Source organism: Heteronotia binoei, chromosome 8 (genome assembly GCF_032191835.1).
Source record: "Heteronotia binoei isolate CCM8104 ecotype False Entrance Well chromosome 8, APGP_CSIRO_Hbin_v1, whole genome shotgun sequence".
In the NCBI taxonomy this organism is placed as follows: Eukaryota; Metazoa; Chordata; class Lepidosauria; order Squamata; family Gekkonidae; genus Heteronotia; species Heteronotia binoei.
The window spans coordinates 64,066,198-64,197,885 of NC_083230.1; the positions used below are offsets into that span (position 1 = coordinate 64,066,198).

General features: G+C 43.8%; 1 protein-coding gene across 1 annotated transcript; it reads right to left on the minus strand.

Moving 5' to 3' along the window:
• Positions 1-23,931: 23,931 nt before the first annotated feature.
• RASSF9 (Ras association domain family member 9) lies at positions 23,932-98,311 on the minus strand. Its single transcript, XM_060245152.1, has 2 exons — positions 98,045-98,311; positions 23,932-25,520 (listed from the first exon to the last, which is right to left on the minus strand). The coding sequence occupies exons 1-2, from the start codon at positions 98,089-98,091 to the stop codon at positions 24,257-24,259; spliced, it is 1,311 nt and encodes a 436-aa protein (XP_060101135.1). The 5' UTR covers positions 98,092-98,311; the 3' UTR covers positions 23,932-24,256.
• Positions 98,312-131,688: the final 33,377 nt, after the last annotated feature.

The window sequence follows — 131,688 nt, forward strand, 5'->3', positions numbered from 1 at the left end:
CATATTTGCATTCTCGGGGAGAGTCCCTTAGGGGGTTCACACAGGGGTGGTGAGTTTGTAGAGTCTGCTCATCACAAATAAATCCCAAGTTGTCCTTATGTACACATGCCTGTAAATCTACAGCTTCCCAACTTCCGTTGTCATTCCTGGCCCATTTGTCTGAGTCCGAGGAATACAAAACGTCGGTTGGTCCCACTTGCAGTCCTAGTGGCACAACGGGGTGCACATAAAAGAACCTTTGTGCAGTGGGCATCAGGATGAGAAGCCTTAGCTCCTGCCTGTCCACAGAAAAGGATGTATTAACCAGAGTCCACCAGGCTTCCAATTCCAGTTGTGGGGTGGGAATTTCTGGTCTAATTAACTGCTTGATTTCTAGTGGGATATTTCCCTCCGTGGCTTGCCTGATCATGCCCATGGTTACTGCTAAATTCATAGCTTGAGCCTGGGTGCATGCCAGCGCCAAGGAAATATTTAACTGTAGGGATTGAGTGCCTCTCAACAGTAAGGCGAAATCCCTTTCAATTTGGTTTTCCCAATTTACTAAAATGGAGCTGATAGAATGCTGGACTTCAGAGATGGTGTGGAAAGAGTCATTAATGGGTTTTCCCAGCTGGGAAATATAGGAGGTAGCGTAGGCAAATTTATTGGCTAGCGTTTCTATATTTATAGAGTCTAAAACCGCTACTCCTCCGGCAACTGGTGCTACCCAGTCTCCTACAGATCGTTTCAATCTGCGAGGTGTGTTCCCCACCCATAACTGCAGCCAGGCCTCCCAGCCCTTCTTACTGGGTTCCAAGTAGGGAGCACATTGTGGCAATTTTTCGATGGTATTTAATCCCGTCAGGCTGACCCTGATTTCCTTTAGTACCATCTGTGGGCGAATTAAAACTTGCTCCCTTATATCCCGCTTAATCACATGGGAGCCAATTATGTGGGAGTTGGCGCTTAGTGTGCTCTCAGCGTCTGGAATGAGAGGGTTGAATTGGAGCTGGGTGAAATTCCCTATCGTGAGGGTATAGTTTCCTTCCTCCGATGGAAGCTCTGTGTTGAAGGTGCCTAATTTGGTGAATTTCATTCCTATCGCGGGTTCCTGCTGGCATAGAGGGTCTATTACTATAAACCAGTCAGGAGGTCCCTGTGTCTCCAGCTCCAAATCAGTAACGATCCAATTTCTATTTGACCATGTGGTTAGCTGGTAGTGATGCGTCTCTCCACTAGGTGTCTGTATTGAGAACGCAAGCGGTTTTTCTATCCTGGAGCCAATTGATAATATAAATTTGAAGGGGTCTCCTGCATTCCATACTGCGGTCGACACCATGGCAATTTCACAGTATGGCCCCATGTCCTCAGTAAACCCTTTAGAGGCTGGAGTAGAGCTAGGAGTTATTGTAGGAGTTGTTGTTAATTTCCGTGGGCCTTTTGGGACATAAACACAATGCATTGGCACTAGAGGTCTCATGGTATCCTCATTAGAGAAACAGTACAGTTCCTGCGTTAGCATTCTAGTCCCAGCACATAACAAGATCATATTAGGTGGTCTAACCCATTCTTCGTCACAGCTGCGAAAGTCATAGCTGCTTCTGGGAAGTCTGCTGTCATTTTCCCCATAATTAGACTTTATGACTTTGCAAAGCATGACTTCCTTGGGGTATAGACTTGTTTTACATCTCCAATGAGAGAATGGGACTATAGTGGGCAATACTGCTCTATCAGCTGTACATTCCTCCTGCATTAACATTAGCACTAAATACATTGCATACATTACTTTCCATATAAATCTCACCTTTGTTTTCTGGTAATCCATATTGTGTACCTAGAACAAAAATAAAGTTGTGCTGTAGACCCTTGTTGCTGCTTCTACACGCAGTGGAGGGGTTTTAAAGTCTAGGGTATGAGGGGGGGAAGGTAGGAAAGAGGGGAAAAAAAAAACTTGCTGCAGTTCCTAACATTATATAGCTGTGTTTTGTATTTCCTCCACCCCCCCTAGATTTCTGTGTACAGGTCTCTGTCTCAGAAATCTCCATGTGTTTTAGCTCGCTCAGGTTACTCCTATAGAGAGGAATGTGTCGCTTAGGGAGAAATCTATTGGTTCGGGGCATGGCATGACAGAGATTTGTCGGATTTCCGCTCTTTTCTGCGGCGGCACCACCTCAGGTTGCTGAGTCGGATTAGTGTTGGCGGGAGCAGCCCCCTTCCATTCCTTGAGTTGGGAACAGTGGAAGTACTTTCGCCAAGTTTCTCCGTTCTTTTTCTGGATCTCCACTTGGTAGACTGCTGGGCTGATCCTTAGTGTTATCGGGACCGGACCTAACCATTTGGCTTCCAAGGAGTGTTCATTTTGTGAGAATTTCCTATACAGCACTAGCTGGCCTGGATCCCACACTCAGGGATTTTTAACCCAGCCTAGTCTCTGATCCATTGCCTGTTGTGTTTTTCCTAGTTGTTTAGCTACCTCCAGGTGAATATTGTGGACCTCCGTGACTAGCGATTGCACCCACGCGTCATTCACAACCACCGGCATCCAGTCAGATGGAAGTTGTGTTTTGAGCCAGAAGGCTTCTGGCAACACCATTTTCCTTCCTGTCATGACCATATGCGGTGTGTGACCATGGACGGCAGTAGTTCCCCTCAGCGCCATCAGGATAATGGGCAGCTTCTCGTCCCAATCCCGGCCTGTGGATTTTACTACTTTCCGTAGGGCTTCCTTGATAGTCCGGTTTGTCCTCTCAATTGACCCTGAGGCTTGGGGGTGCCCGGCGATGTGAAACCGCTGCTCCACCCCTAAGGCTTTGCACAATTCCTTTGTGACCTCCCGATGAAGTGTGACCCCAAATCCGAGTCCATGACCCTCGGGATTCCCCATCTCGTCCATAGGTGGTTGAATAAAATTTTAGCAGTTGTAGCGGCAGTATTATATTTACAAGGGAAAGCCTCCACCCATTTGCTAAAAGGATCGATCACCGTGAGGCAGTATCGATTTCCTCTTGCTGTGCGGGGAAGGGGGCCGATAAAATCAATTTGTATACGAGCCCAGGGTCCCTCTATTCTTTGGTGTTGGATGGGAGCTTTGGGTCCTGATGTGTCGGCATTAACCATAGCACACGCAAGGCAATTATTAACCCACTGCGCGACTTCCTGGCGCATGCCCGGCCACCAGCCCGTCTCCTTTACCCGTTCCAAAGTTAGATTTGCACCGCGGTGTCCCTGCTCGTGCACAAACTTGATTAAATCCCCTCTGACCTGCAGGGGCACGATCCAGTGTTGCTCCCCCTGGCTATCTACTGCCCAGTAAATACCATCTTGCTGAATAATGGTGTATTTCCCCGTGTCATCCTTCTGGGCTTTGGCAAGCTCCAGAATCTCTGGGTCGTCTTTCTGGAGCTCGCCCAAATCCATCAGGATTTCTCTCCCTTTGCTCTGGTTCCGAGTGGTGACCGGATGTAGAGGAAAGGTGGGGGGTGAGCGGAAGGGATTGGTGTCTGCGAATGCCGCTTCTTTGGCAATAGCATCTACTCTATTGTTCCACATCCCTTCCTCTGTATATTGTCTCTGATGTCCCTTGACGTGCGTCACGTAGGTAGAGTCAGTTCGCGCCTCTATTCTCTCAGCTATTTGCAGCCATTTCTGAGAGTGCGCGACCGGTTTCCCCTCGCTATTCAGCCAATTCTGTTTCTTCCAAATGGGCAACCAGGCTGTGATCGCCTGCACCGTCCAATGGGAATCGGTAAAAATGGCTAGGGGCACGTCCAGAGGTTCAAACTGGAGGATTGCTAACACTGCCTCCACTTCCGCAGCTTGGCTAGAATGAGGGCGGACCGTTCCTTTAAGGACTAGGGAATCCTGCACCCTGATGGCGCCGTAGCCGGTTCGAGCTGAGCCATTTACATGGAAAGAAGACCCATCACAAAACCAACAAACAAGTTCTTGTTGTCGGGCTTCTGCTAGGGTTATTCCTCCATTAACCTGCCAGGGTATATGTTGTACCACTGGCAACGGGCACTCATGCTCTTCCCCTTCAACTACGAGGCCATAGGGCGAGGGCGGTTCCTTTTGCTCCTTCTGGAAATCTACCCCTCTATTAGTTAGCGCCAGGGTCCACTGGGCAATCCGTTGGTTCGAAACTTGCCCATCTTTAACTTTTCCTGAGAGAATATACTTAAGAGGAGAATGAGTGGTTTGAACTATCACCCTTGCTCCTCCTATTATAAACTCCCAATGGGTTAAACTCCAAACCAGAGCGAGGCAGACCTTTTCACAGGGGGAGAATTTTTCCTCCACGGAAGAAAGGTTCCTGGAGGCGTAAGCCACCACCCGCTGAGAACCCGCTCGTCTCTGGATCAGGGTAGCCCCCAGACTGTGCTCCGAGATAGCCAACTGAATGAAAAACGGCTGGGTAACATCGGGGTGGGCGAGCGCCGGAGCCTTTGCGAGGTCATTTTTAAGCTCTGCAAAAGCCTTTTGCTGCTCCGGTCCCCAGTACCACTGCACATCCTTCTTCAGGAGCTCATAAAGAGGTCGGGCTTTCTCGGAGAACATCTCTATGAAATCCCGGGAAAAGTTAAAGGTGCCTAACAAAGCTCTTAGTGAATGGGGGTCTGTGGGGGCGGGGAGTTTAGAAATTACTTCTACTCTCTGCGAATCCGGTGTTCTCCCTTCTGCCCCTAGTGTGATGCCGAGGTATTTCACCTCGGTCTTTACTAGCTGGGCTTTCTCCCTGCTTGCTTTGAAGCCAGTTTCTTGGATGAGGTTGAGGACCTCCTCGGTGACCTCCCGGACCTTCTCCTCTGTCTCTGCATGAATCAGCACGTCATCTACATAACTGAGCACACAATCCTTTGATCCGGGTAGCAGTCGGTCCCACATCTGTACAACATGTGCGTGACAGATGCTAGGGCTAGAATGGAAGCCCTGCGGTGTCCGCTTGAACACGTACTGTTGGCCGCGGAAGGTAAACGCGAATTTATACCAACAGGATTCGTGCAGGCGGATCGAGTGGAACGCATTGGCCAAGTCCACCACGCTGTAAAATTTAGATCCCGCCGCAATGGCTGCTACTATCTCATTGTATTTGGCGACCACCGGGGCCACCGGGGGAGTCACTGCGTTAAGGGCTCTGAAGTCCACCGTCATCCTCCAAGTTGCTCCATCTGCTTTGAGGACTGGCCACAAGGGAGCATTGCAGATGGACTGCATTGGGAGGATGACGTCCCACTTCAACAGACCCTCAATGGTTTTCCCTATTCCTGCTTCCGCTTCCGCGGGATATTTGTACTGACGTTGGGGAGGAGGATCTTTGCCTTCTATGAGAACACAAGCGTTTCTCACAGTCCCACACTCCGCCTTGTCAGTAATCCATACCCCGGGAAACTTTTGGGTCCATAGATCTCCCGTCACTGAACATACAGGGAAGGGCGCTTTTAGGGCCGCACATCAATGTATGGCATTAATAAAGTCCGGGCCTCCTGGGATGTGCCACAGGAGTCCGTTGGCTAAATCCACAGTTAAATGGTTTTTCTTCAGGAAGGGAGCCCCAATCATTCCATCGTCTTCTCCTGCATTATTACAGGCTGTCATGGTGGCTTTGATTCTCCCCACAGTGATTGGAATCTTCCTCCATATATGCGAGAGGTGGCTTCCTCCCGCATAGCCGGACAGTTCCAGTGTTCGATCCGTTTGAGTTCCCTGAGTAACTAGCTTTGGATGGAGCACGCTAATCGATGCCCCTGTGTCCACTAACAGAGTGGCAGGTTTAATGTTCCCTGGAGCCCCAATGCCTGCCTTTACCATTGGTCTCCCCCAGGTGTCTGGCTTAAGTTTAGCCACTACTCCTTCGGGGAGATCAGTGGGCCCCGGGCACCCCTAGCGCAAGCCCTGGTCTTCGTATTCCGGACTGTTGACGACCGTCTGCTGTTGAACGGCAGCTATCGGTGCTGGGTATAATTGAACGGAGGGGTGCATTGGAGGGGGCGGATGTTGAGCTACTGCAGCTACAGGCTGAGAAAACCCTTGAGGCGCATTGAAGTAGGGCTGGGCAGGCGGAGGTGGAGGTGCAGCGTATTGCTGATTTCCCCACCCCTGCACTATTTGTTGTTGCTTCTCTAGTAAGTGTGCAGTGGGCGCTAGATCCAAATTGGTCATGTTTACCCCTGCTTGCACTAAAAAGTTCCAAATCGCTTTTCGCTGATTCTGCTCTCCGGGCGTCATTGCGTTCCAAAACTGCGTTCGCTCAGACCGCCGTGGGTGGGGGTCCCTATACCTTTTCCTATGCTCCTGTAAGTCTTGATATGCCTCCCCATAAGGACCCGTCATTACATGGGGCTGTGGGGCCGGAGGTGGTGGAGCCATTGGAGGGGGTAAGGGAGCCGAAGGCTGAATGGGCGGAGGTGGGGCTCTCGTTGGATAATTGGGAACCTCTCCCTCCGCTCCTTGTCTCTGCTTGGCATATTTCCCATTATTTCGTGCCTGACCCTTCCGGTTTTGCACTATCGGGGGATTTGTTGCCGTTTGCTGAGGATTATAGGGACTGGGGTTTATTTCCCCCTTCTGGTATTGAGAGTGAGGGCCGTTGTTAGCATAAGTGACAGTATGGACTGCCTCCTTAGCTCGGTCCTTTTTAGTACTCTTTTTCCCTTGCGCAAACGTGTCCATATACCTACTAATATTTTCTAGATTGGCATGAAGTGTGCTCCATTCGGGGTTAGGTGCATGTGTGGGTCCCAATGACTGCCGTGTTTCTGGGTTGAGGCCTTTAATGACATCTGTTATAAAATCGGCGTCATTGTAGTCGGGATCCTGGCCCTCTTCCTCCGGGAATACTACTTCGGCGGCTAAGGCTAAGAATTGGTTTTTTGCTAAGTAGACCATAGGGTCTTCCTCTGGACCTTGCACGGTCTGGGTATACACATATTTAATATTCTCTTCATTCCAAGTGATTCTCAATAATTCAGCCATCCACTCCAAAGTGGTTATGGCGTCGGTTTTTGAGAGTAACAATTTTTCTCTCACTTTTTCTACATGAGGGCCGTTTACGGCCAGTCTCAAAACCTGATTTAACTCCCTGATGGTTATGTTCGGGTATTCGCGGTACATTTGCATCATCCATCGGATGGAGGTTTCTCTATTATATGGGCCGAGAATTTGGTGCGCCATTTTAATATCTTCAATTTTCCAATTCTTAATCTCCTTAGTTATCTGCACTGTCTCTTTGCCGTTCCCCTGTTTAGTGGTGGTCTGTCGGGTGATCACCGGGCATACCGGGGCGGGGGCAATCTCACAGGGTTGTATTTCCTCCTCATCCTCACTTTCCTCATCCGAAAAAGCGTAGAGGGTGGATGGGGAGACCGTTGCTATAAGAGCGTTTTTACGGTTTAACTTCTGCTGCAGTAAGGCAATCTCCTTTTTACATGCCTCATGATTGGCTGCCTCTTTGGTTTTCTTCACCGTTTCTGTGGCTATTTCAATGGCATATTGCAGTTTGTCATTCCGGTTTTTGGTTTGCTCCAACTCTTTTCCCAACGCCTTTATTTGCGATTGGGCCTTATTGAGAGCGGACACTGTACTCTGGTAGGCTAAGTTCAGGGTATGTTTATCTGCTTTAGTCTCCTCTAAGCTTCGATTTGCACACTGCAAGTCGAGGTCCAAGCCATTGTTTTCCGCCGCCAGTCTGTTTATCTCTGTGGCGTGTCTTCTATGTAATTCTGCCTTTTCCACCTCATGGTTTTGCCGAATTGTATCTATCTCTGCTGCATGGGTCTGGAGTACGAGTTCCTTTTCCGCGGTATGCTTCCGGAACTCATCCTCCAGCACCTCTGCATGTCTCTTAAGGCTTGCCTCTAATTCTTGTTCCTTCTTTTCTATCTGCACCTCTTGCTGTTCTATTTGCTTTTCCCTTTGGGTAAGCTGTTCCCTGAGTTGCTTAATCAGGACGGTGCTATCCCGTAGGGCTTCAAACAAGCCCCACGTGGCAAAAAGATCTCTTTTGCCGGCGCTAATTGTTTTGTTGCTACACCCCTCTTCAAAAATGTCCCTGAGGGATTGGAGGGGATCAGAGCCTTGGTTAAAGAGTCCCTTTTTCCAGGGATTATCTCCTTTTTTTATCAGCCACTTGTCCAATTTGGGGATCTCTTCCTTTTTGGCAAGAATATCCATTGTGGCGTATGTTAGTTAGTTTTCTTTGTTTGACTTTGGTTGGGGTTTAAATGTCAAGCCAGCCGCCGGCTGCGCCTTGACCAGAGAAAGGGATAGTGAGCCAGCCGCCGGCTGCGCCTCAACTACAATTAAGGGAACGAGCCAGCCGCCGGCTGCGCCTCGATCCAAGAAAGGGTAGTGAGCCAACCGCCGGTTGCGCCTCAACTACAGTTAGGGGAACGAGCCAGCCGCCGGCTGCGCCTCGACCCAAAGAAAGGGTAGTGAGCCAACCGCCGGCTGCGCCTCAACTACAGTTAGGGGAACGAGCCAGCCGCCGGCTGCGCCTCGACCCAAAGAAAGGGTAGTGAGCCAGCCGCCGGCTGCGCCTCAACTACAGTTAGGGGAACGAGCCAGCCGCCGGCTGCGCCTCGACCCAAAGAAAGGGTAGTGAGCCAGCCGCCGGCTGCGCCTCAACTACAGTTAGGGGAACGAGCCAGCCGCCGGCTGCGCCTCGACCCAAAGAAAGGGTAGTGAGCCAGCCGCCGGCTGCGCCTCAACTACAGTTAGGGGAACGAGCCAGCCGCCGGCTGCACCTCGACCCAAAGAAAGGGTAGTGAGCCAGCCGCCGGCTGCGCCTCAACTACAGTTAGGGGAACGAGCCAGCCGCCGGCTGCGCCTCGACCCAAAATGTTGCCCGTCAGTCAGATTGCATCGGTCCACTGGCCCGCCTGCCTTCTTGACTGTCGGGTGCCTTAGACTAGCCTTGGCCCAGACTCGTATAAGGACTTGGGTGTGTGTGTGTAGGTGTCTGAGTGTGTATGTAGTGTGTGTGCGTGTGTGCACTAAGCTCTAAAGAAAAGGGAGAAGGGAAGGGTGCTCTATCCAGATCTTAACAGCTCTGACCTATCCTGACATTCCCTCCCACGATAGATGCGTTTAGAAAGGCCTCGGGACGGCGGCCAGGCTTCACGGGACTTCCCCCTTGCGTTCTATCGGGCTCAGTCCTCTTGCGAGGTGTCTGGCCTCCTAGGTGCGGCTGAGAAGTCCAACGCTGAATGATAGAAAGGGGAGCAGGCCAACCCACAATTTATAGAAATGCTCGCTAGAGCCGTTCACACAGAACTCATTCACTCAATCACTCACGCAATAGCCTCGCTAGCAAGACTTTCTGAACGGTGCAACCTTACGTCTGTCTGTATGAAGACACGCGTGTCGACTCGCGTGCGTTCACACAAACAGGATAATGCCCAAGCTTTCTCCACCAATTTCTGTTAGGGAAACTGCTCTCAAAATGAGATTGGGGAATTAGATTGAGAGATAGTTGTCCCAATAGGAATCTTTGTTATCTGTGTATACGAGGCTCAACCGTTCAGATGGTCAATGCTCAATAAAGGACTCTAATTTAATAAAATCAATTGTGGTTTATTTGAAACAATAGTTCTTTCATTCAAGGTACAAAATCAATCACACATTCACACAGGTCTAAGAAATATAGAGAGATCGATAGGGGAACATAAAGGATGGACATACAGGGTAATACTACCTCTCGCAGACTCCAAGGGAAGGCTCCGATGGCGACGAATGAGGAAATGGGGGAAAGGTCCCGAAACTGATCAGGAATCGGGGGTGTAACTACACAGCGGGAATGGGGGTTACTGAGTAGAAGGCACACCTGTGGGTAGCTAGTCCACAGGTTATATAGAGTCACCTTAGTCCTGAGGGGATGGGAGGTGACTGGGAGTGGTAATGGGAGGTTCTGCTGATGACCAAGAAGGCTGGACATCGGCTGGACCAATGGCGAGTCCATGGCGACACCTGATTGGGTGTATGCTTCAACCAATGAACATCACCTTCATCCTGGGCATCCTGGAAACTTCCAGGTTGCAACAGGGCCTGGGGCGGCTCCAATGACATCAGTATGTAGATGGTAGGGTGATTGGGATGAGATGGGATTAACTGGGAATGTGACAATAGAGAATCAGATATGGACCTAGGTATCCCGGTGTAGACAAAAGGGCTAGGATGTATCAGGAGAAATCCTTCCTCTTTCTCATCACCTCCTGGGCGAAGCCTGTTGTTCAGGATATTACTTGGCAATCAGGATTAATAGCAGAGCCATTAATCCATTTATAAACTAGATAGGTTGCTTGCGGGCTAGGAATGACTCAAGGTGTGTACGTGAGGTTTCCATTTAGAGGGAATGAAACCCCACCAGGCAGGAAGATGGCTACATGTGGTGTAAGCGAAACACAGTGGTTTCCATGCTTAGCGCTTCAACACCGTTCGCCTGGACAGCTCCGTTGCGGCGTAGCCTCCTCCTCGCCATGGCGGATTCCACGCGGTAGCGGGGAAATGTTTGTGTGCGGCTGCAGACACTCTGTGCCCGTCTCAAGCACTTGTATACTTATGAATAGGTACACGGGAGTCTTACACATTCCCTGGATAGCTTGGCTCGCATTCACTGGCCAGGCGGATGCAAGCTTACTTCTCCAGGCGCCCTGGCAACCATGTTTGTGACAGAGGGGTCATTTTCTCACACACTAACTAAAAAATATCATTGAAGAACCTCTTTTGGGACCACATGTGACATCTAGCAAAAACCTACATTCCATGGGTATTATGGGAAATGTTAATTTATGAAGCATTTGACTACATAAGCTGTTGATGAAAAAGTCATCTTTTGACAGTACCCCTTAGAGACTAATTCACCAGTAATTTTGTCCTTAAAGTAACTTCTATTATTTGGCCCAGTGAATAATATTGCTCTACATATTCTTTTTTTTTTAAAAAAAAAAAACCTCCATAAAAGTGAAGTATTTTTGATTGTAAAGGAACAGAAGCAACTGCAAGTTTAAGACCAGTTCTGGATTCTCTCAAAGAAACAGCTCAGCAATTTTAGACTCTTTAATATGAAGATAAGGACCTATTTTTTGCATTGACAAACTGTGAAACAATGTTAAAAAGCATTTAACATTACAGCATAGATAAATATGTGTCATACTGAAGTCTTCCTTCCCACAAATGTTTTTAAATGCTAATTGGCTATGATGGATTTTGCAGTTAAGTAGAAAGCCAGAGAGGAGGTGGCAAAATCCTTCCCCAGCCAGCTTTTTCTGTGCTCCAAAAAAATCCTCAGTCATTTTTCTCCAATATAGGAAAAAAGATGGAGAATTTCCCTCCTCCTATGGTATGCATAACCCATAGTATAAGCCCCAATAGCCAGAAAGCCAGAGGGTAGTGGCTAAAGGGTTTGAGTAGGACCTGAGAGACATGTGTTCAGCTCCTGTCGGCCATGAAGTTCAGTGGGTTATCTTGGGCCAGTCATTCTGTAATTTTTGTGAGAATAAAATGGAGAAGGGATGAATGATGTACACTAACTTGACCTCGCTGAAGGAAGTCCAGGGTAAAAATATACTAAAAAGCTTGGGGGAAAGTGATCTTGAGTGGAACAATGGCTGGCACAGAAAGGGTTAAGCAGTCCAGTTTCACTTGTCTTTAATGAAATACCATCACATTAACAAACTGAGAGGAAAGAATTACGAACAAACTGATCACAAACAAATCACATTAACAAACTGAGAGGAAAGAATTATGAACGAGCAAAGTATAGTATAATGAAAACGTGTAACTAGTAAGGATGAGCACAAACCGGGAAAATGCAGTTCAGTTCAGTTTGTGGCCTCCCCACTGTGCAGCTGGTTTTTTGTGCTATCTTCTGTGGTCCCTTTAACCTTTAGAAGGACTGCAGTAGACAGCCTGAAACAGCTAAGTGGTGGGGAACACCTTCCTGCTTCTTAGCTGTTTTCGTGGCTTTCATGAGAAACAAAAAGCAGGGGTTAAAGAGACTGAGTCCCTGCTTTCTGCATGAGCTGCTCTAAAAGTTTATGGAAGTTTGTGACATGTTCCTGAACCACAAAAAGCAAAACTTGTGATGAATTTTGCTTTGTGATTCAGTTCATGCCCATCTCTAGTAACTAGGAGTTTCTCTCTGTGGAAAGTTCCTCAGTGTGTACTTCCCACATAGATTTATGACCATTTTATGCTTACTAATCTAGCATGGATTTTTAGATGAGTTTAAAATTCAAGGAAGTAAAATAAGGACAAAACAAAAAAAATGACCTTTTATACCTTGCAGCTCACTGGAAGGTGCCTTTACAAGAGAAGACATATGTAGATTGTCTCACAGGGAAACATTCTTAGTGATAAGAATGAAGGACCTCCATCCCTGCTGACTCTTGATTTCTTTCTTGTACAAACAGCTAAGATGTAATCAATAACCTGCAAGCTAAAAGGGCCTGCATCAATACTACACCCCCGTGACATCTTATTCTGAAACTTTCGACATTTACTGTAGACACATTTAAATAAACTTTTCTAACAGACACCTCAAAAGTATCTTCCTGGACCTCCACGAAACAATATCACCTTGCTTGAGTGTATGTTCCTCCAGAGGAAAATTGGTATCGAGAGCCAACATTATGTAGGGGTGCAGTGACCTAATCAAAAGTAGAAGAAACTAGGAACACACACTGTGAGTAAGGGGGAAAGACTTTGGCAAACAGCAACAGCAGGGATTTGGGATGGGTACAACCACTTTTAACTTTAAAAGGGGTAAATTCTCTGAGATGAGGAGGCATGTGAAGAGAAAACTGAAAGGAAAGGTAAATACAGTCAAAACCCTCGGGGAAGCTTGGAGGCTATTTAAAACTACAATCCTAGAAACTCAGATAAGATATATACCACAAGTTAGGGAAGGCACAAATAGGTATAAGAAAAAGCCTACATGGTTAACAAACAATGTAATGGAAGCTGTAAAAGGTAAGAAGAATTCCTTTAAGCGGTAGAAAGCTAGTCCAAGTTAGGTTAATAAAAGGGAACACAGGCTGTGGCAAATCAAATGCAAGACTGTGATCAGGCATGCAAAAAAGGACTATAAGGAGCATATTGCAAAAAACATAAAGACCAACAATAAAAATTTCTTCAAATATATTAGAAGCATGAAACCAGCCAGGGAGGCAGTGGGGTCCTTGAATGACCAAAGGGTAAAAGGATTACTAAAGAAGGATAGGGAAATGGCTGAGAAGCAGAATGCTTTTTTGCCTCCATCTTCACTGTGGAAGATGAGGTGTTTGCCCACTCCAGAACCGCTAATTTTGGAAGGGGTGTTGAAGGATCTGAGTTAGATTGAGGTGACAAGAGAGGAGGTCCTACAACTCATAGACAAATTAAAACCTAATAAGTCACCAGGCCTGGATGGCATACATCCAAGAGTTCTGAAAGAACACAATGGTGAGCTTGTGGATCTCCTGACAAAAATATGTAATCTTTCATTGAAATCTGTCTCCGTTCCTGAGGACTGGAAGGTAGGAAATGTCACCCCATCTTTAAAAAGGGTTCCAGAGGAGATCCGGGAAATTACAGGCCAGTCAGTCTGACTTCAATACTGGGAAAGTTGGTAGAAACCATTATCAAAGACAGAATGAGTAGGCACATTGATGAACACAAGTTATTGAGGAAGACTCAGCATGGGTTCTGTAAGGGAAGTTCTTGCCTCACTAACCTGTTACAGTTCTTTGAGGGGGTGAACAAACATGTGGACAAAGGGAACCAAATAGATGTTTACCTTGACTTCCAGAAAGCTTTTGATAAAGTTCCTCATCAAAGGCTCTTTAATAAGCTCGAGAGTCATGGAGTAAAAGGACAAGTCCTCTTGTGGATCAAAAACTGGCTAATTAATAGGAAACAGAGAGTGAGTATAAATGAACACTTTTCACAGTGGAAGATGGTAAGCAGTGAGGTGCCGCAGGGCTCAGTACTGGGTCCCATGCTCTTTAACTTGTTCATTAATGATTTGGAGTTGAGAGTAAGCAGTGAAGTGGCTAAGTTTGCAGATGACACTAAATTGTTCAGGGTGGTGAGAACCAGAGAGGATTGTGAAGCACTCCAAAGGGATCTGTTGAGGCTGGGTGAATGGGTGTCAGCGTGGCAGATGAGGTTCAATGTGGCCAAGTGCAAAGTAATGCACATGGGGCCAAAAAACCCAGCTACAAATACAAGTTGATGGGGTGTGAACTGGCAGAGACTGACCAAGAGAGAGATATTGGGGTCACGGTAGATAACTCACTGAAAATGTCAAGACAGTGTGCGTTTGCAATAAAAAAGGCCAACTCCATGCTGGGAATTATTAGGAAGGGAATTGAAAACAAATCAGCCAGTATCATACTGCCCTTGTATAAATTGATGGTGTAGTCTCATTTGGAATACCGTGTATAATTCTGGTCACCGCACCTCAAAAAAGATATTATAGCACTGGAAAAAGTGCAGAAAAGGGTAACTAGAATGATTAAAGGGTTGGAAAACTTTCCCTATGAAGAAACGTTAAAACACTTGGGGCTCTTTAGCTTGGAGAAACGTCGACTGTGGGGTGACATGATAGAGGTTTACAAGATTATGCATGGGATAGAGAAGGTTGAGAAATAAGTACTTTTCTCCCTTTTCCACAATACAAGAACTCGTGGACATTCAATTAAATTGCTGAGCAGTCGGGTTAGAATGGATAAAAGGAAGTACTTCTTCACCCAAAGGGTGATTAACACATGGAATTCACTGCTACAGGAGGTGGTGGGAGCTACAAGCATGGCTAGCTTCAAGAGGGGATTGGATAAACATATGGAGCAGAGGTTCATCAGTGGCTATCAGCCGCAGCGTATCGTTGGATCTCTCTTTCTGAGGCAGTGATGCTCTGAATTCTTGGTGCTTGGGGAGCACAGTGGGAAGGCTTGGGAGGGCACAGTGGGATGGACCTCCTGATGGCACCTGTTTTGTTTTGCTTTTGGCCACTGTGTGACACAGAGTGTTGGACTGGATGGACCAGTGGCCTGATCCAACATGGCTTCTCTTATGTTTTTATGTTCTGATACTCACCTGATTGCCAAAGTTACAGCTGAGTGTAAGCTGCTGCCTCCTATATTTTGCAAGTTGCACAAATGAAAGAAACCTACCTTCCTTCCTTGAGGCAGCCGTGTTGAGCAGATTAAGGGGTGTGGCTGGATACACAAAGAAACATAGCAATAACTTATTCCAAATAACAGAAAAGGAGTTGATTTCAGACAAAAGTGTACATTTGGAATAAGTGGAATCTAAATTTGGGAATCAATTGACTCAGGCAAAACATAAAATCCAAAGAGAAATAAAAGTATAAAGACTAAACACATTCCCTAGTCACCCAGAGTAACCTAAATGCATTGCCACCAGTAGAATACACAGAAGGGTTCAGTTCAACCTTTGTCCTCATTCCTCCAGTGTAGGCTCAGTCAAAACAAAGAGCCAACAGCTTGGAGGTCCATTTAATCATTGATTGAATTTTAAAATCCAGTTCTCCTATTAAGACATTTCAAGTGGGGAAACTAAGGAGAGGGTTTGTTCCCTAATTTAGCATCAGGTAGAGTTCCAAGGATAATCTCAACTGCTGTCTGGGTGCTAAAGGGAAGTTGGCAAGGTTACCAGCCATGTACAGGTGAATGCAAAAACTGACAACCTTCTGAATTGAATATTGCCACAACTTTATTGTTTACAGCAGGTGCCAGAGCTTTGGCACAGCATGGAGCAATAGGTCCAGTCAAGTTAGAGAAAGAAGCATGCATTCCAATGATAAAGGATGGAACTCATCACCTAAATTTAAAAATTGTAATGGTCCTTACATATCTGGCATTGTTGGAAATTTAGTTTTTCATCACTTTGCTATAAGAGGACAATATTTGCAATGAAAAAGGATACCGAGGCCTCTGGAATTGTGAAGTGCTTTCATTTTTATCCACAGCCTGACTGATTCCCCTTTCCTAAAAGCTTCTAAACAATCTTTTACTATTGGCTGCCCCAAATAGTTCCTTCCCCCTCCCCCCAAAAAGGATGAAACAATAAATATTACCAAGGAATTGCCTTGATAGAGTGATTGAGACAGCTGACTCATGAGTAGGCAGAATTGTGAATCCACAGGCATATTATAGGATTTTCAAAAACGAAAAGTATGCGGGTTTTAAAACATAAATAAGAAACAACCGTGGTAAAGGTCAGGAATTTTTTTTTTTAAAGAAATACAAGAACTCTCACAATGGAAATGAAGGAGAAACACACGGGTGCCCTCATTAACTTTTAAACATTTTTTGAGAATTTTGTTTCCACAGATGTTCTGGAACTCCATTCTACCACATTTTCTCAGAAAAAAAGGTCCCAGTAAAGGATATAAAGAATAGAAAACTGCAAATATTTAATAGTGACAGATATAAGGAGAGCTCAAATCTCATTTACAGATAGTCCTCTTGATCATTTTCAAGACAAAAATTAACTATTGAGAGGGCACGCTACAAAGGTAATAAAATAATTAGGAAGGCATTTGAAGGGGAGTTGGGCCACTATCTGCTCCATCTGGATATTTCTACTGAATTTCCTGACCTCTACAGAGGGGATGGGGTACATCTCTCAGAAAAGGGTAATATGCTTTTCTTGAGGGATCTCTGACAAGGGCTGCGCGTAGTGATGGGTGCTAAGCCCTACGTAGAGACTTGGCCTTAGTGGTGGCAGGTTTTTCTGGATTAGGGTACTATGTGGCTAGAGGAGGACCATGAAGCATCCCCCTTTTGGGCATTTGGGGTCTGGCATGATCAACCTTAGGGTTTGATGATCCGGGGTGGGGAGAATGCAGACTGTCCCGGAGGCTCAACTAGAGGGTGCCTTTCATTGAGACATGCATCTGGTGGTTAGGCCCTCTGGGGCATGCCTCCCAGCTGGGCCAGCCTGGTGGGAGCTGCATCACACAGCTCCGGCTGGGGGCTGGGTCTCTCACCCGCAAATGGCAGGGGAGCGATCTGTTGAGACCCCTAGCCCTGACCAGGCTGCAGTTTGGGTGCCCTTGCCATTTATTATGATGATTAATAAAGTGGTCCATTATTTATACCAATGCATTGTGTCCGACTCTTCATTACGACTTGGGGGGCAATTCGATTCTTGCAGCCTGCAGCCTTGCTGCTAGGCTGCAGTAGCAAGGTTTGCTTTCCTGGGAGGGAAGGGAGGATCTACAGCCTGTTTGGGCACATATTTGAGAGGGTGGAGCCAGGCCGTTGTAATGGCCAGACCTCTACTCCCTTCTTCAGTCTCGACAACGATCGGCCCTCCCGCCCTGTTTGTCATGTAAGCAATTGCTGGTCATCTCATGTTTGGGGGGCCGGGTAGGAATTTTTTGCTCCCCAGCTGATTGGCAGTTGGTGGGGTGTGTTTTTTGCCTACCCTACATAGCAAAACAGTGGATTGTGGATTTGGCTATCAGGAGGCACTGTTAAATAGGTTAGTCACTTTAGTTTGGCAGGTTTTTCTGGATTAGGGTACTATGCACCTAGGGGAGGACCATAAAGCATCCCCCTTTTGGGAAATTTGGGGTCTGGCATGATCAACCTTCGGGTTTGATGACCCGGGGTGAGGAGAATGCAGACTGTCCCGGAGGCTTGACAAGAGGATGCCTTCCATTGAGACATGTGTCTGGTGGTTGGGCCCTCTGGAGCGTGCCTCTCAGCTGGGCCGGCCTGGCGGGAGCTGCATCACACAGCTCCGGCTGGGTCTCTCGCCCACGAATGGCAGGGGAGCGGTCTGTTGAGACCCCTAACCCTGACCAGGCCGCAGTTTGGGTGCTCTTGCAGTTTTATTATGATGATTAATAAAGTGGCCCATTATTTATACCAATGCATTGTGTCCGACTCTTTTGTCCGACTTGGGGGGTAATAACATGCCTGTGAACTTCGATGGGCAGAGATCTGTACTGAACCGTGCATCCATCCTGCTTTGATAAATCCCCTCCATTGCATTGCGATCAAAGTTCTTGATGGGCACAAGCAGATTCTCCCGTGTCAAAACATAGTATGCCATTCTTGGTAACAACTGAACCTTTCAAGAATAATCAATTTGCCTCTGGTCAATTAATCCAATCTACAATAAACACACAATTCAAAGATAAAGCTGGCTTTGAGTGAACTGGAAAATTTGGCACAGTTCTATTTTAAATGCTTTTTCCTTTTTAAAGAACAGATCTGTGTGCCGTATCACAATCTGGGTTTGGAAATGTCATGCTCAGAACAATCTGAAGTGTGGCATGGTGGCTTACTGTACAAGGATCACATGCCCAAAGTTCCATTAGGTGTGAAGAACTATCTGGATTCTGATAATGATCAAATTCTTTGAAGCACACCCATTATTTCTACCTGGCTGAATGCCCTTTTATAAAAGCACTTAATGCTGAGCCTTCTTTCATACTCAATTTTTATCTTTGTCCTATCTTTTTCATCTTCCCATGTTTTTCCTGGAAATATTCAAACTACTCCTGGTCCGATATGAAGATCTGTTGATGTATCTTTTATAGCTTATGATTCAGCTGTCTTCCTTTACCAATTATTTGCTACTATGACAGCAACAGCAAGCATTGTAAAAGAACCAGTTCATCCTGTGCCTAAACAAAAACAAAACACTTAAAAAATCAGCACATATGCAATTTTCGTTGTCAATGATAGTAATTACTACCTTAAGAAATCTCCTTAGTCCAGATTAGTGAATGTGTAGATGAACATGAGTCAGAAGAGAAACCAGGCAAGATACTAGGAAGATGAACAAAATTATATAGATATTGTCAAAGGCAAGAAAACTAAATGGAATTGTAATAAAGAAATCTTTAAGTTATGCATTTAAAAATGCACTGGCCAGAATCCAGCCAATTCTTAAATACATTTATGTCCAATTTTACTTCAGTGGGAAAGCATAGTGTTACGTATCACCAACTGAAGTAAATTTAACTAAACTTGTATAGCTTTGGCAGATAATGATATTTTTTCTTCTTAAGGCAATGGATATATTCCTAAGAGTGGCTAAAGGGTCCAAATTGTCCTAAACTAACTGCCTTTTTGCATTCTCATGCACTTTTTTTTTTTTAGGGGTTTTGGAGCATGACACAGAATGTTGTACTTCTCTGATTCTCTTTCATATATGTAATTTCCTTTACATTGTGCAGTCAGCCACTAGAGTTAATGAAAAGGCAGGAATGAGGTCTGGGGCTATTTAACCCTTCCCCCATTTGGGGGGAGAAAAATATTAGGGCTATGACTTATGGCATAACCAAGTCCATTACAAACACTGTAAGTGTAACTGATAGAGTCCGACTGGTAGAGTTAAATGCATAATTCTGTCAGATTGAAATCAATGGCACTTTACATTTGTAACTTTTGACTGTGAACGTCATCAACAAATATGTACTATGCCAGTATAATATGACTAAAAAAACCTGTCAACCTCCCACAGCAATCCTTTACCAGCATAGCAATAGATGGAAGAGAGTATTAGCTCAACAGGGAGTCAAATAAATGCAGAGCATCCAGTCAACAGATTTTAGCATTCACTTTCTCTTATAAAACAAAGTAGGATGACAGTTAAAAAAGCAAAACATTTGACAAAAAAAATTCTTGAAACATCTTTTTTTAGGGACTTTATTTTAAAAAATACATATAATACAAATACTAGTTACATGCCCATGTACATTTCTATGTGACTGATATAAATTCTGAGATGAGATTCTAGATTAGAAAGGACCCCTTAGGATATCTGTCAGTGATCATAAATATTCTAAATTAAATGCCTCTTTAGTCTGGAAAGAGAAATTATGGAATTTTGTATATGCTCCAGGAGGAGAACGCAGATGCAGGAAGTGATGATTTGTGAACTGGTTTTGACCTCTGGTTACAAATGCTTCACAGACATTTGAGCTTATTTCCTGTTAAATTTAATGGAATATGTCAGGCTTGACCAAATTAAGCCTCACTGACCCCCCTCCCCCCGTGGCTGAATCTCAACTCCCTTTAGTTGGACTGAAGCCTCTATGTGTCCTTACTGAGTTGAGTAGTGTTAATGAAGACCTCCCCCCCCCCCCCCAATTCTTTGTCCTGTACCAGCAATTTTTTTAAACAACACTGTCCTTCCTCAGTTCAGTCACTGAATACATAGGCCTTCATCCAAAGATCTGTGACTCTTTTCTGCCTGTGGCCACTTGGTACGCATCTGAGCAGCAGGACTAGTACTATGAATTAGTAAGACTTGGCTAATCTTATGTATAATTTACTTTCAGATACAATGCAAGGTGTAATACAAACCAGAAAAATTCCCAAGCATCCCACTGCTGCTTACATGTCCTTTGACCTGTTTGTCCCTGCTTCACATACCACAAAAAGCAGGATCATTTCCTTTATGCAGCAACCAGATACTTGATCACAAAATCACATCAGGGAAAGGAAGGAACTCATTACTGGTCTTTCCCCCACCCCTTCACTTTACTGTACTGAAATACAAACTTTGTTAGAAAATTCAGCAAGTTCCCTAATAGTTGACAATGCCTGTTCAGAAACACATACTCCCTACTTCAGAAACAAATGGAACAACGCAAGCTGATCATAAGTAAGTTCTGCAAGCTGATCATGACTAAGCAAAGACATAACTGATTTTATTGTGATTTTAGCTGTTCTTGATTGTTTGTCTTACTATTACTTATTTTGATGTACTTTGCCCTGAGCCTCCATTGGGGAATGGGCGTAACATAAATAAACTAAAAATAATAATAATATGGACCTCAAAATGCATAGGTTAAATGTTAAGGCTACAATCTTACGTTCACAACTCTATACTCAGAAAGTTGGGAGAAAGTTCCCTTATATTCATCAGAACTTGCTTATTAATCAGTATCCTTTAGATTTGGATACATATTCCATTAACTTTAACAGAACTCTGTCACGGTTTAAGGATAATTAGTACTCTGGGTGACAGAAAAAGCATGGATTATTCAAACTCCCTCCCACTTACCTTCCATTTTTGGATCTAATAGAAGAAAAATAATATGTGGCAGCAGAACTTTTTTGCAGAAAAAGCCCAGCAGGAACTCATTTGCATATTAGGGCACACCCCGATTGCACCATTGTTTCACCACAGGGCTTTTTTGTAGTAAAAGCCTACATGAACTCACTGCATACTAGGCCACATCTCCTGATGCCTAGCCAGCTGAAACTGCATTCCTGTGTGTTCCTGCTCAAAAAAAGCCCTGTATGGCAGCAAGGACATGGTCTTCCCCTAAATAAGATCTTGCAACAGAAAAAAGCACAAGTCACTGATGCCATGAAAAGTACAAAGCAAACTTCTTGCTGGATCTTGCTGAATTACAAACAACATCTTTAGAGATAGCTGCTGTCATGCAGGTGTAAATTCTGTTCTTATAAACAAAAGATGTCCTTTTGGTCTAGTCTGATACTTCATAGCTATTGAGCTGCTTCAATTATACTCCTTATTCAAAAAAGAAGTGATGAAATACATAACATCAGGAGAACAGTAAATGATAAAAATGATATTAAACATTAGATATATCCCAACAGCTTTTAAAATGTGGAGGTGTTCCAAGTAGGGACGGTGGCTCAGTGGCAGAGCATCTGCTTGGGAAGCAGAAGGTCCCAGGTTCAATCCCTGGCATCTCCACTAAAAAAGGGTCCAGGTAAATAGGCGTGATAAACCTCAGCTTGAGTCCCCGGAGAGCCGCTGCCAGTCTGAGAAGACAATACTGACTTTGATGGACTGAGGGTCTGATTCAGTATAAGGCAGCTTCATATGTTCATATGTTCAAGTAGAAACACATTAGTACATGATATACCATGAATGGCAGCAATGTGACTTGCAATAGAGAGAAATCCACTGTTTTGGTTTCCTTGCGAGCCAAGAGGGCAGAAACTATAAATATATCTATAAGCAGGCTACACAGGAGGGTATGGAAAGTGGGCAAAAGCATGGAAAGCAGACAAAAGTAGCATGTAATTCTACAGAGAATTACCTTTTAAGGAAGGTCACTTAATCATAGTGAAATTTACTTCTAAGTAAATTTGCATAGACTTGGGTGCTAAATCATCCCCACAGAAATCCCCAGAAATCCACTTTTTTCTAAGAAGTTCTCTCACAAGTTTAGTCTACATTAAATTCGTATCTACAATGGAAGTGGCACTTAAGTGGACCATGGAACTCTGCGTGAGCCATCTGCAATTTGTAAGAGGTATGAAGCCTGAAAATAAATTTAACAAAAAAGCTGGAATGTTTAAAGTAATGAAACAAACACATCAATCTACTTTCAACATTAATGACTTGAGAAGTTTAGAAGCATTAATAAATTATTACAAAGGTAAAACAGCTGGTCAAATATTAGTTTGCACTACCACTACAAGAAGACAGTCTGAAACTCAATAATTCTTGGAGCATTCAATAGAATATCAAATGATGCAGCCACACTTTTTGTACAAAAAAATGAGGCAGACAATAGAGATATCTGTATACAAAAATCTCTTTATAATATCCAGAATTTATAATCTGCACAGTTCAGGAAAAAAATCCTAAGTCATATTTATAAGTTCATAGAGTGAGTCTTTTTCAGAATTATTTTTAAGTTGATATTTAGGAGAAACAGAACACCAACTCAGAATGCAAGGAAGAATGGATACTCTGATTTATCCATTTTAAATACTGTTCTTTTATTCCTCATTAGAAACAGACCTCTCTTATGTGAGTCTCCTGAGAACAGTGAAATCATGGCAGCACCATTTACTGAAGTCCACCAGCTGCTTGATGGACCACAGCACATGGCTGAGGTGTACTACTTCAAACTTGGGGGGCTATAGATTTGGCAGGGCCAGTTTAAGAAAATGAACAAAAATATGCTTATGCACGTACAGGATACATATGCACACTCAGAATACATATATTTTGTTTTCGTTTGTGGTAACAATAACATATATACAGAAAAAAGGAATTAGATACTTATTCAGTCCTATGGAACTGGAAAACCCATTTACTTTTGTAATGTTTCATATTCTCTAGTAATTCTATGCTTTGCAGAAAAACTGTTTCTTATCATTATACATCACATTTAGACATATATAATATCAAGGGGTCATAATTTGATTGAAGCTCTGGAAAACAGTATTGAAATGGAGCTAATACAACTCAGAACTTGCTCCTTGACATTTCAAAGTTCTGTGGTTCAAAAAGGAATAAACTACTCCACTGTAAAGGCTGGCCTAACACAGCTTCATTTTGCACTAGTGTCAGGGGCATCTTTCGTGAAGGATTAAAACTTCATTGCATTGGCATTATCAGTAGAGGGGTATGTAAAATAAAGAGAAGCAATGTTCCCTCAGGGATAAGGTTGCCAATCCCCAGGTGGGGGCAGGGGATCCCCCGGCTTGGAGGCCCTCCCCCCACTTCAGGGTCGTCAGAAAGCAGGGGGAGGGGAGGGAAATGTCTGCTGGGAACTCTATTATTCCCTATGGAGATTTATTCCCATAGAAAATCATGGAGAATTGATCTGCGGGTATCTGGGGCTCTGGGGGGGGGCTGATTTTTGGGATAGAGGCACCAAATTTTCAGTATAACATCTAGTGCCTCTCCCCAATATACCCCCCAAGTTTCAAAAAGATTGGACCAGGGGGTCCAATTCTATGAGCCCCAAAAGAAGGTGCCCCTATCCTTCATTATTTCCTATGGAAGGAAGGTATTGAAAAGGTGTGCCGTCCCTTTAAATGTGATGGCCAGAACTCCCTTTGGAATTCAATTATGCTTGTCACAGCCTTGATCTTGGCTCCACCCCTAATGTCTCCTGACTCCACCCCCAAAGTCCCCAGCTATTTCTTGAATTGGACTTGGCAACCCTACTCAGGGAACTCAGTGTGGATTTCAAAAAGTAATATGGTGGTCACTTTTACTGGTTTGTGGGCTTAGATTTTGGTTCATTACATCTAGTCTGATTAACTTTACTTTTTCAAAAATTAAGTACATTTGAAATGTTCAATATGAACTTTGATAAGACTGAAGATTCTACGTTAGTCATATCAGTTAAAAATCTGTATCTTTTTCTCTTCATAGCTGAGAATTAGCTACTGTTTCCTATGATCTGTTGGAGGTCTCTTTAACCTGGAAGTTATGACACACCACCAGAAGTACAACCTATACAAGATACTACCTCATGAAACATCTCCCTAGGGAATATTAGTTTCCTTAGTAGAATTTTAGCAGTTTTCAACTATGTGGCCAACAATATTGTGTCTCCTAAGGCTGTCTCTGAGTCCTGACTATGAGTGGAGCTGATTCCAGTATCAGAGTCTGTGTCATTTATATCTAAATTAGTCACCTTAAGGAGGTCTGTCCCTGTGAAAGTCTTGGGGGTAAGTTCATTGCTATTTGCTTGCTGCTCACTGGGTGGGTACCTGCTTTCAGTTTTGTCTTTAGCAAATAGTGTATTAAGCTCTTCCACAAGAAGTTGATATTCTTTTTCCTTCTTTTGAAACATCAAGTCTCTGTATTTTAACTCCTGCTGTACGCAGTTCAGTTGAGAATGGATCCTTAAGGCATCTTTCATGCTCTTTTCCAATTCATTCTTGACACCGTCTAAATCAAAATTTTCCACTTCACCCTTAGAGGGTTCATTTGCCCATGTATCTCCATTTGTTTTAAACCCCTGAAGCTCTTGTTCAATTTCAGCAGAGAGCTTTTCAATCAAAAGCTTGTGATGTTTAAGCCCTTCTTCCACCTGTAAAACCCCCTCACTTTTGCATAGACTTTCCTGCAACTGCTGATTGCTGTGAGGAAGATCTATTTGCTGTTCAGGATTACTAGAAGAAGCCATTAAGTAAGACTTCTGAACATAGTTTTCCCCCTCACTTTCAATCCAATGGAGGTGGCACTTGGTTTCACGCTTTTCAATTTCTAAATCCAGTTCCTTCATTCTGTTGATTTGCTGGTGGATTGTGTGATCCTGAGACAGGATCAAGTGTATCAGTGTTTCTATATTATCCCTCTCTTGCAGAACTCCTTCCTGCTTAAGTTTTGCCAGTTTCCTGAAAGTTTTCCTGACAATTCGCTTTTGCTTGTCCACTGGCAACATCTTCATGTAATTTGCTGGGCTAAGGTCCCATTGTCTTTCTAGACTAGGTACCATCTTAGCTTCAGCTGTCCTCCACAATGGAAAGGGGAGGAAAGCATCTGACTTCACCAACACAAACTGCAAATTAGTTTGTTCTTCTCCCCAGGCTTTCCAGAGTCGCAGCATTTTTGTGAGAGGTGGGAGGACCCGTTCTGAACCTCTCCATTTCTCTGTTATGCAGTAATCCTTGGGTTGTCCAAAGAGAAATCTCTTTTCTGAAAAAGAGGCTTCATGTTCTTCAAGCAAAGCTTCAATTACATCAGTGCAAGTTGTGCGCTTTGTCAATCCACTCACAATTTTTTCTTCCTGGCAGACCCAGACTGTGATTTCTCGCTCACCAGTACTCATGTCTTTCACTGGAGATCTGGAATTGAAAAAGGAAAGATTATAGAGGAATTACATCTCTGTGACACTGAATATGATATTTATTTGAGGTGCTTAACAGGTTGAACTCCACCCAACTTAAGACAACAATAATGAGAAGAAAAATAAACACATGAGTTCAAAACAGTTTATGATTGTACTGGAATGCACACTTATTAATGTTTACTGTTGTATCAAGTTACAAGAATGAATTCCAGATAGAAGTAACTTTATTGTAGATGAGGAATTATGCTTGGCATTTAGAATCTACCAGGCAGATTAGCATGTAGTAGAGAGAAGGAGGGCACTAACCTAGTGGACTAAATGCCACAAATATGTAACCGGGGCAGTCAAGGGACAATATGGCAGACTTTACAGATTGATTAATCTAACTGAGATGTATAGAACACCTGGCTAAGTCTGATGAAGTCTTGCCAGCAAGGCATCCTTCCCAAAGGTGTTTCATTCACCTTTGGAGAAAGAGTACGATGAAAATGAAATAAATAAATAACCCCTAGAGCATTTACACCTTCTTTATATATTACCTTACAAAGGATTGATTTTAAAAAGTCTTAATAATAGCCTCCTTCAAAAATAAGCACACAATGCCCAGCAAAACAGGCTTCATTCACAATGCTATATGCCCCACTTGTTCATTTTGAGCTCCTATCTTTGCTGAAATTAGGGTTGCCAAGTCCAATTTAAGAACTATCTGGAGACTTTGGGGGTGGAGCCAGGATACTTTGGGGGTGGAGCCAGGAGACATTAGGGATGGAGCCAAGATCAAGGCTGTGACAAACATAATTGCTCCAAAGGGAGTTCTGGCCATCACATTTAAAGGGACAGCACACCTTTTCAATGCCTTCCTTCCTTAGGAAATAATGAAGGATATCTGGCATTCAGCAGCTTTGCCGTTTGCACGTCTCAAGTGTGGCAGCATATTGAAGTCTTCTGTCGTTCTCTTTTTGGCTGCTGGTGCTGTTCAGAGAACGAGGAAATGAAGAGTCCAGTGACAGAGGCATGACAGACATCCAGAGAGGGAGAGACCAAGAGCGATGGAAAGAAACGATGCAAGTCTCTCCTTGTTTTGAATGGAACAGGGTCCGAAAGGCCACCACCACTTGCTCCAGTGGTAGACTCTGCTCTCACAAGGGCTGGGGAACAGGCAGATTATTCTGTAATGCTCTCCCTTCTGAGTGAGACTATACGAACCCAGTTGGGTTGCACGAAGGGCCAGTCTACACATGACAAAGTCCACGTGTCCCTTGTGTGGGTATTCAACATACATGTGGTGTATGCAGTTGTGAGAGTGGCTGGCCATTGACTTCTGAACCCACATTTGGCAAAGGGAGTTCTGGCCATCACATTTAAAGGGACAGCACACCTTTTCAATGCCTTCCTTCCATAGGAAATAATGAAGGATAGGGGCAACTTCTTTTGGGGCTCATAGAATTGGACCCCCTGGTCCAATCTTTTTGAAACTTGGGGGGTATTTTGGGGAGAGGCACTAGATGCTATACTGAAAATTTGGTGCCTCTACCTCAAAAAACAGCCCCCCCAGAGCCCCAGATACCCACAGATCCATTATTTTCTATGGGAATAAATCTCCCCAGGGAATAATAGAGTTCCCAGTAGACATTTCCCTCCCTTCCCCCTGCTTTCTGACAACTCTGAAGTGGGGGGAGGGCCTCCAAACCCGGAGATCCCCTGCCCCCACCTGGGGATTGGCAACCCTAGCTGAAATTCAGTTGCATAGCCACAGTGTGCCCCTCTTGCACTTTAAAGAACCTAGACATGGCGCTCCTTTTCATTAAGTAGTCATATAGAATCATTTTAGGGATGGTTTTCAGCATGTCCAAAAAGCTATTATCTCCATTAATAATAGCTCAGCTGAAACTGAGCAGGCCTACAGATGGCTGAGAATAAATTATATGACTGAGTATACTTCCAAATGTTATTAGAGGGGTATTGTTTTGATTCTACTTACTGAAAATGCAGAGATCAAGTTGGGAATTCAAGAATAACACAAAGTTGTAAGACTGTTATGGATCTACGTTTTTCAATTAAACACTTTTTCTCCACCCCCAATCCTATTTCAAGAAGGGGTTACATAAAACAATTTCCAGTGAAGAAAAGAATACAACTGAAATGTGTTGGGCAATTTTCTTTGCACAGCTCTTACTGAACTAAATGCAAGCAAGAAACCCTTGTTATGCATGCAAATTTTTTATTGGATCCAACCACATTCCCTTTGAAAAATGTCACTCCAGAAGAAACACCCTTTGTCTAGTAGAGGTGGCTTCTTCTTTTCAAAGAACACACCTCACTTATTAGAAGAGAACTATCAGATCTACCACATAACTCCCACTATTCAAAATTATTTGTAGATAAGTCATTTTCAAATACCTCAGATAACCTCCTCACTTCATATAAATTGCATTTTTGCAGGCACCCTGACGTTTACCACAACACATATACAAAACATGGGTGTCTGATGGAGATCCTTGAAGCATCCATGTACTGTATATATCCCCATGTGCTGAATGGCCACATCCTCCCAGTACACATACACAGCATTTAAGGGACATCTTTCATTAACACCGTCCATTTGCTGAAGAACAATGGTATAAACACAATAAATGCATAAAGTATGGAGCTGTTCTTTATTATCCCCAGAGTCACTCTGGCTCAAATAGGAGTAGGGCCATTCCTTTATTATTTAGAAAATGTACATACCACCTCTCCAGAAAAACTTATTGAGGTGGCTTAGTAAAACATGGTAAAATAATAAAACAGCATAAAACAATTATAAGTAACAAATTATTAAAAATGCAACCTTAAAAAAGCAAGGGATGCCATAAAATATTTAGCAGCCTAAAATTATGCTTACAAAACTGACCTTAGGCTTGAAGCAGACTGCAAAAAACAATTTTAAAATATCATCCTCTTAATTAAAAGCCCAGGTAAAGATGTTTTGGTCCAGTGCCTCAAAGAGTATCTGGTGAACCTTAAGGGGAAGGACAGTCCATGGGTAAAGCACCACCACTGAAAAAGCCCTGTCTTAGGTTGTTACCCACCTCATCTTTGCAGGTGTGAGCACAGTGCTGGGCATACTTTCTAGAGAGTAAATCACATTGAACTTGATGGGACTCACTTCTGAATATGCACACTTTGGATCGTACTGTATATATCTCCATGCTATTCTGATGGGTACCAGACATCAATCTGCATAAAGATGCTTTACACAGCTTCTGGAAGATGCATACTCAGACTTTGGTGGGTCTTCAGGGAAAGCTGATTATAAATAATAGGCAGCCAACAACAATAACTTTGTTTTTCTTTTTCAGTCAGTCCTGATTTTGGTCTAGGGTATTCTAGTTTCTTTCTTATGAAGGAAAAAAAATATCTGTTGAATGCATGGCTCGGCCCCTTCCCAGCCAAGCCAGCAACACCGGCGTTCAGGCTGGGGGCCGTCTTTGCCTCCACGGAAGGAGGGAGCAACGGAGCTATCAGCCCGGCACATCCGGGTCCTCTCTCTGGGCGGGGCCGGGGCTTATGTAACTATATAAGCCCCGCCCCCGTCCAGAGCTGCGCAGTTCTTTTTGGGCTCTCTGCCTGCCCGCAGTACAGGTTTTAACAGGTCGCCTTATTAGGGGCCAGGTAGGAATTTTTTCATCTTCACAGAATTGGCCCATATGGAGTTGTTTTTCGCCTACCTTGTACTGCCTTGTAGTGTTAGGTTTTAAGGTTTAGGAGTTTTATTTGGTCTCAGGCTGGAGGATGTATTGGCCACAGTGGTTTCAGGGGAGCACCTATGGCCTAGCACCAGTGGTTCGGGTGGTCTGTATGAACCGCAGATGGGCTACACAGTTCAGTGCGGGGAATGCAGATCACGGAAAAGCCTCACCTGGGCAGATCTTTCCATGGGGGATTGATGCTAGCCCAGGTGGAGAATGGCTGGGGGCCTGGCCGCTCAGTTACAGCTCGAATACGGCGGGTTTGTACTGGAGGCAGGGTGACTCGCCCTCGAGGACAAGGCGGGGTCAGGGGGTGACCCCAGGGCTTGTCCCTTTTAGGCCCCATCCCTGCCAGTTATAGGTTGATAAGTTCTTTAAAATAAAGCGGCCCGGTTTTACACCCAACACTCTGTGTCTGTCTCTTCATTCCGACTGGGGGGGCAAAGGCTTTACTCCTTAATTTACTCCTTTACTTCTTTGTGGGGGAAAAGTGTGCCTTACATGTTACTTGCATCCCTGCACATACACAGCCTTTACCTATCTATATATGACAAAACATAGAGCGTTTTCGCACTGACCTTTTACTGGCGCGACCACCCTCTTCACACCGGAGGATCTGCGCGGATTTCGCACAAGAAGCGCCGGCGCACCCAAAAGAGCCGGCAACTTCTGTTGCGAAACCCGCTCAAACGGAAACCGCCAAGAAGCAGGAAAACGTTTGAGCGGCTTTTGCGACGGAAGTCGCCGGCTCTTTTGGGTGCGCTGGCGCTTCTTGTGCGAAATCCGCGCAGATCCTCCGGTGTGAAGAGGGTGGTCGCGCCAGTAAAAGGTCAGTGCGAAAACGCTCATAGAAACTTTTGAGCTAAAACTGAAGTACCAATTCATATTTCAAAAAAAGTTTCAGGACACAGCATAACTTTATACACTATATTCACAAGGTATTTCTGTAAACTGATATCCATATGTATATCTACCAGTAAGCAGAGAAAAGTAAAGATTTTCAAACTTTCTGGGCACCAGTATAGGCAAGATAGTTCCCTGTGAAGGTTCTTGTGGATTTTTCTATATATAAAGATGATGTCTGTCTGTCCCTCAAACACATACACATGCATACATTCTGGGAGCAATCACACAAGAGATTTGGTCCAACCTAGCCACACCTCCCCTCAGGATGTAATATGTGCAATCACATGCTCACACATGCCCCTGAGTCCTTCCTGTACCCACCTCATTTGAGGATGGGCTGGGACTGGATTAAATCGCTACCAGGAGCGCCCCGGTAGTAAATCTATAAAATGTATGCATAGCACATTTCCCAGCTGTCTGAATGGTTGGGCACGTGCTGCACCTGCCCCACACTTGTCCGGCATGCTCATGAGCAGTCTGAATGTTCCTCTTGCGCATATGTGGCCCATGCCTCTCCCAGCTTTGTCATGGCTATGGCACAGATCAAAGAAAACTGGCTTTTTCAGAGCTGGGATACTGCCGTACCAAATGTTTTGTGTGATCCCACCCTCTGTCTCTCTCACACACAGAGTTTGACACAGCTAATTTCTATAAGCCTGATAAACATGGAATCATCGTTTGGATGAACAGAGGTGATGAAGTTGACCAAAGTTTTTGCAACACATGCAATTCTTAAAAGTTACATGATTTAACTTCTCCCCCATAGGTATTTTTTTAAATTTCATGTATTGTCCATCACTCTCATTGAGATTGAACATGGATAAAATTATAAAAACAATGTAATAAAAGAATCATAATGCATATAATAAACAATGCATTATGTAACTGGATTACATAATGAAATAAAACAATATAATGCATCTGATAAACTCAAACCAAATTTATGAACATGCATTCCAAACATGGGAAGGGACAAATAATCAAAGTGAGCCGAGATCAAATAGTATTTCTTTAGAATGTGTTACTGGATACAAAATAAATATCTGCCACCTTTTCCGTTTACATTGTACCAGACGTGAATTGAAATGGAATTCTTAACTTCATCTGGTAGTTAAAGCTAAAGTAATATATGAACTGATGATTGCAGCACAGGTCAGCAATAAAATGTCAACAAACCCTGAACTGTAAATTTGTTTTAAGTAGCAGCATGAACACCCACACTGGAACCAACCATTATCAAAGGTGTTAAAAGTAATTTACAGCTACAGTAAAAAGCAAAGTAATCTATTACTATTATAGACATTTAACACAATAGTTATCAGGTACAACCAAAATTTTATATGGAAGTATGCCAGGTGTTGATAAAAATGAAAAGGAATAATCTGCCAGAAAATTTCCAGCATCAGCTCTGTTAAATTAAATGACACTGGGAAAGCCATATTTTCTTCTGCCATGACCTCCACGTGAACATTCCTATTCTGGGTCAGAAAGGAAGACCAAAGTTTTTGCAGAGCGTTCTTTATATTCTTATACTGCTATAGGGGGTAGCGATAGCCTCCAACCAGGTGACTTTTAAAGCAGATTAAACAGATGTGTGGAGAACAGACTTATCAATTGCTATTAGCCATAATGGCTAAACAGAAATTCCACATTACCAGCTTCTGAATATCAACTGTTGGAGGGCAAGAACAGGTTTTGGCTTCCACGCAGGGGGGAGTTTGTAGAAAAAGCCCAGCAGAAACTCATTTGCATATTAGGCCACACCTTCTGATATCACCATTGTTTCAAACAGGGCTTTTCTGGTGGGAACTCATTTGTATGATTGGCCACACCCCTTGGCACCAAGCCAGCTGGAACTGTGTGCTCCTGAGGAGTGTAGCTTCAACACAGCCACTTTCTTAAAAAGACGTCTCTCTAGATTTTGATGACATTTCAATTCTTTCTTCAGTTTGATGGCTTAATTATTTAGGAACCCTGTTCTACATTCTCTAATCACAGCATTAAGCTTCTCATTTCAGTGTGAACATCGGGCTGAAATCATTTCATCACACTGAAATGAGAAGCTTAATGCTGTGATTAGATAATGTAGAATAGGGTTCCTAAATAATTAAGCTGTCAAACTGAAGAAAGAATTGAAACTGAAGAAAGAACTGAATCTCCCAGGTCCTATCTGGCTCTGAGCAGGGAACTCTTTTCACATGCATGAAGTGCACATGGCCTGATGATGTCACCTGGAAGTGATGCTATCATGCTGGGCAAGTTGCCAGGGAGATGCTCTTAGGAAAAAACTCTATAGACCTTAAGTTAACATGATGCCTCTATAGAGTCCCCCCCCCCCCCCAAAGTGACAGAGCATCTTCCTGGCAACTTGCCCAGCAACATAGTGTCACTTCTGGGTGACATCGTCATGCCAGACATGTCACAGCACACCTGTGCTCTTCGGGGGCAGGGATCCCCAGCAGCCAGCTCTGTGGCAGTGGGTTGGGGCCCTTAAAATTGGGGGGAAATCCCTCCCTTAGCAGGTGGCTGCAAAGCCTAGGAAGGCTTAAAACTTTGTGCAGTGGAGTGATAGGACAGAGTAGGACTGACCCAGTGTTTTTCAGTTATAAAGAAAACAAATCTTCAAATTTATCTGACATATTTATACTGCAAACAAATTCCCTGTATGAATTTTAATCAAAATAAGAATTTTAAAATGTCTAAGTTAACTTAAGGCATTATATTAACTTAAGGTCTAAATTAACTCGGCACATGCTACCTTTTCCAGGCTTAAGCCAATTCACTGAAATAAGCAATAGTAAACAAAATCTAAAAGGCAAATGAATAAGGAACTCTTTCCTCACTTTTATTTATTATTTATCAATGTGTATAATAAAGATTCAAAACCTGTATTCTCACTACTTCAGCAAATCAAATACCACTACTGTATGTATAACTATGTTCCAGCTATTAATTTTACTCACAAAATTCCTTGAGCTTTTAAATATTTCAAAGTGAAATTCCTCCACCTTTAGTAACACTTCAATAATGGCTACATCTTCCAGGAGTAAGGCAACAGATAAAAACTATGAATGAAAATAGCTGTCGATTATGAAATAAAAGCCAGTATTGTCCTTTCTTACAAGCAAAGTAGCACACTCTTATATTAACAGGTTTCACTGTGCAGTCTGCCATGCTTTTAAATATGTGTGCATGTGGAATTGTTAAATAGCTCTTCATGTACTGTTCTGAAGCAAAACAGGATCAGCTGCCTACAAAAACTGCAGAATCGCCTTCAATGGAAATGACAAGCAAGAGCTGGGCATACATATGTCAGGAAATGCTTTATACAGAGGACGTCCAGGCAGAGGTTTGAGCCAGATGATTCACTCATCCCTTTCAAACTGGCAATTCTATGGTTACATGCTATCCTAAATAAACCTGGATTTTCGTCATGATCTATTTCAGCTGTCCTTTGTCCTTACTTTTAAAATTTCATAAATGACTTCACGATAAAAGAATTTAGCACACAAACATGCAAAACTACACTGATGAAATTAAATCCACACAGAGAGAAAAGATTGCTTATACCACCATTAAGATCTAATTAAGAACATAAGCTACAAAATGAAGCTGTATGTTCAGCTCTCAGCTCATTTATGAGCCTCCTGACTGGGCTTAACCAAACCACTGTCTCATAGCAATCCTTCCTCCCCATCTGTCACAACAACAGTGTGGAAAAAAATGCTAAATATGGTGCAAATTATTAACTGCACTAGAGAATGACCAAGGTGTGTCTCTACAGACAGAGAGATTTAGTATGTTCACTAAGAAGGGCTGACAGTCCAGAAGATGAAAGTCTCCTACACTCTCAGCCTGAATTATGTGAATTGAAGATTATACAAGAGCATTCAGAGAAATAGCTGACCTTGTTTATCAGAGAGCTAGATAAAACCAGTGGCTCTCCAAAAGTAGGCTGGCATCTCTCTCAGGAATAAGGTATGTAACAACAGCTAATGTGGTCAAGTGTAAGGAAAGTTGGTATTTAAATCTGGATTTGAAATTCCAGGGAATTTATAACTGGGGAGCCTTTTAGATATTACCCTCAGGAACTCACTTTTCCATTAGTGACTTTCACATGGCTGGATTGTATTTAAATGATTCTGATTTTGTTGTTTGGGTTCATGCCCCAAATGTGCAAGTTCCACTTAACAGGAGAATATCTCCCATACAGCTAAGGTGAATTTTAAAGAGCCCCTCACCTCAAGCTCTTTCTCAATTCACATAAAGTACTGAAGGCACAAATTGTACTTTCTCTTATTAAGCTTCTGCTATAATATGGGAGTGTGGGTGAGAGTTGAGAGTCCTAGTCTCACATTATTGTTGCTGTTTTTCTTTTCCTCCAAGTCTTGGTATTTACCTTCAGAGTCAATTATCTAGCACCAAGTCTATGTTTTATTTATGATTTTTTTATTGTCAAAGAAAATGATGGCACTTTCAGCAATACAAAAAACAACAGAATATGCCTAACACAGATACATGTGTTGTTTGCTGTGACCAGAATTTTAAAAATCACAATGTAGGCATCTCTTTTGGAAGTGGCATTGCATACTACTTCTTTGTGACAGGAAGTAAGTTGCTGACAGTTTATTTCTTTATTTTACAGATTTTTATTCTGCCCTCCCCGCAAGTGGGCTCAGGGCAGACTACAAGAGAAACATAATACAATAGTTAAAAATCAATAGTTTAAAAATTAAAATAGTTAAAACCTTCCAATTCAAGAGGTGACAGAATTAACTACATTGCCATAGTCTCAAAGCTGGATCCAGAACGGACCATTGGTACTCACCATGAAAGGTCCTTCTCCTCAGAGTACAAGAGGACATCTGAATGGGTTATTCCCATGGTTCTCTTGGGAGAACAGACATAGCTCCGAGGCAGAACAGACCATTGGTACTCACCATGAAAGGTCCTTCTCCTCAGAGTACAAGAGGACATCTGAATGGGTTATTCCCATGGTTCTCTTGGGAGGTAAGAAATACTTTTTTCTTCTTCCCTTTGGAGCCTTCGGAATAACCCTGTGCTTTCAGTTTCAGGACTCCGAAGAGCAGAATCTAACAGGAAAACTATCTCACTGTAAAATAGAACTGGTTGACAGAACAGAAACAACAGAACTGTAACAGCAAATCTCAACAGAGAACAGTATGCAAAGACTAGCAATGAAGAAGAATAAACAGAAGAAGGGAGCGGCGAGATGTACTCTGAGGAGAAGGACCCCTCATGGCGAGTACCAATGGTCTGTTCTCCCTCAGAGTCAGAGGACATCTGAATGGGATGTTTCAGAGCAGTGTCCCTCAGTCGGGTGGGTCTTCTTCATCATCTCTAGTCGTGAGAACATGATGCAACACCTTTCTTCCCAAGGCTGCTTCTGCCTAGGCTATGTATATTTTATAGTGGCAAATGAAAGTCAAGAAGGATGACCAGCTTGTCGCTTGACACACTTCCTCCGCTGATGCCTGGTTGAGGAATGCCGCGTTGGTAGCTGTGGAGCAAAGGAAATGTGCTGTGATGCTGGAGGGCACGGGGAGACCTGATGCCTTGTAGGCCTCCGCAATATAGGCTTTTAGGACTGAGCTAATGGCACTCTTGGTCATCCCGTCCCCCAGTCTAGGAGGAGCTATGTTGAGAAATAGTCTATCTGACTTGCAAATCTCCTAAACTCTTGAGATATAAGCCTTCAACACCCTCGATATCCAAGGTATGCCACATAACCTCCTTGGGGTGCTTTGGCTGAGGGCAAAAAGTTGGCAAACACAACTCCTGGGATCGATGGAAACTGGAGGTGGCTTTAGGAAGGAATGATGGGTCTGTTCTAAGCACCACCTTGTCCCAATGAAAAACACATAACCCGGTCTTGATGGATAAGGCACTCAGCTCAGAGACTGCGCGCCAAGGTGATTGCTACGAGAAACAGCGTCTTCATGCAGAGCCACCTAAGTCCCACCTCCATGATAGGTTTGAACGGTGGTTTAGTGATGGAAATGATGGACTTGAGGTGGACACTTAGCCACAGCACCCTGCAAAAACAACTTTACATGGGGATACCTTGATAATCTGAATTCTCCGACAGGAGGCAAGACAGTGGATAAGGCTGTGACCTGTCTACGAAGTGTGAAAGGCTTGAGGTCAGACTGAAGAAAGGAAAGGTCCGCCCCTCTTGCACCTACACCACCTAACAAACGCCTTCCAAGTTGTATTGTATATGCGAATCGTGGCTTAGCAGTGTGAAGAGAGAATATCACATAACTACTTTGCGATCAGGTTGCTGACCTTGAAGGATGCCATGGTTGCATGGACCGAATGTGACCTTGGCTTCGCCATCAACTGTTGATGTGCAGCCAATTTAGATTTAAGTTCTTTCAGCTTCAGTTTACGAATTTCACTTTTGGGTGGAAAATCAGCATCAAACTTTTTGCTGTGCAGAGCCTTATAATGACACTCCAGATTACCCTTTCTGAGCAAGGATACAGCGGTGTTACAAAGTAGATAACAACACTTGTCTTTCACCATGATGAAGTAGTAGTCCATTTCCCATTCATCATGAAAGTGGTCGGTTTTACTTTTCTTTGGAACACTCATCTTCGTTATACTGGGGTGGCTGGGGTGCTAAGTTAACACTGGCTGAATTTGGTCCAAAACTGTCACTGTCCCAAAGTATTAAAGATCAACAGGAACTAAAGACCTCTGTATGATGCCAAAACCACACATGCTGTTCTAAAAGAAAAAATAAGAATTCATCATACTGGCACCAATAATCAAATACCACCACACCAAACAATCATCAAAAAACCCCAAACATCTGTCCAGCAAACCATGAAACCAAGTGCGGCTGGTGATCTACCTCTGACCCCTCCACAATCTACTTGTAGATCACAATCTACCTGTTGGACATACCTGCCATAATCCATTGAATGTTGGCAATTTGATTTCTAGTTCTTCTGCCTCTCCGAAACCCAGCTTGAACTTCTGGTAGTTCCCAAGTTACATACTGCTGAATGTCACTATTACCTGTAAACAGACAGCTTATAGCATGTGCTGCAAAACAGAAAGTAGATCTGAGAGGCTTAGATGATCTACCTGACAGCAGGTGGCTGGCTGCCAGAAGTCTTGCATCAGCCAAGCAGAGTCAGCATGACACAGCAAGTTTCTGATTGGCTGTCCCATGTATAAATGTACAGAGCAACTGTGGTGATCGTGGGATAAAGGAGTTGGAGTGCAGCGGAGCGTTTTGTCAGTCAGGAGAGTGAGTTGGTGTAAATAAATGTATATAGTGGTTTTACAGCCACTGTGTACAGCCTTCATTCTTGCATCACTAAGCATCACCCTCTGGGTCTCTCTACGCGCATCGACACTGAAGCCTAGCTTGTAGGATCTTTAACATAACCTTGCTGGCATATGAAATGAGTGCAATGGTGTGATAGTTTGAACATTCCTTGGCATTACCCATATTTGGGATTGGAATATAAACTGATCTTTTCCAATCCTGTGGCCACTGGTGTGTTTTCCAAATTGGTTGACATAATGTGTGCATCACTTTAACAGCATCATCTTTTAGGATTTTGAATAGCTCAACTGGGATACCGTCATCTCCGCTTGCTTTGTTGTTAGTAACTGTTAACAGATAAAGTACGCAGGGTTCTAAGCCTATATAATAAAAGGGATCTTTATTCAGCTACTCTGGGAAGAACACCCCTCAGGGAGAAAAACACCAGACTCCAGGTTCTGAAATATACTGGAAATTTATTTAAATCTTAGTTACTGCAGCATCTTTGACAGGAATACATGACTCATGAGTGTGAGGTTTTACATGACCTGTGGTTAAACAGCTTCTTAGTTACATGGCTATAGTCTTTCCTATACCCAAACCCTTAGCCTATTGCATTTTGTAAAAGCAAAGCCATTGTAAAGACAGCAAAGAGCATTTCATCTCACCTTCCCTATGGTTTCAGGTCTATGCAGAAGTATGTAGAGGGGTCTTGCTTCTCAGGAGACTTCTCCTAAACTCACTGTTAACTAGCTAACTAACTAAGCCAACCACGCCCTCCTTGATGGGTTCAATTATAACTTTTCCACCATCTGTCTAACTTTTCCACTAACTTTTCCCTTTCTGTCCAATCAAATTTAGGAAACCTCCCCCCCTCCTTGACCTATCCAATCAGAATCCAGAAGGTACCCCTTTCCTTCTATTCAATTAAAACCCAACAAGTCAAACTCATCATCTTTTGACTAAAAGCCAAAAGCCTTCGTTACATAAGAAAACCACTTGTTTTTGCCAACTAACAAGGGCAAAAGGTAAGGCCCATTTGGGATAATTGTATTGTTCCCAAAGATAATTGTATTGTTCCCAAATCCAAAAGAACAAAAACCCACTTGGGACAAACTCTTCCCATGAAACCTAAAAACCCTCTCACCCATTCCTAATCAATACCTCAATACACACATATCACAATAGAGCATAATGTCATATTGTATCATAATAAAAATCACACACATGTGAGACCCATATGTGAATAATCAGGAATATGTATGAAAAGGAGGATATATATATGTGTGTGTATAGGAAAGGAAGGATATGTATGCATACATTCTACTTTGTATTGATCTCCTAACCATTAGATGTCCACTATAGCCCTTTAGCCTATTTGAGAGGGGAGTCTAACAAATCCATTTACTAAAAATCTCCTTCTCTGTGTCCAGCCTGAATTTCTAACAGGTTTTTCCCCTCTTGGTATCTCTCTCTCACCCTCCTCCAGTTCATTATAATTGGAATGATTATTATAGAAATCCCTGTACATCTTCCTTACCCCCTCTCATCTCCCTTCCAACAGGTATAGATAAACATCCATATACATTCTATAAAACCCAGGCCATTTTGACAAATCTTCACATTGTAATGTATTAAAACTCCGTATAAGGCCATTGCCAAAAGCTCCCTTCCAGCGAGGTCAATAGGTTTGTTGTCCACCAACTCCTTGGGATCCATTAACTCTGTTTACCACATATTTGTACGACCACCTGGCAGTTTTCTACAACCGCAGACTATTTCTGTGCAACCACAGGCATTCCAAGACAGTCCGGCCAGCTGCTAATCAGTACCAGATGTATTCTCCCCAGAAAGGTCATTTGGCCATCAAGCCTTCAACTGTATACAGACAGTCATGTATTAGCAATCATCATATACAAAAATCTAACATAATGCTTTCTAAAGCCCATTTGACTTCACACTCCAGGATGTCTGGCTCAAGATCAGCGATTTCACTGTCATGGTTGTCCGGGACATTGAGATCCTTCTTGTATAATTCTTCTGTGTATTCTTGCCACCTCTTCCTGATCTCTTCTGCTTCTGTTAGGTCCCTACCATTTTTGTCCTTTATCATGGCAATCTTTGCACAAAACGTTCCCTTGATTTCTCCAATTCTCTTGAAGAGATCTCTTGTCCTTCCCATTCTATTATTTTCCTCTATTGCTTTGCATTGTTCCTTCAGGAAGGCCTCCTTGCTGTTCTCTGGAAATCTGCATTCAGTTGGGTGAATCTTTCCTTTTCACCTTTGCCTTTCGCTTTCCTTCTTTCCTCAGCTATTTGTAAAGCCTCATCAGACAGCCACTTTGCTTTCTTGCATTTCTTTTTCTTTGGGTTGATGCTGATTGGTGCCTTCTGTACAATGTCACGAACCTCCGTCCATAGTTCTTCAGGCACTCTGTCTATCAACTCTAGTTCCTTAAACCTATTCTTCATCTCCACTGTATATTCATAAGGGATGTGATCAGGGTCAAACATGAATGGCCTAATGGCTTCCCCAGTTTTCTTCAGTTTAAGTAGCTCATGATCTGAGCCGCAGTCAGCAGTCTCTTCTTAGGCTCCATTAAAAATAATCCTGGGTGAACACAGACTACGTATCTGAATAGCCCACTTATCATTAGCTTTCCCAGCTTGACATTGGGAACTAGAATTCAGATATTGGCACACACTCTTTTGGGCATACTTAATCCTAAATCCATGTATTCCAGGGGTTTTGGTTGAGTGAAGAAGTCATAGATGTCAAATCCAGGAATTTCTTGGGAAAACAGTTTAAGTCCTGCTAGAATTGCAGTGATTCTATATAAGCAATTTCAACCAATCAATTCATTTATGATGATCCAAGACCAGTCAATAGAAGCAATTTTAAAAACACAGCATACAACTCATCAATTGTGATAATTTGGAAGGGCAGCAAGGAACAGGGAAAGGAACCACATGGAGAAGGAAAAATGGAAGCTACAGCTGCAAGCTAGTAAGAGTCAAACCCATAAGCCGTCTGGTTGTTCAGTGAGAAAGAGGAGTTTGAGTGCCCCTGCTAAGAAATACTAATGTAGCCTCCAAAATGGCACACTATAGTCTTCCACTTGACAGCAATAATAATTTGGGATAGAAAAGGGAGGGCAGCAGGATTAAAACCTAGGGCAAGCATAGCACTGTAGTCATAGAGTCACAGGAGGACTCATAGTTAAGGAACCAATCTTGTAATGTACCTCCCCAAATCTCTAGACTCATACAAATTAACCATAGGAACCAGGTTAAAGGGTTTCAGTGTGGACCCACAGCTCTGTGGAACAGCACAGGTATATATTTATTATTTTACAGCATTTTATATAAGGGCCAGCAAGGCAGCTGACAACAAGTATAATACATGTATAGCACATGTGGAGTTATATTTTCGGTCCTTCACAATGAACCTTACGGCGGTAGGGAAAAGGGTGTTTGTTAACAGCCTTGTTGACCTAATAAGGAGGGCTTTAAACTAAATTGTATGGGAAAGCGAGACAATAATTCAAAGCCTCGTATTATGCCAGAAACTGGGAATAAGAACATTAAAGATTTGCAAACAGTGGCACATATGCTAGGTAATGTTAACTTGCAGACTTGTACGGAAACTAAACCCTTGGATGCATAAAATGTGGATTCCAATGTCTCTACACTAATGCACAGAGTATGGGAAACAAACAGGAGGAATTGGAAGTCCCAATAAAGGAAGGAGACTATGACATAATAGGCCTTACTGAAACTTGGTGGGATGACACTCACAACTGGAATATTAGGATTCAGGGGTACAACTTATTTAAAAGGGACAGGCAAATGAGAAAGGGCGGAGGTGTAGCAGTATATGTGAAGAAGGTATATACTTGTGAGGAAATATGTGAATCTGAGCATGAGAGAGAGGGCCCCTTTGTTTCTCTCTAGTCTGAGGAAAGGGATGTGCTGAAGCTGTAGAAGCTGCAGAAAAACTGTGCAAAGAGTCTTGTACCAGGTCACTACCTAGGTCGGTATGCGAAGAGATAAGATAAAGGGGAAACTTGGGAGGGGGGAAATGTACTCCTAGCTTAGACATGCGCGGTGCTGTTTAGTTTAGAATGGGAGGGGATCTTCTTATTGGAGGATCTCACAGGTTTTAGGGTTTTTTGCATAGACTATATATTAAGCTGTGCTGCGACACAGAGTTAGAGTTGCTGGGTGGAGTTGCTAGAGTTACTGCTCTCAACTCTCCATGCATTGCAATCCATGCTTTTTCAATAAACGATCCTTGCTGGACCCAAACGTGTGAGTATTTTCTGTCAGAGGGACAGTTCTTTCTGGGTTAAAGTCCCAGGTCTGGGTTAGAGTCCCAGGTTACTACTCTACACGTGTCAAGCATGGCAGCTCAGTTGAGAGTCTCTGGGTAAAAATAAAAGGAGTAAGAAATAACAGTGATATTATTGTGGGGTCTGCTATAGACTACCAAGTCAGACAGAGGACTTGGATGAGATACTTCTACAGCAGATTGCAAAGCTCTCCAAGCGAAGGGATACAGTGATCATGGGAGATTTCAATTACCCGGACATCTGTTGGAAGTCCAACTGCTAAAAATGAAAAGTCATATAGATTCCTGACTTGTGTTGCTGACAACTTTCTTTTCCAGTGAGGAAGGAAACAAGGGGATCTGCTATCTTGGATTTGATTCTCACCAACAAGGAAGAATTGATTGAAGAAGTGGAAATAGTGGGCACCCTGGGCAGTAGTGACCATGTGATTTTGGAATTTACAGTCTTAGGGAAGGGAAAAGCTATACTTAGTCAGACTTATAGGTTGGACTTCAGAAAGGCAAACTTTGATAAACTTAGAACTATGCTGGGTAAAATCCCATGGTCAGAAATACTTAGGAAGAAGGAAGTTCAGGAGGGATGGGAGTTTCTTAAAAGCGAAATACTGAAAGCCCAATCACAGACGATTTCTATGAGAAGAAAAAATGAAAAAAGCCTAAAGAAGCTGAAGTGGCTCCATAAACAGCTCTCTAAAGACTCAAGAAATAAAAAGACTCCTTTCAGAATTGGAAAGAGGGCCTTATAACCAAGGATGAATATAAACAAATCACCTGTGCTTGTAGAGAAAAAGTTAGGAAAGCTAAAGCTCAGTATGAGCTTAGGCTGGCCAAAGATGCTAAAAATAACAAAAAAGACTTCTTTTCTTATGTTCAAAGTAAGAGAAAGAGCAAGGACACGGTAGGCCCATTGTGAGGGCAAGAAAGTGAAATTTTAACAGGTAATGAAGAGAGGGCGGAACTGCTCAATTCCTACTTTTCTTCAGTCTTCTTTTCTGAGGGAAACGGTGCTCAAGATGGCAAAAACAGAACATATAAGGAGGGTATGAAGTTCCAACCTAGGATCAGCATAGGGGTAGTACATAAACACCTAGTTTCTTTAAATGAAACTAAGTCCTCAGGGCCAAATGAATTGCATCCAAGGGTTCTAAAAGAGCTTGCGGATGTAATTTCTGAGCCTCTGGCTATTATTTTTGAGAATTCTTGGAGAACAGGAGAGGTGTCGGAAGATTGGAGGCAGGCGAATGTTGTCCCCATCTTCAAGAAGGGGAAAAAAGATGATCTGGGTAACTACCAACCCGTCAGCTTGACGTCTATACCTGGAAAAGTTTTAGAACAAATCATTAACAAGTCGGTCCTGGAACATTTAGAAAGAATGGATGTGATTACTAAGAGCCAGCATGGTTTTCTCAAGAACAAGTCATGTCAGACTAACCTGGTGTCTTTTTTTGAGAAAGTGACTACCTTGCTGCATCAGGGGAATGCTATAGACGTCGTTTATCTTGATTTCAGTAAGGCTTTTGATAAAGTTCCACATACTATCCTTGTTGACAAGTTGGTAAAATGTGGTTTGGATCCTGTTACCGTTAGATGGATCTGTAACTGGTTGACAGATTGCACCCAAAGAGTGCTTGTGAATGGTTCCTCATCCTCTTGGAAAGGAGTAACAAGTGGAGTGCCCCAAGGATCTGTCCTGGGACCTGTTATGTTCAACATCTTTATCAATGATTTGGATGAAGGAATAGAGGGAATGCTTATGAAATTTGCAGATGATACTAAATTGGGAGGGGTTGCAAACACAGAAGACGACAGAAACAGGATACAGGATGACCTTGACAGGCTGGAAAACTGGGCTAAAATCAATAAAATTAATTTTAATGGGGATAAATGTAAAGTTCTGCATTAGGTAGGAAAAATCCAAAGCATGGTTATAGGATGGGGGAGATTTGTCTTTGCATTGGTATGTGCAAAAAAGATCTAGGGGTCTTAGTGGATCATATGCTGAAAATGAGTCAATGGTGTGATGCGGTGGCTAAAAAGGCAAATGCAATTTTGGGCTGTATCAACAGAAGTATAGATCACCTGTTCAGATCACGTGATGTGATGGTATCGCTTTACTCTGCTCTGGTAAGACCTCACCTGGAGTATTGTGTTCAGTTTTGGGCACCACATTTCAAGAAGGATATAGACAAGCTGTAATGGGTTCAGAAGAGGGCGATGAAGATGGTGAGGGGTCTGGAGACCAAGTCCTATGAGGAAAGGTTGAAGGAGCTGGGGATGTTTAGCCTGGAGAGGAGGCGGCTAAGAAGTGATCTGATCACCATCTTCAAGTACTTGAAGGGCTGTCATATAGAGGATGGTGTGGAATTGTTTTCTGTGGTCCCGGAAAGCAGGACCAGAACCAGTGGGTTGAAATTAAATCAAAAGAGTTTCCAGCTCAACATTAGGAAGAACTTCCTGACCATTAGAGTGGTTCCTACATGGAACAGGTTTCCTCGGGAGGTGGTGGGCTCTCCTTCCTTGGAGGTTTTTCAACAGAGGCTAGATGACCATCTGACAGCAATGAAGATCATGTGAATTTTGGGGGAGGTGTTTGTGAGTTTCCTGCATTGTGCAGGGGGTTGGATTAGATGACCCTAGAGGTCCCTTTCAACACTATGATCCTATGATTCAATGAACTTCCAGGGAATAGACTGGGATAACAATGCACACCCAATGATAAAGTCGGACAGCTAATCATAGTGACTAGCACATGATGGATGAGACTCACTCAGGTACCTGACTCACTTATATACAAGCATGCTTGTTACTGAACCATTCCTCCAATCCCTACTCTAGGAGAGCAATCAAGAGGCTATGAGTTGAGATAAACCCCAGTTACTCGCTTCGTGCTTCCAATTCTCAAGGCTTGTAATCAGGAAATTTTCATTAGGGAGAGGGGCGGGGAGACTGGAGAAAGTGGTGGGTCCTAAAAAACGAAATAAAAATAAAATTTTAAAATGTTACACTGCTCCCACCAACTCTGAGATGCAGGATCATGCAGGCACTGCTGACTTCCTTGCTTTGCCCACGCAAAGTCTACCTCCATCTGTGTAAAACACACAGGCAGGGCAACAGCAGAGCCACACTGAGCAAGCTGCTCTCCTTCCCACACAGTACCTCAAGCCAATGGAGGCCAATGACATCTCCGCCACCTCCTTGCCAGACAGGCTGTTCCAGGAGCTCTTCTGGTGAGTGAGACCACCACCACCAGACTGCCTGAGCTGGGGGGGGGGGCAGGGAGACTGTTGGTTTAGGCCAGCTGGGCATCTGCCTCTGTCCCTCAAATATTCTCAGCATCTCCACCATAGTGTCTCCAACCACCAACCATGACGATAACCTGGCAGGCAGCAGAGGAGCTCTCAGTTCTGGATAGAAGTTACAGGATCCATAAAAGAGGCAATGGGGATCCGCCTCATGCACTGCAGCCCTCCCTCCACACAGCAGGATAAACTGTCAGCGGGCCAGGCCACCAGGGGACCCACCATAGCTACAGGCTAGTACTCTACTCTCACATAATGTGGTGGGGAACCTTTCAGCCTCACTATCAAAAACAGCTTTAGTTAGTAACTGGGGAGAAATACTCATCAGCTAAGCTATCACAAGAAATGCTGAAACAGCCTGCATTCATACTGAATGGCATCAGTGGTAGAGTAAGTTCTGACAGTACTTTAAGAGTGGGGTTGCCTGCTTTTCCATTTTTCAAGGGACTTAGTGCCTGAGAAAGCTGCTGCTGAAACAACTAGGCAACACTGCATACGCTTCTCTTGCAGCTGTCCAGCATGCACTAGGGAATGACAAGGGAACTCTGCTAGAACACAAGAAAAGTATGGCAACACTAGAAAGGAACAGGTAGTTTCCCACTGGTCCCTGCTCCTGATGGCAGTTTGTGTCTGGAGTCTTGAAGTGAAGTATTTGCATTTTTATTTTTTTCCCTTTTGGCCATTGGCTATTATGTGCCCTTACTTGTGCGCTTCCAGTTCTATAGATATGTAGGCAGACCAGGAGAGCCCATCACACTTTTGTAATTTAAAATACTGTGATACCCCTGCTCCAAACACTTTGCATGAGCCACTTTACAGGATGAAATAATCTAGTCACTAGTTAAAACAAAACAAAAATAAATTAATAATTACAAAATGAACATCAAGATGCAGCACAAAAATCTTGCAGACCAGGGGTCCTCAACCCCCCAGACCGTGGAACAGTACCGGGCCATGGCCTGTCTTTAATCAGGCCGCCCAACCTTGCCGCCTCCCTGTGGCTCCACACAGCCTCGCCGCCCCTCCACCTGCAGCACCTCCTCCTCCCTGTTTTTACAATATTAAGGTTGGGGAAGGGGCTGTGAAGTGCCTTCTTGGGTCTGTAAAGGCCGACCCCTTCACTCATCACCTGATCGGTGGGGGGGCTTCGACCTTTACAGAGCCTGGAAGGCACTTCACGGCCCCTTCCCCAGCCTTAATATTGTAAAAATGGAGGGAGGAGGAGGTGCTGCAGGGGGTGAGACTTTGCGGCAGCGTGAGGGGGGCAAGGCTGAATTCAGTGCCCCCTCCCTACCTGCCCTGGGGCCGTGGTGGACCTGCCGGCCCTGGGGTAAGTCCCTGGGGCCAAAAAGGTTGGAGACCACTGTTGTAGACATCAACCTACAGGGAAGACCTAAAACAGGGTATTGATATTTGTGATCTGAATTTCTGGGCTTGTATTTATATTTAGCTATGTGTGATAACTGAAATAAACTGTAGCACAGAGAGTAGAACAGGGATGTCAAACATGCAGCCTATGCAACAGATCAAGCCTGTGCAGAGCTCAAATCTGGCATCCAAGCGATTTACTTCTCCTGTTTTTTTTTTCCAGAGCAGCTGCTAAAGCCACACAGTAGCTTGCTTCTTCCAAGCTCCCTCAGAGGCTTTTTGCTTTCTGCCTCCTGCCTCCCCCCACTCTCAAACAGAGAGAGAGAGAGAGTTCTGTGGCTGCTTCCTACTTTGTGCGGGAGAGATATAAAGACAAGTGCCTCTCTCTCTTTCTTTCTCTCGTGCACACACACACACAGAACTTCTGTTTCCTTCTCCGGAGTTGCTCCTCCTCTTTTGGGGAGGAAGGGAGGGGGAGGAAAGAAAGACAGAGAGAAAACAATGATGGCAGCTTCAACAGAAATAGCATTTTACTCCAGGTATAAGTTTTTGTGTACAAACATGCTACTTAATTCTTCTTCTTGGGTGGGAGGGAGGATGGGTGAATAGATGGCAAGTACAATATACACTGAGGAAATTATTTTGGCTTATTCTGAAAAGTTGCTTTTTTGCTAAAATGTATTTCTCTGTTCTTATCTGGATTTATTTTCTTTCAAAAAGACCCTGATTTAGAATGAAAACACTAGGATTGGTCCTTGTATCTTCGAGAGTGGTGTGATTTAAGATGCCAGATAACAGCACACATTAGCAATGAGACAGGAAAGCTAGCTCTCAGTTCCGTCAAGGAGGATGCATTGTCTTGAGCTTCATTATCAATTGCAATTCATCGGTCTCTTTTTCTAATTTCCCTTTGAAAATCCTTTGTAAAACCACTGCTACTCTTAGGTCAGCAGCTCAATGTTGTGATTTCTAATGTCAGACATATCCATTTATTCTTTGCATCCTCTTGGATGGAATTGAGACCTAGGTTTCCTGTCTCATTACCAATGGTGGTATTTCCATGCCTACTACCCCTTGGCATGTCACACCTAATCCAATCAAGCCTCCTTTTGTCATTCACCTGCTATTGCCTTTTGACATTTGAAAACACCTTTATAAAGTGTATATCTCTGGTGCCTCATGTTACATTTTATGGCATGCGTGGCCCAGCCCAACACAGTGACATTTATGTCAGATCCATCCTTCATAACAAGTGAGTTTGACACCTCTGTGTTAGAATGTTAGGTTAGGTCCAAATAGATTGGGCTCAGAACACTTTGTCTTGGAAGCTCACTGGTTGATCCTGGACCAGTCACTCTCTCAGTGTAATTTACCTCACAAAGTTGTTGAGAGGGGAAAAAATCAAGAAGAGGAGAACCATGTATACCACACTGAGATCCCTTAGGCAAGATGATTAAAAATGCTAAAACTAAATAGACTGCAGGGCAGTGGCGTAGGGAGGGGGGCGGGGGGGGGGGGCGGGTCGCCCCAGGTCTGGGGGGTCCCCGCATTGGCAAGGGGGGCCCCCAAACAATGGCCGTGTTGCTGCGCTGCGAGGGGGGGAGAAAAAGAATGGAGGCGCCGGACAGCGAGGGGGAGCGCGCGCGCACGGCGGAGGAAGGGGGTGTGGCGGGGAGGGGTGCACGCGCACGTCGGGGCTCCTTGTTCCCTTCCCTTCCCCCCTCCCCAATCGGGCTGAAAGCGCGGGAAAGGCACGTCGCTTTTTCTCCTCCCTCGCCTCAGAAGGCGCACGTGGGCACCAGCCTCCTTCTCGGGCATCTCCCGCGGCGGGGGGAGAGAAGTGGACGGCAACCGCCAACCGCCGGCCTGACTGGCTGACTGACTGGGGTCGGGCGGCCATGTGCGGGATTTCTCGGAGCTCTGAGTAAGGGGGGGGGACTCTCCATGGAGGGAGGAGGAGGGGGGGAGTTTGCATTCCTCCTTCTTTGCTTGGAGGGCCCAGGGAAGCCCAGCCTAGTTTCCTTTGGGTGGGGGATTTGGGTTTGCCCCTCCCCTTCCCCTTTTGCTGCAGCTTCTTTGCAGCATTTGGGCACCGCTGGGGGTGCGCTTCTTGCAGGATCTGGGCTGGAGACGGAGGTTCCCAGGATGGAGGAGAGTTTGCATTCCACCTCCTTGGCTGGGAGGGCCCAGAGAAGGCCAGCCTAGTTTTCTTGGGGGGGGGGGTGGGATTTGGGTTTGCCCCTCCCACTTTTGCTGGCGCTTCCTTGCACCCTTTGGGCACTGCCGGGGGTGCGCTTTTTGCAGGGCCTGAGCTGCAGACCCGGGAAGGGGGGGGGTTCCCACGAGTGGAGGAGAGAGGAGAGTTTGCATTCCACCTCCTGGGCTGGGAAGACCCAGGGAAGCCCAGCCTAGATTTCTTGGGGGTGGGATTTGGGTTCCCTTCGCCCCTTTGCTGGTGCTTCCTTGCAGCTTTTGGGCACCCCTGGGGGTGCCCCGGGGGGGGCTGGGAAAGGTAGGGGGCGTCCAGGGGAAGGATGGGGGGTGGGCTGCTGCGGGATGCGTGCCCCGATTGGGACAGGGTTGCCAACCTCCAGGGAGGCCTCCGACAACAGTTCAGCAGAAAGGAAAGGGCGGCTTTAGAGGTTTATTTTATTTATTTTATTTATTTAAGATTTGTATCCCGCCCTTCCCACAAGTGGCTCAGGGCGGCTTCCAATAGTAGATCCAACAAAATTACAATAGTTAAACATATAAAGGGATCCGTATTTAAAACAGATAAAACAGATAAAACAGATAAAACCTTAGTTATTAATACACATTAATAAATATTGCAACTGTATATAAAAGAAATCCAGCAAGTTACATTAAAATTCTCAAGCTAGTTATAGGCTAGCCGGAAGAGGGTCGTCTTACAGGCCCTGCGGAACTGAACAAGGTCCCGCAGGGCCCTCACCTCTTCCGGCAGCTGATTCCACCATGTAGGGGCCATAACAGAGAAAGCCCTTTCTCTGGTGGACTTCAAGCGGGCTTCCTTCGGCCCAGGGATGGTAAGGAGATTTTGTGTTCCCGACCTCAGTACTCTCTGGGGAACGTGCGGGGAAAGACGGTCCTTCAGGTAGACAGGTCCCAAGCCATATAGGGCTTTAAAGGTGATAACCAGCACCTTGTACCGGACTCGGTATATTACTGGAAGCCAGTGCAGGGTCCGAAGACCCGGCTGAATGTGTTCCCGCTTTGGGAGACCTAATAACAGCCGGGCCGCGGCATTCTGCACCAGCTGCAATTTCTGAGTTCGGGACAGGGGCAGCCCCATGTAGAGGGCATTACAGTAGTCTAACCTCGAGGTGACCGTGGCATGGATCACTGTTGCTAGGTCGTCGCGCTCCAAAAAGGGGGCCAACTGCCTTGCCCGCCTAAGATGAAAAAACGCGGACTTGGCAGCGGCTGCTATCTGAGCCTCCATCTTTAGGGAAGGTTGGCTGGGGGGGACTCAAGGTGCATCGATATCCCTACTAGCAATGTTCCCTCTAAGCTTCAGAGTCTTGTGAGCAAAAATTCAACTTTGTGAGCCCCTGCATAAGTGATTGTGCTCTGGGGACATTTTTCCTGAGCTAAGACAAAAATGTGTGAGCTAGAGGCAAAAAATCCGTGAGCTCGCTCATGCTAACTCCTTCCTTGGAGGTTTTTCAACAGAGGCTGGATGGCCCTCTGACAGCAATGGAGATCCTGTGAATTTCGGGGGAGGTGTTTGTGAGTTTCCTGCATTGTGCAGGGGGGTTGGACTAGATGACCCTGGAGCTCCCTTCCAACTCTAGGATTCCTGACCGTTAGAGCGGCTCCTCAGAGGAACAGGCTTCCTTCTTGGGAGGTGGTGGGCTCTCCTTCCTTGGAGGTTTTTAAACAGGGGCTAGATGGCCATTTGACAGCAATGGAGATCCTGTGAATTTAGGGGGAGGTGTTGTGAGTTTCCTGCATTGTGCAGGGGGTTGGACTAGATGACCCTAGAGGTCCCTTCCAACTCTATGATTCTAGGTTTTTAAACAGAAACTAGATGGCCACCTGACAGCAATGGAGATCCTGTGAATTTAGGGGGAGGTGTTGTGAGTTTCCTGCATTGTGCAGGGGGTTGGACTAGATGACCCTAGAGGTCCCTTCCAACTCTAGGATTCTAGGTTTTTAAGCTGAGGCTAGATGCCCATCTGACAGCTATGAGGATCCTGTGAATTTAGGGGGAGGTGTTTGTGAGTTTCCTGCATTGTGCAGGGGGTTGGACTAGATGACCCTGGAGATCCCTTCCAACTCTATGATTCTATGACTGCCAGAGGTCCCTTCCAACTCTATGGTTCTAACTCAGCTTAGAAGGAACACTGCCTACTAGTGCCGACCCGTTCCCCAAACCCCATCCTTCCCAAAGCTCCACCCCCCAAAGTTTCAGGATTTCCCCTAACTGGAGGTGGCAACCCCAGCAGAGAGAGGAGGTCTTCAGAAGGGCCCTGAGAAGACTGGGGGTGAGGTGGCAGAATAGTTAAGCTTTGACAACTCTGGAAGAAGGCCTGACTTCCAGCATGACTCTTTTCGGTCCACCTTCTGTGTTATTCTTCGATGTCCAGAGAGCCCTCGTGGGAGCATTCCCAGAGAAGGCCTTTCAGAGCTCATCCTGCTGAAATCGACTCCAGTGGCAAATTGGAGGCTGAGGGAATTTTGGTGCATAGATGGGTTGCCCAGTTAGTCTGTCTGTAGCAGGAGAAATAAGAGCCCCGTGGCACAGAGTGGTAAAGCTTCAGTACTGCAGTCAGAGCCCTCTGCTCACGACCTGAGTTCGATCCCAGCGGAAGCTGGTTCAGGTAGCCGGCTCCAGGTTGACTCAGCCTTCCATCCTTCCGAGGTAGGTCAAAGGAGTCCCCAGTTTGCTGGTGGGAAAGCGTAGATGTCTGGGGAAGGCAGTGGCAAACCACCCTGTAAAAAGTCTGCCGTGAAAACCTTGTGAAAGCAACATCACCCCAGAGTCAGAAACGACTGGTGCTTGCACAGGGGACTACCTTTACCTTTACTAGCAGGAGAAATGAGTCAGAGTCCAGCAGCAGCAGCTTAAAGACTAACTTGGTGCTTGGTGGGGGGGGGCGCGGTGGGAGTGCTTCTAGCCCCATTGATGGACCTCCTGATGGCACCTGGTTTTATGGCCACTGGGTGACAGAGTGTTGGACTGGATGGGCCACTGGCCTGATCCAACAGGGCTTCTCTTATGTTCTTAAGTGACACAGAGTGTTGGACTGGATGGGCCATTGGCCTGATCCAACATGGCTTCTCTTATGTTCTTATGTGACACAAGTGTTGGACTGCATGGGCCATTGGCCTGATCCAACAGGGCTTCTCTTATGTTCTTAAGTGACACAGAGTGTTGGACTGGATGGGCCATTGGCCTGATCCAACATGGCTTCTCTTATGTGACACAGAGTGTTGGACTGGATGGGCCATTGGCCTGATCCAACAAGGCTTCTCTTATGTTCTTATGTGACACAGAGTGTTGGACTGGAGGGCCCAATGGCCTGATCCAACATGGCTTCTCTTATGTTCTTATATGTGACACAGAGTTTTGGACTGGATGGCCCATTGGCCTGATCCAACATGGCTTCTGTTATGTTCTTATGTGACACAGAGTGTTGGACTGGAGGGGTCACCAGCCTGATCCAACATGGCTTCTCTTATGTTCTTATGCGACGCAGAGTGTTGGACTGGATGGGCCATTGGTCTGATCCAACAGGGCTTCTCTTATGTTCCTATGCCCCACCTGCCTCCCTTGGGCCCTCTGGGACACTCCAGTAAGGGAACAACAACTGTGGGGGTTCAGCGTTCAAGGAACAATGCAAGAAATTACACTGACCAATAGGCCATCAACCAAGTACTCATTACAGACATCTCTGTGCTACCCAATAAACTGCAAACATATACTGTATTATTATATTATAGTATATAATATCATAAACGGCCTGTTGTCAAAGACCGAGTATGGAGTATGGAGTATGTAAGCGTACATAAACAATGCTCCAGACTATGGGTGTTTCTTCCCTTAAAAAGTTCAATAGCAGTATACAAATGGGCAATCTCAGTTAAAGACCCTAACTCATGGGAGTCGGCGCCCATACAGAATTCAACAATGATTCTCTATAACCTTCGCATTTCTCATCTCAGAGGTTCCTGACCCATCTTCCATCAGTATGCCTGTTTTTGTTTTCCTTGTTTTTCTTGTAAGCTTGCTTAATATAGAAGTCCCACAAGTTCAGGGCACAAGGGGAACAGCTGGGCCAGCAGGCTGCTTGTGGCATTTCTCCCTGTCACATGGTGTGGTGGGGTAATCAGGTTATCAATCACATGACCTAGATCGCACCAGCAGTGCCATCTTGGGGGGGGGGGTGCCGCCCCCAAAGTGACACCACTTCCTGTTCCCCCCCACAAGTGGTGGCCATTTTGGGGAAGTTACATCACTTCCTGTTTCCAGCAGGGCTCCCTCGCAAGTGGTGGCCATCTTGCGGAAGTGACATCACCGGAAGTGACATCATATCCTGTTTCTGGAGGCGTGCACACACATAGGGGGGCCCACATAAATCTTGGGCCCCGGGCCCCCAAAGCCCTAGCTACGCCACTGCTGCAGGGTCAGTAGGAAGCTGTCTGCCATTATGACAGAAAGAAGTAGACAGCTATCTAACGCTCTTCATTAAAATCTATAGGAGCATTTTACATTTAACTACCCTTTTTTGTTGCAGGAACAGTACACCATCATTGCTGGTGGGCCTGCCCCCATGGCCAACACAGAATTTTGATTAATTTCCAGTCCCCCCTCCCCCGTGCTATCCATTTTGCCCAGTGTTTTCCCCCATTAACTGATGTGGAGCACCACTGACATTTTATTAGAGCATTGCAGTACAGCAGGAATCTTCTATTCAGCATGGAAACCTGATGGGTGGCATTGAACCAGTGACACAGTCTCAGCCTAATCTACTCCACAGGGCTGTTGTGAGGGTAAAATGAAGCAGAGGAGAATGTTGCAAACTTCTTTGGGTCCCCAAAGAGAAAGGAGGTGTATAAATGAAACAAAGCCACAGCAATGATAAATTTCCCCTCCCTCTGATAACACAGAATTATGAGATGACGAACATTTACAAATGATCCTTTCATACCCAGTGGGTCTAATTTGAGGCCAGGCCTGTGCTATCAGTCACTATGTATATTAATTGTCACTTGGTTTGCTTTGTAAGTTCTTCCATCTAAAAGCAAGCTTTGAATTCCCAGCTCATCAGGCAGTACCATACAACTATAATATCTCAAACATCTGTTCTTTGTCATCTCACATTTCAGAAGATTAAGCCAATAAGTTCTAATATCATATGGTCCTTTCAGGCAAATTGCATCATAATTCCTTAATTACCTCTAATCCTGCCAATATCCCAACAAGGATGCTCTGAGCCAAGTCTCTGCTTGTCAGTAACTGTTTAACAGCATAAACATTTTTCCTTTGTGCAGAAACTGAGCTTCTAAAATTAAGATGATTATCATGGAGTTACCTCAAGACATTCCAAAACAAACTTATCACTATTTAGGGACCAATTTAAGAATAGGATACTGAAAAACAGGAAACTGGTACAAGTCCAATGAAGTGAAACAGGATAGCAACCCATGCTACCTATAAAGTTGTTTCATTACAGCACCCTTTGTCTTGGGTGGGGTATTAAAAAAATAAACAATGTATGAAGGGGGCTAGATAGCAACACTGCAGCAAAACTGATCCAAATGGAAGTGAATTCATTTTGGATGACGATACAACAAGAAATCTCCAAAATTTTGGGTTATGACTTTAAAAAAACTGCAGAGACTTTTTTGCTTGGATTACAGTTAGAAAAATTTCCAAAGGAAGACAGGACATTAATTTGGTACTTGCTCTCAGCTGCTAGGACATTGTATGCGCAGCTGTGGAAACAAGAAAAAATACCAGAGAAATGGGACTGGATTATGAAAGTTTTATCGTGGAGTGAGATGGACAAACTAACTAGAATTCTAAGAGACTATGATCTAGATATATTCAAAAAGGAGTGGAAGAAATTTAAAGGATATATGGAGAAAGAGTGGAATGTAAAAAGACATTGGGCAATCTTTTAGTATGGATGAGGGGGAAAAAATATTGAACTTTGATTAGTTACTGGTACCTTTAGTATTGAACTTAAATATATAACTTCGAGGAAGTCAAACAAGGGAGGGAGGGGGGAATGAAATATCATATGGGTTAGTACAGGAAATGTATAATTAAGTTTTGTAACCATATGTTATCAATAAATTGTTAAAACACAAAGAAATATCATATGGGTTAGTATAGAAAAGAGATAACTAAATATTGTAACCATATGTTATTAATAAATTGTTAAAACACAAATGGAAGTGAATTCACCTGGATCAAAAGTAAACCCAACATCACTGCAGACAGGACAGCCACCTCCTAACCACATTAGCAATCTAAACAGAACAGAGCTTAACAGAAGCTGCAGGGCTGACAACGAAGGTTGCTACAGCTTTTCTATGAGAAAACCCTGATGTGGAAAATGACCTGAAGAAGCTTTTGGGATGCTCCAGTTCAGGAACCTTACAGGGGCAGTAGCTTCCAGAGGAAGTAGCTATTGGTTGCCATCTCCTTCAGTTGCGCCTCCTATATCACCAATATGTAAGAAAAGCTGATGCTACAAATGCATCCTCATTAGAACCAGTGTAATCAATACCTCTTACACAGCTGTTTCAGTTAACATTCTGTTTTCAGGGGGAGAAAGAATAGTGTCAAAGGATTTATTAACGTATCAGATCAGATGTTGTGAGAGAATTACATGCTTTCCCATGTAAATGGCTTTCCAATACAATACCTCTGCCTCAAAAATTAACACATTTGGGACAGGGAGACTGTTCTTGCCTAGCCTGCTCCCTGAAGTGCTAGTGTTATATGTGCAGAAACAAGAGATGACATGAGACAAGGCTTATTATGTTAGCTTCTGTTCCGGAACATATGAATGGTAAGTCTAATTCCCAGATTCAGAATACAAATCCTGGCAATTTGTAATACTAGCATTCAAAAAAAAATTACATGCAAGCATTATGGCCCTATGAGTTCTCCTCTGACTCAGATTTTAATTGAGGGTTCACAGGTCAGGGGTGTTGAGACTCACAGCATGGATAGCAAGTATGAGCAAATTCAGAATCTCTCTGGATGAAGAACAAGAACTTTTTTTCCCTGAGTGTTCTCCGGTGTCAGACATAATTGCCAGCCCCATACCAAATTTTGCCTGAGGGATTTTGTCTATGACTAGCCATAATGAAGTGAAACAAGATAGCTACTAGAGCCTTTCCCTCAGCAGTGAGTAGCCATAGACAGTATCAATAGAATTAGGAAATATGACTACCATTTCAGAAGATTTAGCTTTCTAGACATGGTTCAGCTTCAGTGGATTTTTTAGACATATAGACAGCTCTAAACCACAGTTCAAAATAAGTTTCTTACAAAGAGATCATTATTATTTGCTATTGATGAAAATCAAAGTCATGTTCAAGTAAGGGATTTTACCTTTCTTTTTTTCTTTTGTTTTTGAAATGTAAATAAACATGGATTTATCAAAAGTCCTTGGGCAAAATGTTCAAGTTATGACTATGTTTCATTGGAAATTCATGATCTTCAAGTACCATGCTTATGATACACAGCTGGATAAAGCCTAAGGATACTAGGTATTTTATTGCATTTTCAAACATTATTTCATGCTGCAGGTATAAATATCAACACTGACAAATCTGATGGAACTGCAAGTAAACACATACCCTTACTTTGCTTTCTGCCCTCAGTCCATGTGGCTGAATAAAAATGGAGGAAAGATTGCTATGATAGGTTTGTCAAACTCTTTTAGGCACCTCAAGGTGGAGAGGAAAAGGTGAAATACATTCTATCTCTTGGAGACTGACTTCAGCTACCACAATCAAACACCACCTGCAGCTCTATTACAGTGAATTTTGGGCTTGTGGACCAATAATGAATTTCTGTGGAAACATGTACTAAACTGGGCTCCAGTACTGCAAATTTTTGTAATCTCCCTAATTCATCCAAATGGTTCTTCATTATTACCAACAATGTAGACGGCTGTCTCATGGGGAAAAACATGATCTGTAAGAAGACTATGGAAACAAACAACAAGCCAGAGAACTCTCAATACCTAAACAAGTTAGGCTCCACAGAACACAAGATAGGGCCCCAAGTCTTTATTAGAGGGCTTTGAGCCGGAGCTTGAACACATAGCTAGGATAAAAAAGCAAGTCTGAACAAAGTGATCATTATTATTTGCTATTGATGAAGTAAACCCCATTTTAAGTTTACTATATGGGCAGTCACTATAGGAATTTGACATGTTTGCACTTTGAGAATTCAAATATGACTTACCCAGGAAAATTCAACTGCTTAACCAAACCCTTTCTGAACAAAGAACATGCACAAAGCACTTAGTGTAGGAGTCAGTAAAGTACTTCTTCACCCTAATCCTGCACATTTATTGAGAAGCAAGTCCTACTGGAAATTTAAATAGAATTACCAAAAACATACACAGTACTTCAACCACAACAAAATTATTCAAGTACGGTACTTGGAGTTAAAAACAGCATGAATGTTCATAGAAAACCAAGAGATGCATACAGGTAGTAGTTGAGAGACCACAGACATATTAAATATTCAGTACAAGGAAGCCAGAAAATAAGTGAGTAATGCTTTCAGTACAATCCCGTGCAGAGTTATTCCAATCCAAGCCACTGAGTAACTCTGCATAGGATTGTACAGTAAGTGTTCGAAGCTATACATTTCACATCACCCCATTAATATGGGTTTGCTTATTATATCTTTATCTCTCCTTTCCTTGAAGGAGCTCAGGTGGCCAAGGTTGGGTCACTACCTGACTAGGACATCTCCCCTAAACCCTGAATCCATTATAGCATAGCGGAAGGACAGAGTATAAATATTTATACTTCCCTTTTCTCATACTACTCAAGGCAGGATACATCTTCCCATATTTTATTCTCAATCCTGTGAGGTAGTGATTGAACAAAGATTACACAGAGTGGGGATTTGAACCCAAGCCTCCTCAGGCCTAGTCCAGAACTCTAACCACTGTATTATTCTTGTATAGTTATGTACCAATAAAAAGACTCAAGATGGTGAAAGGCTGGGGTAATAATGAGCATGAATGAAGAAATATATACTGCTAGAGTCCAAAGAGGATGCACTATTGTACTTGATGGGTTCATTCTAACATCAGGGCCAGGCTTTGCCCTCGCCATATGCCATGCCTTAAAATGGAATGCTTCCCTTTTTCTCTATAACAGTGAATGGCAACCATTCACTTAGAAGGAAAAAAAACATTTAGGTGCATGCTTAAGACATTTGGTAATATATCCTAGACTGGCAATTTTAATTCATTGTAAGGAGCAATTATTTGGCATTTTCCTTTCTTCCAACATTCTCATCAACTTCAGTTTATTTAGTTTGTCCATAGTTTGTCTCTGCGAAAATACTGTTTTTATATTATCTGATGTTCAGTATATTATGAAGTGCCCAACTGAGCTGCCAAACTGTATTGTCTACTTTTATTGGTTTTAATTGGTTTTACTGTTTAAAAATGTTGTTATCTGCCCTGAGCCCATCTGGGAAAGGGCAGAATATAAATTATCTAAAATAAATAAATAAATATTTCAGGCCAAAAACCTCACTATTTGATACAACTTATCACCTGAGACAGACAGAAAGCTGATGATGATGTGGAAGACATTACATAATAGAACACCCAGCCAAATTTCAAAATAAAAGATGGCAAGCCTTTTGCTCTCATCCTTGCACCTGCCCAGCCAGGTCCAAATATTTCCACATAAAGTTTGAGTACAGTGACAACGTTAAGACCAAAAAGTTTTATTCATGGTATAAGGCCAAAGAAGTTTGCACACACATGAAAGTTTTTACCTTGAATAAAACGTTTGTCTTAAAAGCGCCACTGGACTCAGACTTCATTCTGCTGCTTCAGATCAACACAGCTACACATCTGAATCTACTCCACATATGTATACATTAGAAAAAAAGAAAGGGAACTTTTTTCTTTATAGTACCAGATCAAAATTACTCTTGATTAAGGTATTCTAAAATGACTGTCTAGAGATCCTACAAGATGAGAGTGAACTAATGCCGTGATTGTCTTCACTGCAGTAATGACTTTGCCCAGCTTTATGTTACTCATCACAGTAGTTATTTAATTTAGGTATCCACTACCCTCAGGGTAGTGATTCTCTGTAACTTCTACCTGAAGCTCAAATACACCCACCTGTCAGCATCCATAAGGCAACTAGCAATGATTCCAAACATCACCTTTTGAAGAAGGCAATATGCCAAAAGACAAACAGAATGTGTCAGTCATGTATTATTTCCATTTCATATTGTAAGTTGAGAGAGAAGGACCCAAGTTTATCACATATAAACGTGCTGTTTGTGAAGCAGAACTGTGTCAATAGTAACATTATAATACAAACATATTTAGAGAGCTTTGTAGGAAGACAAGACTGCAGAAGAACTATAAATCATTAACAGATCAGTTAATGCTACTTTTACTGTGAAGGAGACAAGGAAACAGTAAAAGTAGAGGGGCTATAAGGGTTTCAGGAAAGGGAAGAGGAAATAGTGGGGGAGGGGGAAATAAGATGCCTCCCACAAGTTCCTACCTGTGTATGGATATGTTCATGTAATTCAGGGCTTTTTTTGGTAGAAAAAGTCCAGCAGAAACTCATTTGAATATTAGACCACACCCCTTGATGCTAAGTCAGGTGGAACTGCTCAAAAAAAGCCTTGTGTATATATAACATACAGAGTACTTCTGAGCATGTAGAGCTAGCTCTCCTCACTACTCTTGACTCTTAGCCAACCCTTGTGACTCTGGAGTGAGGGAACACATGTGAAACTGCCTTTATACCTGTAGTGTAAAACATGCAGCCCAGAGGCCTGGCCCCTGAAGGCCTCCTATCAGGCCCCTGAACAACTGACTCGTCTGCTTCCTTCTGCATCACAGCTTCCTTTGCCAGGCTTGCTCAATTGCATAGACACTACAAAGCAAAGCCTCTATTTTCTCCATTGGCTGAGGCTCCTCCCTTGGGGAGGAAGAGCTTGCTTTGCCAGACTCTTTCAATCCTACAGCAGAGCTGCTGAGCCAAGCCTCTCTCCCTTCTATTGGCTGAGGCTCTTCCCCCTCCTGGTCCCCTTGGGAAGGAAGGAAAGAGCCAGAGCTTCCTTTGCCCAGTTTCCTGGATTGCACAGGAGAGATACAAAGAAAGCACCTTTAAGACTGAGTGCTAATGTTTTAAGCATGTTTTAAGTTGTGTTAAATCTTTAATTGTATTTGTGTGCTTTATACAGTTTATATCTCTGCTACCTGGCATTACATTTTATGACACACATGGGCTGGCCCAACAAGGTCTCATTTATGTCAGATCTGGCCCACATAAGAAAATAATTTAACAACCCTGCTTTATACTGATGCAGACTATTGGTTCCATCAAGGTCAGTATTGTCTACTCATAGTGGCTGTGGCTGTCCAGGATCTCAGGCAGAGAACATTTGCATCATCTTCTACCTGATCCTTAAGTGGAGATGCCAGGGACTGAACCTTGGATCTTCTGCATGCCAAACAGATGCTCTACCACTGAGCTATCCAGACCAAATGTTGTTTCAATTTGTTAATTACACTATTTTGCCATTGGATTTTAACATTGTACCATTTTGCATTCTAAACCACTGCCCACCAGCTTATATGTAGCTCTGCTCACTGAACCTCATTCCTTGTCTAAAGAAGTATGCATGCATATGAAAGCTTACTTTCTGAATAAAACTTTGTTGGTCTTAAAGGTGCTACTGGACTCCTACTTTATTCTATTGCTTCAGACCAACACGGCTGCCCACCTGGATCTATGGACAATACTTGTCCCACATTAGAGGAAAAAATGTCAATAGAAATGTCCTTAATATTTTACTTAGCATAGAAATAGGCAGAAAGCACACCACTTCCCCGATATACTATTGGCGACTTTTATTTAGTTGAACCACTAGGAGATGGCATTCTCACAAAGAATGCTAAACCAGATAGACCTTGGTTTGAATCAGCATTAACAAACAAGAATGCATAGGTAGGATCACTTACTTCAAAATACTGATGCCTCAGCAGGGAGAAAGAGCCCTACATATGTATCTGTAAAGGATCTATGAAAAGTATTACATGAATACCTGGAGACCAGAGGAGGCAACAGCATGGGTTATTCCTTTTCATCATACACATACATTTAGTGAAGATCTAGAGTGGCTAATAAACACTGACCATATACTTGGATCCACTGAAAATTTCTAGCAATAAAGGGGACTTCCATAAACAATGGCCGAGGACCTGCCTACTTGAGGGACCGTCTCTCCACGCATGAACCCCAGAGAGCGCTGAGGTCAGCTGGTAAAAACCAGCTGAATATCCCTGGGCCAAAGGAGGCCAGATTGAAGTCCACCCGGGATCGGGCCTTCTCTGTAGCGGCCCCCCTACTGTGGAACCAACTCCCAGAGGAGGTACGGGCCCTGCGATGCTTAGATCAATTCCGCAGGGCCTCTAAGACCTACCTCTTTAAAACAGCCTTCACATAAGCCGAGCCAGAAAGTCCTGTTGGATACGACCTATGTTTTATGTTCTAATCACTGGAATTTATGAAAGATTTTAACTATAGCACCATAATCTTAACTCTAATATAATTTTAAGGTTTCTAAGGATGATTTTATATTGAATTGTATATGAATTTATAATTGATTGCACATGGTTTTATTGTATACTGTATTTATGTGATGTGAGCCGCCCTGAGCCTGCTTGCGGGGAGGGCGGGATACAAATAAAAAATTATTATTATTATTATTATTATTATTATTATTATTATTATTATTATTATTATTATTATTATTATTAAGAATGACTGCTGAGAGGTGGGTAGCATGATGGAGAAGTTGGCCATCTACAATGGGAAGAGGAAGTGGCAAAAGTAACCCCACCTTTTATCCACAGAAATCCATCATTGGACCCAAGCCATTGACAGATGCCTTCTGGGAAAGCATTCACAGATTTTTTTTTTCATTCATTATATTTACATCTCCACTTTTCTTCTGTAACACCTCTGGTTCTCTGTATTCTGTTATCATCCTTTGTATTTGTCATTCCGTAAACTGTGTCAATGTATTGACATATTGGTTTGATGTATACTAAAAATAAAGATTATTTCAATTAAAAAAATAATTCTGGGCAGAATGGACAAACAAGTAATCCCATTTTTTCCATCTCAAAGAAACTATATGCAGTAGCTATGTCTAAAAGAAAGGGGTTGGCTCAAAATTAATTTTATGAGCTATGTAACTGAGGAGACATTTCAACCCAGGTCTTCCCAGTCCAGCCCCAGCATTCTAACCACTAAACCACACTCTCTCATGGCTGTTGCCATTTGATGGCGATCTCCTCAGGAATCAAACATCTACATCTGTCTGCTGTAGTTGAACAGTAATTGACACCTCAGAAAGTTGTAGAAGCAGTAAAACAAGCAACTTGCAAAATCCTTCCTCAGTTGCCCTTAATAAAGTTTTACTTTAATCTTCCATGCTAATTAGTCTGTCTGCCTCTTCCACCTGAACCATTTAACTCATCATACAGGAGAGACTCCACTGTGATGCTGAAATAGAGATGGGGGAGGGAATAACTATGTTTGAGCCAGAGACCCTTCACCTGGGAAGAAGGCAAAAGAAGTTTAAAGCAAACTGTTACAACCACATCAATGCAGATGGAGAATCCTGGCTTGACTTCCTGGTATCAGAAGCCACTACAGCAATCTACTTCATCTAGCTGAGCTTATGTGCATGGTTACTCCTATGTAATGCATAGTGCAAACCTAAAGATGGACTAGAGATAAAGGCATCTTTTCCCTTATTCAAGAAGCCCAAGGGAGTAAGAAAGCAGGTGCTCTGGAAGAGAAGAAGATGATGATATTGGATTTATATTCCACCCTTCATTCTAAATCTCAGAGTGGCTCACATCCTGTGAGGTAGGTGGGGCTGAGAGAGCTCTCATAGAAGCTGCCCTTTCAAGGACAACTCTTGTGAGAGCTATGCTGACCCAAGACCATTTCAGCAGCTGCAAGTGGAGAAGTGGGGAATTATACCCGGTTCTCCCAGATAAGAGTCAGTGCACTTAACCACTACACCAAACTGGCAGCAATTGCCAGGGTTTGAGTTAAAGAAGGGAAGTACTGGTAACAGAGAATTGAGAACAGGGAAATGATTTCATAGGGGACAGAGGCAATCAGGGTTACCAACATACAGGGCATAGAGTTCTCCTAGAATTATAACTGATCTCTAGACTGCATAGATTGGTTACCCTGGAGGAAATGGCAGGTGGACTCTATGGAATCACATCCCTGCTAAACTCCCCTCTCTCCCCAGAATTCATCCTCCCCAGACACTACTCCCAAATATTCAAGAATTTTCTAAGTCAGGGTTGGCAATCCTAGATGCAATGAAACTAAAGAGGTAGAAATAGCTGAGGAGAAAAATACAGGGGGTAGCATATCTGGGTTTGTAATAGCCAGCTCATCCATCCATCTCCTCTCTCTCTCTCTCTGACTGCAAGTCTCTAGTGACCTCACTAGAGAATATGTTTCTGCCACAAGATCACATTAGGCAATCTTCATAATAGCACCCCAAGTTTTGAGTTGTGATCCAGTGCTATTCAACTTTGTAAAATGTCCTTGCATTTAGTTTTCCCTAGCAGGACAAAAGGCTGCAAAGAACCAGTATGCACAGATGCACCTGTTCAGACTCCAGCCTCATTCCCCACCCCAGTAAAATTTGGCTGCACTCCAGTCACTTCAGAATGAATTAATTATGTAAAAATGCCTTGTATCAAATGTGAAGGAAGAAAATTGATAGGCTCATGCATAATTTAAAATGAAAGTAACTTAATAATCCTGCCAACTGCTAGTAGTAAACTAACCAAACAAATCTGTACCTTTAAAAATAAGTCTGACACACAAAAGTGTAAACTTGAACTTTTGAGATGGTGGCATAGGATATGATGGAATTTAGGCCAAAGGCTTTTGAAAAGTTACAACAATTCACCTCCCTCTGACTTCCTGCAAATGAGGCCCTTTTCTTCTTGAGGCTCCATCACAATCTTAAACGTTGCACAAGAGGAATGACTATTTTAGAACCAATCCTCCCAAGATTTTCACAAAATGGTATCAGCAGCTGCATGGCATCCTGATTTAAACTGGGGGAGGGGGGAGGTGTCAGGGTTGGATCTGGTGAGCACTCCTTGTAGGTTGAGGATACTGTGGTGGAAACATCACACTGTTCAAAACCCGGACAGACCCTGCAGTTTGTGGACCCTCCAATTTCCAGGATCCATCAGAAGTCAAGCTGCCAGCTATGACTGCCAGGCCAGAAGTCCAGAACACTCATGAGAAGGAGCTGAAGTCAGAGACAAGGCTGCAAGTAGCCCACTAATGAGATCTGCCTACTGGGATCCCTAGGGGTGTGGAGAGAGGACAGCTTCTCATGAGTAAAAAGAAAGAAAAAAGCCTAGTCTACTTATAGGAAGCTCTTTCCACAGAGTTTCTGGCAATTCCTAGAGCTTTATGGAAGGCATCAGAAGACATGTCCATTGTGAAGCCTGTAGGGCTTTGCAGGCTACAGAAGAAGATATAGCTACAAGCACCTGCAGACTTCCAGTTAGGGTTGCCAGGTCTGTGTTGGAAAATATCTGGAGACTTTGGGGGTGGATCTGGGAGAGGGTGGGGTTTGGGGAGGGGCGTCAGCATGGTATAATCCCATAGAGTCCATTCTTAAAAACAGCCATTTTCCCCAGGGGATACAGCAACACAGGTACCTGTGTACTATGAAGAGTGCAAAAAACCTCACCGGTTGGATTAACACTCTCACACAGAAACTTGTGTAAATGAACCTTTAGTGCACAAACATGTAATAAATATGTACAGCAGACAAATAGAACACACACTCTCTCTCAACTCCCCCAATCAGTCCTTTCAGTGTTCCAAATTCACAGAGAGAACAAAGACCTTATTACCTGGATTCTGCGAAACCGTTAAGAATCCAGAAAATATGGTCTTTGTTCTCTCTGTGAAAAGTATTACAGAACAATGCTCCTACCTCCACCCAAGCTTTGGACCTTGGGAAACGGCTGAAGGTGGTGCCTCATAAATTTGGAACACTGAAAGGACTGATTTGGGGGAGTTGAGAGAAAGCGTGGGTTCTATTTGTCTACTGCACAGATTTATTACATGTTTTTGCACTAAAGGTTCCTTTACACATGTTTCTGTGTGAGAGTGTTAATCCAATCAGTGCGGTTTTTTGTAGTCTTCATTTTCTTCACAGGAGCTGATCTCTGCCAGCTGGAGATCAGATGTAAAAGCAGGAGTTCTCCAGGACCCACCTGGAGGCTGGCAATCCTACCTCCAGTCACCATTACCACTGTAAGCTCTAGCTCCTATAAACACCATCAACAGGGCTCTGCCTGTTGTGGGAACAACAGCTAGGGTTGCCAAGTGTGACTCAAGAAATATCTGGGGACTCTGGAGGTGGAGTCAGGAGATTTGGGAGTGGAGGCAGGAGCAAGGGTGTGACAAGCATAACTGAACTCCAAAGGGAGTTCTGACCATCACATTTAAAGGGATTGCGCTCCTTTTAAATGCCTTTCCTCCATTTGGAATAATGAAGGATAGCGGCACCTTCTTTTGGGGCTCATAGAATTGGATCCCCAAATCAATTTTTTTTTAAAATTTGGGGGGTACTTTGAGAGTCAACAGATGCTATGCTGAAACTTTGGTACCTCTATCTAAAAAAACAGCCCCCTGCCAGAGCCCCAGATATCCATGGATCAATTTCCATTATGGATCAAATTCCATTATTTCCATTCAAATTTCACTATCGGAATTGGTCTCCATATGGAATAATGGTGAGGAAAAAAAAAAGAATAATGGTGTGCACAGCTGACATTTCCTCCCTCCCCCCATTTTCTGATGACCCTGAAGTGGGTGGAGGACCTCTAAACCGGGAGATCCCCTGGCCCCACCTGGGGATTGGCAGTCCTAACAACAGCCCTAACAGCACTTGCCATCCTTACCCGCCTTTACTGTCCTCAGGTGTTCTGCTGCCTCTAGGTGTCTCAATGCAACAAGGAAAGGACAGGATGTGACTCTTCCACCCCATTCAGTTTTACTGATTAAAACTGACTTCCCAGTGACCTTGAATGGAAGAAATTGGTTTCCTGTTTTAGGGATATTTACAAGCCCTCTACACATGACCCATCACAGTGTTCAGTTAATGTGTGGAGAGGGAGGTGGACCTCTTCCCTACTTCCAGACAATTACCACCTTGTGAGCACAGCATGCACATGGAGGAAGTATACATGGCTTGGTTCTGTCTCCATGATCAGCAGCACTGAGAAAGTGATATTCCTGACTATAGGGAAGAAATATATGTATGTACACATCCTTCATAATTATGCATAAAAGGGAGTGATGCCTGTTTCCCCCTGACAAAATGCAGAAAGAGGTTGTGTATAGAAGGATGCAGTGTGTTATTAAATATGTTATTAAAATTCATTTTTATTTAGGGTAACTTGTGGTTAAATTTCTAAGATGTCAGAAAGACTGGGTGGCCTTACACGTAGAATGGCCGCCCGAGGGTAGCTTTGACCAAAGCTTGGTTCAGCGAGTTTATAAGAGCGTGGTACAGTCCCCAACTCATGAAAGTCAGTTTCCCTACATTGATAGTTGGGCAGCTATGGTGCAGAAGACTTACTGGTGGCCAGAGAAGTTACAGACCATGAAAAAAAAGTGGGCTCAGAGGGCCGCTGATAAAGCTGCAAGTCAAGTTATGGCTTTGCATCGAAATGTGTTAGTAAAAACAACATTCCCTCTAAAGAAGGAAAAGCCTCCAGTGTTAGATGCCGATCCCGAAGACCCCTTGGCTAGTCCCCCACCATATGTTCCAGTATACCCTCTTCTCCCAATACAGCCAGCTGAAGGAGATGCTGAGGCAGCAAAAGGAGGTACTGATGGCAAGGATCAAGCGCAGCTAGCTAAGGGCGCTTTAAAATCCTTTGATGAAGAGAGCCAGGAAATAGAGATGTATGAGGGAGCTAGAGCTGGAAAAAGGCGAGCGACACCCCTGCGAACTCTAAATTCGGTTCAGCAGTTGTTTTCACAGCAACCATTTTTTGCAACAGCTCCTCGTTACTCCACACCTGTGTTTAATAGTCAGAGGTTGGCTGCAAGTTAATTCACCTCCTGAGTCTCCCCTGCATACAGAACTATCAAGTACTGAGAAAACTTCCAGTTCTACGGCTGCACCCCCAACTTTTCCAGGTTTTACATCCAGCAGAGAGGGCTCACTGCTAGCTCCCCTTCGGGAAGTCCATATCCCTCAACAGCCTGGCCCCGATATTGAGACGTAATACATGTATGTGCCTTTCACTTCAAGTGATCTAGTAAACTGGAAAAGCCATACTGTTGCATTTCCTGATAATCCTGCCCCAATGACAAATCTGCTAACCAGTATTATGGCTATGCATCAGCCTACCTATGCAGACTGTCAGCAGCTTTTACTAGCCCTCTTCACAACTGAGGAGAGAAGTCATATCATACATCATGCTTGAAAATATGTAGAAGGAAAAGTTCCTCAGGGAACTGCAGATAGAGAGGAGTGGATAAAGGCCCGTTTTCCTGCAACAAATCCAAACTGGAACCCCAATTCTCAGATTTCCAAAGAGCGTCTACCAGAATACAGGCAGGCAATCTTAGAAGGGATGAAAAAAGCAGGCAAGAAGCCCATTAATGTGTCTAAAGTCAGCAAAGTACTCCAGAAAATAGATGAAAGCCCTGGAGCTTTTGCTGAGCGCAGGATGCAGGCATTCCAAATGTACACTCCATTTGATCCTGAGGCTGCAGAGAACTTGCGCATGGTAAATACAGCTTTTGTTGCTCAATCCTATGCTGACATTCACAAAAAGCTTCAGAAGCAAGATGGCTTTGCTGGCATGAATTTATCCCAACTGTTAGAGATTTCCCAGAAAGTTTATGCCAATCGGGATGTAGACCAGAAGCAGGAGGCAGAAAGAAAGATGAAAAAGAAGGCTGATTTATTGGCAGCAGCTTTGGCTGGGCAGCCACCTATAAGAGGCAGAGGGGCTGCTCGAGGGCAAGGAAGGAATGGCAGAAATCAAAGAACGGTGATGACCAATTTGGATCCAAACCAGTGTGCGTTTTGTAGGGATTTTGGGCACTGGAAAGATTAATGCCCGAATCGACCCTGCCCCCCCTCCGCACACAAGAAATTCAAAATGCTCCTAGACAGATGAAAGGACTGGAGTTTAAAGGCCAGGGGAACAGAGGAGCCAGTGTGAGGGGAAGAGGAAGAGGCCAAGTCCAGAGTGGCAGATATTGGAGAAACGAAGATGAGCCTGTCCAGGGCTTGGTTGGGCTGGAAGGATGGGATAACTAGGACAGACCCGGCACCGACAGTCCTGACCCTGTGGAGCCTATGGTCACAGTTGATGTTGAGTGTCGGGAGATCCTTGTGGATACTGGGGCTGTGTGATCTGTTGTGCCTGATAAGATTGCCCCTTCAATTTGCAAGTATATTAATATAACTGGAGCTACAGGGCATAAACAATTCAGGAACTTGTACAGTAGGAGGCCATGTGGTCGGTAACTATTTTGTCTATTTGCCTGATTGCCCAGTGCCGCTGATGAGAAGAGATTTACTTTCCAAATTAAGAGCTTTTGAATCAGAAAGTCAAATGAACTTTGAGCTGCCTTAAATAATCTCAGAAGGCAAATTACATTATCAAGGTGTATATGTTTTAGGATGCCCCTGAGAAGAGTAGTGGAGGCTTTATCAATCAGCTCCTGTAATGGCTATGTCAGAAGTCTGGGTTCAACAATTTCCAGATGTATGGGCAGAAGAGAATCCGCCTGGGCTAGCAGTAAACCATGAGCCTATTAAGGTAGAATTAATCTCAGGGGCCATTCCAGTCCAAGAACGCCAGTACCCGATCCCTAAGAAGGCAGTAGCTGGCATCCAGAAACACCTTGACAGGCTTCTTGAATATGGAATTCTTGTAGAATGTCAGTCTCCATGGAACAGTCCCCTTTTGCCAGTCCAGAAGCCGGGCACCGATGATTACAGACCAGTACAGGATTTATACTCTCTTAATTCTTGCACACAGACTTTGCATTCTGTTGTTCCAAACCCATATGTCTTGCTGGGACTTATACCTGCCTCAGCCACTTACTTCTCACTGGTAGATCTCAAGGATGCATTCTTTTAAGACTGGCATCTGAAAGTCAGCCACTGTTTGCCTTCTAGTGGGAAGAAAAAAAGACTAGTAGAAAGCTATAATATACATGGACCCGTTTACCCCAGGGGTTCAAAAATTTGCCCACCCTTTTTAGAAATGCCCTCAGTAAGGACTTGAGCCAGTTCCCAACTGTGCCAGGAGAAGTTGTGTGCCTTCAGTACGTTGATGATATTCTGATAGGGGCCGGAGACTTACAGACTTGCCATAGTGCCACTGCTGCCCTGCTAACACTTCTGACTGAGGCTGGATATAAAGTGTCTCGGAAGAAAGCTCAGCTATGCCAAGAGACATTGAAATTTTTAGGCTTCCATATATCCCAGGGCAGAAGGCAGCTAGGCAGGGAGCGAAAAGAGACTATGTGTACCATTCCTGTGCCCATTACCAGGTGCCAGCTGAGAGAATTCTTAGGAGCAGCAGGGTTCTGCAGAATTTGGCTCCTCAGTTTTGCCATAACAGCTAAGCCCTTATACGAATCCACTAAGGGGAGAGAAAAAGCACCTTTTGAATGGACAGAGCAATATCAAAATGCCTTTGAAGCTTTAAAACGCCAACTCATGCAGGCCCAGCTCTGGGACTATCTGATAATGACAAGCTCTTTACTCTGTATGTGCATGAGCGAGAAGAAATAGCTGCAGGTGTTCTAACTCAATTGCTGGGATCCTGGCCCAGACCAGTGGCATATTTGTCTAAGCAATTAGACACTGTAGCAAAAGGGTGGCCCCCCTGTTTGCACTCAGAAGTGGCTGTCGCAGAACTTGTGAAGGAGGCAGACAAATTTACCTTTAGAAGTCAACTTGAAGTAAGTGTTCCCCACTATGTGCAAGCCCTTCTGGAGCACAAAGGGAACTATTGGTTCACCAATGCCCGTATGGTCAGATATGCCCGTATGGCCCCCCTTCCAGCCTGTGTCCCATCCCAAGGATGGCAAGTGGGACGGCCAAGTGGAGACACTCACCTCCGTCCCTGGTGATGTGCAACGCCAGGTCCATAAATAATAAAACCTCAGTCCTGCAAGAATTTTTCATCAGGCAGGACATGGACCTGGCTTGCGTGACGGAGACCTGGGTGCGGGAGGGGGAGACAGTTGCTCTCTCCCAAGTAACCCCGCCTGGGTTCTCCGTCCTTCACCAGGCCCGGACTAGCGGGCGGGGGGGGGATGGGTGGCCTTTTTCATACGGGAGGATTGCTCCTTCAGGATGCTTCCGCCGCCAGAGATCAGGGGCGTGGAGTGTGTGGGCCTGGAGTGGGACATTGGGGAGAGTCTGGCAATCTGGCTGGTGTACCGTCCGCCTAACGCACCAGCCAGTGCCCTGCCGTCCTTGATGGAGGCTGTAACAGCCTGGGCATTGGAGCATCCTCGTCTTATAGTCCTGGGTGACTTCAATGTCCATGCCGAGGACGCAGCTTCCACTCGTGCGACGGACCTAGTGCTTTCCATGGCAGCACTGGGACTTTCCCAATATGTAACAGCGCCCACACACCAGGCTGGGCACACACTAGACCTGATCTTCGCGGCGGGAGTAACAATGGGTCAGATATCTGCTGAGGCAGTGCCATGGTCTGACCACCAGGTCCTGAAGGCCCGTGTGGACATACCACCTCTGTCCCGTTTAGGCAGTGAGCAGATTTTGGCTCGCCCGCGTAGTCAGATGGACCCATTGCGGCTTCAGATGGCTATGCGGGACCCTTGGCCTACCGGCGACTCGTTGGATAGACTGGTGGAGACCTGGAACAACCGGCTCTCCAAGGCCATCGACGAAATCGCCCCCAGACATCCTCTTCATCCTCGAACATGATCCGCCCCGTGGTATACCCCGGAGCTGCGATCGATGAAACGACGATTAAGACGACTAGAGAGACAATGGCGTCGCGCTCGTGACGAAGCTACGAGAACATCATATAGGTCATTTATGAGGGCCTATGAGATGGCTATTCGGACTGCAAAGAAGGAACACTTTGCATCCAGAATCGCATCTGCGACCTCGCGCCCAGCACAATTGTTTAGTATAATTCGGTCATTAACAGAATTGCCGCAGGGCAAACAAAATAGTAGAGAATTGGAAATAGGCTGTGAGGCTTTTGCGAGCTATTTCGCAGATAAGGTCTCCTCACTCCGACACGACCTACCCGCCATAATTAATACAGTAGATGAACTTGGGGCACCGAGCACGTCTTCTGGTTCAATTCTGGATTCCTTCAGTCCACTCAGTCTGGAGGAAGTCGACAGGACCCTTGCAGCTGTACGCCCTACGACCTGTAGGTTAGATCCGTGCCCGTCTTGGCTTATAAAGGCTAGCCAAACGTGGCTACGTGAACCACTACAGGACATCATCAATAGGTCCCTGATTGAAGGGATCTTTCCCACACCTCTTAAAGAGGCAGTGGTCCGTCCCCTCTTAAAAAAACCATCAGCAGACCCGGCCACATTGGCGAACTATTGGCCGGTGTCAAACCTTCTCTTCCTGGGTAAGGTCATAGAGCAGGCGGTGGCGACTCAGCTGCAGGGATTCCTGGAGGACACTTCCGCACTGGATCCATTCCAGTCCGGCTTTCGGCCAGGTCACGGGACGGAGACAGTTCTGGTCGCCCTCATGGATGATCTTATGCAACATCTGGATCAGGGCGGCTCTGCAGTGCTGCTGTTATTAGATCTGTCAGCCGCTTTTGACACGGTTGACCACCAGCTACTGACTGACCGCCTCACCGATGTGGGGATACAGGGATCTGCCTTGCAGTGGCTGACTTCCTTTCTCCAAGATCAGGGACAAAGGGTGGTGATAGGGGAGGAAGCATCCCAGAGGCACTCCCTTAGTTGCGGGGTGCCGCAGGGAGCGGTCCTATCCCCGATGTTATTTAATATCTATATGCGCCCCCTTGCCCAGATAGTCAGGAGGTATGGACTGGGTTGCCATCAATATGCGGATGACACCCAGCTCTACCTAATGATGGGTGGCCAGTCTGACTGTACCCTGGAAAATCTAGACCTGGCATTACAAGCCGTGGCCTCCTGGCTCAGACTGAGTCGGCTGAAATTGAATCCGACGAAGACGGAGGTTCTCTACCTGGGTCGGGGCGGTCCGGGGAGAGAGATCCAGCTGCCGGCCCTTGACGGGGTGCCACTAATACCGGTCCCCAAGGCCAAGAGCTTAGGCATGCTCCTTGAGTCCTCCCTTACAATGGAGGCTCAGGTGGCAGCCACTGTTAGATCTGCCTTTTTCCATCTTCGGCAAGCACGGCAGCTGTCCCCTTACCTGGACTGCAGCGACCTAGCGACGGTAATCCATGCTACGGTCACCTCAAGAATAGATCACTGTAATGCTCTCTACATGGGGCTACCCCTGATGCTAACCCGGAGACTACAACTAGTGCAGAACGCTGCGGCACGGCTGTTAATGGGGCTACCACGACGGGAGCACATTCGGCCAGTGCTGAGAGAGCTGCACTGGTTGCCTGTTGTGTTCCGAGTTTGCTTCAAGGTGTTGGTATTAACCTTTAAAGCCCTTTATGGTCAGGGACCTGCCTATCTACGGGACCGCCTTTCCCCATATATCCCCCAGAGAGCACTGTGATCAGGGACAAAAAATCTGCTGTCTGCCCCTGGCCCAAAAGAAGCCAGGCTATGCGCAACAAGATCTAGGGCCTTCTCGGTGGCAGCACCAGAACTCTGGAATACCCTCCCAGAAGCTATAAGGGCCCTGCGGGATTTGTCGGCGTTCCGCAGGGCCTGTAAGACCGAACTGTTTAGACAGGCTTTTCTGGTTGACTGAAAATGGGCTGCCACCGGACATCCTACAGAAGCTGGTGGTCATAGTCAGAACCCAATACCGCCAGACTGGATTGAGATAGCGTAATACTTTTAAACTGATAAATGTATTATGGTTTTATATGTTTTATGGAATTGATTGTTTTTATGATACTGTAAGCCGCCCTGAGTCCGCTTGCGGAGAGGGCAGAATATAAATGTAAAGTAATAAATAAATATCAGGCACTTATGTGTGAAAATCCCAGAGTGAAAATAGTGACTGTGTCAGCTCTGAACCCAGCCTCTTTGTTGCCAACTCCTGATGATGCATTGGAGCATGATTGCTTAGAGGTTATGAAAGAAGTAGTCTCCAGCCGGCCAGATCTGAAAGATGTCCCATTTTCAGATCCTGATATTGAATATTATACTGATGGGAGTAGCTTTATCCAGGATGCGAAGCACAGAGCAGGATATGCAGTAGTCACTCTAGAAACAGTGATAGAAGCAGAACCACTGCCTGTTTCAACTTCTGCACAGAAAGCTGAGTTAATTGCCCTCATCAGTGCACTCCGGTTAGCAGAGGGACTTAAAGTAAATATTTACACAGACTCTAAATATGCTCTCATGACGCTGCATGCCCATGGAGCCCTATACAAAGAGAGAGGCTTAATTACTGCAAGTGGCAAAGGAATTAAAAATGGTAAAGAGATCTTGGAATTGTTAAAAGCTGTCTGGGCACCCCAGCACATAGCTGTCATCCATTGCCAGGGCCATCAGAAACCCCTAAGTCCGGTAGCAAGAAGAAATCGGAAGGCAGATTTAACAGCTAAGGGGACAGCACTAAAGCCTTATCAGGGAAGCACAGAAATTCTGCCTGTTTTTCAAGTTTCCTTAACCAAATGGAGTCCTCGGTATTCACTAGCTGAGGAGCAGTGGGTTCAAACTCAAGGGGCAGTAACCAAACGAAGGGATGGCTGGTATGTTCTCCCCGATGGCAGAATTTATATTCCAGAAACCATCACATGGCCATTAATTCAGAATCTGCATGAGGGAACACATTATGGAAAGACTGCACTAGAACACTCTGTGAGTCAGTGGGCATATATTAATCGTGTGAGTTCACTGACAGCCCAAGCCTCTGCACAATGTGCTACATGTGCAAAGAATAATCCAAGGTTGGGTCCCACTCAACTCCCTGGGAGTCAGCCAGTGGGAGCAACACCTTTCTCTTCCCTAGTTGTGGATTTCACTGAGATGCCCAAAGTTGGACATTACCGTTACATACTTGTATTTGTTTGTACGATGTCGGGATGGATTGAAGCTTACCCCACATGCACTGAGAAAGCCAATGAGGTTGTAAAAGCCTTATTAAAAGACATTGTGCCTAAATTTAATTTACCTGTAATCATCAGGAGAGATAATGGATCATTGTTTATAGAGAAAACTGTACAGGGTGTGTCTATGTTGCTTGGTATTACCTGGAAATTGTATGCAGCCTACTGCTCACAGAGTTCAGCAAAAGTTGAAAGGGCTAATAGAACTTTGAAGAATGCCTTGTCTAAACTCTGTCAGGAAACCCATTGGCCATGGACTACAATGTTGCCAATTGCATTGTTTCGGTTGCACTGTTTGCCACACAAACGACTTCGTCTGTCGCCTTTTGAGATCGTTTATGGAAGACCCCCCTGCCATAGTCCAAGGAGTTTGAGGTGACCTTTTGCAGTTGGGAAGCCTTATAACTTTTGAGGAATTGCAAGCCTTGGGCAAAGCTGTAAAGGAGGTGAATAAGTACGTGTTTGAAACTTTGCCATATCAAATTTATTCTCCTGTACATGCTTACCAGTCAGGGTATAGTGTGTGGATAAAAAGCTGGAGGGCAAAGACCTTACAGCCTATGTGGAAGGGCCCATTCACTGTCCTTTTAAGTTCCCCTACAGCCGTCAAGGTACAAGGTGTAGCAGCGTGGATCCATTGGTCACATTTAAAGCGAGCTGCAGATTACTGGAAAGCACAGCCAGTTCCAGGGAAACCATTAACTTTGAAACTTTATAAAGACCCTACCCGGCCTTATGCCACTCAGTAAAGACTGTTAAAAGTCAGCAGCCTTGCTCCAGCTATACCTGGAAGCTGGCTGTTCTACGCACGGCCAAAGCTTGAGGAAGTCCTCTGGAGCCATACAGAGTTAGATATTCCTTTGTATTAGTTTGCTGAACTTCTTGAATTGCTTATTTTTCTGTATTGAATATATTATTACAATAATGCTATTTTGCTATAAGCATTTGCTGTAGGACTTTAAAAAATCATGCATGCTTCAAAAGCTCTTATTGCTGTGCTTTCTTGCTATATTTTTGCCAGTGTGCCAATGTGCTGTACTAGATGTGAGATGTACTAGATGCTGGGAAGGAAAGGATTCTAAACATATGTTGTGTGTTCAATGTAGGGGAGTGCATGGAGTCTGCATAAAACCTAACACTCAGAGAGTTTGTGTAGAACGTGGAGTGGCTTATTATCAAGCAAAAATAGAATATCCTGGATCAAGCAGGACAATAGCTTTTAGAGGAAGTTTCCACTGCCAGAGTCAAGGCCAGAAGAGAGAAAGATCTGGAAATTGTAGACCGTGGAGAATGGAGAATTATGCATTTCCCAGGCTGTGCTGTGGACGAATGGAAAGCATGTTGGGCACACTTCATGCCACCAAACTTTGTTAGTTAGCTCCACTAAGGAAAAACCGAAATTGGGTAGAGGCGAATGGCACTGTTATAGAGGATTTTCAGCCATGGGGAAATGTTAGCAGTATAAATAAATATTCTAATACTGCTTCAGATTCCTCTGAGCAATGGATGGCTCCTGAAGGGTTATATTGGATCTGTAGTAAAAGGGCTTATACACTCCTGCCGAGGAGATGGCATGGGACTTGCATTATTGGAACAATACATCCCAGCTTCTTTCTTTTGCCATTAAATGTTGGTTCTGCTTTGGGGACCCCACGGTTTGATGGTTAGATCAAAATGTTCTTTGGACCTCGGAGGTACACAGTGGGGAGATGAATGGCCCCCACAGCGGATCATTGAATACTATGGCCCAGCTACTTGGGCACAAGATGGGTCTTGGGGTTACAGAATGCCTGTGTATATTCTTAACCGTATTATTACATTGCAAGCTGCGGTAAAAATTATTACGAATCAAACAGCCATGGCTTTTGAACTGTTGGCTAGGCATCAGACCCAGATGCGTGCAGCCATATATCAGAACCGTTTGGCCCTGGATTATTTGCTGACTGAAGACGATGGTGTCTGTGGGAAGTTTAATCTTTCAAATTGCTGTCTTAATATAGATGATAATGGAGAGGATGTGCAGAATATAGCATCTGAAATTCATAAAATTGCTCATGTACCAGTGCAAACATGGTAAAATTTGGATGCATCATGGTTTAGACAAATTATGGGAGATTGGAAGCGTATTTTATTCTTAATTGGTAATTGGTATTTCCTTAGGAAGTTTAGGGCTATTGCCATGTTTAATTCCTGTTATAAGGTAAAGTGTTAATAATGCTGTAAAGGCACTTACTCCCATTGAAAAAAAAGATGTCAGCATCTTGTACATGTCTCCAGAGGAAAGGAAACAATATTTCATTAATTTGTGTAATGATGGTCAGACTCTTTCAGACTTAAATAAACTTTCAGAGTTTGAAAGGGGGGAATGAAGGGGGACCCCTGAATATGTAATGAATACTCCTATAATAATGAATGAAAGCATGCTTCTGCCTTCAAAAAGAGGGTGTCTGATGCAATGTTCGTTAGAAGCACAGACAGCCTTCAGTGGGTGTCTGTTCACAGATGTGTATTAGGATAACACAAAAGGGCCTCATTGAGAAGCTTCTTGCTGGAGCTGATAATGCATGGAGACAGGAGGTATGGAAAAGTACTAGAAGGAATGAAGGGGGTGGAAAATGTTGAATCAGATAAACTTGTGAGCCTGCCTGCTATGCTTGCTTTGTGCTTAAAAAGACAGTCTGAGGATCGGGGGCGGGGGGGGGAGGTTCATTATTTTTGGAGCTATGATGCTCAACTGCACCCTGCTTTTGATACCAGAAGTAAAAAACCCCACTTCATACCAGTAATGTGTGCGGCTCCATTATTTTCCTGCTACATTACACACACACTATTTTGAAACTGAGATCTTCCTTTGGTCAGCATGAAAAAAGTTCATATTTCTAGAATGTAAATAAACTATGACATGTATAAGGAAAACTCTCTCCAAAAGCGACATCATGACCTGTGTACTTTGCAACATGATTATTTCTGTGCTAAAACAAAACTGCACATTGTTTTATAGTACATGGAGAACAGTTAAGTACTCTGACTTTTTTTAAGTAACAAAAAAAGCATCATGCCATTTAAAAGATAATGACAAGAAAATTGCACGCACTACAATGAATCCACCTCATCAGATACAGAGTTTTCAGCTAAGAAAATACATGATGTTTCTGATGCAGTGGGCTCCTCCCTACAAAAGCGATACTAAATCTGTTAGTCTTTGAGATTCTACAAAACTCCTTTCTCTTCTCTTCACAATTTGTGTTGTGGTTATATCACAGTCATAACTTGAAATTTAGAAAGAAGGCAGAAAGAGACAGCTACTCTATCAGTCCTTGGAAAATATTACTTGAGCAATCAAGCAAGCCAGGTCAATGTTCCAAAATATATCAGCTGAACTTCAGTCCAAACCCATTTTATCCATCTTAAGCCATGGGAAAAAGGCATTTACAAATCCAAGCAAAGATGGTTCAGGACGAACACCCTGAAGGATCACTCATAGCCACATTAAAAGTTACAAGTCTCCCGTATTGGGTGGCTTTGATAACACTCTGATCTAAAAACAGGAACTTGTACTGAATAATGTCAAAACGAGGCAAATTATCCTTGCCTGTTTCTGCAAAAGTAGATTTACAATTTATAGATACACGCCTGAACAGCATGCTCAAGATTGCTACAGCATGGATATTGTTGCCAGATTATGATGCAATACTTCAGAATAAGAGGTGTCACAGTTATCAGAGACTGCTAAATAAACAAAATATTGCAAGAATACTAATATTTTAAGCATGTTTTATTTTAAGTAAAAAAATATGTTATTGTGTTTGTCTGTGTCCTTTATAAACTTTATATCTTTGCTGCCTGGCATTGCATTTTATGACACACATGGCCCAGCCCAAAAAGGTCTCATTTATGTCAGGTCTGGATCTCATAACAAGTTTGACACGCACTGCAAACACTAATTCAAGTTACCTCATAACCATTAAAAAGGCTCAGTGGACTGTAAACTGGTCACCTCTCTTTTTAGGATATACAAAATTAATGGGGATTGTCTCAAAGACCACTAGGTTGTCAGCCCATAAACACAGTGGCATGGTTGTCAGAGCATTCTGCCACATGGCCTAGTTTACTAGGAATATATTTTAAAGCATCTGGGCCTGGGGTGATATGCTATCTCTAGCAACACTCTTGCACATGCAGATTAATGCATTTTCAATCTACTGTCAATGTGTTCTAACAATCATTTGCAAGTGGATTTTTCCATTTCACACAGTAAAATCCAATTGCATAGTGCACTGAAATGGATTGAAAGTAGGGTTGCCAGGTCCCCTCTTCATTGCAGCAGGGGTATTTGGGGGGCACTCTGGGGACAGGCAGGATGTCTCATGCAACATCCCCAACACGATGACACCACCTGGTGGTGATGCTCTGGTTTTTGGGCAAAACTCTATGGGTTTTTTGGCTTCAAAACCATAGAATTTGCCCCAAAGCCAGAGCATTGCCATGCAATGTCCCCATCAGAATGACGTCCCCAATGTCATTACGTTTGGGATGCCAAGCAATGATGTCACTGTTTAGGTGGGTTATCCCCCAAAAGTGAGGGAAGAAGAAGAAGAAGAAGAAGAAGAAGAAGAAGAAGAAGAAGAAGAAGAAGAAGAAGAAGAAGAAGAAGAAGAAGAAGAAGAAGAAGAAGAAGAAGAAGAAGAAGAAGAAGAAGAAGAAGAAGAAGAAGATGATGATGATATTGGATTTATATCCCGCCCTCCACTCCAAAGAGTCTCACCAGGACACTCATTGAAAGTGCATTAGATCTTGGCACAACGACAATACAGAGATTAAGCAGAATAGATCCAGGTGGGCAGCTGTGAAGCAGACGACTAGATTTTGAACAGATTAAGCACATTCACATTTAATTTAAAGTGCATATATTTTAAACCTGAAAGACATAGGACTTCTTTGAGCACTGGATTTCTCTAGTTTTAGCTGGCTATACATTGCCTTTTGATTAATAGCTCCCAATAAAGTCACAAAAAGAGTTCTTTAGCTGAACAGGTTTTTAGCTTGGGGCTTCAGATAAGAATCCTGAAAAACAAATCATTACCCAAATCATATGTAATTTCTTCTGTGGTCATGGAATCATTAAAGCTGGGGATACAGCTTACTTAATACCTGCTTATCTATTACAGCAATAATTACTATGAGATGCTTGGGCTAAGACCAGCTTGACTGCAGACAAACACCGGAATCCTGCATGATGATCAACAGGAAGCAATTTATTCAGTAAGAGTCATTACTTTACCCCCGCCCTAAATCAAATTCTTATTCCCAAGTGAACAAAGGCTACATAAGACATTCTGACAGCAAATGCAGTTTCACAAATTACCAGGATTGACCTCAGTATTTAGGCTTAGACCCAGTATCGCTCTTTCTACTTTTCTAGGTCATCCAGCCAATGCTTATATGTTTGTACCTTTACTCCAACCCCAGAAAGCTGATGTTGTTAATATATTTTTCCACTACTTAGATGGGGATGTGCAACATTTGCCATGAATTGAATACAAACCTCCTTTTCATTTTTAAGAGAACCAAACATACTTTCTTGGCCAGGAAGCTGTTCTCTATCCATGTAGGAAATCCTTTACTCATAATTATTATAAACATAAGGTAGAATAGGTATGAAGCACACACCTTTTTAACCAGAAACATAGATATAAATAATAATTAAAGTTAATTTTATCTTCCCAGTTACATTTGGTTTTGTAATGCCACGTAAATTATCAGCATCTGGGAGAAAGCAAGCATTATGAATAATAGAATGACATCCCAAGAAATCTGAGATGGTATGAGCAGATGACAGATACACCCACAGTTTTACTTCAGACTTACAGGGCGAGCAACACCAACAAACTTTCACAAAGCCACAAAAACAAGCTTTTTAAAAAAGAGATACCTAAGAGGTTTTAGCATAAATTTTATTTACCTCTCAGTGACTTGGGCAGGGGAGTTTAGTTATCAGCACACAGAGACACAATATAAATGAGATCAGCCAATCACTACAACAATATGATTAATTCTAAATCTTTAAGTATATAGCACAAGATATAGTCAGTTGGTACACTGATTCAGATTAATATGAAGTTATACAATAAATATCACTTCCTCATAACAAATACTATTATGGATGGAAAGAAGGCAGGCTATAAATTGTTGGGCAGCGGACATATCTCTTTCAGGCAGTGACAAACTTGTATACACCATCTCGACAGAGACCTGCTCAAGGCAGCTCCCAAACTTAAAATGGTAAGAAATTAGAATTATCAATAATAAAAAAGGCAGAGGCACAAAAACAGCATAAAACAACATTCAGCAGCCTAAAATGCCATTCACAAAGCAAACCTCTGTTTAGAAACAGGCTAGAAAAATAGCTAAAAGAGATGGCATCTTTCATTTAAAACCTGGTTCAAACAAAATGTTTGGGCACAGGCCCACAGCACAGAAATTACAGTAATGTACACAGGGAATCTCTCAAGGGAGAGGGCATTGCAAAGGTGAGGAGCTACAACTAAAGCTCTGTCTCTGATCATCATTCACTTAATTTCTACAATTGGGAGCTGAGGTAACGGGGTTGGGAAGGCAGATCTTAACTGGCAGGCTGGACAGTATGGGAGCAGCAGACAGTCCCTCTGTTACCTTGGCCTCAACCCATTTAAGGCACCAGTGCTTTGAACTATGCTTAGATACAGACAGGCCGCCAGTGTAGATCCCTCATTCCAACTTATTTTGGACCAAGTGAATTTTATATAAACTAACATGAATATTTGTGAATGGGCCAGTGTAGGATGGATGGATAGTAGGGCTGCCAATCCCCAGGTGGGGGCGGGGGATCCCCCAGTTTAGAGAACCTCCCCCCCCCACTTTAGGGTCATCAGAAAGCAGGTGGAGGGGAGGGAAATGTCTGCTGGGAACTCTATTATTCCCTATGGAGACTTATTCCCATAGGAAATAATGGAGAATTGATCCACAGGTATCTGGGGCTCGGGGGAGGGGCTGTTTTTTGAGATAGAGGTACCAAATTTTCAGCATAGCATCCAATTCCTTTCCCCAAAATACCCTCGAAGTTTCAAAAGGATTGGACCAGGAGGTCCAGTTCTACAAACCCCAAAAGAAGGTGCCGCTATTCATTATTTCCTATGGAAGGAAGGCATTTAAAAAGGTATGCAGTCCCTTTAAATGTGATGGCCAGAACTCCCTTTGGAGTTCAATTATGCTTGTCATACACTTGCTCCTGGCTCCACCCCCAAACTCCCCAGATATTTCTTGAATTGGCCTTGGCAACCCTAATAGAAAATTAGATAGACAGACAGACAGACAGGACTATTTGACTTATTCACATAGTTCATACACACATCTGCTTCACTTGATTTCTGGCAATGGAATGTGTGAAACCACATTTAAAAGCACTGTATATGAGGTGAAAATAAACTTATCCGTGGTTAACTATTCATAGATGCAAGTCATTCTTTATAGTGCTATCAAGGGCTTTTTTTGAGCAGGAACACACAGCAACGCAGTTCCAGCTGGCTTGGTGTCAGGGGCTGCGGCCTAATATGCAAATGAGTTCCTGCTGGGCTTTTTCTACCCCAAAAGCCCTGGTGCTATCACAGAAAGATGTATGAACCAGCCTTCTTGGATTGCAGGAATGGCTGGCAACAAGGGGAAGGAACAGTGGTGTGTGATGGAAAGCCATCCTATGCTTTATTTTTTTCTATATATTTTTTCATTCCTAAAGACTGGTTTATAAAATTTACAATGGCCAAACAGGCCTCCACAGAAGGCAGTTGAAATTTGTTGAAATAGCTGAGTGGACAACCATGTCCACATGCAGTTCTTCAAGAAGACTAAGATCAGTATGTCTGGTTTTTATTGTCTCTAGGTTTCCCCCCCTTAAATTTATACAATGTAAGGGAAGTACATGCTATATCATCCTTAATTTTCACAGGCAGGGCTTTTTTTGTAGAAAAAGACCAGCAGGAACTTGTTTGCATATTAAGCCACACCCCTGACATCACTATTGTTTTGCACAGGGCTTTTTTGTAGAAAAAGCCTAGCAGGAATCTATTTGCATATTAGGCCACAGCTCCTGATGCCAAGCCAGCTGGAACTGCATTCCTGCTCAAAAAAAGCCCTGTTTACAGTTATTATTCCAATAAAAATAGCTTCCACATAAAGCTTCAAATTTGTTGAAACTGAAAAACAACATTTAAACCATATGTTTACCTTTTCCCCTTCATGAAATACTTCTGTTTACTATGTATGTCACAATAAACATGCCAAATCAGATTATGCCCCATTTAGGGTTTCTATAATTTTCGGATTTTAATTTTCCCACATCACATCTAGTCTGAAAATTACTGTAGTTGTATATCCAGCAAACACATTTTTCTGGAATGCAGCCTTCAGCATTAATGCAACTACTCTAAAGTATACAGTGCAAGAATCTGTAATGATACACTTAAATATTACATAGGTTGTGTAAATACTTCCCCATTTCATTTTCTTTTTTTACTCACTCTTTGTCTCGCAACACAATGACCCAATAGACAATGAAAGTAGACCAGGCCTTTCAGGAAAAGGTGGTGTTTTTAATATCCATCAAGGGACTGCACTGGGATCTGCACACTGAAATGCAACATCTACAAAATCAGTTTATCTGATAACCAGCATGAATTTCTGAATCATAACAATAAATGCTTAATTTGAATTTGGTCTTCAGGTGTCTGGTCTTCAATAGTCACTTGCTAATACTGATCATTTATATAGCAGAAAGCTTTCTGTGGTATAAATGATCAGTATTAGTAAGTGGCTACTGAAGACCAGACACTTGAAGACCAAATTCAAATTAAGCATTATAGTCACTACATAAACCCAGTAAGGCACATCAGCATTATCACCATTTTACAGAACGGGGTGGTTATATGCTAGAGTGGCTAATTCCCACTTGTGGGCAGGGGATCCCCTGGTCTGGAGGCCATTCCCCCACTCAGGGTTATTAGAAAGCTTGGGGGCAGGGTTGAATGTTCACTGGGCATTCCATTATACCCTATGGAGATCAGTCCCCATAGGGTATAATAGAGAATCAATCTGTGGGCATCTGTGGTTCTGGGGGAGCTGTATTTTGAAGTAGAGGTGCCAAATTTTCAACATAGTATCTCATGCCTCTCTTCAAAACTCCCCCCCCCCAAATTTCAAAAAGATTGGACTGGAGGTCCAATTTTATGAGCCCCCAAAGAAGGTGCCCCCATCCTTCATTATTTCCAACAAAGGGAAAGCATTTAAAAGGAGTGTGGTCCCTTTAAATGTGATGGTCAGAACTCCCTTCGGAATTCAATCATGCTTGTCACAACCTTGCTCTGGGCTCCATCTCCAAAGTATTCTGGCTCCACCCCCAAAGTCCCCAGACATTTCCTGAGTTGGACCTGGCAACACTATTATATGCTGCTAGAGCAGTTTGCATAAAGTCACCAAGTGAACCGAAGATCTCCAGATTTCAGCTCATAACCACTATGCTACACCAGCAGCATTAATTGTACATTTAGTAAATCCTGCCAAAGTCAATGGAACTACCATGCAAACAAATGTTTACCTTTCTACTTCATAGGAATGCTGTGAGAATTAATGTCTTAAGAATGTTTATGATCACAACATTTTCAAATAAAATTTTCAAATGGACTGTACAATACTTTTAGATACTCATCTTTTTATTCACTACCTGCCTGAGGAACACTTTCCCTTCCCCATGATCACTGTCCTATTAACAGTAATCTTCTAAATGCATACATGTCCTCACAACAACTAAGTGATGCAGAAAACCAACTATCACTTATTCTTGGACATTGATAGCATGCAATCATAAGTGTGAAGAGCAGTAGAAGAATCTCACTCTTGTTGTAGGTTTTTGACCCCCTTGGCATGTGATGGGAAACTCCTAGTGAGACAAGATCAGAGCTGTGAGTCTATGTCTTGTTTCTTTTAGGCTCTGTAGAATGTTCAGGTAATTGTTTTTATTGTACATGCATGAAATTTTGAATAATCCACCTCATTAGATGATTAATCATCAGCAAACAAAGAAAGTTTGCTTTTTAAAAAATGGTAGGTAGAATTTTCATCACAAAGACACAATTTTATTCCCTCAGAACTTACAAAACACAGGCTCTTTTTGAGTTTTAACAATTAAATCTTTATATCAATTCTTGTTTTCAGTTTCCACCCAGCCACCTGAAACACTTTATCTGAGCATAGCTACTTTGGTGCCTTCAGTAGAGCAGCCAGAAAGTCAAAGGAATGGACATTAACTTCTGTTCATTTAACTTCAAGCCCTTAAAGTCCTCACACGATGGTACCGTACCCCAGTGCAGCTAGCGCACTCGTCTTCCATCTCACCCCTCTGTTTCAAGAACTGTGGACAGAGGGGCACTTTTCTCCACTCCTGGTGGCACTGCCCAATCATAAATAGCTTTTGGAGACAAATCTATCAAGAAGTACAAGAACTCACATTATACTCTCCTCCATTTACGCCCGAATTTGCCCTTTTAAATCTTCTAGATAACTCAAATATCCCCGAATCTGCAGAGGAATTGATCTCACTCATGTTTGTGGCTGCTAAATTTGCAATAGCTCTAGTTTGGAAACAACACTCTCCCCCCTCACGACAAACTTGGTGGTTAAAATTGTGGGATTATTTTGCACTGGATAAGCTCACTTATGACTTAGGCCCTCATCGTTCCCAACAAATTGCTTCCTCAAATTTTATAGAAAAATGGCGACCTTTCATTGATAAAGTTTATGCTGATAATAGAATCCCCAATGCCTCATACCACACTATATTGATGTCCTGTCAATTACTTTCGTAACTGCACTCTGTAATGTTTCATGGTGTCATGTTTTGATATTTGATATTTGATGCATACTCATGGTTTTCGTTTGTCATATCTGTATCGCACTTCTTAACTCAATAAAGCATTCTTAAGTTTTTTAAAAAAAACTTCTGTTCATTTTGCTATTTAATTTGTCACAATGTGTGGATCTGTACACACACTATGTAATCTGCACAAATTAAATGGCATTAAACCAGGACATCTGAGAAAATTTTGAAAAATAAAAAATAACAAGGGAATGCCTTTAAAGTAGAGTATGATATCCACCAACAACCAACTCATGGTGATCTCATGAAGATCCATTACATGGGGTTTTCAAGACAAGAGAAAAGCAGAAGTGATTTGCCATTGTCTTCCTCTCCCTCAATCTTTCTTGGTGGTCTCCCATCCAAATACTGATCCTGCTTACCTTTTAAGATTAGATAAAGCTAGTCTGGGCTTTTAGGACTGCTACAAACATGTCTTTAGTAGGTTACAAAGGCCCCAAACTAAGGGCCTAATCTTGATTGTGTTGAATCGTAATTCCTTTTGGCATCAGAAAAGTTATTTTGTGTTTGGTGAAATTCATTTGCAGTTAACTAGTGAGAAGACTTCTTAGCATGAGATTAGCAGATCACATGTACTTTTATTCTAAATAAATAAATGCACTCCTAAGATTCTATGCCCCATGTTGTGAGTGTCTGGCTCCGGCATCTCTAGAGCTCCGTGGGATGCCCAGGAGCTGTGTTGCCTGCTGTGCTCACTGATGGCTGCTTCTTCAGCCAGCCACTCCTCTGCTCCTTCATCACAGTGTGGGCCCTGGGCAGTCTCCTCAGATCGACAACTGGGTTCCACCTTTGTGCCTCCATCTGGAGTGTCTACTCCCCTTTTTGCCATTGTGAAGGTAGGGCTGCATCTTGGGGTGGACAGGGTGGGTGCTGTGGGTGGTAGTCCAAACTGGTCCCAGACAGTAAGACTCCCCAATCTAACTTCATAGTGCATTCTGCAAAAATCAATTGTATTAGTCTGGACAAGGTTTTCCAGTTTACATGAAAAGTAGATTCTGACCTCTCATCTACAAAAACATATGAGAATGTCTGACTACAGCACCTTTTATCCAGAATTAACAGACTTGAAGAATTTCGCTACAACTATTCTAGCCCTTGATGCTTTTTGGAAAGAAGAGAAAAGGTCTGTGTTTTTGCCTCATTAGAACTACTGCATTGAGGATTTATAAAAACAAACACTAAACATTATTGAGTTGTGGGCTATATAATCTTTGTCAAAATTATTTTCTGAAAACTTCTGTTCTCGCAACCACAGTTATTATTTCTGTTTAGGAAGTCTCACTGATTTGTGAATTATTTTCATTTTGCATTTTTTCTAGCTTCAGGGTCACACAATATATTTAGATGTATGTTTACTTGGAAATAAGCCATCTGGAATGCAAGGAAACTTTCTCCTAATGACTGAGCATAGCTCAGGTTGGGTCATTAGTCTGGTTTGTTTCACAGACATGAGGATGGAACTCCCAACACTTTTTTTTCCTCTAAAAATCAAGTGTAAGGGAGCCAGATTCAGAGTGGAATGATAGCATAAAACAGGAGTCCCCAACCTTTTTGAGATCGTGGGCACATTTGGAATTCTGACACATTTGGAATTCTGATAAGCATAATCAAAAAATGGCTGCTGCCGGAGACAGGGCCAGACACACACAGCCCAACTGTAGGGGAGAAGGGAGATAATTTTTAAAACGATATTCTGGAAAAGAGGAGTGAGAAAAAAATAAAACCAACACTGCAGTGGCAGGTGCCACTGACACAAGCTTATTTAATTTGTCCAACCAATTGGATCTCTTGTGGTCCATCAGAAGCCCTGCTGGGCAAGCAGCACACTTGATCCCACCTACTTTCTAAAACCTTGACAGGCATCAGGAACCATGTTGGTGGACACCATGGCACTCACGGGCACCATGCTGGGAATCCCTGACATAAAGCAAGGAAGGGCTAAGCCAGGAGTGTCAAACCTATGGTCTGTGGGTTATAGGGTTGCCAAGTCCAATTCAAAAAATACCTGGGGACTTTGAGGGTGGAGCCAGAAGCAAGGGTGTGACAAGCATAACTGAACTCCAAAGGGAGTTCTGGCCATCACATTTAAAGGGACTGCACACCTTTTAAATGCCTTCCTTCCATAGGAAATAATGAAGGATTGGGGCACCTTCTTTTGGGGCTCATAGAATTGGACCCCCAGTCCAATAGTTTTGAAACTTGGGGGATATTTTGGGGATGCTATCCTGAAAATTCAGCCCCTCTATCTAAAAAGCCTGGAGGAAGTTGACGGAATCCTCTCTACTGTACGCCCAACAACTTGCGATTTGGACCCATGTCCCTCCTGGCTAATTAAATCTTGCCAGAGGGAACTTAGATGTCCTATACGGACATCGTAAATAGATCCCTCTTAGAGGGGCGTTTTCCAACACCTCTTAAAGAGACTGTGGTCCACCCTCTCTTGAAAAAGGCGACATCAGATCCAGCCGAATTGACACATTATCGGCCAGTCTCAAATTTAACATTTTGGGGTAAAATCATTGAGAGGGCAGTAGTGCTACAGTTGCAGAGTTTTCTGGATGACGCTTCCATCTTAGATCCTCACCAATCTGCTTTCGCCTGGATCATGGGATGGAGACAGTCCTGGTCGCCCTGGTGGATGACCTCCAGAGGCATCTGGATCAAGGCGGCATGGCAGTACTGATGTTGTTGGATCTATCGGCTGTGTTCGATATGGTCGACCATAGGTTGGTAATCTGCCGCCTCGCTGACACAGGGATTCAGGGGTTGGCCTTGCAATGGCTTTCCTCCTTCCTTGATGGTCAAGGACAAAGGGTGGCAACTGGGGGAGAACTGTCCCAGATGCACTCGCTAGATTGTGGGGTGCCACAGGGGGCAGTGCTCTCTCCGATGTTGCTTAACATCTACATGCGCCCCACTGCCCAGATTGCCCAGAGGTACAGGCTTGGGTGTCATCAATATGCTGATGACACCCAGCTCTATCTACTAATGGACGGCCAGCCTGACTGCACCCCAAAAAATCTGGACCTGGCACTGCAAGCCATGGCATGTTGGCTCAGGTGAGTAGGTTGAAGTTGAATCCAATGAAGACAGAGGTCCTTTGCCTGAGTTGTGGCAGTCTGGGAAAAGAAATCCTTCCAGTTTTTGACAGTGCGCCATTAAAAGTGGTGCACAAGATCTAGAGCTTGGGGGTACTACTGGTGCCTTTCTTGTTAATGGAGGCCCAGATAACAGCCACTGCTAAATCTGCTTTTTTTCACCTTAGGCGGACAAGGTGGCTAGCTCCCTTCCTAGAGCGTGACGACTTGGCAACAGTGATCCATGCAACGGTCACCTCGATATTGGATTACTGTAATCCCCTCTACATGGGGCTGTCCTTGTGCCGAACCCAGAAACTGCGGCTAGTGCAGAATGCAGCGGCCAGGCTGTTACTAGGGCTCCCGAAGTGGGAGCACATACAGCCAAGGCTGCGCAAACTGCACTGGCTGCCAATTGTATACCGGATTTGTTACAAAGTGCTGGTTATTACCTTTAAAGCCCTATATGGCCGAGGACCTGCCTACCTTAGGGACCGTCTCTTCCCATATGTGCCCCAGAGAGTACTGAGATCAGGTGAACAAAATCTTTTGACAATCCCCGGGCCGAAGGAGGCCAAATTGAAGACTACGAGAGAAAGGGCCTTTTCAATCACAGCTCCACATTGGTGGAACCAACTACCAGATGAGGTGTGGGCCCTGCGGAGTCTTGCTCAATTCTGTAGGGCCTGCAAGACTACTCTCTTTCAGCTGAACTTCTCTTAATGTGGATCCTAGCCTATTATATACGGTCATCATAAATTATAAGAAGAGAACATCTAGAATATAGCATTTGAAAATGTTAGAATTTAATTAATTGATGGTTTTAATTATGTTTTTAATGTAACAGCAAATATTGCGAATTGTATATTGTATGATATAATGTTTTATTTTTGTAACCTTGTATTAATGCCATATTTTGTGAGCCGCCCTGAGCCTGCTGCAGCGGGGAGGGCGGGATATAAATAAAATATTATTATTATTAAAAAACAACCCCCCAAAGCCCCAGATACCCACAGATCTATTCTCCATTATTTCCTATAGAAATAAGTCTCCATATGGAATGATAGAGTTCCCAGCAGACATTACACTCCCCTCCCACCACTTTCTGATGACCCTGAAGCGGGGGGAGGGTCTCCAAACCAGAAGATCCCCTGCCCCCACCTGGGAATTATAAAAAACAAAAAAAAGAATCACAGTTAATGAGACAAGCAATGAAAGTTAAACAACTACTGTGATATGTTGGCTAACAAAGTTCAATAAAACCATTTAAAAATCTTCATATATTTTAATACTTCATATTGTAACAAAGGTCCAGCTCTAACATTCCCATATTACAAAAGAAAGTCCTGAGCACCAGGATGTAGGCTCATTTTATCAATAGACTTCCTCGGGAGTAATTCTTTCTATATTTCTTCCAGGTTTAACAGCCTCTAGTAGCAACCAAATGTAACTGTTCTTCTGCAACATCTTATCTCATTCTGGAATAAACCGAGATAATAACAAGAGATATCACAAAGCTGAATGGAAATAAAAAATTCTTAAGTTTTTATATTGTTATCATTGAGTGATAACACTCAATGATAACAATATAAAAACTTAAGAATTTGTGGTATCTCTTGTTGCTATTATCTCGGTTTATTCCAGAATGAGAGAGAAGATGTTGCAGAAGAACATTTACATTTGGTTGGTACTAGAGGCTGTGAACCCTGGAACAAATATATAAAGGATTACTCCCAAGAAAGTCTATTGATGAAATGAGCCTACATCCAGGTGCTCACAGGACTTTTTTTGCAATATGGGAATGTTAGAGTTCGACCTCTGTTACAATATGAAATAATAAAATATATGAAGGTTTTTAAATGGTTTTATTAAACTTTGTTAGCCAACATATCACAGTAGTTGTTAAACTTTCATTGCTTGTCCCACTTGGGGACTGGCAACCCTAGTGGGCTAGAAATGTCCCTCCTTTAATCTGGCCCACAGCTCTGTTCTCCCCCTGCCTGTACTCACCCTTCTGAGCTCAAGCTTGAGCTGCAGCTGAATGCAGGGAGCAGAGGGCAGGACTGCCAAACTTCCAAGCTCCTCCATGCTGGCTTCTCCTCCAGCTGGGAACTCCGCTGGGCTTCACTGAAATAAATCTCAGCACAAAAAAAAAGTTGCAAGGAACTGGTGGAATGGATTTTCCATTCCCAAAGTAGTCTACCTGGACCAGGAGACCATAATGGAAAAGCTTTTACGCATTTTCTTTGCAACTCTTTCATGCTGCGATGTATTTCAATGGAGCCCATGCAAGTGAATTGGCATTCTTGGATCCCATTATCTCCAGTGGACCTTCAAGCCTCTCCCATCTCAAACCAACCTGTAAAAAAACCTGACACCCTGGATTATAGTATATTTAGTGTGTGTATGAGTGTGTGTGTGTGTGTGTGTGTAACAGTCTGTTTAGGGTTGCCAGCTTCCAGATGGGGCCTTGAGATCTGCTTTTACAATTGATCTCCAGCTGGCAGAGATCAGCTTCCCTGGAGAAAATGTCTGCTTTGAAGGGTGGACTCTATGGCATTGTACCATGCTAAGGCCCCTCCCCCTCTTCCATATCCACCCTCCCCAAAGTCTCCAGGTATTTTTCTAACACAGACTTACCCCCAATATCTGTGTGATTTAGTTTGGTCCTATTGGGTGCAGCTTCTGTTTCAGTTTCCAGTTTTGTAGTGTTGGTTGTAGGAGCTGTCCCCTTGCAAATTAACAGTTAATGTTTTGAGCCAGTTTGACTCTGCTGAATAGACCTGAGATAGGGTTGCCAAGCCCAATTCAAGAAATATCTGGGGACTTTGGGGGTGGAGCCAGGAAACTTTGGAGGTGGAGCCAGGAGACACTAGGGGTGGACCCAGGAGCAAGGTTGTAACAAGCAGAACTGAACTCCAAAGGGAATTCTGGCCATCAAATTTAAAGGGATCACACACCTTTTAAATGCCTTCCCTCCACTGGAAATAATGTAAGATATAGACACCTTTGGGGGGGGCTCATAGAACTGGATCCTGTGGTCCAATCCTTTTGAAACTTGTAGGGTCTTTTGAGGAGAGGTACTGGATGCTATGCAGAAAATTTGGTGCCTGTACCTCAAAAAGCCCCCCACCCCACCCCACAGCCGCAGTTACTCACGGATCAATTCTCCATTATTCCCTATGGGAATCGGTCTCCATAGGGAATAATGGAGTGCCCAGCAGACATCCCCTGCTGCTTTCTGATTACCCTGAAGTGGGGGGAGGGCCTCCAAACCAGGGGATCCCCTGCCCCCACCTGGGGATTGGCAACCCTAACCTGAGAACAGGTGCCTGTGTGAGTATTCTAACCTGAGAACAACCAAAGGAGGACATTACACAGGAGAGCTACTGCCACTCTGCATAGACTAGGGGTGGGAGAAGCTTGCAATGCCCATCCATTTCATGTTTTCCTAGGTTCAGAGCATTTTATATTTTTAGTTTATATTTTTAGCTTTTGCTGTGTTCCTTCTGCTTTTTCTTGAGGTTTTTGTTTTTAAATTGCATTGCCAAATCCCACTATTCCTCTACCCCTCCATTTTAGGCAGGCATCTTTTTAGGACAAGGGGAAGATTTGGGACTCACCACCAGTTAAAACAGGGGTGGGGAACCTTTTTTCTGCCAAGGGCCATATGGATATTTATAACATCATTCGCGACCCATTAAAAAAATCAACTTAAAACACAGTGCTCCACCAAGAGAGAATGATTCAGGTCAGTGAAATTAATGCAAAACATTGTTTTTCTATTGTTTTTTCTATTTTCTATGTAGGGAGAGCCTAATCTGGCACACACACGCACACACCCGGCCTGTTGCCCTAGGCAAATGCATAGGTCCAGGGCTTTTTTGTAAAAAAAGTCCAGCAGAAACTCAGTAACATATTAGACCACATCCCCTAATATTAGCGTATTAGGTCACACACACATTTGCATATTAGGCCACACCATCTGGGATAATCAAGTGCAAACTGAACTGTGAAAGTAACTTTTCCAGGCCCTGTAGCAATTCTGGCCGGCCAGCCAGGCCCCAGGGAGGCTGCCACACAATACATCTGGACCCTGTGATTCTTGCTGGGCCCTGGGGAGGCTGCTGCACAGCACAGCTAGGCCCCACAATCCTCGCTGGCCAGCGAGGCCCCAGAGAGGCTGCCACATGGCTTGGTTCGGCCCAGCCATCCCCGAAGGCCACACCAAGTGACTCTGAGGACTGCATACGGCCCTCGGGATGAAGGTTTCCCACCCCTGAGTTAAAATACAGAGTTCTACAAACTCAAGGAACTCCATTTTGCAGAGAAATATTAGTTTTAACACCCACACCCTCCTAATATGAGGTTCCAATGCAATACAAATGCTGAAGAGGACAACAAAATTATCTCAATCTGCCCTGTTTTTAAAAAAACAGAGCCTAGAGAGCCACTGCCACTCTGAGTAGACCTGGTGGGGAGGGGACAGAATAGGGTTCCCAATCCCCCCGCTTTAGCGGGAGACTTCTGGGTTCCCAGCTTAATCTCCCGGTCTTCAAAAATTGAGAAGCGGGGGGGTGGGGGGGTGGAGGGGGGGAGAACATACCTATAGAGCTCCTGTTGTAGAGCTCCTGAGCAGTTTGTAAAATCCCTGTCCCTTTAAGGCTGGGCAGGAAGGAGGAAACAGGAAGGGCTTCGGAGAATGGCTCCTCCCTTCTTTGCTTTCGTTTTCTCAGCAGGCACAGTTCTCCGGAAGAAGACCAAGTAAGTATTTGTGTGTGTGAGAGAGAGGGAGGGGAATTCCCTGGTATGGAGGCCCTCCCTTCCTTTAGAAAGTGTGTGGGGGGGGAGGGAAATGTCTACTGGGCACTCTATTATTCCCTATGGAGAATGATTCCCATAGGGAATAATAGGGAATTGATCCGTGGGTATTGGGGGCCCTGGGGGGGCTATTTTTTGAGGTAGAGGCACCAGATTTTTAGTATAGCATCTAGTGCCTCTCCCCAAAATACCCCCCAAGTTTCAAAACGATTGGACCAGAGGGTCCAATTCTATGAGCCCCAAAAGATGGTGCCCCTATCCTTAATTATTTCCTATGAAAGAAAGGCATTTGAAAAGGTGTGCTGCCCCTTTAAATGTGATGGCCAGAACTCCCTTGGAGTTCAATTATGCTTGTCACACCCTTGTTCCTGGCTCCACCCCCAGTGTCTCCTGGCTCCACCCCCAAAGTCTCCTGGCTCCGCCCCCAAAGTCCCCAGATTTTTCTTTAATTGGACTTGGCAACCCTAGGACAGAAGCTTGCAATGCCCAGTCGTTTAATGCTTTCCTAGCCTCAGGGCATTTTATATTTTTAGTTTCTGCTGTGATTCTTGTACTTTTTCTTGATGTTCTATTTAAAGAATTGCACTACCAAATCTCACTATTCATCCACCTTTTCATTTTAGGCAGGCATCTTATAGGTATGGGGGGAGAAGGTATGGGAGGTGTCAGATATCAAAGACTGTTAAATAGAATATAAAGTTTATATCCTTTATAAAGTTTATATCTCAGCTACCTGGGATTATATTTTCTTATACACTTGGCTTTGCCCAACGAAGTCCTATTTATGTCAGATCCAGCCCTCACAACAAATGAGTCTGACACCCCTGCATGACTTTCCTGATCTAAAATGGTGCTAGGGAGATGCCCCTTTGAATACAGGTGCCAGAATGCACACATTTACCCCTATAGGGCAAATATCTGTCCCTCAAGCCCATTTTGAATTAAATAAAATAATGCAGTGAGCAGTGGTTTTAAACCCCCATTGAAAGGGCTAGAAACAGTGAAACCCATTTTGAAGAAAGATGGCATGAAATGTTTTAGATAAATAAATACTAATAATAAGATTGTACTAAGGTAGACAAGGCACAATAACTGGACAAAGCAGATAGTTACTTTGGGTTAAAACCAGTGTGCCCTCCCAAAATGTCTCTCAGACACTTAGAGGACCATTTTCACACAAATTCTGGATGCCAATTCCATTCTTTAAGTTCTGCTTAAGGTTTCTAACCCTGACTCAGCAAATGCCAGATTTGAGAGCAGTGCCTGGAGAGGTTAGAATTTGGAAGAATGTGTGACTTTGGGGTGATGCTCTAGTCTAAAGCATCACTGTGTTGAGGACATTTTTTCCTCAGTTCCTTGCCAGAGAGGATTGGAGGCAGGTATTGCCCCAAAAAGGTGAATGGAGAGCTACTTTTACAACACACCCCATGACCAATGATAATATGACAACCCTTTCCAAACAGAAATATCCACTTCAGGGGGGAAGGGGCAGTCAGGAGTGACAGAGGAAAGGATTTCCCTTCCCCCTCTAAGTCACCTTCTCCCTTCCCATGAGGTTTCAAATGTCCTTGTTTAGTCCCACAGGGAGTGCTATTTTGTTCCAAAAAGGCTCTAGCACTACCATTATGTGCAACATACAGTTAAGGTTTAAGTGAACAAAACAGAAGTGGTGGGCATCTCTATCCCTCCCTAGTGCACAAGCTCTCGCATGTTTCCGAACCAAACTTGATGCAATCATATAGCACATATTACTTCTCTTTTTGCATATAAAATTTCACTTGTGTCCTTTCTTTATATATTTATTCATGTGGAATTTCTTTTACTGGGTCCCCAAAGTTTCACAAATACACTATATTTAGGTTTGTTTGATCATCTGAACCAATTTACCTTTCACAGTATTTATCTTTATATGCATGAGCAAAGCCTTAAAATTGTAGTACTAAGAGTAATATAAAGGTTATTTTTTTCCTAGTGCTGTCCCCTGCAATAAGGATACTCCTCCATAACCAAACATTCTTAACTGATTAGCCCATGCAAGCAAAGAATACAGTCTATGATCATCCAAATTACAGTGTTCCTCAGAAGACAGCCAGGGGTGCAGAGGGTTAGCAATGCCTTAGAGGCGAGGAATGCATTTAAGAAGATAAGCCCAGATGGATCATTAAGGTTGGTTGTTATATACAAGATGAAATAGCCTAGCTGTTACCCCCTTGGTTGCAAAGATGAACTGACATTGACCAATGGATCTATCAAATAGACTTCACTTTCAGGAAGAGAGCTCTAAACACTGCAGGCCAAAACAGTAATCAAATGCTGAACTAGATAGACCTTTTGCTACAATCTAGTAAAAAAGGTAGTTCCCTGTGCAAGCACAAGTAATTTCCAACTCTGGGGTGATGTTGCATCACGGCATTTTCACGGCAGACTTCTTACAGGATGGTTTACCATTACTTTCCCCCCAGCAAGCTGGGTACTCATTTTACCGACCTCGGAAGGATGGAAGGCTGTGTCAACCTTAAGCCGGCTACCTGAACCCAGCTTCCGCTGGGATCAAACTCATGTCATGAGCAGAGAGCTGAGACTGCAGTACTGCAGCTTTACCACTCTGTGCCACGGGACTGCTTCCACAATCTAGTAGGTCTCTTCTTATATGGGTTGGGTTCAGCCAGCTTTTTCACTCAATCTCACCCAGCTCAAGTTCTTACTGCAGCCTCAGACTCAAATGGCTTTTGTCCATGATCTCTGGCACAACCTTTTTGTTAGTCAAAAAGGACCCCACCCTCCCTTTCCTTTTGCACCAGCTGTTGAAAAGTTGGTTGGCTCCAACCCGCTATGTTCTTATCATCCACTTGAATGGATCCCAGCATATTTTACTTAGAATTAATTATCTTCATGTACTGAAACTTACTAGAATTAGAATTAACAATGCAGCCTTTAATGAACTTAAGCATGTCATAGTGAGATAACTCTGAAGATTTACTGTATCTTGTAGATTTACTGTATCACTGTAGATCACATCAAACTGTATTTCTTATTCATTACTAGGAATTATTACTCAGTACTATAAAGCAGTTTCTTGAGTTTTCCAGCTTCAGAAGCAAGCTTGCATTAGTTATAAATGAGCTTACTGCCAGTGTTTGCATGTTCCAATCCACAAGAAGGCCTAGCAGGGACTGTTACTCTCAGGAGTATAAGTAGTAGAACTAGGAAATTGCAATTCCCACTCTACTGCTTTCTGTACCAATTAAAAGTTTGACAGACAGATCCTACTAAGGGCACAATTTGTGATACACTGGCAAAAATAGCAGGCATTCAGAGAAAGTACAAGATAATTATTCCTATCTCTTTGCAGAATTTCACATCTACAATATCCATTTTCCATTTCTTTTGGCAGCCTTTGAATTATTGCACACAAATCTCCACCAGGAGCAAACTACACAATTGTCCCTTTGGTCCCAAGGCTGTAATGAAGGATAGCTTTGTCTGTTTTCCAATTTCTCCCCTTTGTTCCTGTGCCAGGACTTGCTTGCCACCACTTCAATTGCCATACTGCACCAGTAAGAACAAGCTAAATCCATAGAGGATTTTCTGATTAACACTCTTTCCAGGGAGTTCAACTGCTGTTTAGGGGGTGCTGTCCTCTGCTTTTCTTCTCCAGCAGTTCTGGATATGCAAAGCCCAACAAATATTCTTAAAGAAAAAACTTGAGGAGGGGGCATGATGGGGATGTATCCAAGTCTAGGCCTTCAAATCTTGCAGGGTCTTTCTCTACCACTACCTCCGAGTTTTAGATCTGCTCCTGCAACTGGTATAATTCTCCAGTCGTTAAAATAAATAGAAAGTCCTCACAAAGAACACTGTTTGGTCTTCAGCTGTGTTTCCAAACACAATTTTTAAAATAACATCAGCCACAGATATTTTGTATTTGTGGCCTTGGTTGGTGCGGGTTAGTTGGCTTTATGATTTGCAAGCATGAGCACAGTCCTTAAGAAAAGTCTACACACTCATAACCATAATGGAAATACTACAGTAATGGGGGATGACAGGGACAGAGTTTTTGCTTCAGGGGGCTATAAACTAAGAGTTGATTACTTTAAAAAGGCTGAAGATACCTGTAAACACAATCCCAGAAATCAGAAGGGTACAAACTGGTGTAACAAAAGAGAACTCCTAACGTCACTTTAGCCATCCATATCAAGTTCAAGCGCCTTGTTTGAGACACTGTAATTTCCTAAGAGACGGAAAATATCATGTTCCCTCCAAGGAAGCTTACACTTAAGATGCAAAGACATACTACCAGTTAAAAATAATTACACAATTCCAGAGCATATAATTTTCTCTTGACAATACTGGTAGGAAACATGTAGACGCAAGCACAATTATTGGGGGAGGGGGGGCTTTGAAAAAAAAAAAAAGCTCTTATTGTTGCCCCTAATTGCAACCACGCAGAAATTTCAAAGCAGCAGCACAAATTCGGAAGACCAGTTCAAAATCCGGCACTCAAAGAAACTATACCCTCCTACACACGCGCCGAAGTTTCCCTTTAGCCTAGAAAACTTACAGCGGAAGAGGGAAGGCAGCCTGTAGAAGAAGATTTGATTCCTGGAAGCTTCTGTAGCAACTAAACTTTTGAGAAAGTTGAGAAAGGGCAGATCCAGTCTCAATCAGGTGCCTAGGAGTCACTTCACTCCATCTAACGCTTTCTATTCACCCAGTCCCCGCTGTTTTGCACCGAGACAGCGCATATGTGTGTGCAGTAACTTTTCATTTTCCTTTCAGATAAGGGGCGCTGTAGCTTTTAAAAAAATATTACGCCCCACTCCTAGCCACGAAACCTTCTACGCTGGAATATCCCATTCAGCCTGCTGGAAGCGTAACATGATCATACGGGAGGGGGGGGGGGGAACAAAGTTTATTTCCGATTTTTTTAAAAAATGTCCAAAAAAGCGACTTCAGGTGCGTCGAAAAGGAGCAGGTAAGAAGGGAAGAAAAGAGGGTTCCCCTCCCTCCGCCCCACATCATTAGTCGTCCCCAAAGCCTCGGAGGGAGCAGTAAGGTGGCTGCTTATTTCTCAGCTGTGGTGGTGCAGGTACCGCAAAACGTAGACACACACAACTCCCCCCCCCCACCTTACCTAGTTTTGTGCCGGGTCTTTAAGAGATTCCTTCCAAAGGGGGCCATGGTAAGTCCCCGGACTGACGCCAAACATCAACAGCCTTCAAACCGGGCAGGCTGGAGTAAGTCTCCGTCTCCCCGCTGTTGCTGGAGTCGCTACTACTCGAGCTTGTTAATAGTCACCCAGCGTCGAAGTTGTGCAACTCGCGGCTAACTTTCAGCTCCTGCCTAGTTGCTCTTTTGGACTCCTGCCCAGCTGCAATCTCGAAGGAGGCGTTTATGAGCAGGCAAAAGGGGAGGGCTAAAAACAAATCTTAAAAAAAAAAAAAAAGCCTGGCGACTGTGGCGAAAAATGGTTTGCTCAACTTTCCGAGCGGCTAAGTAAGGAAGAAACCCTCGTGCGGGTTCAGCAAAGGGAGAAGGGGTGGTGGGCATATGTCAGAGCACCTGGAGACCTGCCAGGGACTTTCACTGGAAGTTTATAAGGTCAAGTGAAGGAGGCCAACTCCAGCCATCATACCGGCCATGCCACTTGCTACACCCTAGCTGCTCATTGGGAAACGCAGGTGAAAACAAAAAGCAGTTTTGTGGCGCCTGAAAGATTTGAAAGTGACAATGTGGGCTAAAGACCACCACATACAAGACCTGGAATGTTTGTGCGAGTGCAGATGTGCATCCTCTGCCTTTTTAATGCAACAGACTAACATAGCAACCCATTTGGAATTTGTATGTGTGGGCAAGCTGTAAACACTATGTCACTAAAAATCAGCAATAAGTTATCATCCGAACAATCTGTATATCAAGTTCACTGATTTTCTAGCTTTCTTTTTTTAATTTTAAAAAAGTAAGTCTTTAGTCCTTGTGAAGGTATGAAGGCCTTTCCCTTCATATGTCCCTGGAAAAAAGGACTAGAGACTGTAATGAAAGTGTCTGTGGGTCTGTTTTTAAACATATGTATTACCTCCTTCTCATTGATTCCTGCCTTGTCATGGCGCAAGGGCTTGCGCAGTTCAATGAAACTGTGGGCTATGCCATGCAGGGCCACCCAAAATGGACAGGCCACAGCTGAGAACTCAGACTAAATGTGATCCACTGGAGAAGGAAATGGCAAACCACTCCAGTATCCTTGCCAAGAAAAACCCATGAACAGAAACAAAAGGCTAAAAGATATGATGCTGGAAGATGAGCCCCTCAGGTCAGAAGGTGCCCAATATGCTACTGGGGAAGAGCGTTCAAGTAACCACAGAAAGAGTGAAGCGGCTGGGCCAAAGCCAAAAGGACTCTCAGCTGTGGATGTGTCTAATGGTGAAATAACAGTCTGATGCTGCAAAGAACAATACTGCATCGGAATGTAAGATCTATGAATCAAGGTAAGCTAGATGTGGTCAAACAAGAGATGGCAAGACTGAACATCGACATAAAATGGACGGGAATGGGTGAATTCAACTCAGAGGATCACTACATCTACTATTGTGGCCAGGAGTCCCGTAGAAAAAATGGTGTGGCCTTTATAGTTAACGAGAGTGAGGAAGGCAGTAATGGGATACAATCTCAAAAATGACAGAATGTCTGTATCCAAGGCAAACCATTCAATATCACAGCAATCCAAGTCTATGCCCCAACCAGTTCTATGAAGATCTACAGCACCTTCTAGAATTGACACCAAAAAAAGATGTCCTCCTCATCATAGGGGACTGGAATGCCAAAGTAGGAAGTCAAAAGGTGACTGGAACAACTGACAAGTTTGGCCTTGGAGAACAAAATGAAGCCGGGCAAAGGCTAATAGAGTTTTGTCAAGAGAACAAGCTGGTCATAGCGAACACCCTCTTCCAACAACCTAAAAGGCAACTCTACACATGGACATCACCTGATGGGCAACACAGAAATCAGATTGATTATATACTCTGCAATCAAAGATGGAGAAGCCCCTTACAGTCAGCAAAAACAAGACCTGGAGCTGACTGCAGCTCAGATCATGAGCTACTCATTGCAAAATTCAGGCTTAAACTGAAGAAAACTGGGGAAGCCGTTAGGCCATTCAGGTTTGACCTTGATCACATCCCTTATGAATATACAGTGGAGGTGAAGAATAGGTTTAAGGAACTAGAATTGATAGACGGAGTGCCTGAAGAACTATGGATGGAGGTTCGTGACATTGTACAGAAGGCAGCAATCAACACCATCCCAAAGAAAAAGACATGCAAGAAAGCAAAGTGGCTGTCTGATGAGGCTTTACAAATAACTGAGGAAAGAAGGAAAGTGAAAGGCAAAGGTTAAAAGGAAGGACTCACCCAACTGAATGCAGATTTCCAGAGAACAGCAAGGAGAGATAAGGAGGCCTTCTTGAAGAAACAATGCAAAGCAATAGGGGAAAATAGTAGAATGGGAAGGACAAGAGATCTATTCAAGAAAATTGGAGAAATCAAGGGAACGTTTCGTGCAAAGATGGCCATGATAAAGAGCAAAAATGGTTGAAACCTAACAGAAGCAGAAGAGATCAGGAAGAGGTGGCAAGAATACACAGAAGAATTATACAAGAAGGATCTCAATGTCCCAGATAACCATGACAGTGAAATCGATGACCTTGAGCCGGACATCCTGGAGAGTGAAGTCAAATGGGCTTTAGAAAGCATTACTAACAACAAAGCGAGCGGAGATGATGGTATCCCAGTTGAGCTATTCAAAGTCTTAAAAGATGATGCTGTTAAAGTGATGCACACATTATGTCAACAAATTTGGAAAACACAACAGTGGCCACAGGATTGGAAAAGGTTTATATTCCAATCCCAAAGAAGGGTAATGCCAAGAAATGTTCAAACTATTGCACTCATTTCACATGCCAACAAAGTCATGTTAAAGATCCTTCAAGCTAGACTTCAGCAGTATGTAGATCGGGAACTATCAGAAGCTCAAGCTGGGTTTCGGAAAGGCAGAGCAACTAGAGATCAAATTGCCAACATTCGATGGATTATGGAAAAAGCACAGGAGTATCAGAAAAACGTCTATTTCTGCTTCATTGACTATGCTAAAACCTTTGATTGTATGGATCACAACACACTGTGGCAAGTCCTTAAAGAGATGGGAGTATCAGACCACCTCACATGTCTGCTGAGAAACCTATATAAGGGTCAAGAAGCAACTGTCAGGACAGGATATCGAACAACTGATTGGTTTAGAATAGGAAAAGGAGTTCGACAAGGATGTATATTGTCACCCTGCTTATTTAATTTATATGCAGAGTACATCATGTGGAATGCTGGCCTGGATGAAGCACAAACCAGAATTAAAATTGCCAGGAAAAACATCAACAACCTCAGATATGCAGATTACACTACTCTAATAGCAGAAAGTGAGAAGGACCTAAAGAACCTCTTGTTGAGGGTGAAAGAGGAGAGCACAAAAGTAGGCTTGAAACTCAACATCAAAAAAACTAAGATCATGGCATCTGGTCCCATCACACCTTAGCAAATAGAAGGGGAACATAGAAGCAGTGACAGACTTCACATTTCTGGGATCCAAGATCACTGCAGATGGTGGCTGTAGCCATGAAATTAAAAGACGTTTGCTCCTTGGGAGGACAGCTATGGCGAACCTGGGCAGTATAATAAAAAGTAGAGACATCACCCTCCCAACAAAAGTCCATATAGTCAAAGCGATGGTATTCCCAGTAGTAATGTATGTCTGTGAGAGCTGGACCATAAGGAAGGCCGAGCACAGAAGAATAGATGCTTTTGAGATGTGGTGCTGGAGAAGAAGATCAAATCAGTCAGTCCTAAGGGAAATCAACCCAGACTGTTCCCTGGAAAGTCAGATGCTGAAGCTGAAATACTTTGGCCATCAGATGAGAAGGGAGCACTCCCTGGAGAAGATCCTGATGCTAGGAAAGACAGAAGGCAAAAGAAAAAGGGGACGGCAAAAGATGAGATGGCTGGACAGTGTTACTGATGTAACAAACACGAATTTGAGCAGACTTCAGAGGATGTGGAAGACAGGAGGGCCTGGCATGACTTTGTCCATGGGGTCGCAAAGAGTCAGACTTGACTGTGTGGCTGAACAATAAACAACAACATTACCTCCCTGTGCTCCATTTCTTTCAGCACTTTTGTCCCATCCCAGATCAATGCTCAAGGCTAGGATAAAACTGCATCAAGCACTAGAACAGAGTTTAACAGATGTTTTCACTTTCATATCCCATCTAAAAATGCACATTCACCCCTGCTTTCTTTACATGTGAATACATGGATTTGTGTGTAAATACACTAGAATCTGTGTATTTCTCAATACATCCAAGTTATGGTATGACCATATGTGGAGATACTTAATTTCAGTTACTGCAGCCATGAACAGACAGATCTTTCTAAAAAATATGCCCCAGGTTTGCACACACAAACACACACACAAAATCTAAAATCTAAATAAAATAAAATTGAGGAGTTAAATCTCCTTAAAATAATAGAAGCAGTGCCTGTAGTTTTAAAAAATGAACACAGTAAGTACCTGTTGCTAGTTAACTGCAACAGTACTGCCAGCATTCCAGGTTTGGTTTCTGCCAGTAAAAGGCAGGGGGTGGTACAGGACCCTTTCTATGGCTGTTTTGACCTGTAAAAGCCAACTCTTGCAGCAACCACCAGCAGGGCCAGCTCACCCGCTAGGCAAATTAGGCATTTGACTAGGGCGCTGGGAGGGGGGCACCAAATTGGGCTCTTGCCCCACTCCCAGTACCCAAAACAAATGCCTAATATCCTCCTCCCTCCCCCGCCACCACTGTAGTTGCTGTTTGTCCGCCAGCAGTGGGCCACTTTCTGTGCCCCCCCCCCGCCCAAGGGCGTGCTCAGAGGAGCGCCGCTATCCTCAGCCTTGCCTGCTTCAACGCGGGCATCTCAGTGTTCTCTCTTAAGAGAGCACCCGATGAGGCTTCGCTCCCCTTCTTTCCAGAACCAGAAGTGAGGGGGACTGAAGCCTCATCAGGCACTCTCTTAAGAGAGAACGCTGAGATGCCCGTGTCAAAGTGGGTAGGGCTGAGGATAGCGGTGCTCCTCTGAGCGTGCAGGGGGGCGGGCAGCAGAATGCAGCACTTTGGTGTGGCACTGAAGAAGGGAAGGGGGGGCGGCCCAGCCTGTGGTGTGTGCACGCATCTAGAATTCCCAGGGGCGCAGAGTAGCAGGCAGTTTGTCTGCCTGGGGCGCCATGCGCCCTAGGGCTGGCCCTGACCACCAAATGACTTGGTCATGTGCCTTCCAGGACTGGCTGGTTCACTACTGCTCAGAAGCTGTCACTGCATAAAAACCAATGTGGTATGGTGACTAGGGTTTCAGACTAGGATCTGACACCAGGATTCAAATCCATTCTGCTTCGCAGGGTTGTTTTCAGAATATAATGGAGGAGAGGAGATTGAAATAAGCTGATCTGAGTCCTCACTGTGGAGAAGTTGTAGTATAAATATAATAAAGTTGAAGACAGGGAGCAGATAAAAGGTTGGTTGATGTATGGGGAGGATAGAAGGAAAAGATGAGAATATGAGGGTTACCTAGAGGAGGGGGAGGGAAAATAGTGTAGTGAGGGCAATACAGGGGATAATGAGTTGTTCACTAGAAGTCTTGGGTTTCCTGCTGTACAACTGTGCCCAGTAGCCAGCACTGTGAAATTCATCCAAAATATAGGCAGCCAGGGAAGTAAAGGAGGAAAAGCTAAATACGAGAGAACAGATAAAGTAAGTTGACTGGTGAGCACTAAGAAAAGAAGAAAATAGGAAAAAGGGAGAGGCTGTGGGTGCTTTGGGGGAACAGAAAGAAGTAGTAGTGAGGGAGAGAAAATATGATTCCCCCCCCCCCCGAAGTCCTTGAGAGCCTCCCGCTTGTTATTTTATATTACAGAGGTCCATCATCATTTCAGTTGCCAATGCCTCTTTCAGCCTGCTCTACAAGACAGCCTTTGTATTGCTTATAAAACCAGGATGCTTTCTTTTATTTATCTGATATTTGGCAGGAAGGATCCCTTCGATGAGGAGTTGAAACTGATAATTTCATACCGATTGGGTATGGAAAAGGTAACAACTGGAATTTCCCAAAGAAACCAAACCTAGTTAAAACAAAGTTTTATGGATAATGTAATATAATAAAAAGGATAATGTAATGAAATAAAATAAAGTTTTTAATGATAAAAATGAAAAAGCATCATAAACATATATTTTGGCAAAGTAGGCAAAACGTTTTTTCCTGCCACAGGCTGTTTTTTTTGGGGGGGAGGTGGGTGGGCAGAGAGTGGAGAGATTATACAGGAGGGTAATTGAATCTCTCATTGTAGAGTTGCTTTAGACATTTACAGTGCTATTCTAAGCAGATTTATACCCTTCTAAGTCCATTGAAGTCAAAGGCTTTTCTATAATTTTACTTCAGATTTCACTGTAATAGTATCGTGCAGGAAGTTAGAATGAGGAGTTGCTTCTTTTTCGAGCACACTCATCTGTCCCTGGGGAAGTTGTACAAGTCCTAGCTTTGAAATTAATGATACTTTGAGTACAGGAAGCACAAGTTATTCACTCTTTAAAATCCAGTGTTGCTCATATATCTTTAAAATTCAGTGTTGCTCATATGGCCCCTTCCAATGATGGTAGTAAACACTGATGGTTGTATGGGAACCTCTGTAATACACACCGGTAATGTAGGACACCTCAGGTTATGTAGGAAGAACCTGTGGTATGGGTCTGTAGAAAAGTAGATCACTTCGGTTCCACTTCTTTACTGTTGCAGAATTTAATACTGCGCTGTGTTTTACTCTACAGTTTCCCTTCTGTGCACACTTATGTGTATGTGTGCATAAATGTGATAGTGTCAACATTCTTTGATGTAGGCTCCTTCCACAGAACTCTGATTTCCTGTGATTCCATTGTCTCTGACAATACAGTGGTGATGGAGCATCCACACAGTTTCCCCACATTTCTTTGCCTCAGCCCCCTGCAACTTTCATTCTCCCCCATCAGAGGGTTCTCCCCTAATTGTTTAAAAATTATTTGAATGATTTTGATTATTGGTAATTAACATGACACCTTTATATTTTAATGCTATAGTGCAGGGGTGGCCAACGGTAGCTTTCCAGATGTTTTTGCCTACAATTCCCATCAGCCCCAGCCATTGGCCATGCTGGCTGGGGCTGATGGGAGTTGTAGGCAAAAAACATCTAGAGAGCTACCGTTGGCCACCCCTGCTATAGTGGTATGTAAGCCTTCCAGTTGCATGGGGAGGGTGTGGTGGCCATAGGGGACTGAGGCAAGAAAAATGATACCAATCTGGGTGGGAGTTGAAAAATGTACACCTTGCCTTCCACATGGTATAAAGGTGCTTGGAGTAACACATTGGCCAAAAGGACTCTGCAAACCACGTCTGGCAATCATCTCATCAAAGTGGAGGGAACATGGAAGTAAAATGACAGCAGGAGGATTTCATGTAGGTACTCCTCCTGAGAACTCTGTGTCAGTAAGGAAGCTAAGGAAAAGCAAAGGATCTACATGAAAGCAGTTGTGGTATTTTATTGAGCCCCATCTTGCATACATGTTCTCTTTTTCCTCTAACCACAAGCCCAACTTGGCTCACAGGAATGAGACACAGCACAGCAAAACTAACCACAAATACCAGGGAAGGGAGGACTACAGAGAATGGCATTGCACGATTGAAATGTACAGACATAACATGCCCAGGCCCGTACCTATGGGGGGCCCAGGGGCCAGACTACTCTATTAAAAAACCCTTCCCTATGTAGGGTCCCTCCATTGGAGGGCCTCCAGGAACAGCAAGAGAGAGAGAATGGGAGAGTGGCAGAGAGAGAGGGTGCAGCAAGGGGGAGAGTGACAGAGAGAAAGGGGGCAGCGAGGGGAAGAGACAACCCACAACTGCAAGGGGGAAAGAGAGAGAGAGTGCAAGATGAGAGAGAGAATGGCAGGATGAGAGAGAAAGGGACAGTGAGAGAGTGGCAGCGAGAGAGAGGGGTGTAGTGTATCGAGATAACGATACAACACAATAACATAAAACCAGCCAGCGCGACCCTGCGCGGAGCGACCGGGCTGTCCCTGGGCTGCTCAGCGCAGGACCCGAACTCCCAGCCAATCACCAGCTGTGGCGGAAAGTTCAACAGGCCAGGATTGGACTGGCCTGTCTGGAGGGAGGTTCCCGGAGTTGTACATAAGCGGGACCCGGCCCGCGAGTTCTCTCTCTTGTAACGTGCCTCCATTAAAGCATGTTGCCCTACCAACGTCTCCTGTCTCAGTACATTACAAGGGGGACAGTGTGAGAGAAAGGGGGACAGTGAGAAAGCGGCAGTGCAAGAGAGAGCGGAACAGTGAGAGTGGCAGTGAGAGAGAGAGAGAATGGCAGCACGAGAGAGAAGGAGGCAGTGAGAGAGTGGCAGCGAGACAGAAAGTGGGAGAGCAACAGCAACGAGGGAGAGCAAGAGAGCAACAGCCAGAGTGAGAGTGCAAGAGAGAGCTGGGGCTGGGCGGGAAGAAGCAGCCAAGCCCCGCAGCCCCCTCCCCCCCAATTTTTTAGCTCCTGGCCCCCTCCACCCAAAATTTTCTGGCTACAAGGCTGAACATTTCTGGGTCAAGTCTCATATGAGGATAATAGCAGACAGCCCTTGACAGAGTCCCAGGCACAGCTGAGGTTCTGCACCATAGAATTCAATCACTTTGGATGGCCGGTTCCTGCTGACTGGCAGCCCCATGTATCAAAGTCATTTTGGTCACTATTGGCCTGCTTCATGCATAGGGGTCATTGCTACCACTTATTTCCATTAACCTCAATAACCCTTTGGTTCATCTCACCCCCATCTTTGTTATGAAGGCTACGTAGTTTATAAAATGCCAATAATAATTATGGGAGTATTCATCTTGAGCATCCTCAAAAGACCATTCCTGTGCAAGCATAGGACAATCCCCTGCCCCCTCCAAGTGCGGATCCCATGCAGAAGAGATTGAAGTTTAACAACCAGCACCAATCTTTCTTTGTCGAGCCCCAGGGAAACATAGTCACAGCTGTGAGATAATCCTTTAGTAAGGAATACGAGCATTGAAAATTTCATCCCACTTTGATAAATTTACAGCAGAGATATTTCCCCTCCTTTAAACTGCCTTTTAAAAAAGTTGGCTTCAGTGAAGGCTACAGTTCATCCCATTTAGGGAAGGGACCATGGCTCAGTGACAGTAGACTATCTGCTTTGCATGCCAAAAATCCCACATTCAGTCCCCAACATGTTCCATTAAAGAACTGGGTAATGTGAAGGACATCAACATGATACCAGGGAGAGCCAGTGCTGGTCAAAGTTGACAGTACTGACCTTGGTACTGACTTTGTGTCATTTAGTATAAGGCAGCTTCATATATATATTTGGGTGGAAAACAAAGACAATTCTAATGCGTACATTTCCCTTTGAAACCAATGGTGGGGGGAAACAAATTAAAGGAATAAAACCACTTTCACATCGTGGTAAGTTATGAATGCAACACAAACCAGAAAGTACCAAGTGCTTTTTATTTAGGGAAATCCCTCTGTTTTGGAAGCCAGCTGTTCATTCTGCACAACTGACACAGGAATCCCTATTGTCCCTCTGAATGATGGGGACCAACATTGACTGAAACTGCCTTTGAGAATTGTTGTGGAAACTGGATGTTCTGAACCATACAATGAATCAATAGGAACTGGGACATTTTTATGTCTCTATGAGCAAAACACCAGCATAAAAATTATAATGGGAGGCAGATGTCTCAGCTTTGACCAATTTCTGCTTTATTGGTGGTTATTATTATAGTCCCTGTTATAGACTTCTTTAGCACTTGAACTGTGAAAAGTGCTTTAAATTAGATTCCATCATTTCTTTTCCCATTATTGCTTTGCTGACATGACAGGAAGGTCATGCAGTATATTTTACCTCTTTAACTCAGAGAACTGCTTCACAAATTGGAAAAATTTCCATATAGGAAACAACATAACTAATGTGCAGAAATGTAGACAATTATGATGATCTAACCATGAACTTCACATCAGACCAAAGCATATTGATTGGGTCACTTATTGGGTCAATATTGATTGGGTCAATATGTGTTCTGGTCGAGAGAAAGAGATTGAGTTTCTTGATGCTCTCAATGACTGTGCTATGGAGCAGATGGTCTCAGAACCTTCCAGGGGTGGGGTGATCCTGGATTTGGTCCTAAGTAATGCCCAAGACTTGGTGAGAGATGTAAAAGTGATTGCGCCACTTGGGAACAGTGACCATAATGTTATTGATTTCACCATTTGTATAAATAGGGAGTTGCCCAAAAAGACCACCACAACCACATTTAACTTTAAAAGGGGTAAATTCTATGAGAAGAGGAGGCATGTGAGGAGGAAACTGAAAGGAAAGGTAAATATGGTCAAAACCCTTGGGGAAGCTTGGAAACTATTTAAAACTATAATCCTAGAAGGTCAGATAAAATACATACCACAAGTTAGGAAAGGCACAAACAGGTATAAGAAAAGGGCAGCATGGTTAACAAACAAAATAATGGAAGCTGTAAAAGGTAAGAAGGACTCCTTTAAGCAGTGGAAAACCAGTCCAAGTGAGATTAATAAAAGGGAACACAGGCTGTGGCAAATCAAATGCAAGACTGTGATCAGGCAGGCAAAAAGGGACTATGAGGAGCATATTGCAAAAAACATAAAGACCAACAATAAAAATTTCTTCAAATATATTTGAAGCAGGAAACCATCCAGGGAGGCAGTGGGGCCCTTGGATGACCATGTGGTAAAAGGATTACTGAAGGAGGATAGGGAAATGGCTGAGAAGCTGAATGCATTTTTTGCCTCCGTCTTCACTGTGGAAGATGAGAACTTTTTGCCCGCCACAGAACCACTAATTTTGGAAGGGGTGTTGAAAGACCTGAGTCAGATTGAGGTGATGAGAGAGGAGGTCCTACAACTGATAGACAAATTAAAAACTAATAAGTCACTGGGTCCAGATGGCATACATCCGAGAGTTCTGAAAGAACTCAAAGTTGAACTTGTGGATCTTCTAACAAAAATCTGTAATCTTTCATTGAAATCTGCCTCCGTTCCTGAGGACTGGAAGGTAGCAAATGTCACCCCATCTTTTAAAAGGGTTCCAGAGGAGATCCAGAAAATTACAGGCCAGTCAGTCTGACTTCAATCCCGGGAAAGTTGGTAGAAACCATTATCAAGGACAGAATGAGTAGGCACATTGATGAACACAGGTTATTGAGGAAGATTCAGCATGGATTCTGTAAGGGAAGATCTTGCCTCACTAACCTGTTACATTTCTTTGAGGGGGTGAACAAACATGTGGACAAAGGAGACCCGATAGATGTTGTTTACCTTGACTTCCAGAAAGCTTTTGATAAAGTTCCTCATCAAAGGCTCCTTAGAAAGCTTGAGAGTCATGGAGTAAAAGGACAGGTCCTCTTGTGGATCAAAAACTGGCTGAGTAATAGGAAGCAGAGAGTGAGTATAAATGGGGAGTCTTCACAGTGGAGGACGGTAAGCAGTGGGGTGCCGCAGGGCTCGGTACTGGGTCCCATGCTTTTTAACTTGTTCATAAATGATTTAGAGTTGGGAGTGAGCAGTGAAGTGGCCAAGTTTGCGGATGACACTAAATTGTTCAGGGTGGTGAGAACCAGAGAGGATTGTGAGGAACTCCAAAGGGAATCTATTGAGGCTGGGTGAGTGGGTGTCAACGTGGCAGATGCAGTTCAATGTGACCAAGTGCTAAGTAATGCACATTGGGGCCAAGAATCCCAGCTACAAATACAAGTTGATGGGGTGTGAACTGGCAGAGACTGACCAAGAGAGAGATCTTGGGTTCATGGTAGATAACTCACTGAAAATGTCAAGACAGTGTGCGATTGCAATAAAAAAGGCCAACTCCATGCTGGGAATTATTAGGAAGGGAATTGAAGACAAATCAGCCAGTATCATAATGCCCCTGTATAAATCGATGGTGCAGTCTCATTTGGAGTACTGTGTGCAGTTCTGGTCGCCGCACCTCAAAAAGGATATTATAGCATTGGAGAAAGTCCAGAAAAGGGCAACTAGAATGATTAAAGGGGCTAGAACACTTTCCGTATGAAGAAAGGTTGAAACTCTTGGGGCTCTTTAGCTTGGAGAAACGTCGACTGTGGGGTGACATGATAGAGGTTTACCAGATAATGCATGGGATGGAGAAAGTAGAGAAAGAAGTACTTTTCTCCCTTTCTCACAATACAAGAACTCGTGGGCATTCAATGAAATTGCTGAGCAGACAGGTTAAAATGGATAAAAGGAAGTACTTCTTCACCCAAAGGGTGATTAACATGTGGAATTCACTGCCACAGGAGGTGGTGGCAGCCACAAGCATAGCCACCTTCAAGAGGGGGTTAGATAAAAATATGGAGCAGAGGTCCATCAGTGGCTATTAGCCACAGTGTGTGTGTATATAAATTTTTTTTTGGCTACTGTGTGACACAGAGTGTTGGACTGGATGGGCCATTGGCCTGATCTAACATGGCTTCTCTTATGTTCTTATGTTAAGCACCTTGCATGCTAAATTTTTGTAATATGTGATGCATGCCTCAAATATGGGTCAATTTTCTGTAGGATTGCTTTGCTGTGGTGGTTACTTGCATTATATTCTCCCTTGCAGGAATCAAGGGAAGCTTTGTTCTGAAAGTGAACTCATAACAATCTGTGTACAGGATCATGCGAGTTCATACAACAGTGCAATCCATAGCAGAGTTACACCCTTTTAAATCCACTGTAGTCAATGAACGTAGAAGGGTGTAACTCTGCTAAGGATTGCATTGTATATTACTCATACAAAGTGATCTGTCATGTGAACCAGCCAAGAAGTGCAACACAAGTAAATTCTGTTTTGGGTATTGGTGTTCAGTTAATCCACAATGATACCATGGATTTGTGATGGGGGGTGGAATCATTATTTGTTCTCACAACTAGTCTCTTGGCCGTCAGTATTTGGGAGCATGGAATAAAGTGTGCTCGTTTAGAAAAGGTATCCACTACTACAAGAATTATGGTTTTCCCTTGGGAAGGAGGGAGTTCCACGATAAAGTCCAGCGACCAGGGGTGGGTTGCTGTTTCAAAGGCTGTAGCAGTCCCAGCAGCTTTCCTCCTCGCCGCTTTGCCATTAAACAGATTGGGCAGGAAGCCACATACTTGGATATATCCCTTTTTGTAAATGGCCACCAAAATTGTCTATTCACTAGGTGCAGAGCTTTGACATACCCAAAATGTCCGGTGATCTTGTTGTCATGGCATGATTGCAGAACTTCTTTTCGGAGGCTATCTGGTAAATATAGTTTATACTCAGCCTCTCCCCCCATGGTTCTTCGGTCACTTTGCACATTATTTGTGAACAGGTAGTCACAGCTCCCCCTAATTGGCTGGGGGAGACTCATGTCCCCCCTTACTCCCTTGCTGCTGTTGACACTGGAGAGCCACTCGTTTCATGTTGGTCTCTACTTCCCCGAGTTGCACCCACCCGACCAATGAGGTCGGGCAAGCCTGTTGGAGGGTTTGATCCAGTATGCTGGCATTCAGACCTCTCTGGAACTGCTCGATCTTCATCTGCTTGCTCCAGCCTCGTACTTTGGCAGCATTGGCTCAGAACTCAGCTGTGTACTCACTCACCGACTTGGCCCCCTGTTGTAAATCCCGCAGGGTCATCAGTGCTCAGGTCTCTTGCAGGGGGTCTTCATACTGCATCAGTAATGCCTGCAGGAATGCCGCCACCATATCTAGCTCAGTGCTCCGGGTTTCATAGAGGCTCACGTACCATCTCTTAGCGGCTCCCTTCAGTTTGGATCCTAAGTAATCCACTCGGCTGAATTCATCAGGGAAGGTGAGGCCCCAGTAATACATGAAGCTATTAGCTTGCATTGAAAAATACTCCACCTCTTCTGTTTTCCCATCAAAGGTGGAATCCAGTTCCCTTCCTCGGCCGTAGTCTACTGGGCCAGGCTGTGGTAGCGGCGGCGGTTGATGTGGCTGCAGAGGTTGGGGTTGTAGGGGCTGTTGTGGTTGCTCCCCCCGCCCCCCCCCCCACAGTGCTGGTGGCTGCAGTACCCGATTGAGTTGCCTCCTCACCTCTTGGGTCATGAAACCATTATTTGCTTGCATTTCTTCTCTGAGGATTCTGGCCATCTCCACCATCTCAAACCTCATCATTTGGAGGAAGTCCCTTGGGTCGGGATCTTGTTCTTCCTCTTCCTCATCAGGGATTGGGTCGGTGCTGCGATCCTCTCGGCCGTCACCTCCACTCGCCTCTGAGGTGCCTTGGTCGCTATCGTCCCCCATTCTGGTGCATAGGGGGGTAGTGCTAAGATCGCTTCTTGCCATGCTGGTGCTTCATCCATCAGGCTGGTAGACCTTCTGGGGCCCCAATTCTTTGGGGTTATGAATAGTCACTGTATGTGCAGCGGGGAATCTCTTCCAGCTGGCCTCCTGGCATCAAGCATGTGCCACAGAGGCTGTCTCATGGCTGTCCCTGGTCCTTGATCCTTGCCAACTGGCAATTCAGGGTTGTCGGGGCCCTCTCCATTATCTGGAGCTGTCTTCATCATCATGTTAGAAAGTTTCAAAATTCGGTTAAGTCTCCAGTGGAATTACTCTCAAAATGTCAAGCCTCGATATTTCCCAGTAACAGAGTCCTTTTGTTTTGTATCAAAAAATCTTTTATTTCAGGAAACTCAGGAGCTCTACCAAGGACATAAGCCTTAGGAGTAATGGAGTACCAAGGGTTACAAAGTTGCTATATAGGATATCATCAAAGGTTACAATACAGATGCATGCTTGAGTCACGGGTTCAAAGGTTACTAAACAACTATCTATTTACTACTACAGCATCCTAGGCCATTGAAGAACATCAGAAATATTCTCACGCTGCTCTGTGAACAGATAAGAGTTGTCTGTGTGAAACCAGGGGGAGGATATATTTAGGTACCAACTGCTAGCCTACACCATAAACATCCCAGGGCCAGATGGCTTTGCTACGTGCCCTCTGGGTTGTAAATAATGGAGGAGAGCAGGCCTGGTGACGTGCTCTCTGCATAGTAAAAACTGGTGAAGAAATGAGCGCACTTGACACATCCTGAGAAGAAAGTTATTGCCATTTTTGGTATTACATAATGGAGAAATGGGTCTGCAAATCTTACCTGATCTTTTTAGTGAGTCTATAGCTGAGATCTTTCACACCCAACTTAGCACTGAATATACTGTACCACAGCAGCCTAACTATTGTGCACACAGTAACTTCATGACACCAAGTCACTTCATGACACCAAAATTATTGCTTCTTTTGAGAGCTTTTATTCCAGCATGTGTGGAGAGGGGTGGTATCACAGTTGTAGAGCAGAAGGGTGGCACTACAGTTGTGAAACAGACCAGGCCATTTCAGTAATTAAACATTTTGAGATTTTTTATCTTTCTGAAGTATGTTAATTTGAATGTAATTATTTATTTATTCTATGGCAGAGTTACACACAGAGAGTATATAATAATACAAAATACATAACCAAGTTGATGCAACTGGTATGTAGCCCAATTGGGCAATCCCCCTAAATACTAATATCTAGATTTTCAATCCACTTAGTTGCAGCTGGGGAGTGTTCAAATAGCTCCATCACATCTCCCTGGAAAGCACGACACCCTCATCCCAGTGACAGGTGAAAAATAGTTTGGTGGTCTGCACCACAATTGCATTTGGGTCCTGATATTTCCCCCCATTTAACAACAGATCTGCACAACTGCCAAAGAATATTTGTATTCTATTCACCATCTTCCATACTTTAGTGTACATGGCAAGTCAAATCCTGAGGGCTGTTCATCTCTAGAATTAAACTTTGTGATTGATCTTATTGCTGAAGTGCAATTGTAGCTCACTTTCTCATGGAGCAACCTAGATAATGCTAAAGAGCTAGAACTTTTGTCAGCCAGACAATTGTTGGATCTCCTGGCTACACTACACACATGAAAACCATCAACCAACCAAACAGTTCTTGTTTAGGACTACTTGACAAGGGACATAGAAGACTGTAACCAAATCTGCTAAATAAATATTGGGGGTATGAGCAAGTTTGAATGCCAGTTCTTGTCATGAACTGGCCAATAAAATAGATTTAGCTCTTGTTCAAGAAACTCATCTTGATAACAAAAAATCAACCCCGCCACAGCAAAAATTGTGGAATATGATTTTATTGGTGTCACATATCATCAAACCTACGGCATAGTGACTTATGCCTGAAGCAACACTGAAAATGTAAAGCTGGTACTAACCAACATCTGAATGTATTGCTTATGTGACTATGACAGCTTGCATTATTATGCTTTATTAAAAAAATGCAGATTTCTGTTAAATACATTATTTTATGTTTGATCTTAATGTCCAGAAGTATTTATAGAAAAAAGATTATTAATACAATTTAAAGCAAATACACATGTAGCTCTGGAGAATGAGGTAACAGGAATGTAACTTCTGCATGAAAAGGTCTATTGTCTAACACATCTGATGGAAATTAGCACTTAGCTATTGCTTCTCATTACTCCCAGGGAACAATGTTCATTCCATGGATTACCTATTACTGAAGTCCTGGGAATGCCCTAGGTACTCTCTGCCAGCCCCATGTTAATTAATTCTGTGACTGCAAAAAGGTCAGAGTAAGGTGATTAAATAGTTTTTAAAAAGAAATAGAGGGAGAAATTAGAACCAGATATGTCCCCTATACCTGGCAATTTCTCAAAGCTTCCCACTTTGTATTTTCACAAAACCTTTCTATTGGGATTGCTGGGCTAGGGCTTAAATTCAACCGGAGGGCATTTCCTCTCCATTAAATGGTGACAAATATTTCCCAACCACCTGAAATGCTTGCCAGTCTTTCTTGGCACAGCAACCTCATTCCAGAGCTGGGAATTTCTCCAAGACACATTAATTCCACCCCCCTCACCTCCAAACACTTTTTCTTTGTCTGCCTTTAAAAAATTATAGGCAGACGGATTCAACAGGCTGTTTTCCTTTATGGCACTTTGTTTCTCTCATTACAAAGATGAATGATAACATTACAATACCTACAGCTTATCTTACATTTTTACAATTAGTCAGTTACTACTATGCAATGTTAACTGAAAGAATTGGTGGAGCCTAGTGACTAGGACACTGAAAGCCAATGACTTGAGATGGTAGGAAATCATTGACTGTTGAAATCATTTTACTGTTGACTGTTTTTATGATGTAACCCGCCTTGAGCCTGTTCTACGAGAAGGGTGGGCTAAAAATCGAATTAAATAAATAAATAAAAATTACCTGGCTCTCCAAAGTCAAGCATCCACCTCTTTTATTGGTGAACAGAAAAATATTCACCTTTGAGTCAGGACTAACTTGTAGGGCAGGGGTCCCCAACATGGCACCTACTGGTGCCAGCCAGTTTTTCCTCTGGTGCACACAGAGTTTTCCAGAAAGTGAGCAAGGCCATTATATGGTGTGGCTTGTTATTGGTTGTCCTAAAGTTGTCAGGTCCTCTCTGGCCACTGGTGGGGTGTAGGGAGTGGTGTTCCCAATTCCAGGTTGGGAAACTCCTAGAGTTTTGGGGGTAGTGCCTGAGGAGGACAGAGACATCAGCGCGGTACAATGCCATAGAGTATACCATCCAAAGCATCCATTTTCTCCAGAGGAACTGATCTCTGTAGTCTGGAAATTAGCAGTAATTCCAGAAGATCCTCAGGTCCCTCCTGGAGGCTGGCAGGATGCCTTCAATCAATTGAGAAGGTTTTCCATGGTTACAATAGCAGCTACAGCAACTAAAGGACTGGGGAAAAACAGGCTTGTGGTTCCCTTTCCCGTTTCAGCTTTTCCTATATTTATTCAACCATCTCTATCTCTCTTTCCTGCTTCATGAATTCCTTTGTTACTTTTTATTCCCCTATTGCTATTCTTTTGCAAAGCTCTGTTTGGCTCTGCCTCCTGTGGCAGCCATTTTAGGTTTAGCTCCACCTCCTGTGGCAGACATGTCAGGGTAGTGCTCACCCCTTTCTCAAAATTCTAAAGGTGTCCATAGTCCCAAAGAGGTTGGAGACCCCTAACACAGAGGAAATATTTACCATACTCATGCTAATTTCTTGACCTTTAATAGTCCCCAAAAGTTACTGCTTACCTAATTGGGGGAAAATATGCAGGTTTTCATTATATGGACTGTACATTTTCTGCCCTGTAATGTAGTACAAGCAAGAAACAAGCTTAGTGAAAACTAGAATTCAGTCTGAAACACTCCACTTACCTTGAGCTAATAATGTTAACCTACTATAAAAGTAAGAATTAAATTAATGTATCTAAAGCACTAACATGCAGAAACATTACAGAAATGCTATATATTGTTAATTGTGTGCTTAAACAAACTATGGCCACAGTCCTAATGACATTTCCCTGAGAATAAGAAAACAATGAGTAACATGGAAATTATTTCCAAATAGACTGCTCCCTATGAATTGCAGCTAGGTTTAGTAAGTTAACACAGACATACATAACTTGATTGTGCCAATAGATGCTAGTTAAATATATCCAAGCACAAAAGAGACATTAAAACAACTATTGCAAAGTAAATATATGCACATTATCATCACATACTGAACACTCCTGTTTTGCCTTATTATGTGACATAGTGCCAGATGTTTATTGTCAGATAGAATATTTTGTTTTCACAATAACGTTTTAAGTTGTGTTCAGTTTATAATTGATTGTTGTATTTTAATTCTTCTTGTAAACTGCCTGAAACACACATTTGAGTAGAAAGCAAGATATATATTTTCTACAATAAAAATGAATACATATTGGAAATAGAGCAAAAAAAACCTGTTCCATTCCATTTCAAATATATTTTGTCATTGTTCAGTATAAGAATGTAAGAACATAAGATCAGACCATGTAGTCCAGGATTCTGTCTCACACAGTGGCCAAGGAGTTCTTCTGGACAACCAACAGGGCATAGAGGCCGTGTTGGAGTCTCTTTTCTAAACTGAAAAGTCCTAAACTTTTCAGCCATTCCTCATAGGGAAGGTGCACCAACCCCTTAATCATCTTGGTTGCTACATTTTCTAGCTTGGTTGCTACTTTTTCTAGCTCTGCAATGACCTTCGTTACGGTGACTAGAACTGTACACAGTATTCCAAATGAGGCTGCACCATATATCCCTACAGGGGCATTACAATATTGACTGTTTTATTCTCAATCCCTTTCCTAATAATTCCTAACACAGAGTTTCTTTTTTCACCACTGCAGCGCATTGGGTTGACATTTTCATTGAACTACCTACTACAACACCAACATCTTTTCTCCTCTCACTCACAGCAAGTTCATACCCCATTAGCCTATACTTGAAGTTAGGATTTTTTCTCCCATTGTGCATCACCTTACATTTACCAACACTGAACTACATGTTACTAGAATTGCTGGGATCTCCTCTTTTTATTGGGAAATTAGCAGAGGTAGACTGTAGGTAGAGCTAATTTTGAGTGGTATCTAACCAAGTGTATACCAAGGTCCAGTTTCAGAAGGAAGACTCCAGGTTTAAATAGTTTAAAATGTTTTACTTAGAAAAAAATATGTGTAGAAAATACAATCTCACTTGCAGCATTCAAAAATACACACAATCAAGAAACCAGGACAATTAGGGGTGATAAATAGAGACTGAGGGATGGTTACAGAGGTGATATTTACCTGTCCGGACATCTGTGTAGAGAAATTGGAGATGGGAACATGCACGACCAGCATGACACATCATAGAGGACCAATTACGCAGCACATCAGGGGTTCAACCTATCTTGGTGCCCATAGATTGCACAATGGGACCAAATTTGCTCTCATGTTTTATACTGTTTGGAGGGGCGGTACTCTCTTTTGGAAAATGATTGAGTTAATGATTGTTGATGGGCTTTCTGGGGTGTTTTGAATGGATTCCCAGTTTGAAACAAAAAATGGGAATGGGTTCCTGATGTGTTTCAGGAAGAGCCATAATGGTGTAATGTTTTGGTTTTTTTACAATAATAAAGTTTATTTATCCTTTGCACAAAATAGTTAAAAGGGTCAACAATTTAGCATACATCAAATCTGATATATGAAAATCACAGTAAACAAGGATAAAACAAAAATTAAATACAGATCAAAAATAGATCAGTTTTTTTGTAGAATGAATTGTTAGGTACAATGTCATATTCAGCTAAATACTTTACCAGATAGATTAATTTTACCTCGGTACTCTGAAGAAGGAGGCAGGAAGGGAAGATGGTTTGTGAAATGGGTTATGCACATTAGTGTAGGGTAATACAATAGGTGTCTCTGGGGTTTTGGAGACAGAGATGATTAGGTAGATGTTGCCAGTCAACTTTAGAAATGGAGATACTTACCTGGTAGAACTCGTTGTGATAGACTAGGGGTGGCCAAACTTGCTTAACATAAGAGCCACATAGAATAAATGCCAGATGCTTGAGAGTCACAAGACATGGACATCAGATGTTGGGAGGCAGGGAGGAAGGAAGGAAAATAGATGGGGAGCAAGTGGGGAGAGGTGGAGAGAAAGCAACTTTAAATGCATTCCCCAAGCCACCATCTGCCTTGACTGGGAGAAGTGAGTTAAAGAGACAAATGCCTTCTCCAAGCTGGCCAATGGTGTGATGGGGGCTTTGAGAGCCACACAATATATGTGGCTCCTAAAGCCTGGAGGAGGGATATCCCATAAATCTAGAGTAGGGATGCCAGTACTCAGGTGGGGGTAGGGGATCCCCCCAGTTTTTGGGGCTCTCCCAAGATGTTGACCAGCTGGCCAGTGGTGGGAAGCCCTAACCCTGATAGGCCCCATTTGGAAAGAGCAGGACCATGTGCACCTGCCCTGCAAGCCACAAATTTGTGGTTTGCGGGGCAGGCACGCATGTCACCCACTCTTTCCAAGCAGGGCCCCCCACTCTTTTCAAATGGGCGCTGTGCACACCTGTCCTGCAAGCTGAGAATTTACTGCTTGCAGGGCAGGCACACGGGGTGCCCACTTTTTCCTCAACCATTTAAAGCAAAGGTTCTGTTTAAATGGTTGGGGGAAAGTAGAGGGCGTGTGTTTGGGCCACTGAGTCCCTAATGCAATGATATCACTCTGCATGACATCATCACATTGGGGATGGCCCTGCCCCCTCCTGGAACACCCCCCACAACCCCCCACTGGGGAGATGATGGGACCTAGCAATTCTAATCTGGAGCCCATTAAGATCACAAGAGACTGAAAAAGGCCCAGAGGATGTCTGCACCAGGAAGGATTCAGACAGTGAGGGAATCTTAGGTGAGTCTTCCTTAGATGAGGTTTTTGAGGGCACTACTGTGGTCTATTGGCACACACTGGTCCACATCCCAGTATTGCCAGCCTAGAGGTTCAGGTGCAGGTTCATTCACAAATGGACTTTGGATTCTCTGGGCCAATGATCAGGCCCATGGGACCTCCTTTCTTGCTTTCACCTTTGGGAGTAATGAAAAATTATGATCTGTCTTTCATGCAAACTTAGGGAATGGGAGCTTTGGCAGAAGTTCAGTGTGTTCCGTGCCTGCATCTTCAGATGCTAACAGCATGAGATCCACTTTGACACGAATGTTTGCCCATTTGCACCCGTGTGTCCATTTTTTTTATTATTTTCTTAAGGAAGAAGAAGATATTGGATTTCTATCCTGCCCTCCACTCCAAAGAGTCTCAGAGCGGCTCACAATCTCCTTTACCTTCCTCCCCCACAACAGACACCCTTTGAGGTGGGATTTTGTGGACATGCTTGCAGGAGACAAGCCCAGCTTGGGGGGTGTCAAGGCAACCACACTGTCAAGTTGTGGGTGAAACCACACAGAGACCTGCACCCATGTGGAATCCAGCATCCTGCTATCCCACAGTATCCCCAGCAGGCAGGCTGGGACGTGATTGGTACATCAACCGGTGGCTGGGTTGGCCAAAGTCCCATGCTGTATCAAGGCTCTGAGAGCTACTGTAGTCAATGAAGCTGTGGCTGTTCTTAAACCAGCAGGTTATTGGTTGTTCATGTGTACATGGGTTGGTGCCGCCTCACCAATTCCTCACCCGGGACCACAATATGATGTGAAAACTACCCCCAAAATAAATTATTTATGTGGTATGATAAACTCAAGTATATTTGTTCATTTAAAGGATTTATTTCTGTTTCCAGTCTAAAAGAAATACACAACTTGGCTAACAATAGCAACAGTGAATGATCCTATCAAATAAACAATTTTTAAATCAATATAAAGAAAACTGACACTAAAACCTAACTGTGCATCATGAAACTCAGGACAGCATTTGAAATAATTTCCAAAGCTTTCTAGAACTAATGCATTTCCAAGTTATGTCGGAAGAGGTCCAACTGGATACAGGTATGGTCCATTTTGATCCAGATGGATGCAGCTTTCTACCATGGGAATGCATGGTACGACTAGGCATTGAAGGTCAATTGCTTCCCCAGCCCAGAGACTTTTACTTTTGAGAATAACGTGCTTCAGCCAGAACTGATAACAGGGGGTGGGGGAGATATGCTGGATGCTTCATTGGTAGATTTAAAAAAGGCACCTGAAATTTCAAACATGTAATGGTCTGGACCCGGGAGGATTGCTCCTTTAGGGTGCTTCTGCCTCCAAAGACCGTAGGCATAGAGTGTGCTGGCTTGATGTGGGATGTTGGGGAGAGTTTGACAATCTGGCTGGTGGGTCATGCTGGATGATATAACCACAGTAGCGGTGCCATGGTCGGACCACCTCGCCCTTAGGGCTTGTGTGGACGTTCCACTCCAAACCTGTCTAGGCGATGAGCTGATTATGGCTCGCCCGTGGAGCCAGATGGACCCGAAACGGTTCCAAATGGTTCTAAGGGATCCCTGGCCTTCTGGCACTTCCCTTGATGACCTGGTTGAGACCTGGCATAGCCAGCTCTCCAGGGTCATCAATGAGATTGCACCTCGACGCCCTCTGCGACCTCAGACTAGGCTGGCTCCGTGGTATACCCCGGAATTATGCCAGCTGAAACAAGGTCTCAGATGGCTAGAGAGGCAATGGTGGCATACTCGTGAGGAAGCGACTAGAGCATCTTATAGGGCGTTTATGAGGTCCTATGAGGTGGCAGTCAAAGCCACAAAGAAGATGTACTTTGCGGCTAAGATTGCGTCTGCAGATTCGCGCCCGCCACAATTATTTAGGATAATTCAGAATCTCACCACACTGCCACAAGGCAAGCCAAATGTTAAGGAATTAGAGATAGGCTGCAAGGCTTTTGTGAAATTTTTTGCAGACAAAGTCCAATCGCTCCACCACGACTGCCCTGCCATATTGGATACAGTATATGAACCCGAAGCTCCGTGCCTGTCTTCTGGTTTGACCCTGGATCATTTCGACCCGCTCAGCTTGGAGGAAGTTGACAGAATCCTCTCTACTGCACGTCCAACAACTTGTGATCTGGACCCGTGCCCCTCCTGGCTAATTAAAGCCTGCTGGGAGGAGCTGAGATGTCCTGGGACATCATAAATAGATCTCTTTCAGAGGGTCTTTTTCCAACCCCTCTGAAAGAGGCAGTGGTTCGCCCCCTCCTGAAAAAGGTTACATCAGACCCGGCCGAATAGGCACATTACCGTCTGGTCTCAAATTTGCCCTTTTTGGGCAAAGTTATAAAGAGGGCTGTGGTGTTGCAGTTGCAGAGTTTTCTGGATGACACTTCCACCCTGGATCCGTTCCAGTCCGGCTTCTGCCCGGGCCATGGGGCAGAGACAGTATTGGTCGCCCTCATGGATGATCTCCGGCAACATCTGATCGAGGCGATGTGGTGGTATTGCTGTTGTTAGACATATTGGCTGCATTCGATATGATCGATCACCGGCTGCTGACCCGCTGCCTCGCCAACGCAGGGATTTAGGGGTTAGCCTTGCAGTGGTTTTTCTCTTTCCTTGAGGGTCAGGGACAAAGGGTGGCAATTGGGGGAGAGCTATCCCAGAGATGCCTACTTAATTGTGGGGTGCCTCAAGGGGCAGTTCTCTCCCTGATGTTATTTAACATCTACATGCGCCCTCTTGCCCAGATTGCCCGGAGATATGGGCTGGGTTGCCACCAGTATGCTGATGACACCCAGCTCTATCTATTGATGGATGGCCAAGCTGGCAATGTCCCTGTAAATCTGGACCAGGCGTTGCAAGCCATGGCAGATTGGATCAAGTTGAGTGGGCTGAAATTGAATCCAGCAAAGACAGAGGTCCTTTGTCTGGGTCGCAGCATTCCAGAGGGAGGGATCTCCCTTCCAGCTTTTGACAGTGCATCACTGGTACCACTGCACAGGGTCAAGTGCTTGGGAGTGCTACTGGACAATGGAGGCCCAGGTGGCAGCCACTGCCAAGTCTGCCTTTTTTCATCTTAGGCGGGCGAGGCAGTTGGCTCCCTTCCTGGAGCGTAGCAACCTGACAACAGCGATCCATGCAACGGTCACCTCGAGGTTAGACTACTGTAATGCCCTCTACATGGGGCTGCCCTTGTACCAAACTTGGAAACTACACTAGTGCAGAATGCAGCAGCCAGACTGTTAATGGGACTACCTTGGTGGGAACATGTACAGCCTAGGCTGCGGGAACTGCACTGGCTGCCAATTGTGTACCGAGTTTGTTACAAGGTGCTGGTTATTACCTTTAAAGCCCTATATGCCCGAGGACCTGCCTACCTTAGGGACCGCCTCTCCCCATATATTCCCCAAAGAGCACTGCGATCTAGTTCACAAAAACTTCTGGAAGTTCCTGGGCCAAAGGAGGCCAAATTAAAAACAACTAGAGAGCAAGCCTTCTCGATACAGGCACCTCAATGGTGGAACCAGCTACCGGAGGAGGTGTGGGCTTTACAGGATCTCAATCAGTTCCTTAGGGCTTGCAAAATCGCCCTTTTCCAACTAGCTTTCTAAAACAGAACCTGGTAGTAACATCAAGCCATCTTTGTACATACTGAGATTGTGGCATTAAGTTATACTGGTTTTAGACTATTTATTTAATATATTTAACCTATGAATTGTATTTTAACTGTATTATTTTGTTTTTATTGTTATAACATAGTCTATACCATGTCCTGTAAGCCACCCTGAGCCTGCTTCAGCAGGGAGGGCGGGGTATAAATAAAAATTTATTATTATTATTATTATTATTATTATTATTATTATTATTATTATTATTATTATTACTGTCCGCCTAATACACCAGCCAGTGCCTTACCGTCCCTGATGGAGACTGTAGCAGGCTGGGCATTGGAGCATCCTCGACTTATAGTCCTGGGTGACTTCAATGTCCATACCAAGGATGCAGCTTCCACTCGGGCAACAGACCTAGTGTCTTCCATGGCAGCACTGGGACTTTCCCAATATATAACAATGCTCACACATCGGTCCGGGCACACGTTGGACCTGATCTTTGCGGCGGGAGTTGTAGTGGATCAGATTTCTGCTGAGGCAGTGCCATGGTCTGACCACTATGCCCTGAAGGCCCGTGTGAGCAAGTTTTGGCTCGCCCATGAAGCCAGATGGACCCTTTGTGGCTTCAAATGGCTTTACGGGATCCCTGGCCCTCTAGTGATGAGCTGATGGAGATCTGGAATAGTCAGCTCTCTACAGCCATCAATGAGATTGTGGTAGTGGGAATGGCAGGGGTGGCTCCCCAACATTATCTTCATCCTTGTTCTTGATCTGCTCTGTAGTATACTCTGGAGCTGCGATCAATGAAGCAGCGATTAAGACGACTAGAGAGATGCGCTCATGATGAAGTTATGAGAACATCTTATAGATCATTTATGCGGACCTATGAGATGGCAGTCCGGGCCACAAAGAAAACTTACTTTGCGTCCTGGATTGCGTCTGTGACCTCGTGCCCAGCACAATTATTTAGTATAATTCGGTCACTAACAATCTTACCGCAAGGTAAACCAAACGTTAGAGAATTGGAAATCGGCTGTAAAATGTTAGAGAATTGGAAATCAGCTTTTGCGAGTTTTTTTGCAGATAAGGTCTCGTCGCGCCGACATGACCTTCCCGCCATAATTGATACAGTGAAAGAAACTGAGGCACCGAGCACATCTTCTGGTCCATTTCTAGATTTCTTCATTCCACTCAGCCTGAAGGAGGTTGACAGGATCCTTCTTGCTGTATGCCCTACAACCTGTGGATTGGACCCATGCCTTTCCTGGCTTATAACAGCTAACCAGGTGTCGCTACGTGAGCCACTGCAGGATATTGTCAACAGATCCCTTGCAGAAGGGATCTTTCCCACACCTCTTAAAGAGGCTGTGGTCCATCCCTTCTTAAAAAAACCATCTGCAGATCCGGCCATATTGGCAAATTATTGGCCAGTATCAAACTTTCTTTTCCTGGGTAAGGTTATAGAGCGGGCAGTGGCAACTCAGCTACAGGGATTCCTGGATGACACTTCTACACTGGATCCATTCCAGTCTGGCTTTCAACCAGGTCTATTGATGGGTGGCCAGTCTGACTGTACCCCGGAAAATCTAGACCTGGCTCTTCAAGCCGTAGCATCTTGGCTCAGGCTGAGTCGGTTGAAGCTGAATCCAACAAAGACGGAGGTTCTCTATCTGAGCCGGGGTGGTCCGGAGGAAGGGGGGGAAAGAGATCCTTCCGCCAGCTCTTGATAGGGTGCCGCTAATACCGGCCTCTAAGGTCAAGAGCTTAGGTGTGCTCCTGGAGTTCTCTCTTACAATGGAGGCCCAGGTAGCAGCCACTACCAGATCTGCCTTTTTTCATCCTCGGTGGGTGTGGCAGTTGGCCCCTTTCCTGGTGCATGATGACTTAGCAATGGTGATCCATGCTACAGTCACCTCAAGAATAGATCACTGTAATGCTCTCTACATGGGGCTACCCTTGACCCTGACTCAGAAACTACAGCTAGTGCAGAACGCTGCGGCACAGCTGTTAATGGGGCTCCCTCAATGGGAGCACATTCAGCCACTGCTGAAAGAGCTGCACTGGCTACCTATTGTGTTCTGAGTCCATTTCAAGGTGTTGGTATTGACCTTTAAAGCCCTTTATGGTTAGGGGCCTGCCTATCTATGGGACCACCTTTCTCCGTATGTTCCCCAGAGAGCACTGTGTTCAGGGACACAAAACCTACTGTCCATCCCTGGACCAAAGGAGGCTAAGCTATGCTCTACACGGGCTAGGGCCTTCTTGGTGGCAGCACCAGAAATGTGGAATGCTCTCCCAGAGGCCATAAGGGCCCTGCGAGATCTTTCTACTTTCCGCAGGGCCTGCAAAACTGAACTATTCCAACAGGCCTTTAATATTTAACCGGGAAAGGACTGCCGCCCCACATCATTATAGAGCTACGATACTACGTGATCACGATCAGAAAAGAAGAACTCGCTTATATTGAAATGGCACAGCACCACATAATGGTTTTAAATTGTAACTGTATTTTATTGGGTTTTAAATTGTAAATATAAATGTTGTTAGCCGCTCTGCTTGCGGAGAGGACGGGATAGAAATTTAAGGTAAATAAAAAAAAAAATTGTATACCTGAGCCTGGGGGGCTCAGTTTCACCAAGACACAGTCTTGGAACTGTAATATCTTCATTTAATGAATAAACCTTATTTGATTACTTCATAGAAATGATCATTGATGGGGATTGTGCAGCACTTCACAGCCTATGGAAATGATGTGAATTGCAGCTGCAAGGAAGGGGGTCACAGAACATTAAACTCCCTTTTAGAAAAAGACCTGTCATAAGGCCTGGCCTCAGACAATGCAAGGCACTGCAGGTTCATATCATAGCAGGTAAGCACTTCAGGCAGGATTGCCAATGCTAGGTAAGGGAATTTCTGGAGGTTTAAAGGGCTGGAACACTTTCCCTATGAAGAAAGGTTGAAACGCTTGGGACTCTTTAGCTTGGAGAAACGTCGACTGTGGGGTGACATGATAGAGGTTTACAAGATAATGCATGGGATGGAGAAAGTAGAGAAAAAAGTACTTTTCTCGCTTTCTCACAATACAAGAACTTGTGGGCATTCGATGAAATTGCTGAGCAGACAGGTTAAAACAGATACAAGGAAGTACTTCTTCACCCAAAGGGTGATTAACATGTGGAATTCACTGCCACAGGAGGTGGTGGCAACCACAAGCATAGCCACCTTCAAGAGGGGTTTAGATAAAAATATGGAGCAGAGGCATCAGTGGCTATTAGCCACAGTGTGTGTATATATATAATTTTTTTTTTGCCACTGTGTGACACAGAATGTTGGACTGGATGGGCCATTGGCTTGATCCAACATGGCTTCTCTTATGTTCTTATGGAGATTTGAGAGCAAAGCCTGAGGAGATTTGAGGCTGGGGACAGGGAACTTAACAGTCAACCCTCTGAAGTTGTCATCTGATCTTTGTGGTCTGGAGATTAATGAGAACTCCAGGCTCCATATGGAGGAAGACAACCCTTACTTTGAGCTACTCTACAGCACAGGACTGAGCAGTTACATCTTTCTAAGCTCATTGACTTCAATGACTTGAAAGGGTGTAAGTTACTCTGTAACTCTGCTTAGGATGGCATTGTTAGACCCAAACTGTTTAAACTTGTTGCACCTACATCCAAGTCAGGGCTACAAGTTCAATGTGACATTTTGAATAAAAACTTTGTTGGTCTTAAAGGTGCCACTGGACTCCAACTTTGTTCTATTGCTTCTGACCAACACAGCTGCCCACCCAGATCTATCTAATATGATATTAGGTTACAATTTTTTTTAAAAAAAAATAAAACATCAAAATCTTTCAGAAATGTTGGTGTGTTCAGTTGTTTTCTCTTCCCAATTCACTACTTTACTTTTCCTAGTTGTTTATTTCAAAGGCACATCTAAACTCGCCCTTGAATAAATGGGATCTATGCTGATACTCTATAGACATAAATAGTCACTCTGCACATTATGTCAGTAGTGGCCAATGGTAGCTCTCCAGATGTTTTTTGCCTACAACTCTCATCAGCCCCAGCCAGCATGGCCAATGGCTGGGGCTGATGGGAGTTGTAGGCAAAAAACATCTGGAGAGCTACCGTTGGCCACCGCTGAATTATGTCATTATTTTCAGCTGGTATACAGTGGTACAGTTCATGGCCATTGCATTAACTACATAGTTTCCCATATATTTAAATAAGAAAAGGGAGAGCCTCTTTTGCATTTGGCATCACATAGCAAGATTGTTAACACATACTTGAGAGATACGAATGATAGTGGTCAAGATTCCAGGAATTCACTTTCTGGTCTGGTTGTAGCATCAGTGACTCAAACCCAAGAAATTTCAATGAGTATTTAATTCATAAAGTAATTAAGTCTTTTGTTCTAGGACTTGAACCTGAGCCATACTGTCTGGAACCAGTGTGAACAGAAGTGCTGGTCAAAGCCAGAGAAGCCATCAGAGGGAGATACTGCAAAGAGGTAACATATTTCTTCATACAATTAGCCTGAGAAACAATAATAATTTTAAAGGCTGCAGAATTAATGATGTTAGTACTCATTTAAGTAACAGTGAGATTGCCAAGATATAACCAGCTATTTTGGAAACGGTGAACAATCATAGCTTCCAAGGGAAAATAGCCAACTTCCGTGTTCTCTGGGGAACACTATTTTCCTAGCTTTAGTGTGTTCATAAATTGGTAACATCTTGCAGTAATAAGAGAATTTAGAACATCATTGGCCTCCCTAATCTACTCAGTAAGAAAACAGGCTGATTTTTACCCCAGCCTACAAAGGGATTTCTTTGAACCTGATGAAAACTGAGCTAGAAGCTTACAGAAAACAATTGTGAAATTAAAATTTCATCAGTCAATTTGCCAGGACTTGTAATGTAGTTAAAATAAAATTCCAACACAGCTGTATCATAATTGAATCTGAAAAATTATGAACATGAATTACAGGAGGTGTTTGAATTGTCAGCCATCACAGATTTTTGATTCAAGACAAAAATTCCCACAAATTGATCACAAAATGTTAAGTATTAAACAGAAGTTTTCATTGAGGTAAGTTTGTTTACTAACTGGCTGCAGAGTTCCCTCAAAGAAAGTTCCTGCGCTTCTAATAGTCCCCATGATAGAAGTATTTACCAGGTGCTGTTCTCCCATCTCAGTGCTTGAGGGCTTGCTGGATATGGCTCTCAATTGTAGTTATTAATGGTACAGAACATCCTTCAAGGCCAGGTGTTGGCAACCATAAGTGGCTATTATGATGGTTGTGCTTCTTGAAAGATGATGCATTTAGCTCTCCCCTGGACAGGATACAGGTTAGGTAGGCCAGTTGTGTCATGGCCTGGGATAAACCCAGCAGGAAAAGCAATATACTGTTTCAAAGTATGTTTCATAACCTCATAATTATGATAGCATGCATACTTTTTGCACTTGGATATTTGTACTTGAGTGCAAGTAATCTTGAGAAAGGTGGCTCTCAGTAAAGTAAATTTAGGAGCAAAGTCGGGTTTTTTCAATGAAATCTATATTTCCTTTGCCAGATTGTATTTGCAACAGCTTGTACTCCAGGCTACCCAGATTATCCAACACTTCCTTGGAGTCATGGGAGGGATTTTCTCATGTTTTCCCCCTTTCTTTATGAATGAATGTAGGCATGAGAGTTCAAGGGCAGGGATGGAATGGGGAGGTTGTAGCAACCTGCCCTGCATCTAACTAGCAGGCTTAGTAATAACTGGGTCTGAGCCACAAATTGGTTAGACCTAGGGTTGCCAGGTCCAACTCAGAAAATATCTGGGGTCTTTAGGGGTGGAGCCAATAAACTCCCATTCCCTAAAATAAATAAAAATACAGCAGTGCAGTTCCCCCGAATACAGTCTTCATTTCCTCATTCCTCAGCAGCTAAACTTCCACTAAATGAAAGGAAATACACATACACTCACAAAGCAGCCAAAATAAATATAGTTAGTGAACACACATTTTTTTATCTCACTGGAGCAATTTACTCACTCTGCACAATATAGCCATCTGCTGTAGTTCAACCAATTTCTTCAGACCGATAGGGAAGTGAAAGAACAATCTAGGCGTGGAATTTTCCTCCAAACAAACATGGCAACATGGCTCAGTTTGCTTGCTGCACCCCCCTGCATTTTCCTCTTGAGATTTAGAGGCACATACACGTTCAGAAATGCAAACAGTTGCAAGTCTCTTCTAAACTTATTGCGGTTTGAAGGCAGATGGTGGTTGTTGGGGCAGAGCTTCCCTCGCCATCCAGCTGACTGGCAGCAGGGGGAAGCCTGAAAAACTTAAGGATCCCCTGCCTGGACCTGGGGACTGGCAAGCCTCGTTAGACCCTAACTAGAGTTGGTAGGAATTGTGCAGCAGGTAACTGGCACAAAAGTTGGGCTAATTGCCCTAATGCTGAAGGGAGCCTTCCCCACCTTTGTGATCTTGTGCAGAGAGGAACTCCTTTGATGCTGAGCAGCATCAACATGTTGAGCAGGGCTGCCAGCAACAGGTTCGGAAACACCTGGGATCTGAGGGTGGAACCTAGGAGAGTGGGGTTTAGGGAGGGGAGGGAACCATGTAGTCCACCTTCCAAACCAGCATTTTGCTCCGGGACAAGTGGAATCCATGTTTTAAATAAATAAATAAAAAGATTTATGTAGTCTGGAGGTCAGCAGTGTTCCCTCTAAGCTGAGTTAGTGTGAGCTAGCTCACAGTTTTTTAGCCGTTTGTTCATACATTTTTGTCTTGGCTCAGGAAAAATGGCCCCAGAGCAAGCTAATTTATACAGTAACTCACAGCTATAATGCCAGTAGCTCACAGAGTAGAATTTTTGCTCACAAGACTCCACAGCTTAGAGGGAACATTGGAGGTCAGTTGTAATTCCAGGAGATCTCCAGCCCCTCTGGAGGTTAACAACCCAAGCAGAGGATGAAGCTTTATTCCTCTCCACTCAGTTTCCTGGGAAGAAAGCTGGCAAAAATATGTACTGAGATTGGAGCCAGGGTGAAATGGCTTCAAAATGCTGGCAACTAAAGCAGGCATTTGGGGAAAGTGTTATGCTTCAGATCAGCTGCAATGAGACATAGTTTAATCTGTGATTTTGTCCAGTCGTTCTGGGATTGCGGGGCGGGGGGGGGGGACAACAAAGGTATTCTTGAGCCAAGGCTTAGTCCCAGAACCTGTTTTCAGTACCAAGCCTCAGCCTTTGTGTATGCACAGTGAACATTCCCAGCCCCTTTAGTTCTTCCTGAGTAATGGCCTTTGTGGAGTAGTGGTTAGACTGTCACATTAGGATCTGGGAGATCCAGGTTCAAATCTCTGTTCTGCCGTGGAAGCTTGCTGCATGACCTTGAGCCTATGACTCTCAAACTAACATACCCTCAACAAGGTAGTAGTTGTGAGGATAAAATGGAGAGGAGGCTGAGGTTATGAGGTACTTTGGGTTCTCACTTGTGAGCAAACTGGGATATAGATATCTAAACACACACACACATAAAGTTTTATTTATTTAATTCATTTGTAACCCACCTTTCTCCCCAATGGGGACCTAAAGTGGCTTACATTATTCTCTCCTCCATGTTGTCCTCACAACAATCTTGTGAGGTGGGTTAGGCTGAGAGAGTATGACCGGCCCAAGGCCACCCAGCCAGTGGAGATTTGAGTTCATGTCTCTTGGATATTAGTCTGATACTCTTAACCACTATGTCATGTTGTATTTGTGATTAAGAGGAAATCTGTGATTGAAAGGTAGGATTTCCAAATGGGACATATGACATCCTTCCAATTTATATAGCACAAGTGTCTCTCAAATATGTTGAACTCAGTTTCCCCTAAATGCAATAATGGCCTTTTCAGGTTCATGGTATGCAAGGATCTATGGATTAAAAACTTTTAAAGAGGAATGATTGCATACTTCATTCCCATTGCCTCACCTTGCCAGATACATCAGTTGCAAAGCCAGCTGTGATGGCATTATGGCCAGAGGAAAGTTTATTAACACCATGTACTTGCTTACGTGACTGATGTAATGTTTTGGAGGCTGAATTAAATGTCCTCTCCTCCTTGCCAAGTCAAATAGGGTCAACAAGGTTGAGAATGTAAAGAAAGAAAAGGTTATGATGTATCATGGTCAGCTTTTCTCCTCTAGAGTGATTATGATTATGAGTTGCAAATAACATGTACATGCTAATGAGTGTGTGTGCAACATAGTTATCTGTGCAAACAAGACCAGTTTATTTTTTGTGACCAGTATTACTTAAAATTATGCCTTCCATAAACTACTAAAACAAAAGTTTATTGTCTATGCAACTTCCATACAACTCTATGAGTTCCAGTGGTTTACCTGAAAGTAAGTATGCATAGGATTACAGTTGTAGTTATTTATCAGTTGATATGGGAAATCTGAGATAACCAAGTTGTCTCAGCCAAGTTGAACAGGCTGTGTTACAGGTGGGAATGGAAGATCCATCAAGCCTATGACAGTACTTCAAGCAGGCTGGAACATATCTGTATCTGACATTGTGAAATATATCCAGTGATTGTTATTTAAAGATTCTGACTCTCCCCAACCTTGGCACAGGTGGGTTATTAAAACCAAGTATAAGGCAAGGATGACATTCACCTCCATTGTAATGACTT

Coding starts and splice junctions, on each gene's coding strand:
- RASSF9 (XM_060245152.1), bottom strand. CDS start 98,091: ATGGCCCCCTTTGGAAGGAATCTCTTAAAGACCCGGCACAAAACTAG. Junction 25,521..98,044: donor AAGACCCGGCACAAAACTAG/GTAAGGTGGGGG, acceptor TTTCAATTCCAG/ATCTCCAGTGAAAGACATGA.